General features: G+C 45.7%; 5 protein-coding genes and 1 long non-coding RNA gene across 7 annotated transcripts; 4 read left to right on the top strand and 2 right to left on the bottom strand.

Annotated features, from left to right (window-relative positions):
* Positions 1 to 72,065: 72,065 nt before the first annotated feature.
* Positions 72,066 to 86,876, bottom strand: adamts15a (ADAM metallopeptidase with thrombospondin type 1 motif, 15a). The gene is made up of 8 exons (XM_028983691.1): positions 85,677 to 86,876; positions 80,413 to 80,545; positions 79,748 to 79,915; positions 77,429 to 77,715; positions 76,993 to 77,170; positions 76,278 to 76,453; positions 75,211 to 75,386; positions 72,066 to 74,434 (listed from the first exon to the last, which is right to left on the bottom strand). The coding sequence occupies exons 1-8, from the start codon at positions 86,511 to 86,513 to the stop codon at positions 73,615 to 73,617; spliced, it is 2,775 nt and encodes a 924-aa protein (XP_028839524.1). The 5' UTR covers positions 86,514 to 86,876; the 3' UTR covers positions 72,066 to 73,614.
* On the top strand, positions 78,728 to 80,192 carry LOC114792495 (uncharacterized). The gene is made up of 3 exons (XR_003750128.1): positions 78,728 to 78,836; positions 79,764 to 80,033; positions 80,105 to 80,192. It is a non-coding gene; the product is annotated as an uncharacterized LOC114792495 (long non-coding RNA).
* A 1,263-nt stretch (positions 86,877 to 88,139) lies between the features above and the next one.
* adamts8a (ADAM metallopeptidase with thrombospondin type 1 motif, 8a) lies at positions 88,140 to 98,850 on the top strand. The gene is made up of 9 exons (XM_028983692.1): positions 88,140 to 89,009; positions 91,376 to 91,615; positions 92,319 to 92,451; positions 93,097 to 93,264; positions 94,964 to 95,250; positions 95,902 to 96,088; positions 96,291 to 96,463; positions 96,546 to 96,721; positions 96,808 to 98,850. The coding sequence occupies exons 1-9, from the start codon at positions 88,392 to 88,394 to the stop codon at positions 97,547 to 97,549; spliced, it is 2,724 nt and encodes a 907-aa protein (XP_028839525.1). The 5' UTR covers positions 88,140 to 88,391; the 3' UTR covers positions 97,550 to 98,850.
* A 764-nt stretch (positions 98,851 to 99,614) lies between these two features.
* zbtb44 (zinc finger and BTB domain containing 44) lies at positions 99,615 to 112,419 on the top strand. 2 transcript variants are annotated; one of them, XM_028984594.1, is made up of 6 exons: positions 99,615 to 100,044; positions 102,099 to 103,223; positions 104,674 to 104,758; positions 105,263 to 105,414; positions 106,447 to 106,747; positions 109,134 to 112,419. In XM_028984594.1, the coding sequence occupies exons 2-6, from the start codon at positions 102,128 to 102,130 to the stop codon at positions 109,480 to 109,482; spliced, it is 1,983 nt and encodes a 660-aa protein (XP_028840427.1). In that variant the 5' UTR covers positions 99,615 to 100,044; positions 102,099 to 102,127; the 3' UTR covers positions 109,483 to 112,419. The 2 variants fall into 2 exon arrangements, with proteins under 2 accessions (XP_028840427.1, XP_028840428.1); XM_028984595.1 differs by having other exon boundaries at positions 106,447 to 106,530; positions 109,134 to 109,297.
* An 11,210-nt stretch (positions 112,420 to 123,629) lies between these two features.
* Positions 123,630 to 124,448, bottom strand: timm8b (translocase of inner mitochondrial membrane 8 homolog B (yeast)). Its single transcript, XM_028984329.1, has 2 exons — positions 124,237 to 124,448; positions 123,630 to 124,162 (listed from the first exon to the last, which is right to left on the bottom strand). The coding sequence occupies exons 1-2, from the start codon at positions 124,354 to 124,356 to the stop codon at positions 123,995 to 123,997; spliced, it is 288 nt and encodes a 95-aa protein (XP_028840162.1). The 5' UTR covers positions 124,357 to 124,448; the 3' UTR covers positions 123,630 to 123,994.
* Positions 124,449 to 127,000: 2,552 nt separating this feature from the next.
* Positions 127,001 to 132,880, top strand: bco2a (beta-carotene oxygenase 2a). Its single transcript, XM_028984526.1, has 12 exons — positions 127,001 to 127,318; positions 127,798 to 127,951; positions 128,342 to 128,553; positions 129,666 to 129,781; positions 129,912 to 130,014; positions 130,104 to 130,226; positions 130,305 to 130,465; positions 130,922 to 131,089; positions 131,231 to 131,368; positions 131,497 to 131,679; positions 131,760 to 131,870; positions 132,092 to 132,880. The coding sequence occupies exons 1-12, from the start codon at positions 127,291 to 127,293 to the stop codon at positions 132,221 to 132,223; spliced, it is 1,629 nt and encodes a 542-aa protein (XP_028840359.1). The 5' UTR covers positions 127,001 to 127,290; the 3' UTR covers positions 132,224 to 132,880.
* Positions 132,881 to 144,179: the final 11,299 nt, after the last annotated feature.

The raw sequence follows: 144,179 nt of genomic DNA, 5'->3' as shown, positions 1-144,179 counted from the left end.
CAGGTTCCCACTTACTACCTTGTGTCTGGATAAGGGCGTCTGATAAATAATGTAAATGTACTCTATTGACAGATAATATAAATTGCTTTTGTAGCGTAGGCGACTAAATTTGCATGAGATCTTGAACAGTGGTTAACAAACAACTTATTATGCTACCCATAGTTCATGTCGGATATGTAGGAATGTCATATAGAAAGGTGCAGCGGAATGTTTTTCAGGCCTCAGCCCAATCCCACTGCACGCCGTGCAACATTCCGATTTTACACTTTTCTATCACAGATGTTCAATGCGTGCGGTTTGATTTTGAAAGAATTCGGGCCGTCAGGGCTTTTCTCCTGTCTAGTCTATTCCCACAGAAGAGGGTCGAAGGGTGGAGTGTGTGTGTATGAGATTGGGGTGGGTGGGAGGGGGAGGGTATTGTTGGCTCGCAGCCGGATATGATATCATGGGAAAGGAAGCGAGCCATGCTAAACGTTCCCAAGATCCAATTTATGGCGGGTTACGGTTTTTTCTTTTCCCTCGTCACAACACGGAGAGTGGGAAAGGAGGGTCACTGGATACAGACCATGAGGCATTCTGTTGCCATTGTAACGTGTAGGAGTGAGGAGTGAGGTATGAGGTATCGCAGGCATGTTCTCACCAGGAATTTCCCTCCGTCCAGAGTACATCTCTGCGGCCTACGTTAGCATGAGGTCATCTGTGTTGTACAGCTGTCCACTTCTGTCATGGTTCCGCCAAGATTGTTTTCATTCGGCAAACGGCTGTAACAGACCCGGCCCGAGCCCGACAGACTGCAACCCAACAAGTACAGCTTTTTAAAACCATATAAAATACAATCGTCAGAGGTTAGCCTCCGTTTCACCTCCACAGCATCCATTTTGCATCTTAAAACGCATCACCTGACGACGGTGGCTGAGAATTCCAAATCGAGTTAACCTTTAATTAAACTAATTTACAAGCAGCGAATCATATGGAGAGGACAGGTACCGTAGACCAGAAGTTCGTGTTTGCTGACCTGAGCTGACCCCGATGTACAGCTCTAGGCAGACTCTCGCTTTCACTCATTCCCAGGTGCGCGGTGGTTGAGTGGCTTGTTTTTCGGTCGCCTTCGCGGTGGCTTGTGTGTGTTTGTGTGTGGAGATGGGGTGGGGGGTGGGTTTCTATGCCCTAGTGTTAGATTAACGCGACTTTTTCAGGGTGAGGTCATCTGGGACGGAAACATGCCGCAGTCACCTGGGCACCAAGCCGGAGAGCTGCACTAATGCATGGCTTATGCTTACGGAGCAGCGCCATGTTTCAGCGTTGTACGGGTTTCAGCGCGTGCATTTTGGCTTGTTTTCTTTTGGACATATTGCCTCATAGAGCTTGGACAGAGCATTTTTTTTTTGGACTTGGACAGAATGTAGCCAGCTATACGCCACGCGGAAAGGACAACAGATGAGCGTGGAAAGCGTGTCTATGTTTTCGTTAGGGGACAGAGGGGGTCCACCCCTATCCCATGTGTCTCCGATGAGGGTAGGGTTGAATGAACCGCACCTGCCTCATGGTCCCCCTGCTGCTGTGGGAAAACAGTGCTCATGAACGCTCCTTTGGGCTCGGAGCAGGAACACTCTCTCATCAGATTTCACCGTGCCGCCCCGGAACTCGCGTCTGACAGCAGCAAACTTGTTTTGCTATCGCGGATGCATCTAATGGTTCTCTCCAGAGCAGGCTCAGCCCCCCCTGGACTGAGAGCAGAGTTAAAAGGCGGAGTCAGCAGTTCTAATCTAATGTACTTTTCTTTTTTTTGGCCAAATTCAGCGGATTACATGCTGTTCATGGATCTCTTGCAGCTCAGAATGCGCACCACCACTCTCCTGGAGCTGCAAATTTGAGGCAAACACGATTTCACGATTTCAGTCGTCACTGAAGCAGCCCCAAAAACAAACTCACCGTACCTTTAATAGAGTGTTGATCAGGGGCACATGGGTAGTATTTCTGAATTTCTGCATTCTGTCGATTTTACTTACACAGATGCACGGATACATGAACGCCCGTCCTGTTAAAAACCCGCCATCGGCCATGAATAGGGCCATTCGAGGGCTGAGTGCCACTGAAACCACGATAACTCGCAAAATGTGACAGGAAGCCCTTTCATTGCTCTACATTCCTACAGGGCACAAATCCAGCAGGCGTTAAAAGTGGCTTGACTTTGGGTTCATAAAATGTCAGGAAACATAATGGTTAAGACAGTAATTACCTTACTTTTTAAAAAATAATTAACCTGGAAAGTTGGACCGTTAAAATGGACACCTGCTCGCCTGAGTTCTTCTGGGCCCGTGTTCAGCATTTTAGAGCTGACCATTACTTTTCACTCTAAGAGGTGATTATTCCTGCAGGGTACTGACTGCCAATGCATTTCCCCCCCCCTCTGTTTGCTGGAACCTGCACTGGTCATCCTAACTGGAGCATTCATCACTGCAGTGTGGTCAGCGCGCTGAAAAATGGCCATATTTTCATAGCTGTACACAGGCCCTGGCCAAGCGCAGGCCCAGGCCATCAGTCCTGATGAGGACACGCCATCACACTCTGTAATATGAACATAATTGCAATATATTAACTCCGAGTGCACAGGCCGATTCAGTGCAGCCACATAAGTGGAATGACTGATCTCTGTTCTAACCGTACTGTGTGGCCTGTGGTTAGCAGCTCAGCCGTATGTAAACACAAGGGCTTTGATGCTGCTGAGCAGCCACCATATTTATGCAATGATGAGATCTGTGGCTTTCAAACCGGTAAAGCAAATAAAGATTAAATACATCACAAAGATTCATGGTCTATCAAGAATACTCACCGTTAAATGCAATGAATACACAGAATAATTTAGTAAGTTTACATTTTCCACACAATAAAAATGATCAAAATTCTGTCCAGCATGTGGGCACATAAATCCCTGCAGTCAGACAATCATATTTCACCATTGGAACTAAGACTCTGATAATTAATAATAAAATCACTTTTTAAAAATTAAAACTGGAATGAATTTAAAAATGAGACAAAGTCAACAAAAAAAAGAAAAATATTTTTTTATCATATCAGTGTTAAGACTAACCGGCAAAGCACCTGTATGTAGAATGTTTCTCCATATGAATTGCTGTTTTTTGCTCATAGGTGGGTCTCATTTAATAATGAATACGTTATTGAAGGCAGTTAGTAGATTAATCAAAAGACCCCTCTATTATTTCCACTGTGCTTCTTTGCTATACTTCATGGCTGTCAGGCCTTTGGCTGCGGAGGCTCGGCACAGTCTGTGAATGGATGGCTTGCTCAGGTTTCTTGCGGACTGAAGTAACACATTATAGGCTGAAGTGCTTGTGATGGGGCAAAGCGTTGCGGTTATGCAGCCTGGCTCTAGCCAACCTGGTGTGCTTCCTCTGATTTTCCCCACAAAACTATTAGGAAGAAAAATGTACAATGATCTGGGCCATCTTCTGAGCTTTTCTGAGATCTTTAGAGGATTAGTGTTGAGACGCTCCAATTTCCCCTAAACCCTGATCCCAAATTTGACCCTACTGTTTCTTCAGAATACTGCAGGCATGCCCAGAAGCCAGTTCCAACTGTATTTTATTTTGCGAATGAATTAAAGGTGGTTTGGAAGTACTCTGATAAAGGTCTACATTGATATCATGCTGCTTCCATCGAGGTGATTGCACCCAACACTGAATTGGATTCAAATACAAACTTGTCAAGGTCACATTGACCTCACTTTCACTCTTTTGTGAACTTGAAGATTTGAATTTGTCCCATGGCTAGTTATAGCAGTACAACACGCAGTGAAATTTTGTGCATTAAATAAAATAGAATAAGAGGAGAATCAGGCTAGTAAAAAGTAGGTTCACATGGTCCCATGGATGTACTATTTACATTTGGATGTCATGAGCCTTTATGACTATGGAGAAATAGTTACCTGAAACTGAACTGGTTCGTGGACCCATACTTGTCGGTTCGAGGTGGTAATTCTTGTTTTCCTGTATAACCTCTTCACATTCTAGTAGAAACTTGTTAAAATGAAGTCCCAGACAATTGCTACCTCTGTGATGGCGAATCACAGCATGGAGAATGACTTCGGTTAAATGGATGGGCGTTTTTTTCATGGACATGTGCAGGGGCAAATCCTACTGTAATCGAATGATTTATACGGTGTCCACGTTTTTTTCAGGACTTGACTTGGCCCTGGGGGCTGACGTTGAAAGAAATTGCTGTTTTTAAACTCGAATGGCCCCACTGTACTGCCTGTTGATCCCAGCAGGGTCGGCGTTCCTTTACACGTTCATAGAAAGGAACCAGCAAACGAGGACTATTAAGACAACATTCAAGGATTTAAAGGTAATTCCTTCAGAAAGAGAGAATTAAAACACAGGAACGCAACCCAACAATACCTCCCTGTAGGTTTTATGTTTCTCATGAATCTGCAAGGGGAACAAGGAAGAGAGAGAAAAATGACGCTGGGTGATGGATTCTGTCATCTGTTTTCATTCGGATTGAGCGTACCCCCACAGGCGCCTGTTACATTCTCTTCCGCCGCTTCATCTGTCTTTGTCTGACTACTGCAACAACTGGAACAGAGCAGTGATGCCATTTAAAAGGCATGAAAGGACGTTGTCGGGTTTTTGTTTGTTTGTTTGTTTCAATGCCTTTCAGAACGAAAAAAAAAAATGCTCCCGGAAAGTTCCGGAATTTCCATTTCATTTCTCTATTTTGGCCTTTTAAATAATTGTTTTCTGGTGCGGTTCATTTGAATTCTGATAAATTTGCTCTTTCCTCACAGCCTGCGGATTTCTTTCTCAGCAAGCCAACAATCACATTCCTGTCCTCTGGTTTGGTGACCCAGTCACCATCGGGGGTGAAGACTCTGCAGCCAGTGTTGATGTGTTGACGCATGTCCACGTTTTGGAGAGGACAGCATTCCTGGCACGATGATAAGTCGCATAATAAATCAGATGCATTAGCCAATGCAGCATAGGGACACGCTTGCTACTCTGGGCACTGCAGCGGGTGAAGAAAGACCCAGCTGGGTGGTGCAGGTGGCCGCCACTCTTTTCCTGACTCTGGAAGAAGAGAGCCTTTATTCTTTATACAAATCGCTTGTAACAATGGAATATGGGGAAGTATACTTTACAGTCCTTACAGAAAAGAAGAAGAATCCATGAAACGTTTCAAAAGGCTGAATTAGCCAGTTGTAGATTGAAAGGAATTGCAGAATTACCTTTCTTTTTCTTTTCAACCTGTTTGAGGAAAATTCTTTTCTTTGTCGATCAGAGGAAAGGATGCATAAGGCTCCATGCATCCATAAAATACAAACAAATAGAAACTAAAAGTATACGAGAGGATGTGTAGACTGTTCTAAAGGGACGTGACATTTAGACACCTTTGGACATGCTTGGTTTGCACAAAATAAATCCTATTTATCATATGTTTATATCGCCCTGATCTTAATAAACTAGGCTGTGGTGCACTGAGCAGACGACACCGTCCCTACGTTCTTTAAATCTGTCGTTTTCCCATGAAATTGATGGAGCTTCTATCACACACGGTGCGGATTAACAGAGGAACAGTTGGACCTGCTTCCCTTGTCATCTCACCGTTCTCAAGGGCGCGTGAAGGTTCAGAAGGGTTTGTTTCGGACTTTCTCTGGTGTTGTTTGGCTGCGGACCTGCCTGATCCCACGACTCGCTGAGAGAAATGAGATGTGAGGGCCATGCTGAGGCATTCTTCAAATTGTAGTAATTGGCATCAAAGTCGGCGGCTGTGTTCCTGTCACTTGCACTGAGGATCAGGTGCTTCTGCTGGATCAAAGCGGGATTCCCGACTCCAAAAAGTCTGGTTCTGCTGCCTGTTACCTAGAACAAATGGTGCAGAAAAGAAACAGATTTGGACAAAAAAAAAAAAAAGCTCGCCGTACTGTACATGTTTATGTGTGTGCAGGAGCAAGCCGGGAGAAGGAATGACGTACATTTAAACCATGAGATGTCAGTTGAAAGCAGTCGTTATTGAATTACGCTGAACGTTCATCACCCCGAGGCAAGAACTGATAATGACAGACCGAGAAGTTCTCTTATTATTATCTTTTTTTCTGGTTTAGGACCAGCAGTGCTAGAAACTCCCCCACGCAGAACAAAGCAGAGAAAGTCTTGCGACCACACCAGCGAGGGAAACCTCCCGTGGACCTGCTGTAAACAGGTCGGGTTTTCGGGACGCTGGAGGCTCATCTGCGCCGCGTTGGAGGCGCAACCACGCCAGCGTCTTGTTGCCGAACTTGTTTAAGTTGGAGGCGGGGAGAGAGAGGCCTGCTCTTTGTCCAGCTAGGCATGTCATAAATCTGCAGATATGCCGCGGACCGGCCTGAGTTTAGCCCAGCGACGGCGGCTCAGACGGGGTGAGGCCTGGGATCGCGCGGCCTCCAGCCATCTGAGAGCCAGCCAAGGACACTTGGCCACCACGTAGACCCACGGTCATTCATCACCGCGCTCGGACCAAATGACGCGGCAAAGTGAAAGTGGGGGTGACGTGGTCGCTCAAATTTATTTGTGCTGTCTGGTGTACAGTTTGCAGATCTGGTGAACGCACAGATGGCCAGTATCAATGCTTTTGACTGGTCCACTTTCACCGAAGCTCCCTGTCAGAAGGAGTATGCTGAACAGGCAGAGAGGTTGTTCTGGAGATTTGATTTGTTCCCAGGATCACACAGCACATTTTCCCTGTAAAGTAGCACATAGATTTAATAAAAGAGATTTCCATTTTCGACTTCTGTGTCTGATTTCTTATATAATTTCTAGTTGTTCATGATGGTTTTAGCTTCAGTTTAGAGAGGATTACAGTACATTCAGGAGCCCTACTACCTACTGACCAGCATGCTTTTTGCAATTGCAGCATTAAATATCAGCTGAGTACACTGATTTTGTCTAAATGCATGAATGCATTTCACCCGTATCCACATAACCACAACAGCCGTGCTAGAGAAAAGGCATGCCCCGAATCCAAAAATGGCAAGAAACTGAATGCAATCAAAACACAAATATTCAGCGCTCCATTTTCTGGAACAGCTGGCCCGTACGTACAGGCCAAGAAATGGCAATGAATGACAGCCCATTGGGGCCCAGATCAGATTTTTCCAGATATGGGTCAGGACAAGCCCACTGATAGACCCAGACACAAAAGTGGGCCAGAATCATTTTCCAAGTTGGGACCAGCTCTGGCCTTGAACCGTTTTGTCAGTTGTGATCTGATATCAGGGTCGAACCTGTTCACCTCACTGGACTTAAAAACTGCTTTATGACTACTTAAACACATATTTTAAATCCAAGCAAAGAGTGTGGTGGGAATTATTCAAATGCGTTCATAAATGGAAGATGGAGTTTTTTTTTTTTAAATAACCAGTTACATAAAGTGGAAATGCCGACATGATTGGTTTTAACTCTTTACTGATTCAGCTTCAGTGCAGGGTATTTTTAAGCGGCATCACTGCCACGTGCCACTGACTCACATTTGTTCATTTGACTCCCATCTTTAATGACCCTCCACTCTGGTGTTGAGCTCAGTGTGTACATTGCCACTTTGGTTTTATGATTTCCAGACCGTTCCACTCACTCGTGGAAGCGATGGAACAAACAGATGATGGATGTGGAGCTGGCAGGCAATTCTGCACTGCTGTGCTGTCTATTAGGCTAAATGGTTTCACAACATTGCAGCCACAGCAAGCTCTTTAAGCCCTTCTAATTATGGAACATTCATTATTATTCGATCCCTCTTAATATATATATATATATACACACACACACTTGTCCTCTTAGCAAATGAGCATCACCTCTGCAAGTGACAGCCATGTGAGTAGCCGTGTGAGAAACATGGATATCTACATATGTCCGACATTTTACAGCACTGACCTAAACAGAAGAAGGGCAAACTCAAGATGAAGCGAATCACTTCATCTCAAAGATCACAAGATGAAGTGCACGACTCCTGTTATGTAATTCCAATTTTTATGCATGAAATGTGGCAGGTATAGCTCCATATAGCTTTTTTTACTCAATTTTCAGGATCAACCTAAATGCTAATATATCACCATGACCACATATTTCAGTGTCAGTTGTGCAATGCCATTGTCTGCCACTGCTTCTATTTGTTCTCTTCAAGACACAGAATCAAGCACCCAGACTACTGGCAGACCCCAGTGAAGAGACCAGCAGATAAATCCTGGTTCCTGGCAACTGCTAAATGGCAACTTAGCATGAAACGAAGCAGAGGGTCACCACAGCCACCACCACCGTAACAGGGATCTTCAGATGGACCAGTAGCAGCATCATAATGGACATGTAATGTACACCATGACGCTGGACTAAAACCTACTGCACTGTCCAGTACCTCCAAACATGGACAGATGCTCTATACTACACTTTGGACTCTTCCACATCTACCAATGTAAGACATTTTCTCTTCTTGGACAAATCATCACCAGCTCTGCACTGACACCATTTGCAGGCTCACTCTACCCTGGAAGGGGGTCCCTCTCTGTATCACTCCTTCCCAAGGGTTCTTCCTTTTTGTGTGGAGTTTTTCATTGGGTGCAGAAGGGTCAAGTGTGGGGGGTGTCAACTGTAGGGCCCATTGAGAACTACTGTATGTGATTTTGGGCTAAATTAAAAATAAATGTTGTTGTCATTGTAATGCTAATCGCATTAACAAATTTGAGAATGATTAATTCATATGGGTCCATATGCAAGAGAGTTGAAGTCATCCAACCTAGGACCCAAAATGTTCTAATTGATGCCAATGCCAATGTTGCCCGCTAAACATTGTCACGTCCATGCGGGCATGACGCGGCGGGTGATCGGAGAGCAGGACGAGGAGTGACGAGGAGATGAAGGACGCTTTCACCTGACATCACGGAACAGGGGTTTAATGGTGAATCACAGGACAGGGGAGACATCCGAGATGTAGACACTGGTAAACACGGAACATAACGTTAAAGACCTGACAGCGGACAGGAACGAACAGGGCAGCTTTATACAATTAACACAGGTGAAAACGATTACGGAACATTACACATGACAACAATAACCCCCATTTCGGACCGGATCATGACAGAATCCCCCCTCCTATGGCACGACGCCTGGTGGGCCAGACGAAGCAGTCCATGAAGGAGGGAGGAAAGTCCAAACAGAGTCTGAATGGTTCGAGTGGACAGGAGGAATCGAACGCAATCGACTCGAGGATAGAAAAGATGATGAACAGGGAGGAATGATAAATGACTGAATGAATGAATGGTCCGGTATTCCAGATGGACGAGCAGCGGATGTCCAGCGCAGACGGCTTCGGGCCAGTTCGGTACAAGCACCTCGTCCGCCATCCGCATGCGTCCGCCGCTCCCTGTCAGTCTCCGGCTCGCCCCGCTGAATGGCCGCTCCTCACCTTCAACGCCGCCAGACACAGGACTGAGAGGCAGGGGTCGGGACCCTGCTGAATATGAAGCCATGGAAGGCCAGAGACAAGGAAGCTGGTGGCGTCCTCCCGGCGAGTCGCGGCTCCTCCGATCTCAGCGGGGCTGCGTCAGGTGGCGTCCAAATGTGGGTCAGGTCTTTCTGTCATGTCCATGCGGGCATGACGCAGCGGGTGAACGGAGAGCAGGACGAAGAGTGACAAGAAGACGTGGAATGAAGGACACTTTCACCTGACATCACGAAACCGGGGTTTAATTGGTGAAGCACAAGACAGGGGAGACATCCGAGACGTAGACACTGGTGAACACGGAACTTAACGTTAAAGACCTGACAGCGGACAGGAACGAACAGGGCAGCTTTATACAATTAACACAGGTGAAAACGATTACGGAACATCACAATGAAACAATGAAACTCCCCATTTCCCCCATTTCGGACCGGATTGTGACAAACATGGGGACGTGTCGTTTGTGTATCATTTGCACCCTTCTGTTTCTTGCTCTGAGCTACGCTTGCCTCAAGGCATAACAGGTTGTGGCCACTGTTGTTTTTGTGACACGTATTTCTGGGCAAGATGTGTGGAAAAGCTGGCTTTTTGAAAACAAATTTTATAAACTAGCACCCGAGTTCTGAGAAGAATTAAAAAAAAAATGTTTACGCACTGCATTCAAAGTTGAGTGAAATGTAAAAAAAAAAAAAGAAAGAAACAATTTAGTGCAACAGAGCCTGCAAGCGCTCCCCACTGGAATTGCCAGGCTAAATTTTCGCAACAGCTCATTTAGCCTGATTACTTAGTTTTGATTTTAGTGTTTCGTTTAAGACTCTGGGCCAGGCCCAGTTTTGCGGCTGAAAGAAATGAGCCAAGCCTTGCCTTAGGCAGAGGGATTAAACCTGTATCTGGAGACCCGTGACACTTTAATGCATGGAGGTTTGGAACGGCTTATTGTTTTTGAAGCTTTATTAAAGCCTCCGCAGAGTCACAAATCCTTAAAGGCATCACATTTCCTCAACACAGCGCCAAATGCCATTGATCAATTGAAATGTCTGACTATTGCCAAATACTCTGTGAGTCATGATTAAGAGTTTTGACTTGATGAACAAAATCAGGTTTTATGCAATTGCCCCATAGCTTTTGGGGAAATTAGAAATGTATTGCTACTAAGATAAAAGGATGAAGTTATATGAATTTATACAACGTAATGCTTTCAAGGTAATGCAAAGAAGACTACCATTTGACCAGTGGTTCTCAAAATCTTTGTTGTTCCCAACTTGTCAAGAAAACTATTTTTTTTCCCATTCACTTTGAATGCTGTGACCTCATGCATCCCACAACTGCATTGTGGATTTTACGTTGCTTGAGATGGAAAAAAAATTGCCAGCCAATCTAATCTGTTTCCATGCGAGCCCTCTGGCCATTAATACTCATTGTGTGAGTGCAGTGAGAAGGTGGCTGTAACGGTTTGCCACAACGTTGTACTACTCACACATGAAGAGAACGTGCTGCTCAGTGTCTGAGTGTAGTTGGAATGGAGGTTGTAACAGTTTACCACAACGTTGTAGTAATTCTTTGTTCTGCTGTGATAGTGATTCTGATGTTGAACATTAGTGTTTAGACTTGACGCACTGTGACAATCACCGAATTCGACCTTTTACTCTCTCTGCTGGGCCAGGATTTTTGTTCTGAAGGAAGGAAATGCCACTGATTCCCAGTTACTCGTAGGTGAGCCCAAGACAGAATTTCTTTACAAATGCAGCTTATGTAAACACAACTTAATATTTTGCTTGATAAAACATGCCCCTGTCATGCTGGTTTATCTTACTGGGCCGCTTTTAACAGAGAACACGCCTGTAATTACTCGCAATAGAAAACTTACCTTCGAAAAGCAAGCGCTGCTTGATGGCTTCAAACATCTGAGACCAATTACTTCATGTTTTGAAGGCAAATAATTAAATGCTGCTTTCTGCCAATTCACAAGGACTGGCAAGCGGCTCTCGCTCTCCGAGTAGGGAAAGGAAGAAGGCCGTTTACAGGGTCAGAGCGGAGCCCTGACAAGGACACACTGAGCAACAATTTAAGGCCTTGCTGACAAATGGCTTGAGTTGTGGCCTGTGAGAACGGTGACTTCAGCTGAGCCAGACAGTAAGGGCGCTATAGGAGGAACACTGTGACCTTGTACAGGTCATTTTCATGGGGGGGTTTAATGATAATGGACGGCTTTAAGAGTTTCTCTTGCTGAATCTCCTTGAATCTAAACCCTCCTACTATTTCATGCTATTTCATATTGTCAGCATTCCAACAGAGAGTTTGTCTCCAGGTTTTTTGTTTTGGGACTAGGTAGGTTGCCCCACCATCAATCAACAAGCTCTTCTCTTACCATTAACCCCAACATTGGCAATCAAGAAGAATTCCAGAATGTTCTTCACTCATCTGGGTTGTATTTCCTACTGAGCCAGTGTTGAACTTCACGCAGATCTGCAATCTAGTCCATAATGTACTCCAGAAGTAGATTGCTGGGTAAGTGGTGGCTTAGTGGTTGAGGGAGCAGCCCCGTAATCAGAAGGTTGCCAGTTTGAATCCCTATCGGCCAAGGTGAGCAAAGCACCGTCCCCAACACGCTGCTCCCCGGGCGCCTGTGATGGTTAAAAGCATTTCGTTGTGTCGCTGCGTTTCACAATGACTTTCACTTCAAGAATTCTTCTATTGTTCTTTATCATAATTCCCCTGTGTGGGAATGCCACACTTCATTTGAATCCAAATATTTCTTATTGCTATAGAAACAAAGCCAACCGCATTGGCTAAGTGCAGACAAAGGACACCAAAACGATAGAAGGAATTGCCTAGGTATTCCTAGGAGTCAGAATAGTGGTGGTGGAATAACATGCAGTAACATAACACTCACCATTGTTTGAATAGATTTTTATTGAGCTGCGGGGAAATAGACTAACGTTTTGCACTGGTTGCATTGCTGCACTTAACTTGTTTTCTTTGGTGCATCAGTACAAAACTTAGATGCAATTTTTGACTGCATCACAATTAACAAGGCAGTTTTGCAGGTTCACATTTTCTTTATTAAATTGCTGTACATATTGGCAACATTAACTTGTAAATGATTTACCAACGATCTAGAGGGTGGTAGTAGCCTAGTGGGTAACACACTCGCATATGAACCCAGGTTCAAATCCCACTTACTACCATCATGTCCCTGAGCAAGACACTTAACCCTAAGTTGCTCCAGGGGGGGACTGTCCCTGTAACTACTGATTGTAAGTCGCTCTGGATAAGGGCGTCTGGTAAATGCTGTAAATGTAATGTAAATCTGGTTAACATAAAGTTCTTTATTTGAAGCACAATTCTACAAGAAATGCAACTTACTGAAAATGTGTCGGTGCTTAAAGTGCTTCACCGAGCTGAAATGAAAACAAGAATTAAAAGTGCAAGTGTTTTTAGGGCTTTAACTTGATTATCATCTCGGCCTGATGATCTGTTGCTGAAAGAGAGGAGACACTGGGCCAGTACATTTACAGGGCTGCCAACCTTTCCAAAATCCTTGAGATTTTGGGGTGTGTGTGGCCAATGCCGGATATTTGCCAAATTTCACAAGTTGAATTTGAGCATGCAGAATAATATTACTTGAAATTGTGTTGCTTGAGTTTTTTTTTACTATGAATTTACTGAATTTACTATAATATTAAGAAACATTGTTTTATCGCAGAAAAATTCAAAGGCAATAAAATCTGGCACTAGGATGGAACTACAGAGCTCTTGGCATGGCATTATAAATGTTCAAGGCTCTCAGAGTTTGAAGACATGTGAGAGTGACATTCCACTAAACCCCCCATCCAATCTCGTCGAGAGAGAGCGGTGGCGAAAGGTGATGTCACCTAATTGCACATGCCCTCATTCTCCCAAACTCCCCGCACAGGGATATAATCACAAACACCTGTCGCCACATCCAGAGTTTATCTTGGAGTCTTTGTGATGGTTCCTCCATTAATTCTCTATTAAAAAGTAATTAAAAAGCAAATATATAAATGATTGACAATGTCCTCTACAGCTGATGATGAATTAAAGACTTGATACTTAAAGATTATTACATTATCAAGATTATTATTACATTTTCTGATAGTATTGCAATATCATCATAACCACAGGACAATACAAGACAGAATAAAATAGTCAAGTGAACTTTATTTCTAGAGCAGTTCTGGGAAAGCTAGAGTACAGATGAGGTTAAAGCCTGAATTTAAAAGCAGAGGTTGTAGGGGCAAATTTTATGTCAAGTGGTGATCGGTTTCATAGGCGTGGCCCAGCAATTGTGAAGGCTCTGTCACCTTTCTGTTTAAGGCGAGATCTTAAGGATTGAGGTGTTGCCTAAAAATGAACAAGATCTGTTATGTAGGGTGGGGCCTGTCCATTTATGGCCTTAAAATCATCAATAAGATTTTGAGTTGAAATCGAAAATGAACTGGCTACCAGTGCCGTGACGCAAGAACTGGGGTAATGTGTCCTTTCCGGCCAATGCAGCTCTGCTGTTTTTTGGGGCAGTGGTGGCCTAACGGTTAAGGAAGCGGCCCCCTAATCAGAAGGTAATCAGAATCCCGAGCCGCCAAGGTGCCACTGAGGTGTCACTGAGCAAAGCACCGTCCCCACACACTGCTCCCCGGGCGCTTGTCATGGCTGCCCACTGCTCACTCAGAGTGATGGGTTAAATGCAGAGGACAAATTTCACTGTGTGCACCGTGTGCTGTGCTGCTTTGTATCACATATGACAATCACTTCACTTTACTTTACTTTATTTTCTTTTTAGTACCCGTCAGAAAGTGCACTGCAGCATTCTGGACCAGATGAAGCCGTGATAACAGTGACTGTGGGAGACCAAAAAAGAGAGCATTGCAGTAGCCAAGCCACGATGTAATAAAAGTATGTATGAACTTCTCATAATCATAAAACATGCTTAACTTTATCTAAAAGTCTCAGATGATAAAAAATTTACTTGACTACAGAACTTATCCATTTTGCTTGTCCGTTTTGAAATCACCGTCCACAATTACACCCAGGTTCTGTACCGAGGACTTAAAAAATTAAAACCTCTGTTTTGCTTTCATTAAAATGTAAAAAGTTCAAAGCCATGCAGTCTTTGATGTCATCCAGGCAGTCAAGATATGGTTCTGAAAAGCTTGTATGTGTCTGTTTTAGGGGCAGGTAGATTTGCATGTCATCAGCATACAAATGGAATGAAATATCATATTTTCTTAAAATGGTTCCTTGTGGGAGTGTGTATAAAGAAAACAGCAAAGGGCCAAGTACAGAGCCCTGCAGCACCCTATAATGAACAGGTGCCCAGGAGGATGTACAGTCACCAATGCTGACAGAAAATCTTCTGTCAGAGAGGTAGGATCTAAACCAGTCTAGTGCAGTCCCTTTAATACCCACACAATGCTCCAGTCACAAAATTAAAATACTATGGTCGACCGTATCAAATGCTGCTGTAAGGTCCAGTAGTACGAGGTTGGCAAAATCAATCGAATCAGCAGCTAATAAAAGATCATTATAAACCTTCAACAAGGCAGTCTCCGTGCTATGGAGGCCTTTAAAACCTGACTGTAAAGGTTCTTGTGCTTATCCAAATAGGACTGGATCTGAGACAGGACCAGGTAAGACTACTATTAATGTATTTCTGAATGCAGGGACCAAGATCCATAAGAGTATCTTTAATGAGTTGGGGTGGGATGACATCAGTAAGACCAGGTGATAATTTCGTATTTAAAATCATTTCCTCAATGATGGACAGAGAAACTGGCTCAAACTGACTGAAGGATGTTGGGCATGAGGATGGAGCAAATGGTTTGTTGGAATGGTTTGGTGTAATTAGAGCTGTAACGTTTTTAACTTTGTCCACAAAATAGTTTCGCAAGTATGAGGGGAGGCTTCCAGACAGTTGGCATGAGTGCCATTAAAAGCAGCATTGATGGTACGAAAAAGAATTCCAGGCTTGTGACACAAATGTTTGAAACTATATCAGATAAATATTTCACTTTTTTGGTTTTGACAGTTTCCTGGTACATGTTCAGGTTTTCCTTTAGAATACAAAAAACACAACTAGAATTCCAACCGACTCCAATCATTTCTCCAAACCCTTGCAGGTTCTCATCGGCCTTGTTATGCAAGAGTCCCATGTTTTCCTGGTTTACTGCACAGGTGTTGGGCGACTTTACCAGAGCGTGCTGGGCTGTTAAACATCAGCGGCAAGGTATTGCACTCATCCCCCATATGACGTATATCATTAAGTTGTGGGGGTGAGACATAAGGAGCTGTCATGGCTGCAGCTCCAACCCTGGCACTACAGGGAGCGCGCACTCGCACCCAAGGGTCAACCCAACCCATCCAAGGGTCAACAACCAGGATAAAAGCACCACAAACCATCCAAACAATGCAAACTCTTATCACGCTGCTGTAAGCCTTACCTGATCTGATTCGTCCTTGTCGATCATTTGACTCTGAAATCGATTTCTGTTCTGTTTCTGCTTCTGTTTGAACCTGATGGCCCTCCATCCACCACGTTGCTTTAGCCTTCCACCTGGTTCTGACCACGCCTGCTGCTTCAAGGCAGAATTATCTTCTCCTCGATCCAAACTATGTTGATCTCCTGCTGTGGAGAAAACGCCCAGACGTTGCACCGCTTCCGAGTTCTCCCTCTCCCGCTCTCCAACCACGGCTGCTCATCTCCCGCGTCACAAACGTCTCTGCTACAGTCCATGGACGCACACCTGTCTCTTCAGCCCATGCAAATGTGCCCCAGGTTCTGCCGACTAATAGGAGCACAAATTGATGTGCAGGCAAAAGCAATCACAGCAAACATTTTACTTTTACGCCCTTTTCCAGACTGACTTACAATCAGTAGTTACAGGGACAGTCCCCCCCTGGAGACACTCAGGGTTAAGTGTCTTGCTCAGGGACACAGTGGTAGTAAGTTGGGTTTGAGCCTGGGTCTTCTGGTTCATAGGCGAGTGTCTAACCCACTAGGCTACTACCACTCTTTTACAGTTCCGTTAAGAACTCCATGTCCTGACAAAATTCTCAAATTGAGGATCCTCAGTGTCCCAAAGATTTAAATTCTTCTTCCCTCTCCTGTTTGATGCCTTTCAAAAATGTGTGACTCTTGGATTTTCAATGTATTATCGTATAAACATTTCGTATCATCACCAATATAGATATTGTATATGTCATAAGACGCTGTAAAAAATTTTTATTTATAATTTTTTTCTGGAAAATAAGCGGATCTTTGACATAATTTGTATAGCAATTTTTAAAATATATTTATTTAGATAAACAAGGTATTCTTGTTCACAACTAGAATGTTTCTCAGTTCTTGGCTTCAAGCTGAAACAAAGAATAAAAAAAAAAGATGAATACTTGCGTGTCGGCTTTGCATTGTTATTTTCCTTTTAACCAGATTTCTGTGTCTGCACACACACACACACACACACAGAGACTCTGATGCACGTGTGTTTTACAGCCTTGTAAACTCTTGGTCCAGGAATTAATGCTGTCAGCCAAATAAGCCAATTTTACAGTGACTCCCCAGGCAGCGCCTTTTTTTTCCGCTGGTTTTATGGACTCTGCGTTGCTTTAATATGTCAAGCTGTTCCTCGGGCAGAAGAACGGCGCATTTGTTATTCATGCCACCGGGCCGACTGGACCGCAGAGGACAGCCAACCTTGCCATGTAGAATTACGTGCGCGGCCCTTTAAGAGTCGACAGATGTAAGCGGGCCTGTTTGCGATTACACCTCCGGCCCAGCACCACGCGGCGGTATAATTCGGTCAAGCAGGCGAATCCCCGCGCCGGCGATGGGGCAGCGCCATCGAGTTTACGTTCTGCTCCAAGTCACTCCATAACAGTTAGTTCATACCGTGCCGCGTACAGCGCCGTAAGTGTGAACAGATGATGCGTTAGGCCATTACGGGGGAATGTTCTGCAAAAATAAACACTTTTGAAGGTCCTGCTGCACGCCTCTCTAGCTGTTACAAGCTTACATGGAAAATGTCCCTCAGACAGTCTTTGATATCTCATTTAATAGCTGAACCTCGCTGGCGATCGTGTTGGTCCTGGTTCGAGATAAAAACCCAACATAAATAAAGTGAAGTGATTGTCACATGTGATACCCAGCAGCACAGCACACGGTGCACACAGTGAAATTTGTCCTCTGCATTTAACCCATCACCCTGAGTGAGCAGTGGGCAGCCATGACAGGCGCCCGGGGAGCAGTCTGTTTGAGGACGGTGCTTTGCTCTGTGGCACCTCAGTGGGACCTCAGTGGATCGGGATTTGAACCGGCAACCTTCTGATTACGGGGCCGCTTCCTTAACCGCCACCACTGCCAACACTGGGATGTTCCCTTCAGAACAGAGCAACAGAAGGACCTCTGTTTTTTCCGCTTTGTATGCCGATACGGCGGGTGGAATTGCCGTGCACGTGGCCATCGTGGTTTTCATGCTTCTCTGATTCGCTCCGATTGGAGGTGACTGCAACAACGTGGGGAGCTGTTCGTAAACAGTTTTTATGGAGAGTGGCGGCGTGACACACTCCATTACAAGCGCGGATGAAAGCTGTTTACCAGCTGCATGCATTCCTCACACCTTGTTTTTTTTTTTTTCTTAATCCTCCTTGTGGCGGCGGTTTGGGTGACAAAGTGCCCACTGTCCCCATTCGGCTTTTCACAGTGAAAGAGCCCCAAGAACCACAACGTTTGAGTGAGACCCAGCCAGTGATGCAATCGGCATCGTCAGAAACATGCGATCAAAATAAGAGATGTTGTAAAAACCCGCTACTATGCTCACATTGGGCCTGGAAGTGATACGGTGACCTGATCTGATCGTCTCTTAGCATCACCAACTGTTTGGCCTTGTGACAGTCCTCTGGCCATGCCTGGCATTAAAGGAAGGGCCATATAATGTCAAAATACATAAGATAGATTTTCATGAAGTTATTTCATGAATCTCATGTTGTGCATCTTAACGCAGAGGAGCATTCAATTTCACTGCAAGCAGCAGCAACATGGGCAGGTTGCTCTGGAATCTCTTCAAATTCTTTTCAAATGGCCAAAATTAAAAATGCCACATTGGAGAGTGTGCATTGCTCAATATGCCTTTTGTGTCCTCCCCCCTGCTTTAGGACACATTTTTTTTTAGCATCAGACTCGCTGCAGAGGTTGTTCCCAGGACCTTGCTTTGTCCTACAGGCTTTTTAGCAGTTCCCACAATTCCCCTCACTGGGTTGGATGCAAAATGCCTAGAATTTCTAGAAATTAGGGGACATTTTCCTGACATTTCTGTCAGAGGTCTTAAGCCTGGTTTCAAACCAGACTTTCTGGTCCATAATCACTTTTCTAAATTCCATATCTTCTTTTGATATCACCAATTGACCGATATTGTATGTACATGTGTCCAGTCTGTGCTGGTTACCCGCTGTCTCTGTCGGGGGGTTCACTCTGACAGGCGCAATCGATCTTACCTGCATGTTGTGGAAGAACATCTTTCCTTTTTTTCTTCCAGGTTGTGCAGAGTTTCTGTAACAGGAGCTTTATTAATGGGGCTGACCGTCATATTTCTGCCTTCACGCTTGTCAGCTTTTAAAGCTGCTGTGTGTGTGTGTGTGTGTGTGCATGTGCACGTGCATGTGTGCACATGGATCGACCCAAGACAAACAATTTAGTCAGACTGACCTTCCTGTACGTCAGGCATCCGTTATGGATGCTTAAGGCAGGATCTGGTTTATCCTGCTGCATTCACACTTACTCCCATCTTACTCCTCTGTTCTAATACAATTTTAAAATGTTACTCACGTACCATCCTTTTCATGCACTCTGTCTCTGTTTGTCAAGCTATGTGTGACATTCTCATGTGTGACCTTTAATGGGAATATCTATATATTGCCTTCTGTATAGGGCTGTCCATTGATTATGAATGTCCTCTGCATTAAACCCATCACCCTTAAAAGTTGAATGAATGATTACATTCGTGATTACATTTTAAGATAAATTCTTGCTAAAATGTTTCCAACTATTACAGAGACCAGTGTGGTAAAGCCTAAACATGTACATGCTGAAGGCATCAATGGGGTGTCATCAAGCGCCACCAAACTGAATTGTGGGTCCATTGCAACTGTTGCTTGTGGCGGGGTAATTTATATGCAGTTTTACCAAACCCAAACACATTGGCCAATCAGTCAGGTTTTTCTGCAGGTTCTGTTGTCGTGGCCGAGAAACACGAAAAAAAATAAATTCTGCAAAATACATTAAAATGAATTCCAGCAATTAATAGCATATAACGAAAACACAGAGATTCAGTGATTTACAATGTGACTCAGTGACAATTCATAGTCAGTGGTCACCTCTAAATTCCTCTTCTGTTGGGATGTTTACAAAATCCGGCTTCCAAGTTAGTTTTATGTCTCCATGTCGGTAGCTGTGATTCAGCAAATTTTCTTCACTCAGTCTGACTTATTATGCCCTGGTAATGAGTTCATTGGGACGTCAGCAAACATCTGCTGACGTCACATCGCTGTCATTCTAATAAAAAAATATTCTAACCAAGGACAAATGAAACGTAGAAAACAATTCCCGCAAGTGCTTTGGGAAGTGCTTTTGAGTTCTGTTTGGAGAACGTTGGTCATTGCATTCCTGGCTTTCATAATCACTGAGGATTACATGATTTGTTCTCCTAGTGTCACTGGCCGGTTGATTCATCAGAGGGAAACTGTCCCCCGTCCCAGGATATTCCAGTAATAAAAGGCAGACCCTCTGGCATGCGGAAGGGGCTGCGCTGCAGTGTTTGCGTTGGTGTTGTCAGTCGAGGAGCTGCGATGACTGATCACCGTGTTTTGTCTGAGCGACTCGAATTGTGAGGTGCATGCTCACGCACATCTGATAGTCCAGAAAATTGCTACGAAAATAAAAGCATAACGTTCCACACAATTAAAAAAAAACAGGAATGTAACAGAACGACTAGAGTCTTCCCAGAAGAAACTTGGAGTAAAAACAGCATTTGTTGTTATTGTAGTGTAGTTAGAGCTTAATAGACTTTTTATCTACATCCATTGCGTTTCTTGTTGTTTTGCCCTGTGAACCTGTGCTTACTGTGTGTTGAAATACAGGATTTGGCTCAGCAACTATGCTGTGACATTAACTGTCGAGAACCGACATCATGCATAATGGAACTTAAATCCATTTAACAGCAGTTGTCGTCTGTGTGTAAGAAAGGTGAAGGTGTCAGGTGAACGGTCCCGCGATCACACGTGATGGGGTTAAACAGGAGTAATAGGGTGCAGAATGCGGTCCCATCCAGGGGTCTGTCTCTCTGGACGGCGTGTGCCTGCTAAGCACCTCGTTGTATCGCTCAGCCTGGGTCCCCTGGAGGGGTTTTGTGGTTTTCCTGTTTTGATGAGCTGGTTCACAGCCAAGCCACAGTGCTGAAACCCGAGGCAAGGCCGGGGCCGCGGCGAACGCTCTGGGGTACGGGTCGGTGACTTCCCGAGCCCGGCACTGCGAGTGAACCTTCAGAGGTTGAGGGTCTCAGCATGACGTGATGATTGGATAAGTAGACTGGCGTAGATGATGCCAGTCCGCAGTCAATCATCAGCAGTTATCTGGAACGCAGAGGTATTGCAGGGTACGTTCTGTACCCCACGCGTCTAAATGTACGAGGTGTCAAGATCACAGTTAAGCTGGTAGGATTTATTTTCATCATGCCACTCTAGAAAGTAATCAATCTTTAAAATACAGAGTACAGTTTGCTTGCTATCTTGCAATATGCAACTCTGTCGTGTTAATGCCATCATATTTGTTGGGGTGTCTTGTATAGTGTTAAATGACAGTGACTCCGCCTCCTCAACACAGGTAACATACTGTAGGTACCAAACAGGTGTCCCACATTGGTTCATCTTTATATGGACCAAAACAAAAGCATATTTGTGAACGCAAGACATCCCGGATTAAGCTGGGGTGACTCTTTGTCCTCATATTTGTTCTTGGGTGCTAGTTAACAAGCTACGTCTGTGGTGTCTGTGTATCGCATGGGGAGGGGCGGAGTCACTGTGCTAAACATTTACATTTACATTTACAGCATTTATCAGACGCCCTTATCCAGAGCGACTTAAAATCAGTAGTTACAGGGACAGTCTCCCTGGAGCAATTTAGGGTTAAGTGTCTTGCTCAGGGACACAATGGTAGTAAGTGGGATTCGAACCCAGGTCTTCTGGTTCATAGGTGAGTGTTTTACCCACTACTACCACCCTTAATAAATGTAACTGGTTTATGTAAACACTCTGTACTGTTACATTAGCTGTACAGTGCAGTGCTTACATTAAAAAAAGGTAGAAACAGTCCTTACACGAAGGTGAAAAGGTAGAAAAGCCGTCGTCACATCACCAGACATTCATGCAGTGGTTTCCAGGGGAACCTATGATGATGTCAGCAGTAAACACAGTTAAATTTGACTTGCCATAGGTACACCCAGAGTGAACGTACTGATTGACTGGATGTATTTTTAATGAGTCATTTTTCTGATCACAACCAGATGCAGTCCGTGGATTGGCCCCATTCTTTCAGCTTTTGTGTCGGGGTCGAGCGAGCCGCACATGGAATTATTTATTTTATCACAACCCTCACGTTCCGTGTTCTGTGTGTTTCTGTATTTCTTGGCCCAATTGCTCACTCTATCTCAGAGCCGAAAATGCCTTTTTGTTGTTGGGCGGGGTTAATATGGGAGGACCGCAAATTTCCTGTACCCCAATTGCTGCTCATGTGTACCATCTGCATGGAACACACATGTACTGGTGATCCTGACTTGACCAGCTTCCCTGGGCTCCAGTCCCACCATGGATAATCGCTACAGTAAAACTCGTGTTATATGGCCTGACGGACAGGGTCCAAACTTTATGTAACAGGTTAATTGTGTTACTTTAGCATGGCTGTTTAGATGACAGGTGTGCGTAATAAAAGCCCTTCACTCCTACTCTCCACCATGGTTTATGAGTTGGTCTGGTCCTGCTCAGGATCGACCCCGACGCGGCCTTCACACTTCACTCTGCCCGGGCCTGGGACCGTCATAGCCCAGAGACATTTTAACCAAGGCTGTGCGATTGTTCACCTCTTCACTGTACAGGTGAGTTTAGAGCCAACAATTTCAAATCAAATTACTTTGCTTGTTCATGCTTGTTCTTCCACAGTAGCCAGAAAAAAAAGGCAAGAATAGGTTAGCATAAAGAGAAAAGTAGGGAGGTTACATGGGTATAATTTAAATTCTCCGACGTGAATGTTACAGTAGTGTTGCAGTACATCTTCAGCCACCAGCTGTCAGTAATGGGGTAAGAAAACACTGATATCAGCCACATCTGTTATGAACACCGTAGCTTCACTTTTCATAATAAGTGTACTTAGTATCAAAATGTTTAAGTTAGTTATTCTGGCTCTAAGGTACTATTATCAGTTAGATTGAAAAAAAAATCACAACACATAATCACTCATTTACATACTAATGAGTTTCTGTATGTTTCTGTATGCAAAAACATAAAGTGTCCAAATCAGATTGACTAATAACGGGGTCTACACTCAGAATACATACGTTTTCCACGTAAATTCACCATTAAAAACTCTCCCCAACTTTATTAAAATACAGTTAAATGTTTGCACGTGTCGTCTCTCCATCTGTGGCTGATCATGGTACGTCAGGGAGGCAGAAACTGGGATTATTCCCATGGTTTTGTTTGTACGTGCGCCGTCTCTCCATCCATGGCTGATCTGTTTCGCTGGTCAAGAACTAGCACAGTGTTGACACATCACTGAAGCTTAAGAACACAAGGTGTTACGTTCCCCCCCCACGTGCCTTATGAAACTGGAACGCTGCAGGGGAAAACAATGGTTGAAATAAAAGTGGTCCAAGTGGAGATTTTACAAGACTGGCATCGCTCGTGCGGGTTTGAGTTGCTCCTAAAACAGATGAAAAAGTACATTTTACGACGAGCCCTTGCGTTTTGCAGCACCTCAAAAATGTAAACAGTTCCAAAGCGTACGAGCGAGTGCTCATGCCCAGAGTACGGTTCGAGTGCGGCCTGCACGGTCCGTTTCAAAAACATGTTAATTAAATCACAGAGGATTTATGATGCAAACGTCCCACACGAAGCAACCGAATTCCCACTTGGTCCGATGCTGTTTGTGTTTTAATTGTAGTTTAGATCCAAGCACAGTTTTCTTCCGAAACAATTGTGCAGCAGGGGTGCAAAGAATCGGCGTCATCCCTTCGGTGGTTTTCCTGTGCTAAATACACCCTTCCCAGGAATCACTCAGCACCTGAGGAGGTGCCGTGCTTCACCGCAGGGCCATGCAGGATGTGGTTCGGAACAGGATTTGGGTCAGGAGGGCGCAGCAGTCGTGACGATGGGGCCTGGTGTGGTTTCCTCCACTGGGTTTTAATGGATAGTAATGGCTCTAATGGCTTAAGTTTTTTTTAAAATTCCTTTATGAATCCATGGGGGGGCAGGATGTGGGTTCTTGGTGTGGATCCACAGCCTGCTGAGTTTTGGGCGTGGCCGGAGGGTTCAGGTCGGGTTGCCATTTGTTGGCCTTGTTGTTTTCTGTTGTGTGCCGCAGCCGCTGGGTGAGCTGCAGGGCGATTAGGGAATTTTCTGGGTTTTGTGGGGTGTGAAGGTTGGCTGTCAGGATTGTTGGGTGAGTTTGTGTGGTTTCTTATGAAGTGTGTGAATGGGGTTTGGTTTGAAAGCCAGTATAATAGCAGACGTGTGTGTGTGTGTGTGTGTGTGTGTGTGTGTGTGTGGGCAAGCATGTGATGCTACATGCTCTTTAACTTTGGATGCATTGCATTGCTAATGTAAAGCTTGAATAAAGCATATAAATGTGCAGAGAAATGTGTTTTTTTTATTGACAATTATGGCTGAAATTGATTACATTGATTAATGGTTTCAATATTTGGTTTCTGCTAAAGGGTCACCATATTTTATGATCAATCGATCAATTTTTAAGAACCTCTCATGCAGAGAGAAATTAACATTTTTATAGATACATCACATTTAGCAATCGCTAGTCCGGTGACAGTCCCCGTGGAACATCTCATGGTTTAGTGTCTGGTATAAACTGGGATTTGCAGATGATGACACATTTCTAATGCTAATGCTGAATATGCAGTCTGGTGTAATTGTTTTTCGTATGGAGGGTGGAGATGTTTCCCTTGCTCTCTGAAGGTTTTTCAGTAAGGCATGATCTCACCTCGTTGGCTTTTTGTAGAGACCCTGGCTTTATGAGAGGAAAAAGAAATGGCAGAGCAAAATGCGACCGGCCTCCAAACTCTCAATGGAAAGGAATCCGAGGAATGAGATGACAGCAAGTGGAAAACGGGGCAGAAGATGCTCAAGCAGGATCACCAGGAATCACGCAGCCTCAGGGCCAACAGCCGGGCCACTTTGCCATAAATCACTGGTGGGAAATGTGCGGGGCACAGGTAGCGCAGAGGTCAGCGGGGGTCAGCCCTCTGCCGCGGTTTACAGGGACACTCCTCGGTCCTGGCAGGCCGATGATGTACGACCCCTGACAGAGTCACATGATTCGTCTCCGCGGACAGTTACGTCTTATTCACCCAGCCATCGGTCTCAGGGGGCGTTGGTTTCCCGGATCAGTGATGTCAGGCAGGTCGGACCCCCCCACACACACACACACACACACACTGTGTCAATTAATGTTCAACCCTGCTGGGATGACTCTATCTATTAAGGAGCTTACAGGCGAAAACACATTTGATTAAGAGCACATGAAGCCGCAGCAGTCAAAACACGGCCAAAAAAAATGTTTCGCGTCGCCGACGCTCGGGCGCCATGGTTACGGATAAGCACAGGTCCGCCCGTCACAGGTGGCCCTGTCAGAGCTTCCTTTGTCTGTACATTGTTTTCTGTCTGTGTGGTTTTCTGTACATCTCCAACATCTTTTTCAGCAAGATGGCATTACGTAATATTTCTTTTTGACATTTGGAATAATAAAAAAACGTTTTTTTTTAACTATGTTTCTGCGCCATTACTGTGAGTGCAGAGGTAGAAACACAGCGGATGTTTTCTCTGCCAATTTTTTTCTTATCGCTTCATTCTGGAACGGGGGGTTATAAAAAATGTGCGGTCATTAAACTGTGGCGCTTGCAGGCACACAGGAAGAAACACATCTGACCTCCGTCCCACCCAATCACTGACCAATGAAGGCCGCTGACTAGTGAGGAAAGAGGGACAGTAAGACATCTTGTGCAGAATATGGCCGTCCATTGTGTCTTATTTGCACAGAATGTGTGGAATTTGAGGAGAAACTAATAAGATAAAACTCCTGCCCTCATTTGGGGAACATTTGTACAACATTTTTAGTAAAAAAAAAGAATAATATTTGTCACATCATTTTTTAAATTCCCCTAAATGATGGGGTAGTTTTAATACTATTTAATAAAATGTTGCTGGCTCTAATTTTATTGTTTTTCCTTTGCCCTGCTTCTGCTTGCTTTAAAATTGTGTTTGAAGGCAAAGTAAGGGCCTTCCTTTGATTTTTTTTTTGTTAAGTAGAAGCAGATCACAAACTTGGTCCAAATGTGTGTCTATTGACTGGCCTTCTGCTGATTAACTTTATCTCTTCTTCATGAATAATGCAGATTTATGGCATGATGCACACAGTTTTGAGAAGGCCCCTTCGTCGCTGACTCCAGTTGCGAATCATAAAAGGCCCCGTTGTTCTGGTGAGGTCTGCCGCTCTGCTGACTCGCCCATTCTCCCATTGATAAAGCGCCGTGCTCATCAGTTGTGGTTTCGGTCCTTGTCTCTTTAATCCAATGGAAGCCATGTGTTGTGACGCTCGCTCACTCACATTTAATGGCCTCGTATAAAAACACAAAGGGGATGAGCAGGATGATCGCGCACATTCCGGTATGGTTTCAGGAAGAAAAAGGAAAGAAAAACAAAGTGGGACCATTACCATAAGAGGCATACGAGGGAAGACAGTCGGCATCCATGTGTCCCCAGCAAGGGCTTCATTAAAGCACATTGCATGTGTTTTGATTATGTGCTTCCTAAAGGGCAGGAAGTTTCTGTACAAACAGTTATGAGTGGCTGCTGATGTATCTGGCTGTTTCCTTAAGATTGGCAAGCGTGCCTAAACACAAATGTGAAACATGACCCCTTCCATTTGCTGAAACTTGATCTTAGACGCTCTGCAGACATTTTACAGATTTAACCTGAGTTGTGGTGCACGCTTCACACGGAAATATTGCTCACAAGGTAAAATAAAGGGACAAGAGTATAGAATGCATACAGTCTCAAATCATTTAACCTGCGGTTGTGAATTTGCACTTTTCTTGCACTGCAACCAAAATCTTCGGCACATTTGAGTTCTTGGGAGACTTTTCCCAAGGTTCCAGACATTAATTAGCTGACTGAATAATAACTTGTTTCGCGTTCATGATTAGGAAATAATTAATAATTCTCAAAACACAAGCTCAAAGGCTTGCCATGGCCCCCGACCAAAAAAAATCTTTACAAATCTGTGAATAGATCTCAAATGAACACTGTGTGCAAGGGGGCCCAAAAACCTTGCCGAATTTAAAGCCATTAAAAAAAGCATTTACAAGCTCAAGTTGCCAAACGGGGTGTTACTAAGTACTGATCGTACCAAGTGTGAAAATGTTTGGAACACTTGGTACCTGTAAATTAGGGCTGGGCAAAACAATTATTTTTTAAACAACGAATCTAGCAAGTATTTTTTACCATGCATTGATTAATTCATGCCAATTCTTCTCCCCAAATTGGTTAGATTCTAAATGATTTCCTCATTAATTTATTAATATAAACATTTATTAGTTCTAATTGACAGAGGCAGTGGTGGCCTAGGAAGCGGCCCCATAATCAGAAGGTTGTTGGTTCGAATCCCGATCCGCCAAGGTGCCACTGAGGTGCCACTGAGCAAAGCACCGTCCCCACACACTGCTCCCCGGGCGCCTGTCATGGCTGCCCACTGCTCACTCAGGGTGATGGGTTAAATGCAGAGGACAAATTTCACTGTGTGCACTGTGTGCAATCACTTCACTTCAATTTTTTTTTTTGAATTTTCTTAACATTCTAATACGTGTTAATTGCTCTTAAACTCAAAACAACAAACAAAATTTGTGTAAGCATGAAATAGGTGCATAATAATGTCAGAGGAAGCATTCAATAAAAAATAAAAATGTCACCTCAAATGCTTTCTCAGAGCAATTACCAATGTAAACTTGGGGGCTTGAACACAGTGTTTTATTGCTTTTATTAAAATATGCAGCAGCAATGGAAGCCAATAGCCCACCATGATGTCCTTTCTGAACCGACAGAATTTATCAAGGCTGTAGGCAATTTTACCACAGGTGGCCAGTATCATGAAAAGATGATTTATATTACACAGAGAAACATCTGCCAGGCTTTTACAGTTGCCCGGGCTTTGGAGCTGCATAAAACATTGATCACATCATTGACATCCTACATTCCTATTTGTGCTATATTGAGGATCAATTTCTGGCCTACTCGCGATATGGAAACCACATAGCCGTCTCATAAAAAGAGTTTAGAGTGGGAGGAGCCCCATGATCGACATGTTGCATGTTGCTTCCTTGTTTTTGATGATTTAAACCAGCTCCCATAGAATTTCTTATTTTATCTAATCATTTATGTAAATCCTGGGGATGCCACTGACCTTACACTAGCATACAATCCTCATGTTTCTCATATGGTGCTGTGCCTAGTGCCGTTTAATAAAATAGTGCCACATTCTTTGTATATGCCAGCACTGATGAAGTAGTACATAACATGTAGATTGGTTCAGTAAATTGGCACCATTATAGTCTTGGGCTGATCTTACTTACACCTGTCATGGCTGCCCACTGCTCACCAAGGGTGGTGGGTTTCAATGTATGCTTCACAATGACATTCACATCACTTTCACTCTTTATATCACTTTCACCTGGCCCACCAGGTGACACCAATTCACAGTTGTGGTCCGGATAACCCACAGGTGTGTTTGTGTCATAGTGACTGGGACCTGTTAAAAGTTGACGTCTCTTCTTCTTCTTCTTCTCCCCTGTTGTTAACCCCATGCAATGACCGGGTGTTGCTCTGTTGTGTTTTGGTATTTTTTTGCTCCTGTGTTCTTGGCCATGAACGCCTCAATTTTGCATGTTGTTGTTGTGCGCCTGTGCCTCCTATACCGACGCTTGCATTACAGTTGTCTTATTCATGCATATTTATACAGATATGCATGAAGGTTAGTGCAACTGTTGCAATTATTTATTCATTTATAATGACATGGTACTTTTATTTTGAAACCTATGTTGAGCTGAGGAGATTGTGACTTATGCATAAAATCATGTGACTTATGCATAAGTCAAGTTTGAAGATTTGTAGAGACCTAATAAAACCCATGAAGGAAACGACTTCCTTCGTACATGCTTTAAAGGGAGTAACATTTAGGTTAATCATGAACACCAGCTTTGCTTTAGATGTTTTACAGTTAAAAAGTCCACCACTGCTTCATAAACCGCTTTCCTTAATCTTTATGTTGCAGCGTAGCCTCATCACACTCTGAGCAACACTCGTTGCCACCAGGTTCTGGTGATGCTAGTACTGCTGGCAGCGCCGCAGAGGCAAGGCACCATGGCGGCTGCCAGGTCCAGGCAACAAACACACAATCACATGTCTTTGGTTTGGTGTACTCTCAAGTCCAACAGCTTCCAGCCATGTCATCTCCTGCCACATGGGTCCGGCTCGCTCATTTCTGCAGAGCATTACTTTTTAAACAGGGAAATGTTGCGTGTTTTAAAACAAACACATGCAAAAGGCTGAGAAGTTCTCTCGCTCGGCTCGTATTGTTCTTGGCCGAGGCAGGACGCACAAAGCACTCCGACACCGGGCCAATAACCTCGCGGTTTAAAAGCAAATTAAAAGCAAATGCCTCTCTTCTGAGCAAAGACTATCAGCTGGTTCTGTCCCTCCTTCAGCCCTGAGGTAAGAGAGATGGCAAAACATGGTTACGTTGCAGAATTCCCCCATATAATACCCATAGAACGTTTTTGACCAGCTATTGTAAATAGACTGTATTTTTTACTAGGATGGTAGTAGCCTAGTGGGCAAGACACTCGCCTATGGACCACAATGGTTCAAACCCCACTTACTACCATTGTGTCCATGAGCAGGACGCTTTTAACATCTGATGAATGGCAGAAATGTAAATAAAATGTACATTTACATATCAGCAGAGTATTGTGAAATTCAAACAATAGTTGCGTGCATCCCTGCTACAGCTGTAATGACTCACGCCTGAATTCAGGCTCTTGGCACAGAAACGCTCCCACTAATCCAAATCATCTTTGGTGGGCTACAGATAGATGCTGGCACCAAACGGAGGTCCAGAAATATGCGGGTTCACAAAAAAATAACCCCAGGAAGAGTTCGGATAAAATGAAGTCACCAGATTGAAAGCCACCGGCTCAAAAAATTAGAGTGATTAGACCCGTGTTTACTAAGGTCCATTTTATCCTTGTTTTTTTTTTTTTATCAACCCCATCAGAAAAGATGACTTCCGCAGCCAGCTTCCAAGGTAACTTATACGCCATCTCTACATCATTAACTCACATGTATCCATCACAAGCCAACAAATATATCAACCAATGGCAATTTCACTCTTTTGATTAAGGTTGCTGATCATGTTATTGTAGGTTAATTTGTCACATGGGATTTTAACTAAGATGTTGGGTTTTGGCTTGTCAAATAACGTAGCACAGTGTTCAATTTACTTAAAAATACGTGTCACTTGAAAAAATGCTCTATGAAAATCACAGCAAAATCATGCAACAACCGTGGCAAAGCGGAAGTGTTGCATGTCAGACAACGATCTTCACACTGTTTATTACGGTGGACCACTGTTTCCTTTTCTGACAAGTTCAAGCAGTGAATGAATGCTGGACTGAAAAACCGATGTTGTAGCTGTATTAAACTTGCATGGTCTTGTGCCTGTAAATAGTCCTAAATGCATCTGATTTATAAACAAGCCTGTCCATAAAAAAAGATATCTCATATTACAAAATAGCTGTAAATCTTGTATTTACATTCTATGTTCTGGTAAACTGCAGTAAACAGGTTGCAAGCTTCTCTTTTGCATCCTGAATTGTGAGTCCAGTTTTCCAAAATCCCTGTTACTCATAATTATGATAGAATTTCTATTGGTCTATGTAAAATATATATTTTTAATTAAGAGACATACTTTGGGTATCAGAGTGAAAGACACACAATGACAAATTGGTTGTAGGATGTACGGTCTCACCCCTCCATTGTCTGGAGGGTCATGGTGTGGCACAGATTCTGTACAACTGTTTCAGAAGGAAATTCTTTGTTTTGCGCTCCCTCCTCCCTCCTGCAGGTCCTAATCATTCCCTGGCGGGGTTACCAAGATGGTAACCAAGTGATGGTAACCAACTGCAAACCAATGATGGGAAAACATTTTTACCATCATGAACAACAATCTGATTTTTTTAATACTTTCAGAACCGCAATGTTCCATATTTCTTTTCATACCTGGCTAAATACCTAAATCTGGTTGTTCCAACACATTTACGTTAATAAAAAAAAAAATTTGTGTCAAATGATATTCTCTTCATGAGCACCGTGTGCAGTTTAGATTATTTAATGCTGAGATGCCATGTTGACCCCCTTTGACGTCTTTACAACGTTCTCAAGGTTCCAGTTATGTTTAAGCAAGCAAGTTGCCAAATATTCCTTTCAGATCCCGTGCACAGTCTTCCAGAATCTGTGTTAAGATCATATCGCAGCATATTCCAGCAGGGAACAAATTTCAGTATAAACCTCCCGCTCTGCCACAAATTGGTATGACTGGACACAAGTACACAGAGAATGGAGAACGGTCTGTTCTCAACATGTGCAGCTTTGGCCGGAGAGGATTATTAACACGAGTGACTTCTGTTAACTCTTTCTTATAAATAAAAGGGTCATGTTTACGGCTGGCGTTGAATTTTGCCCGTTATCGTTTTTCCCCCAGCCAGATGTTGAGCTCTTTAACTGCTTGCCACTTTGATGATGCGGCGTGACGGATGTCCCCTCACTGACGATGACGTTAATGACATTAAACGTATGGTTAACGGACCCCATTAATACCAAATACAGGATTTCTGCAGCCTGAAACCCTGAAGAACAGCGCTGCAATAAAACCACGAAATCTTCCAGATTTATATCTGACTTGGACAATGGAACTAAGACTAAAAAAAAAAAAAGAAATGTTCTGGCAGAGTGGCCTGTTTCTTTGGCCCCTTTCTGTCAAGTGTACGCCGTGTTCTGCATACGTAGGACATGAGACTTTTCACAATTGTTTTTCGTCTGTGGTCGGGCTGGGATGGACACCGCGGTAACTGAAGACGATCCTGAAGAATCCCTGCACGCCGCTCCTTTTCTGCCATCAATATTCATCGTCTCCCCTCTTACTGTATCATTTACACCGGTTTATCGTTCCAGCACCTAATACGTCCCCTCGGGCCTCACCGCACGAGCGAGCAGCGCCCGTCTGTTGTGCTCGCCCGGCCAACCAACACAGAGTCATATGTTTTGTGTTGAATGAAACAGCACCGCTCTGCATGCGGACTGCTTCGGCCGGTTCGGCTTTCGCGGAGGGCGCCTTGGCACAGAGAGCGTCTCCTTGGTTAAGACAGAGTAACTGCACAGTCGTGGCCAAAAGTTTTGAGAACAACACAAATACTGGCTTTCACAAAGTTTGCCGCTTCAGAGCTACTTTTTTCTGTCAGTTACATCAAGTTTATGCAAAGAGCCCATATTTGCAGTGTTTCAAGACCTCTGCAATTTGCCCTGTCATGCTGTCAATCAACTTCTGGGCCAAAATCCTGATGGCCCATTCCTTCATAATCAGGGCTTGGAGTTTGTCTGAATTTGTGTTTTTTTTTGTCCACCCGCCTCTTGAGGATTGACCACAAGTTAAGTCCGGAGTTTCCTGGCCATGGACCCAAAATTTCAATGTTTTGTTCCCCGAGACACTTAGCTCTCACTTTGGCCTTATGGCACGGTGCTCCAACATGCTGGAAATGGCATTGTTCCTCAATAAACTTTATTCATGGCGGTGTTCTTAGGCAAAATTGTGAGTCAACCCACTTTCAGGATGCATTACTTTTTCTAGATGCCCCAAACAATCAGATACAATGACTTTACCCCAGTCCTCAGCAGTCCAATCCCAGTACTTTTTGAAGAATATCAGTCTGTGCTTGATGTTTTCTTGGAGGACTTTCTTGAGCACCCTGAAGCACCCTTTTCCATAATAAAAATGGAAGCAGCAAACTTTGTGAAAACCAGTATTTGTCATTCATGTAAAGTTGATGCATTTTTGCAATGCATTGAAATTCTTATGCTGCTATAGTGGTTGAGTACAGGGAAGTGTAAGATATGTAAAAAGCGCAACTTTAAGACCAACAATCATAATAGGACAGTACACAAAATACACGGGAATGCATACGAAATAAATGTTGCATAGCAAGGAAGGTAAGGCAATTAAAAAAAAGATAAGATTATCTTTTGTTAGTGCCACAAGTAGAAAATTTGAATTGTCAAGGCAGAAAGTGGACAGTACAGTAGATAAAGATAAGAACACCAACATTTTCTTTGTCCCTTGTTTCTCAATTGCTGGCCTTGTGTCTGTGTAAAATATGTTATTTCTTTTCTTCATAATAATGTTACATTATTGGTAAACATTGGTACATAAAGTTTGAACTAATATAATAAAATAGGATGAAATAGGAGGCTTAGGTTCTCAAACCTTTGCTAGTTTGGTCATATTTGGTGGATCTGATCATCTATAATTATCTGATCATCATGTTGAAAGTGAAGTGATTGTCCTTGTGAAACAGTGCAGCACAGCACGCGGTGACACAACGAAATGTGTCCTCTGTATTTAACCATCACCCTTGGTGAGCAGTAGGCAGCCTTGACAGGCGCCTGGGGAGCAGTGTGTGGGGACGGCGCTTTGCTCAGTGGCGCCTTGACGGATTGGGATTCGAACAGACAACCTTCTGATTACGGGGCTGCTTCCTTGATTGCTAGGCCACCACTGACCCTGAACCACTGAAGAAGGTGTGTTGGTTTTTCTATGGCAGCCATATAGTTGTAAGTATCAGCGCATATTTTAGGAATATATGCAGTTGTAGGGCAATAAAACCATCATGAAAGGCGTCTACAATGCACATCAGGAATCCTGCAAAATATTGCAATTCTAGAGCTGTGCCATTGCAACTGTTGTAGAGTCTGAGAAGTCACAAGTTATTCATCAAGATTTCGCTGAAGAGTCAGCGTTGTGGGCTCAAAGGGTTTTTCTCCTCAGATGAACCCTTTAAAACTGCCTGTGGGGACTTGATTTGCAGGATCCAAAAGTGTCAGATTTTTTTTTTATTGCACAATGCTTTATTCAGATGTTTTATTTTTTGCATTCCTCAGACCAGAGAACTCAATGTTCAGTGTAATCAGATGCTCTGTAGACGTCTAACAATGCCTTCACATTCCTATAAACTGGCTTTTGACAGCATCTCTAGCTTTGATGTGCACTTTTGCGCTGTAGCCTAGTTTGGAATGTTATTATCCTGAAAGTCTCATAGTTTTGCATCATATTAATGCAACATATCTCTGCGGTGGGTGTCAAATGTGGGTGTCTCCGGATTTAATGTAATTAAGTCATGTGTAATTAGCCCAGATGCTCCAAGGGAATGTCTTTAATTTTGTAGAGAGTATTTCAGCTAAAATGAAACATCTTTAATACCTGAATGGAAGCTTGAGAGCCAGATGATCTCATTTGGCAAAGTCAAATCAAAATAAAAGCATTTCTACACACACTATGCAATTTGGACTCTATACAAATGGAAGAGTCTAGATATACAGTAGTTACAATCAGTAGTTACAGGGACAGTCCCCCTGGAGACACTCAGGGTTAAGTGTCTTGCTCAGGGACACGATGTGACTTTGTGGTCATTATCCCCGTTATTTACCGAATGGACTGTATACAGTACTGATATGATCTGGGGTTGGATGGGACCTCGACCCCATTGAGAATCCGTTGGATTCACTGGAAACGTGAAATGCATGTTAATAAGCAAACGCATGTTAATAAAAGTTAAAGGCGCTCAAGCCAAGGTGCATGACGTTTTTGGCAGGGCAGCATACAGTGAAATACGAATGTTTTAACTCTCCCTTTGTTCATAATGCAATCTAACAGCATTCTTGCCACGTGCCTTTATTACTTAATTGCCCTAATTGCGGGTGAAGGTGCATTGCTGCATTGAAGAAAGGCAGCAAATACATTTGGCTGCAGCCGAAATCGGGGAGGCAATGTTGTTCTGGTGCTGATGTCCACTGGAACTCACTAATTCATCATCATCACACACTTAGTTCTTGGATTGCGTGGTACAAGCACATATAATCAGTTTGTCCAAACTCTTATGAATATGAAACGATTTGGCTCGGCCTCTGAGACGGTGACAAGTGATTTAATCCTAGAGGGAGAATTAGAAGAAGAATTAGAGCACACGCACACACATCCGTACATACACTGCCCCGCCTTTCCAACCTTCCTCTCACACAAGTGCTCTTCCCATAAAAAAAAAAAAAATCAAACAAGGCAAAAAGTTGCAGATTTGGATCTCTCACGGCAATATTTTAAGGTTTCCAACAGTCCTGAAGGTTTATGCCGATCACTTTCTCATCATCAACTCATGCTAATCAGCATCTCATGGAGCAGCTTTAGATGATGACAATAGTGAACAAAGCAGCCATGAAGGTAAAAAGAGGCGACTCTAAAACACATTTATCAAACATACTTCACTTGCTCATGATACAGCAAATACTTAATACGTTTCCTGCATTGGATTCTTCAAAATGGCTCCATCTTAGTCTCCATAACCACCAGAGAGAAGGGCCGTTTAAACACCGTTGTCACACCGATAAACTCAACATACAGATACAAAAACCGCAGCATCTTTGCACTTCCAGGCCTGTTTGCAGGCTACACAAGAAGATTTAACGTTTGTCTTTGTGTTCCTTCATGCTGAGGCGTGTTCATTTTTTTCTGGTAGGAAGTAAACGTGGCCGGGTCATGTTCTCAACAAATTTCTGCCATTTATTGTGGTTGCCCAGTGCCTATTAGAACCTGGAGAGCGCATGCACGTTCTTGGCAAGCTAGCCAAAAGGAAAACAAAACCCCATTGTACATCCATCTGTGGTTATGATGAAGGCTGATTTAGTGCGGGGCGTACCGCGGCGGCGGCTGGGGGGGAGTGCCGGGCCGACGTGCAACCCAACCTCGTTCCGTCCCCATCCCAAGGCTGCGCCCCGCTCTGTCGCCAAGTTTATCCACGTCTCGTGTTATCACTCCCCTGTGTCTCAACTAACCAAGCTACCTTTCCAAATTGCCTGCCACTTAAACAAGGGTTTTTTTGTGATCATCATTTGTAGCCATGGCAATGAGAAATAAGAGACGGCAATGATAAGCGCCGGTCGGAGAGGAACGTCATCGGCCAGTCCTTGTGAGTTTAGCAGATGTATTCAGCCTTCGTCCTGTGTGTTCCAGCTGGAGTTCGAACCCCTGAAGGCTTCGAGCGAATACTGGTGCCTGAGCTATGGGCCTGCTCGTGGGCTAGCTGTACAAAACCGACATTTTACCTTCTTGGATGCAGGAAGGGGGAATGCTTTCCAATGGCCCAGTCTGTGTAGGTTTAGGAAAAATGTTTGCATTTGTGTCTGTGTTGTGTAAGATAGTAAGAGCTGACCCTGTCCCGCCAGTGCACAATGATTTAAAGGACACTCAACGTCTGTCTGGTCTTCTTTGACCTCAGAGCACTGCTAATGCTGTGTTGAAGATGTATGTGGACATTCCTAATGGATGCTGATGCTCCATTCCTAAATGGAGCATCTAGCCGTTCCAAATTCTTCAGTGAACTAGTGAGGGATTCATGTTCAGAGCTGCCTGGATGTCATAAAAAAAACAGTTATTTAACCATTACAGTAATTGTTTTTCATTCATTAACAGTTTTTATTGCTATACATTATGTTATTAATTTACTTACTCCTATGCACATGTTCCTGCACTTTCTGTACATCATTACAACAACAAGTTACTGTCTGTTTTAAAGCCACTAGAGATGACACCCCTCAAACTTGAACCCTCGCTGGAGACAAGGAACAGCTCCATAGACAGCTCACACGGAGAAAAATGGAAGAATCAGTAGGAAGGAGAAACCCAGAGAGGGATGCCCTTCCAGGGTGGAAAGAGCATAACTGCAGTGTTAATGTTACCACTGGTGTCATGATCCGGTCCGGCAGGGGCTCCTCCAGATCCGGATGTTCGTCCCGTGCTATTATGTTTCCTGATTGTTTTCACCTGTGTATGATTGTATAAAGCTGCCCTGTTCATGTCATTGTTTGGTGATGTTTCCCTCTGTCCTATTCACCATGTATTAAACCCCTGTTTCGTTACGTTGTGCGTATGCGTACTTCTTCATCGCCATGTCCAGCCAGCATGACTGGGTTAATGCATTACACATTTAGTCCCTTTCTTTAGGGCTTTATTAATAATTTTCCTGAAAGTATAGCATCATAAACATACATTTTAAAGAGCATTAGACCCAACTGAACCCCTCTCCTTGGGGTTTTATCTTCTGGGCTACTGAAGAAATGTAATAGTAGTACTAGCACCGAATAGTGATTTTTAACCAAAAAACAAAGATGAATCAAAGTTAAACGCTGATGCAAGAAGACTTAAAGGGATCTAATTTCTGCTGATCTTGAAGAAAGCTTTTAAATTTGATCTTTATGATTCTAAGTGCCTTAGCCTGTTAATCTGGGCCAGTGTTTGGGAATGTTGGAAGGTTACATGAAAGCGATTACCGATATTCACAATACAAATGAAAAACACAGAGCGCTCCAACCAAAACACACATGGCATTTCATTAATAACCATGGCTCAAACGTCAGCGAAATTCTATACAAATTATCAAAGGATACCAACGAATCCGGAAATGAGTGCAGTCGTTAGCACCTGCTAGTGTCAGGAAGGAGATGGATGTTTCGCAATCTTTCAGCCCAACAGATGTGAAATATGCAAGAAAATACAGAATGCCATGGTGATGCAATAATGGCCGGGGTTCTTGCAGCAGTCCAGCATCAAAGTGTCCACAGGAAATGATTTATGAAATGAAATGTACAAAATCATTCAGAATCACATGGGAAATGTTCGCCCTTTTCAAATCTTGGCTACAGACAGCATTTGTGCGCAGCAAAAATGGCGGGAGCGCTTGTAATTATTCATTACCATTTGCGGTTTTCCTGTTTCTCATTCATTGCGCCCCATGACACTTCCTTTAACAGCCCAACCAAAGTTTCCCATCGGGGACATGACCCCATGACCCCTTGGTTCCCTGCCTTGGTTCGGTCCTGTCTCAAGCAAACGTATAAATCTGAAAGAAAACGACCAGTCATTACCTCTAATTTAACGATAAGCCCAAGAAAAAGAAGGACCATTAATGGCCTTATAAAGCTTCATTATAAAAGCAGGAAAACTGCATCTCAGAAATGGGGGGTAGAGATCGAGAGGTCAAAGGCCACAAAAACACCCGGACTCGCATGGGGGGCTGGGAAAACATGGTAATTTCACCGCTATTTAGAGGGGAAATGAAAATAGGTGCCTTGGTTTACTAAAAGCACAATGTTTTAAAAGTCCTGTCTGACATACAATACAAATGTGTGCGTGTATGTTTGCTGCACCATAAGCCACTAATGAGATTATGAGGATCAATATTTCCTGAAAACCTTGAGCTCATTAGCATACCTGACGTAGTGTAAGAAAATACAGTGAAGAGAGCAGAATTGAAGGAACCGAGTCTGACATGAATTATATGGAAAGTAAACACCGTAAAACAGGGCACTCTGGAGCACCGTAAGTAGGCCAACATTTAAGGAACGCAGACCATGCAGCTGAAACAACATGCACATGAGTGCGGTCATGACGGCGCCCATTCAAGTTTGGGAGCTGCTGTAATGGTGCTCAGCGCTGTCAGCTTCACATGTATCTCCTTGTCGGGGTCTTTATGGGGTTCCCTGTTTTGTTTTAGGTCCAATTTTCCCTTTAGAGTGGAGAGGCACAGCAGATAAATGACCTTTTATTTCATTTTTATCCTGATGGATAAGGCATCTTCAAGGCATGGGAATCACTGATCGTTGATCAATATTAGATGTAAATGCAATATAATGTGGCAGTTGGTGGATGTAGCCTAGTGGGTAACCAGAAGACCACAAAGTCACATGGTGTCCCTGAGTAAGACACTTAACCCTGAGTGCCTCCAGAGGGACTGTCCCTGTAACTACTGACTGTAAGTCCCTCTGGATAAAGTGAAAGTGAAGTGATTGTCATTGTGATACACTGCAGCACAGCACACGGTGACACAATGGAATGTGTCCTCTGCTTTTAGCCATCACCCTTGTTGACCAATGGGCATGACCAGTGGGGCGCCCGGGGAGGTGTGTGTTGGGACAGAAGGAAATCCATTCCTCCTGTAAAGAGACAAAGAAAAGTAGCACTAAGTGCAGAACACAAGCTTAAATGTTTTCATTAAGTGAGTGTGAAATGGGAGGAGCCTGATGATTAAACATTATTAAAGCATCCGCCTGTGCCACCCAGGACGCCCTCCCACCCAATCCACGCTCCCGGACCGTCCTGAAGCCAGCCGGCTTCCTGTTCTCTTCTACCGCGGTCCACCCCAGCCTCATACCCTCAACTCCTTCCCCTCTACTCCCCATGGAGCCACAAACCCCCCCCTGCCGCTCCACTCCCGTTCCCACTCACCTTCTGCCTTCCTCTCACAGACCAAGCGCCTCCGGTCGTCCTCCCCAGCTCTTCCAGTGTCCACTCCCCGTACGATGACTTGTACCCCCGCTCCAAGAATGTCTGCAAGTGCGTCCCCAAACTCACACATTCACAAGATGAATGCATGATACAACTATAACAGATGCATCGAAAGCCTCAAAAAATGACCCATGAGCACGCGCAAACATTTGCTTGTTGCTTTTCTGAAGAGTTACAGCCAAGAGCTATAAACCTGACCTTTCTGCTCCTCATTCCTTTTTCCTTCTTATTGCCTCCTTATTGGGTTCAAATTCACCCCAGATTCAGCACAGGCCACAGGACCAACAAGCTGGTGTTTGCAGATTCTGGTTATACACAACGAGATGGATCTAATGCAGGGGTAAAGGGGGCCCGATACCAGCAGAGAGTGAAGTAGAGCCGGCTCAACAGAAGCACAGTTCTTTTAAATCCCGGCTCTCTAAGAGGGAAAGGAAATGTGTGGGGAAATGAGTGGGTTTAAAACATAATCGCCAGAGGCTAGCCTCCATGTTCATGCATCCTACATGCATCCATGTTCGCATCTCTCATGCGAAAATTGCAAATCAGATGAACATCAAAATAAACAAATTTCGCCAAAACCAATTTACAAGCAGCGAATCATACGGCAAGGAAAAGTACTACAGACTGGAAGTTTGCCTTTGCTGACGGATCATTTACCGCGCAAGCTCGACCCTGTGACCCCACCCTGTGACCCCACCCGACCCTGAATAAAATTATAGAAATTGATCCCAAACCTGGCTCAGGCCAAGATTTACAGCTCTAGCGTGAAGTTGTGTGTGTGCGTGTGTGTGTGTGTCGTGCCTCCTCAACCCTGCTGCTCGGCTCCCTGCACCTTTGAAAATTTCTCCTGTTGACAAGCGCAGGGCTCCACTGCTGTGAACGTGTGCGTCTGGCTTCGGCGAAGTTTACACGCCGCGGCCCGAGCCGAAGGACTGGAAGGGTGAGTGCAGGTTCATGAAAGGAGAAGGCCGCACGATGATCTAGATGAACAGGGACGGGTTATCGGATCCGCAATGTCAATATGCATCAGGGCTGCCGGGGCTTATGGCTAATTTATGGCACAAGGTGCAAAGGCCTGTGGGATGTGCATGTTTTGGATCTCCTCCGGACCCTGTAAGTGAATGCTGACAAGAAGGGCTGCTGCCTTTGGGGCTTGTTCCCGGCCAGACCCCAGTCTGGTAGTGATTGAGCAGGTGACATCATCTCTGGGCCGCTGTTTTTTTGGGACATGTTTTTTCAGTATTTGCAGGATAGATGTACAATCACTTTAAGGTAAAACTAATGTTGGATCTGAGATGGCCAACTTCAAAATGGCCACTATGGTCACCACCCATCTTGAAAAGTTTGCGCCCTCACATATACTAATGTGCCACAAACAGGATGTTAATATCACCAACCATTCCCATTTTATTAAGGTGTATCCATATAAATGGACCACCCTGTACAATAAAGACGTGTGATTTCGAACAAACACACATACACACGAAAAACCCAACAGAACCAAGACCATTCTTTATGTTTTTTTTTTAGAAATATAACCACCTGAAAACCCTAATTGACACACAAAACCATTTCTCTCACATCTGGAGATAAGGGGTCCAAAAAAGGGAGACCATACATTCTGAAAGCTATTTATATTACCCCTCTCATGAGGTAGAACTGCAAAAATCTCTCTATACCACAGTGTGTCAGAGGGGGGAGTGTTTTTTATCCATCTAATAAGAATGCACGTTCTTGCCACAAGTAGAAGTTTGTCTAGCAATCTACAACTTTTTGCATCAAGTTTCAGTGACACTGCTTGTCTTTTAGAAGGGAACCCAAAAAGAAAAAGACCTATATCCACTTTCAGTTTTATCTTAAGAATGGTACTGATTTCGTGAATAACAAAATTACAGAATGAGCTTGAAATGAGCTTACACCTCCAGAAACAGTGAAAGTATGTCTCCAACCTGCGTGACGTTTAACACAGAGAGCCGGCACAGGGGGATCAATCTTATTCATTCATGCCACAGTTTTTTGGTGGAACCTCAACTTCTCTGTACGGAACACAGCCATACGATCGACCGTATTCAAAAATGTGGATGTTTTATTGCCTTCAAAGGTTGAAATATCTTCTTATTGTCTGTGTTCCTTTTTTGTATACTCACTCATTCACTCACCATCCATCGCCAATTGTTCCTCAAGTACAAGGCGGGTACTCGCCCAGGGCGGGGCGCCAGACCACACACACCCTGTAACCTGTTTACTTTTTTTTTTTTTTTTCTGTGAAGTGATTGTCACATGTGATACACAGCAGCACAGCACATGATGCACACAGTGAAATTTGTCCTCTGCATTTAACCCATCACCCTGAGTGAGCAGTGGGCAGCCATGACAGGCGCCCGGGGAGCAGGGTGTGGGGACGGTGCTTTGCTCAGTGGCACCTCAGTGGCAACTTGGTGGATCGGGATTCGAACCGGCAACCTTCTGTTTACAGGGCCACTTCCTTAACCGCTAGGCCACCACTGCCCTGCATTTGGACAACCGGAGGAAACCGGAGGACCCGGCAGAAACCCCGCACCTTTCCGCAAAGATGGAGCTTTGCATGAATGGAGCCCTTCATCCTTGCATCCATACAGAGTGCTGCGGCAGCTAAACAACATTCTTTTGTCTTTTTCACTAGCAGTGTAACAAGCTGAGCTGACTTCTGGTGTTAGCCGCGTGTATTAATAACAAATAATAATAAAGTGAAGTGATTGTCACATGTGATACACAGCAGCACAGCACACGGTGCACACAGTGAAATTTGTCCTCTGCATTTAACCCATCACCCTGAGTGAGCAGTGGGCAGCCATGACAGGCGCCCGGGGAGCAGTGTGTGGGGACGGTGTAACTGTGGTGCCACTATCAATCTCAGTCAACTGTGTATGATAGTGTATTACTCTCAGCCAATCACAGTTTGAGTTTGGGAATGGCTGTAGTATTTTGACATTTCCTCGTTTTTTTTTTTTACCCACCCTCGACGTGGCGATTTCTCGCGAGAAAGACAGATTCGGTGAGGAGCAGATGGTGTTGTGCCAGTGCGGTTTTGATGTTCTCAAATGAGAAACAGTTTTCTGTCATCCGCCGGCCCCATGCGGCACTGATGCCTCTGCGAATAAGCTCTGTAAATGTGCACAATCGCATTGTAAATGAACTCGTAAAGCTCGCCGGTGTGGGACCTGTGAAGTCTCCCCGCTGATATAGTGGTTTCCATATGCGGTGCCGTATACCAGGCAATGCCCACGCCAGCAGCTACTGAGGGAGGGGGCGTGGCCATTTACTGTGGATTAGAGTGTAGTGCGTGTGCCGCTTTGAAGATGACCCCGCGGTGATCGGTGGCCCGGTGGTCCTGCCCGAGCCCCCCAGCCTGCTAATCCCCATGCCGTGTAACGCAATACCCTATCAAAAGGTCGTCCAGCGGAAAAGCGGCCGGCATGTGTCCATGCGCGTACATCGGCTGGTCATCAACGACGAGCCCCAATAAACCCACCAGTCACCTCGTTCTCGAGGCGCGTCCTCCCACCCTCCCTGCTGACTGACGGACGGCCTTATCTGTTTCATGTCGGCTCTGACGGAGGTCAGCAGTGGAACGCGGCGCTTGTGCAAGAGCGTGAGAAGTTATATAACATGTCGAAGCCGGTTCTGCTTGCTCCCCAGGGGTCTCTCATCCATCCTTGTGTTGACCTGATTGATTTTTGGCAAGCCCCTTCAATACCGATGCTCTGCGTCGGCCTGGCGATAAGCTCCCCAAATTAGTCATGGAATGGCTACGCTCACGGAGTGGGATCCATCATCTGGCCCCATCAGCCTGCCCTGCGGACTGCCATCCATCACACGTTCACGATGGCGCTGTTTTCCTGAAACAACAGCAAGACATCTGACTTGTTGAACGCCGCTCATCTTTCTTCCTCCTCAGGCATGACGCAAGCGTAAAGAAATGAGGCCAAAACGCAGGCCTCCACATTCCTCTGCATTTGTCTTGTTCTCCTATTATCACCTCCGGTGGAATAGAATGTCCTTCCCTGCCTTCCTGTGTCTCCGAACGGCCAGTCCGGCGATATGGATCTCCACCGGGAACGAGCAGGACAAATACAAACAACTGGGGACGGGCAAGAGATAAGAACGATGCAGTCTTGACCCTAGGCACAGAGTCTGCCATGTTTTCAGCCCGATATCAGATGACCTTTTGACACCGTTGTGAAAGAGTACGTATCTGTTCAGGGACGACTGGAAAAGAGCTGATGCTCTCATCCAGAGTGACTTTTGGGGTTGCAACTGTGGGTTCAGTGCTTTGGCTCAGGTGGGTAGAATGTCTCACATTTTAGAGTAGTTTGGACACACCTAGTCATGCATTTTTGACCTTTGACCTTGACACAGGACACATGAAGTTCTATAATGAACAATATGTATTTGTCTTCTCTCCACCACCCTGATTTAGACAACGGGTACGGTTTCCAACAGTCCTGAAGGTTTGTTATGCTGATCACTTTCTTATCATTCACTCATGTTAATGAGCATCTCATTTCACACTGACAATAGTGAGCAAAGCAGCCATGAATAAAAAGAGGCGACTCTGAAAAAACAGACTCATCAAACACGCTTCGCTTTCTCCTGATGCAACAAATACTAAATATGCTTCTTGCATTGGATTCTTCAAAATCCCAGACTCCATAACCACTAACAGAGTAGCTTTTGACGCACAAATCAGCCATAACATTAGTGAGTTTGAAGTGAATTAATCTTGTTACAGTGGCACTATGACAAAACTTGACGAAGGAGAAGGACGCATTTGCATGATACAGGGGTTTGATCTTGTGAGGAACGGGAAAGGGGAGACATCTGGTAACTGGTGAACGTGTAGCATAACAAAGACCTGACGGTGAACAGACACGAACAGGGAAGCTTTAAACATTTACATTTACAGCATTTATCAGATGCCCTTATCCTGAGCGACTCACAATCAGTAGTTACAGGGACAGTCCCCCCTGGAGACACTCAGGGTTAAGTGTCTTGCTCAAGGACACAATGGTAGTAAGTGGGGTTTGAACCTGGGTCTTCTGGTTCATAGGCGAGTGTGTTACCAACTAGGCTACTAGCACCCCTATACAGTTAGACATAGGTGAACACGATTAGGAAACATTACACGGGACGAACATGAACCCCCTTCCCGACCCAGTCACACATGTGCACCGTCCTCACTGTCCACTCCTCACCTATCTTCACTTCGCCATTTCTTTGGTTGCTGGTAATTTTGTACTTTATCTCAAATCTAGGAGTAATTATGGAAGAGCCTTCAATTTCAAGATCATATTAGGTTTTCAAGCATTTGAAGCCTGAATATTGGATGCTAGACTTCGGTCTAGTATGGTCTAGTTCTGGTATGTTTTTATGAATGTATGTAGTTTTGCAGTCAAGTTGTTTTTTTAAATGTGCTTCAAATAAATTGCTATTGGCCAACCAAAACCTTTGGATCATATTAGCAGTCCGGAATGATATAATGATATACTTGAAAGAGCTCAGGAACTGAACTGAGAAGCCCTGTCATTTAGGAGAAAACCCGAACGTTCAGCGAGATGCCGCTGTATCCGGTATTCCGTGCTCCATCCATTTATTCCTCTGCCAGCCATTCATTCTCACCTTTAATGAATATGGCCGTCTCCACTCCAGCAATCCTCTTTGAAATCACTTAATTAAACGTCTGCTGCTTGACTGGCCACTCGGCTACTTCTGAACTGTAAAAAGACAGATCATATCTTGCAAATAACATGAATGAACAATGGCACTTTTTTTTTTTCCACAAATGGGCATTGGGTTCAACTGGCCGTTTTAGGAGCTGCTTCCGTGGTTCAGGTCTGCACAGCCTAACAGGCCAATGATTCTGACAGGTGCTTGGAGCTGCATCGATAAAAGATTATGCAGCAATAAAAAGCACAAGCAATTATGGGGTCAAGGAGGTAGAGCGTACAAAAGCCGATTCATTAGTTTGCTGCTATGTCATTTCCTGGTAAAGAGCCCTTGCGGGGTTATAAAAATGCTTTGCTTTATGTTTTCTGTGCGTTATTTGTGACTGATAAAAGTTTGTGAGAACAGCAATCATCAGACAGAAAAAAAATCAGAGATGCTCTCTGGTTAGTTTAACCCTTTCATCAATCATGCTTGCTATTGCTTACTTTTTTTGTCCAGTATGCAATTTAACAGTTGTTTTATTAATTTAACAGTCATGTTTATCTATATTGCACATTTAAAATCAACAGTACTTTACTGTCCAAAAGAATAAAGCACATTTTTAACATAGGAATGAAAGAATTATGGAAAAAAGTAAAACACAGTAAAATACCTTAAACATAAAAAAACAAATACATTATGAAGAGTTTAAGGAACTTGGTTTAAAACCACAAAATTTTATGTCAGCTTAATGATATATGATGGCACTCATCTATTCACAGCCTTAAAAACTAAAGATGGCCGACTTCTTAACAACCCTGAACTAGTTATCAATTTAACTAATGCTCATATCTCTTGTTTTTTCCTGACTTCAGTGCATAAAGTGTTGCTACAATACATAGCATTTAATAGACATTGAGTGTGTCTCTTAAATGGCTTATATGTCCTGTGGCTTATGAGTTTGTCAAAATGCATTTTCATAATCGTCGTCACCTAGTCGTAATGGTGCTGCGTGGCCATTCCTCAGCAGTAAAACAGCAGCCCAGTAGTGACAAGTGTGACCTGTGTAAGCTTATCCTGTAACAGGGTGTGCTATTAAAGTACCGGGCAAGTATGTGGTCATCTCACATTCTAGAACATTTAGATGACAATTAACCATGGAACTGGCATGCATAAATAGGAGCACATTTCCCACATTTTAGCCTTACTTCCCCTCACATTTTTATAATTTGTTATAATTTGTTTTGTTATTTGCTTTTAAAGCCCTGAACAGTCTTGCTCCGTCCTACCTGTTGCTACCCCCACCCACAGACTGATCAGCTGACCTGACTGGCTTTTAAATCTCTTCTTAAAACCCATTTTTCTCCTTGGCCTTTGAGACCTTGTGAGATGTTTACATGATTTAATTTTATTTGCTTTACTTTATGGATGTTGTTCATACTCATTTGTATTTTTATGTGTGGTCTTGTGACAACTGTTATGTCTATTTCTTCTGTACATCATTTTGGTCCAGTGTGGTTGTATGAAGTGCTCTTCAAATAGAGCTGGAACGGACTGGACTGGATGGAACATCATGAAATAATTTTATGGGACGGAGGACATTAATTTGTCATGCACTATTTAACCTTGGCAGAGGCTCCAGGAACATGTTCTTTGATTGGGCCATTTAAGTCCATTTATAAATTTAAATTGCCTCAGGACAAACTGTTCTTCCACTTGCCTACATTCACGGCTCACCACTGCTTGTCCTGCGCAAAGGTGTTTTTGGTTTTGCTGTGCTCTGTCTCTGGCAAAACTATGTGTGGCGCAGGTTTCCAGCCTTCAGAACCCATTTCTGTTTATCAGTTTCCTGTCCCTGTTTAAAATTTGATTGATAAAGATGAACGTGTTTTGTTATGTCATTTGGGTTTTTTTTTTTTACCTATTTTGGCAGAAAACTGATGTGGTAAAAAATAGAATAACTGAGCTGAAACTACGATAGCATTGCTGATGGAGTTGTGATTGTCATTAGATTAACTGCCCATGACAAACGATGGGTGAAAGACTGGAGAATGATGAGACGACACCGTTGGATCTCAACATTTCTGTCCCAGCAGAGGCACATCAACGCTCAACCTGAGACCCCGTTGAGAAACGAGCCCGCTCTGCTTCTCATTATTATTTTTTTTGCCCTTTTTATTTCTGACCCTATGCCGACTCTGAAAGCGAGCATTTGATGTTTTCTAGCATTAAAAAAACGAATAAAAATGTAACACAACGTCTGTCAGCAAATAGGCACGAGGAGGAAAAGATTTGGGGGCATTTTTGTTTCCCAACAAGACTGTGTGTCTCCTTGTGGTTTTCCTCTGTATATGTGTGTCCCCCGACATATTCCTATATCAAGTTGGGGCTCCAGGGATGCACGTGCGGACATACACGCTGCAGGGTGAGGTGGGAAGTGGCTCCTCGGCGGGGACGTAGCACAGGGTCGAAAAGAGGAAACTGGGGACTGGTTCATCAGAGGGCGAGACAAGAGAATGGTCATGTGTAAAGTCGGCAACATAGGGTTCAGAACACGGAACAGACAAGAGCGTTCCAGAAGATGTGGTCGAGAAGCAATCGGTCGGCTTGGAGCAATGGCAGTCAATGAAAAAGGCTTGCAGCAAAGGAAGTAATCACAATGAGCACGTGGCGTCCAAGATGGTCAAACCAAATGCCTTTAGAAAAATGTAGAGAAAAAACGTTTTTTTAAAGTTTAGGGGTAGATCAAGTTTAAGCTTAGAACTCAGGACTGTCATATAAGGAATGTTTCATGTTTTAACACTTGTTACACTGATGCACTGTTGTGTGTATGTGTGTGTGGGTGGGGGGGTGCCATTGGGTTCCAGGCCCGTGTCCTCAACGCATTTGCTGCTGACAAAATTCTGAGACAAACCTGGAACGTTACAATGGCTGGGAATTGCTGGAGCACCTCGGGGCGTCCAGTCCATTTTCGTGGGATTTTTCATTAGCAACATTTCCTCGTAAAAGCCCAACACGTATCCTAGCTGAGCGTAATTGCAAGTTTATGTTAGCTCTTGAACAGAACGTACGGATCTGTTGCTCACTAGGTGTCAAACCTAATTTGGGCCCTAATTTCGAGCTCAGTGTAGCACAGCTCTCAAATAGCCGATCGCTTTTTCACACGATTTCTCAGCGAGGGCTTCGTTTTATGGGACGCGGCATTTCGCTGGAGAGCATCTCTACATGTGGAACCAATCTGCAGGCTGCTAATGACTTTAGCAGGTGGCTGGAGCTGCTGGTGCTGGGGGTGACCACGTTCCGAGTCAAAACCTGGAGCTCGATTCAGCCCGGCCGCTTCACCGGCTAAACCAAACCAATTTCCGGAAATTAAATTCTATTCCTTTATTCTACAGGTGTACAGTAAAAAAAAAATGTTTTGTTGGCTTGTTGTACAAACCATTGTCCTGTGCACCATGCAGCATTCCATGATTTGCATCCATGCAATTTTTGTTTCCAGAGTAATTATTAATTATGCATGTAATTACAGTATGCCATGTGTCTTTTAACGCATGCAGCAGGCACCACCATGGACCTCAGCTGTTTCAAAGCTGTTTAACGCAAAAGAGGGTTGGATTGCTTACTCTTGGAAATGAAAGAGAGGGGTGAAATAAAAGAATAGCTTTCCAGTGAGTCACTGAGTGAAGGGCTGCATGATCTGGGCCAGGCTTCTGGAGAGCGTGGTCCGTCTGGACCTCCGCTCATCCTGTTGTACTCTCTCTAGAATCTCTCTCTCTCTCACACGTACATGCATGCATACGTGCAAAACTGCTGTTCATGGTCTGAAAATGTTGTGTTTTTATATTTATATGAAATTGCATTCCTTTACAGCTGTAGCCATGCTTATAAAACACAGAATAGTTTCATGATGGATGTGAACCTCAACAATGTTTCAAGCCATACTGTCTTTTCTATTATGAGCCTTTTAAATATAATGACAATCTTATTGTACAACAATAGAACCTTCCGTATCCTCTAAATCTCTCAAAATTGGATTAGATTAAATCCAAATTGTCACCATCATTGTGCAGAGTACAGGTACCAAGAAAATAAGTAACTGTAACTGGAGCTCTGGATCTTGTTTTTTCTTCTTTCTTTCAAAGAACCTGTTCATGAACAGAAAACGTCTGGAGTGTATGTGTGAACCGCCAAGGTGAACGCGGCCTCGTGGTCTTTGGATGGATTCACGTTTGGAGAAAAAAGGGGCGTCTGCTGTGGGCCGGACAGGCACCATTTGGCTGCGGTGTTTGCTGAGTGGGAAGAGTTCAAAGGGTTGAGCCCCAGTGAGACATCTCACCCACTATGCAGTCAGCGCTTACTCTGTAGTAATATAAAAATGCCTGTATCTCTGAAAAACCATCATGCTGAATTATTACCCGCCTCTGCTGGCTCTGGGTTATTTTTCCTGCCCTCTCGGATGGGAGGACACTGCCCGATCCCACTGAAAACGTTTTAAGGCAAATTAGCCACCCAATTTCATTCTGTAGTTCTGCAGTTCCCTTAAAAAAAACGACACAGAATTAATGTTACCTTCAGCTGAATGTTGGATTCATTAAATGTGCATCAGACTTAAAATGAAAAGCTATCTGCAAAGGACCATTAGGAAGCACATCACATTTTCTTGGGAAACATTTAACTTCCCTGACCGTTTCCTTATCTCACATCTGCTGATGGAGCTGTGGGACACCGGATATCAAAAGGTGAAGCTACTTTGGCTTGGAGATGCTTCCTCTTTCTGCTAAAGCACTTTAAGTGTCGGAGCTGGAAAAACCTATTCATGGGAGCACTTTCTGCACCAGTGATGGTCCGTGATGGTCCATGCAACAGATACTAGATGAAAAAAGATTCATATGAATATTGAGGGGTGAGAACCATATGGATGTAAGTGATGTTTTGCCAATGTTACATGAGAGTAAAAAAACTAAAATGATCATAGTTTGATCTAAAAAAAAAACTGTGTCATTTGTTTTTGTTGAATATCTCTGTCAGGATTCTGGGCGTTGGGCACAGACACAGACATAAGTACAATTTTAGGTGCATGAGGAGGCTGGGATGGGGCAGTAGCGTTTGATGGAGCATGCTGGTGTAGGTTTCCGGTTCGAATCCCGAGCCGCCAAGGTGGCTTTTCCCCCAGGGTGCTTTTCATGGCTGCCCACTGCCCATGCTTAAATGCAGAGGACACATTTCATTGTGTCACCGTGTGCTGTGCTTGCTGTGTATCACAATCACTTGACTTTATTACAAAGTGATGAGCCCCAGGTGAAAATGAAGCAAACGAAACGACTTCTGCACATTCCCAGTGTAGAAACTGGGCCATGCCACCCCTGCAGCCACACATCCAGGTGATGACACTTCACCCATTTACGCTGGACGGGCTGCCAGTTCACACCTGCACAGAGGACGAACGCTGGATGATGGCGTGCTGAAAAGCACTCGCTACGCGGTGACAGCTGAAATGAAGACATCGGCATCCGAGTGGGCCGAACCCGTCCGGCCCATAGAGCCCCCTGGGCATTTGCCAGGTGCATTTTGTGATGCGGTGGTGCCGTGGCGCTGAGTGACATGCACCCATGCACTTTAACGAAGGTGTGGCCCACCGGCAAGGCATGCAAGCACATGATCAGCTATTCAGGGCAGAGAACCAGAGATGCTACACAAATGTTGCCAGTGGTAGAGGAAGTGGAGGAAAATGGATGCTGTGCTACGACTTGGTGGTAAAACTGACCAATCTAAAGCAACTAAACATGAATGCATTGCTGACATGGAGCAGCATTGAATACGTTACAAAATATTATAAAAGCAAGTATAATTTAAATTGCGTTTTGAGTTACTAAAGGCTTTAGTTAAGGTGTAACTACTATATGCTACTCCATGTCAGCAATGCATTCATGTCTAGTTGCTTTAGATTGGTCAGTTTTACCACCAAGATGTAGCTGGTGTCTTCCTCTTGTTAGTCGCTTTGGATAAAAGCGTCTGCAAAATAAATTAAAGTAAAATCATTTTCAGAAAAAAGACCACCGTGACACCCATACATTCACTGCAGAAACAGAGGATATTTGTCAATCATGTGTATCGGTGGTAGTAGCCTAGTGGGTTAGACACTCGCCTATGAACCAGAAGACCCAGGTTCAAATCCCACTTAACCCTAAATTACTCCAGGGTGAATAAATGCTGTAAATGTAAACAGGCCCCGCCCCTTTTAAAAAGAGTTGATGGAAACATCATTAAAGTGCATCTTCAGAAATAATCAGACAACAACAAAAAGGGGCTGGGTGGGTAGACAGGTTCTCCTCTGTCTGTCTGACATCCGCCATTCAAGCACACGAAAACGCTTGAATGTTGGTTTTATAGTGCCAGGAAAATATGACCTTATGAGTGGGAACTCGTGTAGATTTCTCTAGCTCGACCTTGGACATGATTTCAGTTTGATGCACATTTTGCTGGAACTTTGTGCTCCACAGGTGCTGGGGTGGCGCTGGCCTTAACCCCAAAGCCCCACAACCCCATACCTCCAGTGATGCATGCAGCACGGTTACATCTCGGCCACGGGATTGAGTTACCTCGGTGACGCATGGCTGCTTGTCAGAGGGCTTTGTGCACGAAAGTGAAACAGCATGTTGCATGGCTGCAGGTGTGTGGTGTTTTTGTTGGAAAAACCCACCTTTAAAGGTAAATAATCTCAGGAAGTCCTCCAAGTCACAAACATTCAGCACTCAAGCGTGGAGGGTCTCCAGTGACACAATTGCTGCCATGTGTGTCGCCCGTTTGTGAGTAAGAGGTGGAGGAAATGGAAGAAACACAATACGGTGGTGATGCAAGTTCATGACGGAGAAGACGTGTGTCGAGGCACAAGACAGGACTCAAAAAGTGAATGACAAGTTCTCATGTCTCGGCTACATTCTGCCCCTTTGCTAAAATTACAACAAGCTCCTTTGGGTTCTTTAGCAGGAGGTGTTTGGCACATGATGTGAAGTAAAGTGGCCATGGTAAACTGATATAGTGCTTGTGCGTAGCAGGTTTGAAGGTCATGTTCTTCAACATCTCGCCAGCTTTTTACAGCCTCTAACATGATCTGAAAACGAGAGTGAGCAAGCTGACCATACAGCACGTCCTTTCTCATGTGGCTCAACTTATAGCCTCATTTGCACCAAATGTGCTGGTTAAAATGCAGCGCAGGCATCTCTTTGATGAATGACCATTGTTTAAGCAACACGAGAAGTCCCTGTTTGAAAGATCAGGTGATGAAACCCGCTGCAGGAGAAATCGCTGCTTTTGATCTAAGCTCCAGTCTCGTGGATAAGAGGGTCTGGATGATGGATGGCCAGGGGACCACATCATGTAAGCGTCGGTGTGGTGCTGAACCAGAGGGAACTGGTTTGGTGGGGCTCGGAGCACCTGATCCAGGACCGGGCGCCCATGTTGTTTTTGCAGCCGTGCAGAAACTCCAATCGCTACTCGTATGTCTTAATTACCGTCACGCACCACGTTACTAAGACTGAGCACAGAAGGCGCTGGTATACTTTAACACGAGGCCCTGTGGAGCCATAGCAGGCCAGCTTGGGGTCGTTGGGTCGCCTTATCGTAAATAAGACCGTGTGCACAGTCTGACATATATTACAGGATTATGAACAGTATGCCCTGATGTGTTTTCTGAGGTCATATCACCACCTCATAAACTGCGGTCCTTCATGCATTCCGTGGCATGTTCACTGCCGCTAAATCTTTATTTTAAGCCGGTTTGCACTGGGCTGCTCGATTGTTGTTTTAAGATGGATATGTTTCTTAGGACTTTTTCCAATAGTGAATAAATTCTTAACGAAAGGAGTGATCATTTTTCTCATCTCAGTGTAATGTAGGGCTGGCAATATCCTGCAAGGAAGGAAGAGGACGCCCGATTATCTTTCTAGCTTGTTCACTGGGTCACATCTAATATGCAAGGCAGGGCCGGCCCGTAACATGGGCAATACAGGCAAATGCAGAGGGTGCCATTAGGACTTCCCACAAACAGAGGAAAAAAGGGGATTCTTAAAACTGGTTGGTATTAATGTGTTTTAATATAAAAAGAAAAAGGCCACATGAATTTACCTGCTCAGCAAAGCTTTGAGAACTGCGGCTTTTACAACGATGCAGCTAATTTATGGATTTTTAAAGGCTAACTAGCTTACGACCACCAACACATTTGTTGTAACCTCGTCATATCAGACCAATGAAACTACCAAACGGGTTGCACTGGACAAAAAAAAAAAGTTTCGGCAAACTCACTCATACTTAATTCTTCAGATCAGCCATTTTGCACTTTTTGTTCATCATGGAAAAGGCACAAATAAATACATATGAACATTAAAACCAGATCACAGGAAAACATTGTAGAGTGCTTTCGAGTCATAAGCACCTAATTACACAGCGAGGGTCTGTCGGAGGGACCTTTGCCTTGTTCACTTGTGTCACTTGTGTTCACTTGTTATATGTTATTACATTACATTTACAGCATTTATCAGACTCCCTTATCCAGAGTGACTTACAATCAGTAGTTACAGGGACAGTCCCCTGGAGCATCTTAGGGTTAAGTGTCTTGCTCAGGGACACAATGGTAGTAAGTGGGATTTGAACCTGGGTCTTCTGGTTCATAGGCGAGTGTGTTACCCACTAGGCTACAACCACCATTTATTAATGCGAAAGGAAATTGCTTCTCAGCCATGAAAAGGCAGCCATGAAATACGGTACTTTGCTCAGTGGCACCTTGGCGGACCAGGATTCGAACCGGCAAGCTTCTGATTACAGGGCCTTAACCGCTAGGCCACCCACTATGAATGTAGCGTAATGCTTACATCAGATGTGCACTCCTTTCGAGTGCAAGGGAACGGCATGATTTTTCCAGTAGCATTTTGCTGGAAGCTTTGCATGGAAAAGCTGTATGTCCGTATGGAATTTTGCAGGTTGCATTCTTCCTGGCACAGAAAGAGGGAAGCATAATGCATTAGATATTGCCTTGGGCCTCGAAATGCTCACTGAGGTCACTTCATGAGTCATAGGTCATGTGACTTGGAGGCCAAGCTTTTATTGGCTGTTGCAGAGCCCTTAAGCCCACTGTGCTGCTTCGGGCTCTTCTTCTGAAGCCATGTGCTGTTGAAAGCAACTATCTCCCTCTTGCAGGCCCATCCTTCCTTTTTTTTTTGGGATTTCTACTTCATGCCCTGTGCTTTCCTTTGTGCTCCCTCTCTCTTTGAATTCTTTGTCAGTAACTCTTTCCCTGTGGGACAAATTCAACCACACAGCCTCACCGGGTCAAGCTCGAATGGCAACTGGCAGGGAAATGTCCTGATTGAACCGTTCTGTTCTGCCTCCATCTCCGGCTCTCCATCAGACCCCATGCACTGAAGAGTAGCACGTTAGCACGTGGAGGAGGTGCGGACTGGGTCATTGGAGGAGGAGGAAGGCATAGATCATGGAGCAGCTGATTTTTCCCTGGACCTGGGCCTTCTCTGAGCTGAGCAGGCTGTTTCGATTACAGCCATTCAAGCAGTGCTCCCTCCCTGGTGTGGCACAACACTTCTCGTCATGGCAACTTACATTTACAGTAACACTGGAAAGTCCTAAATTAGGCTGTTTGTTTCCTGGTGTTTCTTTTTTTTTTAGGAGCAATGAAACCTATCCATGGTTTCCAGCCTTTGGATTAAAAAAAGGGCGTTAATGTTGACCCACAGATGCAAGAAGGACTTTAAAATGGGGAGGCAGCTGTAGGCAAGATTGCAGCGCTCACACATCCTACTTCTTCATTCTAAACAATTTAAACACACGCCGCAGTGTCCATCTCCTCCCCTTCTCCTTCATTTCCCTCTGTTCTAGACTCCTTATATCCCTTGTACACAAACGTGACCCCTACTAACACCAACATGCACATTATCAGCACTTTAATTCAAATGTATTGACTGGCAAAGTAATGAATGTGATGCGTGATAATCAGCATATGATTGCTTGCCCAGTTTATTGACAAGAAAACGAGGAAGTGTGCCATTGGTCCATACTGTACAGTTTATGACTATGGTGTACTACAGTGCAATGATACCTTTAATGTGTCTCTACTCTGAAATCTACAAACTGACTTGAAAATTAGCATTTTTTTTGTATTTATTTGATATTTTGTTTGTCACTCTTTAATTGTCCAATTTTATCCAGCTTTCTGAAAATAAGTCATCCATGTTAATCCTGTTGGTAGCTGCTGATTAAACCCAGAGGCAGTGTCAAATGTTGGTAATGAATGGTTAACAGTTCACTTTTCTGCATTTTTTAAAAATGACATTTTATATTCTTGAATCATGATTTCGTGATTGCAAAGTGGATTGCAAAGTGGATTTTTTTTCTCTCCTCCAGTGTGTGCCAGACTTCTTGGTACAGAAGTCTAGCCCCTGCAGCTGCACCTGCATACCCATGAGTACCATTCAATATTCATTTAATGTTAATTTGATTAATTTGTAATATTTAATTAAACGTAGTGTTTAAATATTTATATTGCATACAGGGCCATTTTCAGAGTGAAAAAGCACCCACCGCATCATGTCCTGTTGGATGAGGCTTTTGTTACAACAAAGCAAAGCTTGTGATTCCAGATGCTTCCAATTAGCATCAGCGCCCACGTGACTGCTGTTACAGTGTCTGTTATGAGCACTTTTTAAGGGATTTTACCCTGAGCGTTGCCAATAAGACAGTTTCTGAGAAACCAGTTTTAAAAACACATGCTTGGTGCCAGAATTCGGTCTGCACTTCTCCGTGTTCTGTCAAATTCGTTTAGTTTGAATGCATGTTCAAGGTAGGTTAAGCAACACTGAATACACTGAACATCTTCAGTGACACTGGCAATTACGTTCTCATTCTGCAGAAAAACCAACAACACTCAATGACAAAATTGATAGTTCTGATTGACAGCTCTGAAGTTATTCAGGACCTATGAGTAGAGACAAAGGGACCATAACTGCAACCCCTGTCTCTCCCAGCACTATTAATTTTCTGCATATTTTTATAGAGAACCAGGATGCTGGCCGCAACGACATTCTGAGGTTTGATCGGCTCTTGTGAGCTGCTTCCAGGTTCTCAGCATGCCAAGTTGACAGTCATGCTCTGAGAATGCGTGTAAATAGCCATTCAAATGTTCAATAACCCTTTAAGAAACGCACTGGACTGTAGCATTGTTCCATGAACAATGTACGTTGAGCTGTGTTAAGACAAAGCAAAATATGGGGTACAGAATAAGATAAAATAACACGTCATCATCTACAGAATGTTTTATAGAGAATGTCTTTCTGGGTAAAGTTCATCTACTTCCTGGCACTACTACGGGATCCATGTTCATGCCACCCACCGATCTCTCTACTGTATGGGGTCTTGCTTCTGAGACACTTTTATGGCCTTATTCAAAGTGCTAAATTAATATTTCGAAATCATGCTACAATATTTTTAAATCGCTAATACTCAGGATGAAAAGCATGTCACCTCGTTTATGTGTGTGTTCTCCCTGATTTGGGCTGGGTTTGTTCCTGACTCTGACCATAAAGTACCCCACGTCCATGAAACTGGAAAAGACAACAGACTGAGAGAAAACAGACTGACCCATTTCACCGAAGTCTGAAGTACTTAGTGATTTGGTACATCAGTACATGCAACATCTGTATGGAATAAGATTTGTGCCAAAAAATTTAAATGAAACGTTTTCTGATACCAAACAAAAGTTGGACAGTGTTCATTTCCAGGCACGCTGCCCCCTTTTACATGAACTCCCAGTCAAACCCATGTATTTCAGTGACTTTCCCAGTACGCCACTTTGTGTGCACCATTTTGGGTAAACTGGAAGACTTGAATTCAGCAGAAAGGTTGGGCCTTCAACTGGCTAATATCAGCAAGCTTGCGTTTACCTGAAGTATTCAGCCAGCCATTGTTGTTTCAGTTGTTACGTCCCTGGTTCTGTGTGTCTGGCTGTGTTTTTTTGCGTCCTGTCCCTTTTAGGTTGACTTGGGAGGAGTTGAGGCCTACCAGCTCCATCTGCCATTGGTCACCTCCACCTATTTAAAGAGACTTCAGATGGTGTTCGGGAGGTCCCCATGGTCTGCTAGGCCCTTACGCTTTCGGGAGGTCCCCAGGGTCCACGGAGATCTGCATGGAGCTCTGCATGGAGCTCTGCATGGAGCTCCGTTGGGGATCTCATTCGTGTGTCTTGTCGCTTTGTGTGATAGACCCTTTGTTGTTTGCCTTTGTTAGCTGTTAGCCTGTTATGTGCCCTTTTTGTTAACTTGTGCGTGTTTGAGTTATCCCCGCTGAACCCTCTCTTCCTTTAGGCTGTTTTGATGTTTATTAGCTGTGTTGAGTCCGCTGTTTATTGTACCTGGTAGCATACTGTGAATAAAAGCACTGTTTGTATGCTTTGTTTGCTGGTGAGATAATGAAGCACATTTGTAGGCCAGTTTCATTTCAGTGACTTTTTTCTTTTGTGAGCCAGGTGGCTTTGATAGAAAGTCTCTAATGTGACCTGTCCATCTAACACTGATAACACTGACAAATTTATCTTTGTAACCTTTTCATTACTTAACATTAAGCAGTCCTTGGGCAGGGCCTAATGAAAACCACCCGGTGCCCTAATGTACTCATATGCGCCATTCTTGCCTTCCTGTGATGGATTCTTGATGTTCTCTCAGAAAAAAGAGTTGCAGGGATAAAGCAGAACACCTGGTGCTCTGATAGCATCTGACCCAAAAGAGCTGCGATTGGTTGAACTTTATGCTTGAGGTATCCGCTTATTCTGGGTCCTCTCCTTCTCCGTGGCTCTGTGTTCAGCGTAAATAATGAACTGTGATCTGTTTTTGACATGATTAAAAAAAGTGAATTCACTTTTTGAATCATGTCAAAAACAGATCACAGGTAAAGAGCTGCACAGGAATGTATCCACATCATCCTCCCAATACTTAGGTTCACCAAAACCATCCCCACCCGTACCAAACATGGACCATAAGCAATAAAGTTAGAACTGCATGAAGAGCAATGTCTTTTAGATATGATACAAAACCTACAATCACACTACAATTCAGGACATACATTCTCACACATAAACACACATATACAATTTTGAATGCCATTGGTGGATGACTACTGGTGTACTTGATCATGTGATCTGCCAATAGCATTCAAACCGCCGAAACCCAAGCAGAAAAATTCTCACGTTGAGAGTGGTCAAAGGAAAACCAGTTAAAATCATCACAGACCTTGCTCCATGCAAATAAATTTTTATTTGTACGCAAATTTTGCTGGACCGGTGGATGAAGACAGTCAGCATTCGGGAACATTTGTGGTCTAATTGTATTCTTTGGAATAAAATATTAAGGCAAAGCTTCCTGGAGGTACATGACATTTAATTTACAAATGACTTTCTCTCAACAGCCTCTCCCAACTTGAGCTCATTTACATGAACTGTTAGATTTTGGTGATTGGAGACCATGGCCAAGTTATCGTCAAGTGATCTCAAAAGCACCTTGAGGGAATTACATCAAATTTGGTACGCTTGTTCTCAAAGATGAACTGATTACTGATTTGTCGGTCAAAGGTTAAGGTCTTTGTGATCTCACATTCTTGTGAACACGATAAATCAGGAACGCCATGGGGGAATTTCTGATAATTCGCCACACACACTCACTTGGTGGTCAAAAGTCAAAGTTATTTACAGTGAGAGAAATCGATTCCCTGATGGGGCCTGAAGTATCAGAAGAAATTATAAGGACGTAGTTTAGATGATCCGAGTTACTGAAACATTTTGGTGGCCCGTCCAACATTGCCCTACTCAATTTGTGTGTGTGTGTGTGTGTGTTTTGGTGTGTACCAAGATCACTTCCAGCTTCCTTGTGACTCTGACCTGGAAAAGTGGGTTTAGAAAATGGATGGATGTTTTTGCTGGTGAAATAACACACACATATCATAAAATTGTGGGGTAATGGGATGCAGGGTAAAATAATGACCCGGAGCAACGTGAACCAATTCATTACGGTCGTAGTTGTGTAGACTGCGGTCAGTGCCGATTTACACTAAGCAGGCTGCCTTGCGTCACGGCGACACAAATTGAGTTTATTTGGGCGCCAGGTTTTAAACGGGGGTTCCCATAGACAGGATTCATTTTGGAATACTTTTATGATAGAGCACACATGGTCCCAATGCAGCAAATGTTTTCTGTGGAACCCTTTTTGTTTCTTCTAAAGTAAATCCCGGATGCCGCTCGAGGATATCAGAAAGTGGAGAGTTGTTAAAATATTAATTGCTCTAATTTTATGGAGTTTAGTGTGCTGTTTTTGTCTGTGCAGGATCTAAGCCAGGCCCACCCGTGCTTGTAGAATGTTTGTGGAAAGATGAGGTGACTGAAACACACATTTTTCAGACTTTTCATCAGGCCCACCATTGTCAGAGTTAGTTACAATTTGTACAGAGGAATAATCTATGAAAACACTTGAATGTGAGTATTTTAAAGAAAAGAAACAACCCTAGAAAATATGATCATAACACTACCACATGGCTGGCAAAAATCATCCAAAATGTTAATTATTTACCTGCAGTCGTTCCTCCATACCGGTCCTCAACATACATTTTAAATCATCCAATCAATCTGGCAACACATGCAAGAAAGACCCAACATGGCTGAGTCATGTTTTCAGTGTTTAAACAGCATGACATGCTGTAGCCTCTACCACAATTGAAAATATTACTAGTTATTAATAATATACTAATGCATAAAATTAACGTATCTGCTGTTTGTTTACTTTCTGTGAGGGCCTGACCTAGCCAGTGACAGATTATTCAGATTTTATTTTTAAAATGGAGACACATGTGTGCTGTCGTGCTCAGCAGTGTGTACGCAAAGCCCTTATACATATTTTTAAAGGATTAATCCTGATTCATTTATTACAAATAATTAGTCCTGTTTTTATTAATCGCTGTTTTGCATGAAATGCATGTTTCTAACATGTTTCTGCCTATTTTATTCTCCACTGCAGGTTGTCTGGTTTAGCTCTGGTTGATATAAAATATGAAATACAAAGGCATTTAAATGGTAATTTTATGTAGGTTTAAACTAATGTAATAAATGATATCTTTATTATTAACTTATGATTGTTATTAGTATACCACATTAATCTGGTGGTCAAACACCATGACATGGGAATTACAAATTTAGTGCACTAGGACTCAAATCGGAACTGATGACTGATTAGTGGTGTTCAAAGGTTTTTGTGATCTGATGTTCTTGTGAAGCCACTCTATCAGGATAAATCCTGCCACAATGGATTTTCTGAAAATTTGCCACAAATCTCAATTGAGTATATGTTTTTGTGGTCAAAAGTCAAGATTCTTTACAGTGTGAGGAAATGAAATGATCGGAAGGTATTTATTCGGCCCTACGCATCATTTGTCCACCATTTGATCTGGAAATGAAGAGCGACGCTGTAGACCTCGAAGACCTTGTTTGTGTTCCAGTCAGCATGTGTTTTCATTTCAGACTCAAGTTTGCATTTCTGCAGATTTCAGATCTTTTTTACTGCCGTGGTCTGGGACAGGCATTACAGTTGGAGTCAGAGGTTCAGGGAGGGCTGGTCCTTCATGGGGCATCTGAGGGCAGATCAGAGCCTCATGGTGGAGGTTATGATGTGGTCTCTGAGGTTAAACTCAAGGGGCGGAGAAGCTTCAGATAAGCAGCATTGTGGGTGGGACACTGACAGGATTATAGTTTGACAAAATGCCGTGACATGTAATCATTTAGTATGTGCTTTCATCAGACTGACTTACAACAGCCAGTTACAGTTTAGTGTTTGCTTGGTGTGTTCTAAATGTATTCTTGTAATCGATTCCTTTACCAAAAAGCTATTAAAAAAGTGAAAGTGACAAAATGTGTCCTCTGCTTTTAACCACCACCCTTGGTGAGCGGTGGGCAGCCATGACAGGCGGTATTCGAACCGACAACCTTCCAATGATCTTCTTACCCGCTAGGCCAACTTTTCCCCTACAACTACTTTTGTCTTCACAAGAAAATTCATCCCTTCACACACTTTATGTGTCAAGGACATTGCATGCTGGAGAATACTTCTCCAACGCTGGGAAACCACAACATCCCAGAATTAAAACACACATTTCACAAAATAATACAACAGAAATGCAGTTAATACGGTCTTTTTTTTCTGTGTATTTTTTAACAACGGAAATAGCAAAAATCCCAAAAGTTGTGATGATTATGTTACTTTACTGTTAAGAGATGAAGAATTATAGCTGTTGCTGTGTAATCCTTAATTTCAATGGTGTATGACAAGTTATCCACCACACAAACCATTAATGGATTAATATGATTCCAGCATGGAGCCATTCAATAGCCATAAAATATGAAGTGTGTGTGTGTACCTGATAGAAGTACAGATTAATGGGTTCATGGATGAATTTAAAATTACAGCGCCTGGATTTACTTAGACTGTAATATTATAAACGTATGTCTCTGTCAGACAGAACTCATCCTTTCAGCATTATGAGAATTAGAGATCATTTGCTGTTCACTCTCTGGCTACACTTCAGAATGTGAAAAAAGAAGCAAAACCCACTTGGTTTCCATCCCCTTTATATTATGAGATTTTAATAATTAGCATCACAATTCAACAGTAATCTTAATTGAATTAATGACCCATTACCATGCAATTTTTTAATAAAACGGGCAGATTGCATGCCTAGTTCATGATATTAATTTGGTGAAACGGATTAAAAATAATCCTGTCTAGTGGAAATTGAAGCGCGCACATGCAGTGGATCTCCCAGTGCAGGATTCTTGTGGGTTTGGAATCTTGCTAATGCAAGTAGAAACCATGAACCGGTTGGTCTCATCTTTCTGTGCCTTTACGAGGGTGATTTAGCCTTAATCTATGCGTCAGAGCCCAGAGCCCATGGCGGCCGTGTCCTTCTTCTGTCTTTCGGGGCTTAGTCTAATGCATCTGGGTTTTGCTCAGAGCGCCTATGCCTACATGTTGGCGAGATCACCTCCAGGTTTTGTAACCCCAGCTGTAAATCTGTTTAAGTCGGTAAATCTGTGCTGCTCTTGACACAAAACCGGTGAGTGGAGTCGGGAAGGTGACTGGAGGGGGAAAAGGCCCACTGCTGTGGTAACAGTGGCGCAGCATCTTCTCAATGTTTGTATGAACTCTCAGTCAAGACGTCTTTATAGTCAAGAGTCGAATGAGTCACAACGCTGCATGCGGTTTTACGGGATTTTTTTTATCTCGTCTCGCAGCTCTATTGTCTGTTAAAAATGTTTTATATCGATCTTAGTGGTCCCCTAATACTGTATCTGAATTCTCTCTCTGTGTCTGTAGCTCTAAATGCTAATGAGGAGGAGAGAGGCGGGACGAGGAGGAGAGCGGGCATTTGTGGAAATGACATCATCAACACCGTTCTCAAGCCCCAATGTTTGGTGCAACCATGTCGCCATTTTTCCAGAAAAAATGATTCTTCAGAGTCTCGCATGACCGTACTAGAAAAACACACCAACCACAGAGCAGCTGCAATGCTTCGCTCATTTGGAGCCATGACAGTCGGTGGAGTTCCTTTTTTAGGGGAGGGGTGGGGAATTCTATGAGCGGAAAAATCATGAGAAACAGGAGGTAACCTTTCCCCGTATGACTTCACAAGGGGACAAATTCCAGATCCGACCTTCTGAGCTGCTGCTCTCTGAACGGCGAAGCACTCTTCACACATATCTCCATTTCGAGCCACTGCAGGACCATAGACAGGCTAGGGGAACTTGTATTAATGAATCTTAAAAGTGACATGTTCATGATAGGGACCTTTAAAATGAATTTGAAATCAGAAAAGGCAAGTTGTGTTTACTTGTTTTGCTTCTGATCTTAAAAACACAGCAAATAGCCTTTCCACAACATGCTGAAAGTGACGATTTCTGCTGAGTGAGATTTTTCTCCTCTGATTGATTGTCACCAAAACCACAGCAATCACATGCAGAAAAACAAGTGCTTTATTTTGCATGTAAAATCATCTGGAACTAATAGGCCTTCGAGCAAAGTCAATCTTATGCAAATGTGACAATGGCAAGCTTCTGGCCTGACATGTGAGACTTCAGCGAAACTCTCCACTGGCATCTCATCAAATGATCCATGACTTATGTATCTAAAAGGGGGGTTTCCTGGTGCTTTGTTGCAAACAGATGTATAGAAACTGGAACGAAATGTGTTGCCGCTGGTGTTAGTTAGAGCTCATTTATTTCCTTTCCTGTTTCGGCACCATTTGGGAACCTCTTGAGGAAGGAGGGAGGTTTGAAGAGCATAATGAAGGTTCAACTGTAATTGAACTTAAGTCAGTGGATGTTCCCAGTTTGCAACCGTGCAGATTCATTTTGCCTCTGAACTTCAGCAGCTTAATAAAGTTTAGCAGTTCAACATCCATTGTACTGTTGCTCTATCTTATTTACCGTCATTCTGCACTTAACCTGCAAAATCAGCAGATCCTTCAGTTCATTACCAGTTCGGATATGGTTTTGTTGTGGAGAACATCATCGTCATTGATGTTGGAAGGATTAGCACGAACAACCTCTGTTTTCTTTCCTGTTTCTGGGTTGCCTGGTTTGAATTCAGGTCATGGCTATTTGGAAGGAGACACTTTATTGTCAATAAAGTTTGCAGGAATGGTGTCATTAGGAATGACTAAAACGCAGACAAGTGTATTTTATGGAGGCACACATACACACATGAGAAACAGCACATGCCGACAGGGTGTTAACGCTGCAGATGTGGGCACGGTTGAACAGCGTTTTGCGGTTGGGTGGCACACGTGCATTGTGTGCACGCCCCCAGAGCGTGCTTTGATTGAGCCCTGCACGCTCTGCATGGCTCGAGTGGGTCTGCGTTAGAGTGGGATTATTTTCCAGGGCTGCTTCGGTGCAGGTCTGTTGGCCTGCAGCAGGATTGCATTTGTCCAAACGTGGTTGTGATTAATCCCATGTTCTGGGAAGTGTGGTTTCCTCAGACCCCTTGAAGCCGAGGAACCACAGTATTATTTGTGTTTAATCATAAATTACAGACCACCTCAATAACACCTATAATTAGACTGGACCAGTAAATTGAGCCGGGGTTTGACAATCAAGGGTTAGGACTAAGACTCTTTCCCTCAAGTTGCCCTGTGAGGTTCTTTCCAAAGCTGCTTTCCATCTCCATTGGAGAAATCCTGATTAGCATTATCCGAATAAAGTAAAAAGTGAAAGTTCTACCTTCGGTCATGTCAGTAAGGCTGGTCTTCATGAAACGGCATGTTATGGGTCTCATTTTGCTCAGGAGGGGAAAAAAATAAAGCATAAGCAGGAGAAAGCCAGATAGGAATCCCCCTAATGACATCTCCACCGACTGGAATGAGCTCGGCGAGAGCAGAGAGCCCTGCTGGGGAATTTAATGTGCAGCCATATGACTTCATCGCCTCTCCGCTCCCTTCAAGATGTTTTTTTGCACGGTGAGTAATGAAGTCAGTCTCTGAGGACTGGCAGGCCAGATTGACGTGGCAGAGCCCCAAACACATAGAAACCGCAGGCTGCAAAGCTCCAGGAGACCCGTGACGGAGACAGACCTCTGATAGTGAAATGCATTCAAGACTCATTGCACAGATATAAACTTTAAAAGTAATGTACACCTCACCCCTGTGACAGCCGTGTAACTTCACCACCTGTTCAGAAGGGAGATGCTGCCAGGGCAGGATGTATTTTATAATGTTCACTTTCTGAGCCAATCTTCTACCTGCTGCAACCGTCTATGCCGGTTTCATTTCGGGTTGTGCAAAGAACAAAAAATTAGTTTGTCTGTACCGAATTCGTGAGGTATGTTTAGGCAGCTGAAAAACCCTGCTGGACGTAATTTCCAGGTCTCAAAAAGAAGACATGTCGATGGAAGAGAGGCCACCTGGTCCCCCAAACTTTGATTACAAAGTCAGGTTCCTCGGAGGCTAGCCAAGGCCTCCTCGCATTCTATGGAATCTTTGTGTTAACAGTTTAGTTGCCCCTTTGTTGTTTGTCGTTGAAAAAGCTACTCTTGTATGTCCAGATTAGGCATCCACAAGACTGCTCACAGCTCAAATGGCTAATGTAAACCATGTCTGGTAAATCCTAGGTTCAATCCTTTTATTATACTTTTAAGTCATTTTCTATTTGTTGCTTCTACCGTCCATGTATTTTACTGTATTTGGCAAGTAAAGTAAAGTATTTGTTATTTATGTATATCTGTGTGTCCTTTTATGCCTGTACAGCACTTTGGTGCAGTGGAACTTTAGAAATAAAGTTGACTTGACTTGACTGGTGGAAATTATAGCAAGTATTGAAACGCCCAGTGCTAGCTGGCTATTTCACGGAGCTCTTTTTGTTACTTATGATGTTAGTAGTGGGTTAATGATGTTAAAAGGATCAGTTCTTACCCTCTTCATTCCGTATTTTCCTTTGGAAGGCCCAGGCATCGTGCCGCTGCCATCGCCTTCTCAGCATAATTCACATTTTGCTGCGTTTTAATTCAGGCCGCAATCCGCGGCGGGGAAAAAAACAAGTGGTTGGTTTTTAAGCACTCCCCATTGGATTGTCTCTGTCCCCCTAAAAACATGCAGATGTTCCTGCATGATGTGTCTCCTCGCTCCCAGACTTAAAACGCCCTGATCACAGCGTTTTACAAATGTAAATGCAGCACACATTACTGGAGCAAATGTGTTTTCTATTGACATTGAACATGCTGTTTGAGCCGGATATAAACACCGTGAGCCGGGGGAAAGTAAAGGGCCCGGTATTGTTAGCAGTTGTGTTATCATTAGCGCAGAGGAGCTTACTTACTGCCCAGGACCCCGTACATGGCCTGCCTCCGCATGGTATTTTAAACAGGAGAGTTAACCCATTCCCAGCCATGTCATGTCAAGGAGACCTTCCGGAAAATGACCAAAGAAAACCATGAAATTCTTGTCAAACTTTTATTTGTCCATTTTGAGACATCATGTGCACATTTTTCTTACCGTAATTAATTTGGTCTAACTCCTCTGGTCTATCCCCTAACCCTTTGTTCTAAAGTTTTGGCTTTTACTGGCCTACATGTGTAATGCCACAGGGACCGCAAGAACTCTCACACCGCATGGTGTAGATCAGACATTTAAAGGAAGCGACCAGGAACTGCACAGGTGTAGTGTATGTGAGTGGGTGTGGCCTGTAATCGGGTGCTCTGGTGCAGTTGTGCAGGGTGTGCGAGCTGGCAGCTGCTGGGCATCACATCATGATGTGAATGGCCACAACTGAAAACGGAACTCTGGATTTGTCATGAGTTGACCTTCTTGTCTTAATATATATATATTAATTGTACCCCCACACTGTCTCATACAGTTTTTATGGGTGTTGCATTCAATTGCATAAGTGCCTACTTCCCCTTCATTCATGTGCTTCAAAACTATATTTCTGTGATTCATTTACTGTATTATTATTATTATTATTATTGTCAGATTTGGTGTGAGTTTTTGTATTTGAGATATGCATACTGTACTAAGCAAGGCTGGCAAAAAGGTTTTTGTCATGCATTGCCAATGTTCAGACCCATCCCACGGCCCTGGTTCTCTCTGGTTCAACGTCTCTTCACCCCCCCACCATGCTTTCTTCGGCCTCCACACAGGAAGGCTTTGAGTCAGAATAAAGCTGCCAGTTTAGTGTGCCTCAAAAGAAGGGAAGGATGATGTAATTGCAGCGAGTAAAGACAGTAAGAGAACACCCTTTGGGATAAATAAAAAAAAGGGCAAGAAGCGGCGAAACCCTGAAGGAGACCCTTCTGATGAGGTCCCAACAGTATTCAGGAAGATTTCCTCAGTGGAGATCTGATAATAAAGGATGCATTTGTTCTTGTCTTTCTGCCTCTCTCTGTTTGCTTCTCTTGGCCTGAATGCAGTCACACATTTCGCGTACAAGGTGTTTGCCTGACGTCGTCCCGCCGAGTTCCCACGCTCTGCCCTGCACCGGTTCCGTAAGCGGCGGGAGAAAAATGAGGCAGGATTACTGCGGGCTTTGAAGCGAGGACCTCTGCTCTGTAATCGAGATCTTCATAACTCAGTTTTACGTGGATTTGTTACCACGTCTGGAGCCCGGCCTGGCTGTGGCTAATGACAATAGTGACAGAAGTCCGTGCACGAAATCGGCGGCTTATGCTGCGATCACGTACACACACTGTCATTCTTCGTCGTCTGCATTTACAGGGGTGCAGAAAGATGCTGTAATCCAAGCTGACATTGACGAACGATGCCATTGCAGCGCTGTTGCAGATTCCACATGCTGGAATGCAGCATGTTCCCGTTGTTTTACTTTCTTCTGCATCATGAGACGGTTTTGGAAATCCAACAATAATGTAATTTAAAGTTGGAGCTTGTGCTTTCACAGAAACATTCACATTGTGATCCGATGTCTGCCCACGTGAGATTACATTTACATTTACGGCATTTATCAGACGCCCTTATCCAGAGCATCAGTAGTTACAATCAGTAGTTACAGGGACAGTCCCCGCCTGGAGACCCTCAGGGTTAAGTGTCTTGCTCAGGGACATGATGGTAATAAGTGGGGTTTGAACCGGGGTCTTCTGGTTCACAGGCAAGTGTGTAGCCCACTAGGCTACTAGCACCCCCGTGAAATAGCTGAAGGCTTGTGGTTTTACTGGGTTCTTCTGGTACCTTCTGTTAGCTCTGTCCCACGTTCCAGTCATTCCTTTTCTGTGGAGATGCTTACAGTACATTTCTTTTTTCTTTGGTGGTCCACAGAAGTTTTCAGAGGCAAGGTTACTGACCTTCAACAGAAGATGTTTTCCTGTAAAGAGGGATGAGTTGCTGGACTGGCAGATCTGATAAATGATGATGGATTTGTTGTCTGGATCTTTGTGGGTGTGGTTTGATTAAATCTCCTCACAATTAGAAACAAATATACAGTCCTTGACAAAAGCCTGGTCGCTTGTGTACAAACTGACCTCAAGTGCCGCTGAAATATACTTATAATCAAGATTTTTTTTTTTACAAGAAATGGCTCGCTTTATTCCCAACAGCTTTTGTAATAATGTTTCAGCGCAAAATGAAACTGTGAAAAATTGTTTCTAAAGGCCATAGTCAATTTTTGCAAAGACATAAGTGTTGTCACCTTGTCATATGAGCTTCACCTGTGACTTAATGGATCAATTAGGTCTCAGGTGTTTATAAAAAGAAGCCCAGTACACTAGACCTTCACATCAACTGCAACTAGACCTCCGCAAACATGCCTGAGATTCACCTTGAGACTAAAGTGTTGATTATCCACTGCTGATGTGGCAGACACCTTCAATGTGTCTCAGCGTCAAGTACAGAGGATAGAAAAAAGATTTGAAGAGACTGGAGACGTTTTTGACTAGTCCAGGTCAAGACAACTGCTCGAGAGGACCGTTTGTTGGCTTGAAAATCCAAGGCCAGCCCACTTTCCACTGCAGCAGAGCTCCTCGAGACCTGGTCACCTGAAGTTCCTGTGTCAACCAGAACAGTTTGTCAGATTCTGTCTTGAAATGGCCTCCATGGTGGAATCAGTGCCCAGAAGGCAGCACTAAACAAAAGACAATTGAAAAACCATGTGGCATTTGCCAAGGCCCACAGCCAGCTAAAAGGATGGATGCTGGATGGACCTACTGGAACCTGCATGGATCCGAGATTCACCCAGAAAACAGTGACGTTTGGTCTGGGGTTACATCCAGTATGGGGGTGTGCGAGAGATCTGCAGGGTGGAAGGCTACATCAATAGTCTGAAATACCAGGAAATTTTAGCTACCTTTTATATTCCCAACCATGAAAGTGAAGCGATTGACACACGTGATACACAGCAGCACTGCACACAGTGAAATTTGTCCTCTGCATTTAACCCATCACCCTGAGTGAGCAGTGGGCAGCCATGACAGGCGCCCGGGGAGCAGTGTGTGGGGACGGTGCTTTGCTCAGTGGCACCTCAGTGGTAACTTGGCAGATCGGGATTCGAACCAGCAACCTTCTGATTACGGGGCCGCTTCCTTAACCACTAGGCCACCACTGCCCCACAAAATTGCTGACATATTTTTTGTATTTGCAGTAAATTTGATCACTTTTCTTGTATAGGCAACAAAACTTTTGTCTTGCCAAAATTGGACCTTTCTGTCTTGATTAAATGATAAATCTTTTTTCAGTGAAACAAATTTATTTCAATGCCTTAAACATCATTTGGACGGGTTTTAGCTTTTCATATGAGCTATTTCTAACACCGATTGATTAATTAATAGCAGGTGTTTCTACAAAATGGATAAGCGACAAGACTTTTGTCAGGGACTGTAGTCCGAGGAAGTATTAGGCATTTCTGGAAAATGGTCGATCGAATGTCATATAACTTTTTATAACATATAAAAAGGTGTTTCCAATGCAATTCTTTTAAACTGCACCTCAATTCTTCTTTATTTTTTTATTTTGTTACATGTGTTTTAGTTAAATTTAAGTCTTTTTCTAATTTACATTTTTTAGAAGACAAACAGAACATTGAGCCTGAGAAATCAAGTGTTCTTCCTTAGCAGAGCTTTTCCAAACCTTGACATGGCGGACAGTACAGAGCTTTTTTTTTTTTGAGGCCTGCATACCTTCTGTCAGGCCGAGGCGATCATATGAGCTCCAGTTGGGCCATAAAAGAGGTCACATTAAAGAGTTACACTCTGCCCGCACTCAGTGAACCGCAGCCACCTTCCAGCCTCCCAGGACCCCAAATCACTTTGGACGATTTATGTGACAGTCAGGAAGAACGTCAGCCATAAAAGTGGCTCAAGCGAGGAGTTGGCTTTTGTTAATAATAAAAAAAAAAAAGATAGCATCAGTGCTGTATTCTCCCACGTCCACGGCAACAACCTGCGCTCATATCAACAGCATTCAGATACAAACGGTGCCTTCACAAATGGCACTGAGATCAGACTGGTTCAGTGATCACACTGACCCATGCCTGTCACAACCTGGGCCACAAAGATGCCATAGTGAGTGAAAAACACTTATCCGGCCCACGCGAAACCATAATTGCAGCATTTTGAATCTATTTCAGTTTGAATGAATTGAACAGGGTTTTCCTGTTTCTCTTTATATATATATATGGACAGGCGGTGGATTTATGGACTGGTTATTTGGACAGGAAGTGCAGAAAGGCAGTGAGATCGAAATTTCCCCTCTTCCCCCCAGTTCCATCCTGTCATCCTCTGGCAGTCATGCCCTGGCTCCGCAGCCCATTGTATCCGAGCACGAAAAACAAATAGGGCTGTAAAAGCAGAGAGGCCAGGACTCTGAAGACGTAGAATTTGGTCCCTGGAGCCCCTGAGGACAGCTTCCCTGAACCCACATGGCAGACAGATGACCTGCTGCAACCCTTTTTCTACTATATGGGTAGGTGTGATATAAGCTTGTTGCACAGGTGACATGCCTCTGGTTCTGCAAATGAAGAAACTCATGCAGGGAGTGCAGGGACATCATTTGTCAGAGTTTGCTGGGCGTCACCCCTGCCAGTCCACTTTAAGTCAAAAGATTCAGATTCTTTCACCAGGCTGATCTGTGTTGCGAATGGCTGCTGAAGTCTGTGCAAGCAGTAAAAAAAAGTTTCATATTTTAAAGAAAATTTAAGTACATGAAATTAGATTTCAAAATCATGAAAAAAATTGCAGTATGCTGGGGGTGTTTCTACTCTGAAACCACAACCTTCCATTGAAACATTGCTCCACCGAGAAGATTTATTGGACCGGTGCAGTCATACAGTTTGAACTTCAAGAGCCAGATTTCATTTTGAGACCAGAGGGCAATGAATGGTGAATATTTCCCAGTTTTGGCAGTATGAATGACTGCCAGCTAGAAAGTGGCCTAACATAGTAGGTAGTGTAATAACTACGGCAATGGAGTCCAGTTTTTTTAAAGCATTTAAGGGTTTTTAGGGGTGGAGTTTTGCTAAGTGGTGAGCCGGTGCTTCATCAAGCCATGATTTATGCCCCGCATACCAAACCCTGATTACAATAACCGATGAAACGCTCCACAGTTCAGAACTACAGTCAGAACACAGTCTCGAAATTTACTTCACACAAGCGTTAAAAACAATGCTCTGATATGTGCAATGCAATTATTTGGCTGAACGAGCTAAATGGAGGGATTTCCATAAACGGCTCGCATCATCCACAGCAAACAGTGAGGACGGGGAGAGCGTGGCACTCATATTTCTCCTTTTCTGTTCGTTTTTTTTTTTTTTTTTTAAGAGCTGATCTTATGTAGGTCAGCAAAACTTTTCTGGCCGCTGACAAAACAATACCTTCTGCTTGATGTAATACTGACAATGCGAAAGGAGCCCTCGTGGCTATATATACATCTGACCTAATGAAGTCAAACTTCCATACATGGGCAGGCAATGCGTCCCTCCAGCTGTTCCAGCAGATTGCCTGCGCTCAGGTTTTTTCCTCCTTTCACGCTCTTTCTCAAGAGTTTATTTCTCTTCCTATTTCTTGCCGTTCACCAGACAAGCGTCCCTACGGGGGCAAGTGGTCTCACGTGGTCACTGAACAAGGTGTCCTGTCAGACGAGATGGTGGTCCTGAGGAGAACCATTTTTGTTTTTTTTTCCGGCCATTCGCCACCGCTGTCCAGTGGCTTCCGTGGAATTGCAAACGTATGCAGATGTAAACTCTCAGAAAGTGGATTCTAAGCAGCGGGCAGGATGAAAAAAAAAAAAGCAGAAGACAAAAAAAGATCATTTGTACATGGTTTTTATTTGGAATAAATATCTTGATGTCATGACCACTCAAATTGCCAGCTTAAAAAAAAAAAAAAAAACTACACAAAAAAATGACAAAAAACAGGTATTTACATGACTTATTTGTGCACAGCTAGATGGATGTATACATGGTATACAAAGCATCCCATGCAGGACGTTGCAGATCTTTTGCAGTACAAAGCGCAAAAGAGAACTAAAAAAAAAAACAACATTCCAAGTATTACAGGAACCATCTTTTAGATGGATGATGTGGTCCCCCTTGAGAACCGCAAACAAAAAATGTATATGTACTGTATGGTGGCTTACATTGTTTGCATTAATGCATAGAAAAAGAACGACGAGCCACAGAACGTGGGTCTAAAACGTAAAGACTGTACAGACGTGCGCCTTTTTTTTTTTTTTTCTACTTGTAATAACTTAGTTACTATGGCAACTGTACCAGACAGGGCTTGGATATAGCAGCTGCACTGCTGGCTCGAGAACAATGAGTTGAGAAGCGGAGGACGATTTTCAGATAAATGACGAGGATGGGGTTCTGAAGCGGGGTGTCCCCGGGACGCGGTGCGAAGAGGGGCGCCTGTGGCTGGTAGGCCATCTTAGCGCATTGACGCAGCCCAGATGCCCAGGCGAGCAATGCTTATTTCCTGCTCTGGGTGACATTTACACGTTGTTGTCATCGCTTTTTCTTCCATTACCTCCGCTTCTCGCCCCCAGACGTAGGCCAAACCAAAGTGCACTGAGAGCTTAAGTTGCTCTCATTTGCAGACACTGAGATGCCAGTGACATCAGGCCTGAGAGAAATTTTAAAGCCATGTTATTTTTGGGTTTACTGCATGAGCCACACCTACTTCCATACACACACACACACAGAATGTGTAGGTACAGACACACTTCCATAGATGGGAGCACTGCGGCGCACTGTTTCAGAACACAAACGTGTTTCTTTGCAAACATAATTGTCGTCAGGGTTTTAAATGAATATCTCCAGATTATTAATCATGATTATTTTATCCCTGGGACAGAGGTATATGTTCTACACTGATGATGATTCCAACTGATCATACACTGCCAATCAGGATTTTCAACACACCTACTACTTTGTGGAATCATACTCATACGGTATATTCTTCGTCAAACTGTCAAAACTAAACCAAACCAAACAAATACGTTTAGAATTTGACACTCTTGGGAAGAGTAGGTGTGTAGACAGTATTGACTGGTAGTGTACATGCTGGACTGGGCGATTATTATAATGCAACAGGAAAGGATAGAAAATAGGCTCATGCATCCTGCCTTGCAGTACGGTGGCAGCGACCTTCTGAAATCAGCTGTATGGCTTGAGTGGGTCGAGCAATCAGTAAAAGACGTACGGCGTTCAACATCTCGACTGTGACAACGGCGATTCTCTGGTGTTACAAACAGAGGTAGACGTCTGTGTGAATGGGACATGATCGGAATGGTCTGCCGTCCTCTCGGCGCTAAATGAATGCACCAGAACAAGCGGTTCTGGATCGTTGGACTTCCTCAGTTTTAACGTTTATACGTACGGGGGGGAGTTGGGGGAGCTGCAGGGCCCGCGCCGTTGCCGGTTAGCAGGGGCGCAGCAAACAAAAGTCCAGCTCCTGCGGTTTGCGCTGGCCGGCGCAGTGTTCTCGCGGCAGCTGGTGTCCCGAGCTGGTGGCGCAGCGCAGTGGCCGGCGTTTGAAGCCTTTGCCACAGGGCTTGGAGCAGGGTGACCACTCGCCCACGCTCCACACCGGGCAGGGGTCCCCGCAGGCGCGGATGGCGCCGGGCCGCTGGGCGGGGTCGCAGTCCGTCCGGGCCCCTCCGTCGGCGCCCAGGCACTGCACCAGCCTCCTCTGCGTCCCGCCGCCGCACGTCACCGAGCACTCGTCCCACCCCGACGCCAGCCACTTCCCGCGCAGGGGCTCCTGCTTGGCGTAGGCGGGCGGGAGCTCCTTCTCCGGCAGCAGGTCCCGGGCCTTGCCGCCGGCGCCGCCCCGCTCCCTGTCCTCCGCCAGCACGCTGTTCTCCGCCTGCGCCCGGCCCTCCTTCTTCAGCGCGCGCTCCTCCTTGCTCTCGCGGGCCAGGTAGAAGGAGTAGCGGATGCGCGGCGGGGTCATCTGGCCCACCGACAGCACCTCCACGGTCAGGGACTCGGCCAGCGGCCGCACCGCCTGCAGGGTCTCGGCCAGGCCCGCGGTGCCGCTGTAGCGGAGCAGGCTGCCCTGGACCAGGATGTCTCGCTCGACGGCCGACACCACGTAGTTCCCGTTCAGCAGGTACTGGCCTTTACTGTTCTTCACCGCCAGGTAGTTGTCGTCGTTCACGAGGCCCTTGTAGCCGCGCTGACGGATGTCGATGTTGGCGGCTCCGACCGGCAGCATGACCACGAAATTGTAACCGTGTCTGACAGGGAGGAAGAACACAGGGGACACAGGCATTAACCGACCTGTGCATGACTTCGTGTGATATATTTGTGCAAGTGCACAGGCCAAATAATGTAGTGAAAATGAACTGATCAGTTGTCGACCCCGTAGAGGTGTTTTCCAGTACATGGACACATTCCTTGTTCATTTATAATATCTATTTATATGAAAGAAGCGGAGTTCTGCAATTACTACACGCCTGCACAGCAGCACGCATCCCTCATGTTTGAGTAGTTTATGAGCATTTATCGGTTTTTGTAAATCAGTATGTTGCTAAGAAATAATAAACAGGCAGGCTTTGAATTGCTTTTATATGGATTTTAAGCAAAATGTTTAAATTTGGCAATTGGCAATGCAAATTTCTATCAGAGAATGCAATTGGCAATTCAAGCTTCAACCTACATTTACATTTATGGCATTTACCTTATCCAGAGCGACTTACAATCAGTAGTTACAGGGACAGTCCCCCCCTGGAGACACTCAGGGTTAAGTTGTAAGTCGCTCTGGAAAAGGACGTCTGATAAATGCTGTAAAAGTAAATGTAAATGTTTCACAATGACAAAACTGATCACTTTCACTTCAACAACAGAGCCGGCTTAACCAGTAATAAGCACAATTGACTGGACAGTATTTATTATTTTTGCATTAATGCAACTGATTGGCCAATGCCTTGCCTTGCTGAATTTATTTTCAAGATTTCACTGATTGAGAGATTCCATTTCCTGCTCACTAAGTTCTCCTACTTTCATTACTCACATGGGCTTGGTGAACAGGCCAGACACCTTCTTGCAGTTCTTGTTGTCGCCTCCACAGATGCCACACTTGTCGAATTTCTTGTTAGAGCCCAGCTTGCCATCACACCCCGCCTTCATGCACTTCCCCTGGACACACACTGAAGAGGAGTCGGGGGAGCAAGGTGTCCCATCCACCACCTGTTGGAAGGAAGCATGAATAGTATCTCAATGGAAGGAGATGGAATGCAGAAACGGAATATCACTTTTTTAAACTAGCATTATATGTTGGGGGTTGTTTAATTAACGGACTAATAATAAATAATAATAAAGTGAAGTGATTGTCACATGTGATACACAGCAGCACAGCACACGATGCACACAGTGAAATTTGTCCTCTGCTTTTAACCCAACCCATGAATGAGCAGTGGGAAGCCATGACAGGCGCCCGGGGAGCAGTGTGTGGGGACGGTGCTTTGCTCAGTAGCACCTCAGTGGGACCATGGCGGATCGGGATTTTTTTACAGTATGCCAAGTTTGCACATACAGTATATCTGTCTGCACATCAGTGCCGGGCTGTGCATTAAGAAGAAGAGAAAGCTTCCGTCTTTACTCTGGAATTCCACTGATCTGACACCAGGACTCTGGACTCATTTGAAGTCTTCTAGCTCTTGTTCTTATGTAACCAGCGAGGCCGGGAAGGCGCTGGTCACCCCGTATCTCCCTGAGATAAGACCCCCTCCTCCAGGTTAATCCCGTCCTGACGCAACATGCAGCCCGGCTCCCATTAACAGGACCTGTGTCCGTCTCGAACGGGCAAAATATCTTTGTGCTTGGCCTCGGGTGAATCGCATCTGTGGAAATCCTGGCTTCAGTAACATGTGCTGAGGGTTTGTAAATATTTCCCGGCGTGGCCAACTTCCAGGGAATTGTTTTACTTTGCATTCGGCTCCAATGTCGAAGGGTATTATGCGATGTACATAAACTAGGCCTTTTCCCATCTAAATCTTTAAACACTGTTTTTAAAATCAGACAATTATTGTATTTATGACGTTTCACTGGTCAGACTCACAGCTTTGTGACAGTTTTTACCTTGGGGGCAAGGACGTAGAAGTAGCCGGTGCCATTAGCCCTGCAGATCAGCTTGCACATGTCCTTCGTCGACACCCCAGAGTACTTTGGCACCCACACCACCGAAGGGGCGAGCCGGTTGGTGTTCAGGCTAAAGCCGTTGAAAGCTTCGCACTGCTCCTCGCGGTAGCTCTTCCCTGCGCAGAGGCGGGGGGGGACAGAGTTCACATGGGTCAAAGGTGATCACAGCACCAACAGGCAGTGAGAGACCCTAGGTCAACACTGAGCCTTAGGTCACGCCCAAAAAACAACTTTGAATACTTCACAGTGTTTTTAGCACATATCAGATGTCTTCCCAGGTGAAATGCTTTATGTTTTCATGACTGTGAGAGTGTGTGTGTGTGTGTGTGATGTGAGAACTAAGATAACTTTAATAACACTGCCATTTGTAAACAGGAAGATGATATTTCAATAGGAATGAAGACACACAGACACCACAGCTACCAATGTTGCCAGATACCCGATAATCACAAAATGTGAGAAAACACACACAAAACAGATCTGGTTCATATTTAACTACTGTGAGTGCTCAGTGTAATAGGTTTAAATGAGAAATGGGTTCCACAATACATCACCTCAACAAACAAATTTTCCAGAGTATGTGATTCAAAACAGACGCAATCTGGCAACACTGTCCATGACAGGTATTGCATAAGGCCAAAATGTGGACTCTTACCCGTGTCTGGGCAGGGGGTCAGGTTGCAGGAGCGGTACTTGATCCGCACCCCCTGGCAGTACTTGCCCCCGTTCGCAGGCACTGGGTTTGTGCATTCCCTCTTGGCCAGTTGGACACCACCACCGCAGGTCCTGGAGCACATTCCGAACACACCCCACTTCCCCCAGCGCCCGTCCACCTACGGAGAGACACGTCAGAACGGGTCACAACACCACCGAGAGCCTGTATCCGAGTCAGCAGTGATGGGCTGCGCTCGTATCTTTCAAAGAAGAGTCTTTTACCGTAGCCTTACTCGTATTTTCATGCATTTTTTTATCAAATATTTGACATTCATTATATCATTTTTTATAGCGTTTCCACATTCATTTTCCAAATGTATGATGGTTTTATGATAGTGCATTTGATCCTAAATGGGCTTTTGTGTTTGCTTGCTCACCTTGGTGACAGCGACGTCCTGTTTCTCGGTGCAAACCCCCCGCATGCACATGTTGCCATCTCCACAGCTGGTACCGTCCGCCCAGGGGAAGTGGCGCGTTTGGCACACCAGCTGACCGCGGGTCTTGCCTGTGCACCACAACCTGCTGCAGGGGGGCTGCATGAAGGGGCAGGGCTTGGAGCTGGACCCGAATGCCAGCTCACACTGGCGATCCAGGGAGTAGGCCACACCAGGGAGAACCTCCGGAAGAACCAGGGGTTTCTGGGGCTGGTCCAGCAAGCACTCTCCTGGAGAGGCATCAAAAAAATAACTATAAACAATAATCATAATAATACACTTATCATCATTATTGGTAGTAATTAGTAGTAGTATCATTACTGAAATTGAAGGGTGGTAGTAGCCTAGCGTGTAACACACTCGCCTATGAACCAGAGGACCCAGGTTCAAATCCCACTTACTACCATCGTGTCCCTGAGCAGGACACTTAACCCTGAGTGTCTCCAGGGGGGGACTGTCCCTGTAACTACTGATTGTAAGGCACTCTGGATGAGGGCGTCTGGTAAATGCCACATTATATATTATTATTTCTTAGTCTGGCAAAAAACTAACATATACTGCACATACATATGTATATTTCTGATTTAATTGTCAGACTATGCTGTTGAAAGCGTAATGCCATCATCTGGATTTGGTTTCATTTGTGCATGTAAAATTCAAACATATTTTGTTGTGTTATACTCTATGTATCAAAGTCTGATAGAAAAAAGAGCACAACTGCTGTGCCTGAGCAAGAGGGAATTCACTGAAAATCATGAACATAGTTCTTCAACTGGCTCATTCCTCTATGGCCATTTGATTCCTCTAAACACACACCCACACTTTTTGCAGGAACATCCCCTAATAAACACAGAGCCCCAACCCCAGCCAAAGTGCTCCGAACAAATTTCACAACCCGCACTTCGTACATATTCGTACAGCCCCTCCGTGTTTGTCTCTGTGTCCTACAGGGTTGGTGTACATCCAAAAGGCAACGGGGGAAAAATTTATAAATTGGCATTTACTTGTGAACCACAAAGAGGCGGAGCTTAGCGCGTGTTTCACTCCTCGGCTTATTTGTCTTTGGTTCGAAATAACTAAGGTCATGTAGATTTGAGGAGAAGTTCGGTTGCTTTGCCAGCGCTGGATAGCTGTGAAGGATTTGGCACAGATGTGGGTGGGTCTGTGGCTCTGTGGCATTTGTGAAACTGGGCGTAATAAATCTGGGGTGTCGCGTTTCACTTGGAGTTCAGAGGGACTTGGGGACGATTCTGTGCCCTCGCAACGTTCTCTCTTTGTGTGGCACTGAGAGGTTGGCGGCGGACGGGGAACAGGACTCGCGTCTTTGCGCCATGACCAACAGCAGAAAGAGGTAGCGCGCAGCCGTACCGATCTCAGGGCTATTTTAATCAGCATGAGAACACTTGAGGCACTACACCTAGCTGCCAAAGCCAAACACGGCAAATTTACGGCTGGTCCACAAACTCCCAAACTGCGGCGAATGTGAAGCCAGACATGGTGGTTTGGCCCACTTGGCAGCAGCCATGGAACAGAAATTTGGAGCAAATCTCATCATCGTCCTGAAATACTAGGGGTGTTGAAATTAATCTCATAATCCATGCGTCGCAATGCAGATGTGGACAATTCTTGAACATAATCAATTATATCATAATGACGCTGCAAGGGGGATGTTCTGAAATTTAACGCTCGCCGCTGTTTAACATTTTTCTGGACACTTTGATTTGCTCCATTGAGTAGAAAAACGGTCCATGGTGACCTGACGCCACGAACGTCAGAAGAACGGCTGGTTCAGACGTCTGTGTTAACAAGGCCTTAACTCTCATCTCTCTGACAAATTTCAAAACATAATGTGAAGTCATGCAGAAGAATTGATGGGATGCATCATGATGCATCAATATTTGAGGCATCAATATTTGATAAAGGAAATCGAATCGAACTGGGTGGTAGTAGCCTAGCGCGTAACACACTCGCCTATTAACCAGAAGACCCGGGTTCGAATCCCACTTACTACCATTGTGTCCCTGAGCAAGACACTTAACCCTGAGTGTCTCCAGGGGGGGACTGTCCCTGTAACTACTGATTGTAAGTCGCTCTGGATAAGGCTGTCTGATAAATGCTGTAAATGTAAATGTAAATGAATTGTGAGAACAGTGAATTTTGGGGTACCTTGGTTGTCTTCACGCTGGAACGTACGTAAAGCTGTAATGTAAAGGACATTTGGGGCAGAAAGCTGGGAGGCCGTTTCTAGGAGGGCTGACTCACCGTGTCCACTGTCCAGGAAGTCAGTGATGATGGCAGCACTGCAGGGTGACCAGGGGCTGGTCCGGTTGATCTGGATGAGCGTGGGGGACATCATGTGGTTGTCCTTCAGTTTCCCAAACACATCCTCGCATGCCTTGACATTGTCATGAGGCATGTTGAAGACGTGGCCTGAGGAGATTGGGGGAGTGGAAAGGAGGAACGATGAGAGTCTACATCCAGTCACGTATGTCAAACTCCCTCCACACCACCGCAACATTCAGGCCTCCATCTTGTCCGCGTGAATCAGGTCAGCTGTCTCCCTAAAGTCATGAGTCAGCGGCAAAATCTTTGCCAATTTCCATTTTCTCTTGTCAACAGCAATCCCACACGCATGAGGAGCAGCTTCACGATCCCTCCTGCTGGCCCGGCCCCCACCCTCACTCCCCTACACCCCCTTTCATGAGTCAGCGCTGCAGTCTCCTCAAGACGGAGCAGCAATCAATGCAAATAAAAGTTAACAAATAGTATTTTCGCTCGGGCCCATTTCCTTGATTGGGCAAGCAATTCAAAAACCGAACCATTCCATAATGATTCGATCCGACGTAAACGCTCAAATCAGTGGCAGCAGAGCATTTTGTCATCTTCAGAGCCACCATACATATGAAGTAGCATGGCACGGGTCTTACCGAGCTCGTGTGCAGTTGTGAAAGCTGATGGCAGACCATCGTCTTCTATCACAGAACAGCTCCTCTTGGGATCACACATGGTTCCCACGTCCGCCATGCCCAGGGTGTCACAGGTGGAAGCCCCGCAGAGGTCCTGAGTCAGAGGACACGTTGATGAGCAAGAGTGACGGTCAAATCTGAATGTACCTGAAATCTCATAAACTCCACAAGGCCCTAGATGAATGCAAAATGTAATATGAATAATGAGCTCAGGACATCTTCTACTTCAACAGATCTGCCACCTACAGGGTGAAACATGGTGCATCTTCATCTTCAACATGGTGGCCATATCTTCTAAGCTGATGCATATAATCGGAAAAATGTATAATGAATCGGAATGTGTATAAAAGATGGAGCTTAAAAAACACAGCATTGCATTAAAATGTAACTAAAAGTTACGTAACATTATAATAACACAATATTTCCACTCTGCTGTTAACATCAGAGAAGCAAAATTGGTTATTGATATCACATATGAGCCACAAATGTCCATAATGTTACACTGACAGAATATGCACGTGGTAAACAATTTATACAGCTGCAATTATTGTCTTTAAAGCCTTATTTATGTAATTGCAAGCAGTCTCTCTTGTGTGTGTGTGTGTGTGTGTGTGTGTGTATACACTGAATATGCAGGACCTCATGTGTTCCAGGAATAATTAGCAGTGTTAGGTTTCAGACCGAAAATTTTCCTCAGCACCATCACCGATAAAACACATCTTGAATGACTTTTTAACGTTTTTTAGAAAAAATATATATGTTTCCCTTGCTGTTTTCTTTTTATTTATTTATTTCAAGAGAAAAATTCCAGATGGGCAGTTAAAATATTTCAGATTTTGGTTTTCACATGAGTTGATGCTGACCTAAATTTATTTCTACCACCGAGCTTGGTTCTCATGCTTTGCAGACGCAACTGGGTGCCAATCAGAAATGGTCCAGTGAGATGCCCATTCCAATCAGAGAGCAACCGTGTATTCCAATGCCCAGCCATGGAAACCGAGTGTAGGAAACTACGACGCGTCTCCTAAAATAGGAAAAGCACACCATTTAACTTCATAAAGCTCCGAGCATCTGTGCTGAAGCCCCCAATTCGCTGTGACAAATTGTTTATGTGCTGCAGTTGTTGACCGATGAAAACTCAATCCAGATGTGCACATGTGAAATGTGGGGCGGCTATTAACAGAAAACTAAGACTGTTTATGAGGGAGAGAAAAGACAAATCGCAATTTTCTACCCTGACCTACTTCTCACATTAACGATTTATCTCATCTGTCTCGAGGCCGATGCTGGACAGCCATCAGCGACACACCCCTGAGGTCCGGTGACCTTTTCTAAGGGTCCCTCCTTCTGCATTAATGCTGGATGGAGGACAAATTCCTGTTGCTCGTCATGTATGGGTGTTCTTCGCATCACTGTCCAGCTGTTCATGTGAAGGCAACCACAGGAAGCAAGCCACATGAAAACATGGACTTTTTCATGTATTAATAATCAACGACCTTTGCAAGTAAATAAAACCCCCTTCCACATGAGAAAGCCTGCGTCCACACGGAGACGCTGAGAACGTCCCGAACGCTGTTTTAACCCCCCTCCCCACCTGTAAGTGGCGCTGTAACTCCACGTCGTAGTTCTCCAACCTTGTGCAGCGTCGAGAGGATTTCTTGTGCAGCACAACCACAAACATGTTATAATAAATAAATGTTGTTGTTGTTGTTATCCGCCATTTTTATATGTAGGACGCATTTGGGGTTATAGGTCAGGTTGGAGGTTGGGTCAATACGTCTTCGCCGTCCACACGGATACGCGGAAAAGAGAAATTCACTCTAGAACCCGTTTTAGAAAATAACAATTTTGGGTCCCCTGAAACGGCGTCTCCACGTGGACGCAAGGCCAGATTGGATAGAAATGTACGGTGGGCTGTGGGGCCTGAAATTCCTTGTTTGCTCTGCTCCCTGTGGGGTTTCGTGTTAATCAGCCCCACATTAACAGCTGGATGCCCCCCCCCCCTTGTGTCCTTACATGTCCGAGTGACTGGGTGCAGATGCAGCTTAAATTCGAAACACAATTCAAGAACTTTATCTGGGTCTCTGCTGGAAATACACTATTTCACTTGTGGACCTGCAGCTTCTCTTGGGCCTGAAGGATCACAGACTCATGACTCAGGACTTCTTTTAGACATTGCAAGATGAATGACACGCCTTCCTGGCAACAGGGATCTGCCTTTTTTCGCCTGTTTTGGCCCTCCGCTCCAATTAATCAGCACTGACAAAGCCAACAGCTCCAAATTCATCTGTCACCGCGGGAAAAAACCTGACCTAGACCCTGAGACGTTGTTTGATTGCATAGAGTTTTTCCTCCTCCACCTCCAGCACCTCCACATCTGGCTGGAGCTGGTCATCTCCTGCACGACTGAGAAATAAAAAATGAAAATCAAAAAATGCCTCATGCAACACTGACCCAATTGGCACCTAGTGGTGCAGGCATACGATTTTCATTACAGCTTTATAAACTCCAAGCTGTTCCATGTGTGCACCCCACAAGACTTTTATCCAAAGCTCTTCTCCTGCCCTCCTCTCCCCTTACACCAGCAAAGCCACACACCAATTTATGGTGGAATGTACGCTAACCCTCGGTCTCGCTGGTCTTCTGGAACTCAGACCCAAACCAGAGGCAAACAATGATGACAAGTGAAAGTTCTCAAGCTCTCGTCCCTTTAACATCCAGAGCGACTGCCCACCCCCCCTGGACCCCAAGTGTTGGACCCCCCTGACCAAACATTTGGCCTTCCTGCAGCTAATTGCTCGGTCGCAAGCTGCCTCGCCCTGGTTTCTATTAAGCTTTTACAGTTACAGCCTGAGATGACGTGGCCTCAGATGGGTCACCAAAACAACGTTTCTTGTAGGTACTGACTGGTTTCTGCAGCCATTTGCCAGGTGTGCCACCATGCCAGTGCTACCTACTGCTCCTTTGTTATGTGCCAATCAGCTGGTGCCTGAACAAGTCAATAAAGGAGAGAGAAGAGGGAATATAGATGATTTTTTCCAAAGGTTTTAACTCAATCCAATAAACAGTGGTGCAGTGGTGGCCTAGTGGTTAAGAGAGGGTAATCAGAAGGTTGCCGGTTCGAATCCTGATCCGCCAAGGTGCAACTGAGGTGCCACTGAGCAAAGCACCGTCCCCCCACGCTGCTCCCTGGGTGCCTGTCATGGCTGCCCACTGCTCACTCAGGGTGATGAGTTAAATACAGAGGACAAATTTCACTGTGTGCACCATGTTCTGCGCTGCTGTGTATCACAAGTGACGATCACCTCACTTCACTTTACTTACTTAACCCAATGGGGGTCAAAGCAGAACACCAGAGCAGATTCTGGGTTTCTGGATCATTGGGTTTTGTCATTTTCCTTAATTTATACAGTCAGTACCGGGTTGGAGCTGAAAAACAAATGTTTATAACAATCAGACGTTTTGAGATCATTTGGTGTATTGATGATGATGGTGGAGATGCTATCAGGGCGATCTTCTTAATCATCGACCATATTCAGGAAGACACCACTGATCTGCAATGAGCACCTCACTTTACATGGATTAGTTGGAATGTAATTTGTCAGCCATCTGTAGCTGCTTGAGAACTTTTTTACGGCAACTCTGGACAACTGTGATGAGAACAGGAATCCCAGATTAACAGATGGGGAGAGGAGTAAGAAGATATGCTGAGGAGAAACATGCTGGAGCGGCAGAGGGCCACAGCTGCAAGGGCAGGGAGAGCAGGTGGGCCGGGCTCCTCCGGGATTTGGACTTTCTCAGCAGGGATACGGATATTTCGCTTCCAGAGACGCAGCCTGTAATGGGAAGCAGGCTCCCTCTGTGGGAACAGCCGGCGGGGTGGAGGAGAAGGAAGGGTTAGATGGCTCACAGCTGGAGATGCAGGAGAAACTGGACACCCCTTTGCTGATGCACCCTTCAGAGGACCATCAGAAGAAGACCAGCGTGCTTATCATCTTCTTCTTCCTTTTTTTTTGGTTTAAATTAGGGTTATCTATTGCCTCAAAGGTGGATGACACGTTCACCAGAGATCTCATGGGTAACCGTCACCTTATGCATCACAGTGTCCCAGGATTCCAGTAAGTCATAATCAGCTAAGATTTTTTTCCCTCTCCACACAATGACATGAAGGCCACATTCACGCTTTTCCTAAACGCTTTACGTCGATGGGGACGTCCCCGCTCAGTACACCTGTTGTCAAGCGGCATGACTCCGAAGCTGGAGCGTCCCACTCTCTCTCTCTCTCTCTCTCCCTCCGCTGCTCGCTCTCTTTCTACATGTGGGTTAGCTTCATCTCTGGCCCGAGCCTTTTTATAGCCATGTGTCCAGATGAAGAATGTGTTAATCCCAGGCCAACTCATGAGCGCTCAGCAGTTGTGGAGGAACACAGAGGTCCTGGAATGTCAGACCACCACTTTATCTTCTGGGAGTAATAATTGTAGGAATTTAGGGAGTGACTTAAACTCTTGCACACAAAAAGAAAAAAATATATATCTATAGGGGAGCCCGAGGAAGACAAAGGGAAAAAATTAACCCCTTGGTGTAATGATTCATTTTGGAAGCCACGGGTGGTCAGGGTGGCTAGAGCTTTCTCCAGAAATACAGGTCTGTAGAAATGACTCCAAAATAAATGAATAAATAATAAACGGGACGAATGGGTGTCCAAGAACCCCGCCCGCGGACCTCACTTGAGCTGTTCACCTCTCTTCGGGGTCAGCCCTGGCCCACGGTCTGTAGTTATATATTTTATGGCGTTTGACACGCGCATTCTTCCGCATGGAGAACTGCCTGTGGAGGGCAGTGGCCCGAAGGCGGGCGTGACCCCTGCAGCCGCCCTGCAGGACCGGCAGCAGATTGTTTGGGCCTGGCGCTCTTGTTACAGCCTGTCTCCGCTCTGCAGGTCGTATATGCCACTGCTCGGGCTTTTTACAGGCGCCCATCCGGAGACCGCTGTCACCGTCAGCGGTTGGGACTCTGACACCATAATCACATGAGATATTTACTGGTGACACTTGCCTTCCTGCACCTGAAGACCAGTTGTACAGTTTTTTTTCACGTGTGCTTGGAAAGTGAAGATCTGAAACCGGGAAGCCCTGATGTATTTTGTATGGTCCGTATTAAAAACCGATTTTTAATCCTAATTCTATGGCGCTGTCCTGGAGTTGACCTCAGGCTGCCGGACCTACCTGCTTGGTGAAGAGGATGGCAGTGTCCCAGTACTCCGCCTGCTTGTCGCTGTGCTTGTTCAGCTTCTTCTGCCAGGTGCAGAAGTTGCGCAGGGTCATCGCCGCGTTCCCGGAGACCTTGGGCCCCTTGTCCGCCTCGCTGATCACCATGAACTTGACCACCACGATGCTGATGGAGTTCAGAATGCTCGGGTGCTTGTAGAGCTTGGCCGCGACCGACATGAGGGTCAGGAGGTAGTGCTTCAGGTCGTCCCCGTGGAAATTGGCCATGGACTCGTCGGCGACCACCAGCGTCTCCACGTAGCGCGGCACCGACGCGAACCTCTTGGAGCGGCTCTTCAGCACCGACTCGGTGAGATTCTGCACCTGCAGCTCCTTCAGGTGCTTGTACTTGTCCAGGGACCGGCTTGCGTCTCGGTTCAAGCCGGAGTCCACCGCGCACCTGGCGGCGAAGTCGGAGTTGCTCCGGCGCCGGACGACGTGCGTCCCCGGCGCCGCCGAGTGATTGAGGGCGGGTCGGATGAAGTACTCCCAGCCGCCGTACCCGAACGCGCCCTGCAGACCCTTGCAGGTGCTGAGCGCCGCGTAAGACAGGGGGTCGGTGTTGACCTCCCCGGAGTAGAAACACCGGCTCAGCTCCGCGCCCTCGGCGAGGAAACTCGAGTCCGGACGCAGATCCAGCACCAGGTCCTGCCCGAACGCGCGGATCCCGAAGGCGACGGCGTCCTTGGTGTCCTTTGCGAGGCGAACGGGGACGCAAAGCTCTGTCTGCGTGGAGTCCGCGCCGTCCAACGAGGCCAGCAGCACGTTGAGCAGCAGCGCGGTCCGCCCGAACATGGCTGTGGAGGTCTCGTAGTGTCGCACGGGGGAGAATCGTCTGCCGGGCTCTGGGTCCCGTCCCGTCCCCTACCTGTGTGCTGTGGCGCTGCGCGTCATGGGGGAACATTAAGGGACTGTGATCGGGGTTGTTCTCGGGGAGGCGCTCCAGCAGCTCATTGGGTATTGCCTGTCGTTCAGGGTTCGGGTCTGGAACCACTTGTGGCTCTCGGAGTTATAGCATCACTCCCACGCGCCAAACATGCGCGCAGAGCGGCGCGCAAACGGAACGGCCCCTGGTGGGGCGGGGGCGCGCACGGACCGGCGGCCGAACCACGTCATCAGCGGGGCAGAGAGGAGTATCATCATCTCACTAGACCTACCCCGATCCGACTTAGAACCACTGGTACGAACACCAGCAACCCCGCTCCTCTCCTCCCCAAAGAGCGCGTTTCTTGCGGCGATGTTACGGCTCCCTGGTGACCTTTGCGCTTTAAAACCGGAATGTATCTTATGTACATGTATTGTACATCGGGTTTCTACTGCAGTTGGTCCCCTTCTGTCCAAACACTATACCCTCAGTCATCATCATCATCATTAATGATTTCATAACCGCGCTGTTAAAATAATTCATATGATAAACTGGCATCAGGAAACTCTGAAACTGTAAAAAAAGGACATTTTTTGGATGCAAAATATATAAAACATCGTTTACATTTACAGAATTTACCAGACGCCCTTATCCAGAGCGACTTACAATCAGTAGTTACAGGGACAGTCCCCCCTGGAGACACTCAGGGTTAAGTGTCCTGCTCAGGGACACAACGGAAGTAAGTGGGGTTCGAACCTGGGTCTTCTGGTTCACGTGCGAGTGTGTTACCGACTAGGCCACTACTGCACCAGATTATGAAGAAATTGTGATATTAAAACGCATGCTTGTGTGATAATAAGATGCGAAAGTGATTCGTTTTCACACGTGACACGGCACGGCACCCAGTGAAATGTGGGTGCCCACTGCACCAGATCCGATCACGGGCCCGTTTCCTTGCTCGCCAGGCCACCACCGCAGCCTGTCCCACTGTCCCGTGTGGTGTTGCGGTTATTTTATTCCTCCATTACTGGACATTTTGATGTTTAGAAGAAACACGAACGCTGTCTAAATTTGAACCGCACGACTCAACAACTCGACGTCGCGAAAGGACGGGGTTTTAATAAAAAGGACACGAGCGACACCTGGCGGCGGGGTGAGCCCGCTGCGCCGTGCGTCGCCTACGCGGCGACTGGCGACAATTCACGCCACACTGCCACCCCGCGTCGAGCTTGGGTAGCAGTGCGCGGTGCGATTTTAATCAAACGTTCATTATTCATTATAGAGTTTTTTTTTGTGTTTATTAAAATCATTTTTTTTATTTACTCGTGGTAGTGACGGGAAGACCAGTAGGTGCCTACACCTGCGTGAGCCTGGATGCACGTCCATTATTTTACACTTTTCTACACTCTTCTCGTGTGTGTGTGTGTGTGTGTGTGGGTGTGGGTGTGGGTGTGGGTGTGTGTACTGTAGCGCGCCAGATTCTTTCCACGTCGTGCGCAATCGGAGCGTCACATCCACGGTCTCCGATCGACCAGGCGAGCCGTTGGACGGCGGGGGGGTGGGTAGTGTCATCGCGTAGGCCACGCCCACCGGGCCCGATCGATCCCGAAGTCGCGAGTGGGGAGGAGCCGGCGCGGCCCTCCCGATGGAGATCAAAAATAACAGCGCGCTCCACAAGGGCACGACTGTATAAATACGGGCAAACTTCACTCTCACCCCCACGAGTGCCACGCCGACTTCCAGCGCTTTCCACGCACCGAGAACGTTCCTGCCTGCCTCGTCGTATTTGAATTGAACTGACTCGGGCTATGGGTCCCTCCGTGCGCCTGCTCCTGCTCAGCCTCGCCCTGACCGGCGCTGCGCTCGGCGAGCTGGTCCAGACGGAGGAGACGGTGCCCGTCCGGCTGCGCGCCGTGGGCAGCAGCAGGAGCTTCAGGATCGCGGCGTTCGGGACCGAGTTCACGCTCGACCTGACTCCGGACGCCAGCTTCGTGGCGCCGACGCTGCGCGTCCAGCGCGTAAAAGCCGCGCGTCTCTCCGAGTCGGCGGAGAGCGGCGAGCAGCTCCGGGGCTGCTTTTACTCGGGGACCGTCGACTCCAGCCGGGAGTCGGTGGTGGCGGTCAGCCTGTGCCGCGGGATCCGCGGGTCGTTCCTGACGCGCGGCCAAGAGTACTTCATCCAGCCCAAAGTCGCCGGGAACAGAAGGTCGCTCTCACAGGTGCACGTCCTGAGGCGCCGAGCCGCCACCGGCCCGAAGGGCGTCCTGACGTCCGTCTTCGATCTAACGAGGAGCGTGTGGTCCCCCGGGACGGGGGACGCCGGGCCGCCCAGGAGGGAGAGGCGCTTCGTGTCCGCGGCGAGGTACATAGAGACGCTGCTGGTGGCGGATTTGACCATGACGCGCTTTTACGGAGATGAAATCAAGGTAAACTGACGGCGACGCTCACACGCTACATGCATATCTTAAACTTCTAAACGTGTCCAGATTTTATTTTTTTTGAAGAGAACTCAACAACACGGGAGTTATTTTGGTGGAGTTACAGCGCAAAATGTCTCCAGTCAGAATACCTGTGCGGCGGCTCCCACCTTCCGAGGACGCTTTTCTGACCCGCGTGGGCGCAGGGTTGCCAGGTTGTGGGCACGGGGTCGATATCGCATCCACACTAGACACGTCGTATAAAAAAAAAACGTTCGTAATTTATATAATTCCGTGTAGTAAACGAGGGGCTGGGATCTGTGGCCGAGAAATGGTGGACTAACGCAGCTCCGTTAGAAGCAAACTCGCCCGATCTGGCAACACGGCGTGGGCGCCTGTCAGCGGACAGTCCCGCGTTCCCTCCACAGCGACGCGCAAGGTGAAGGCTTCACCTTTGAGGCGAGACACGTCCGAGCACCCTGCATAAATATTTAACTTGCATCCTCCATTAATGCGCTTCCAGGTCTAAACAAAGTCCTCTCATTGTCACCAATCTGGCCTGGTCCAGATACCCACTGACTTAGTTTGACGTAGGATGCATCGTTTCTGTGGTGCCACCAGCAATATGTTCTGTAAAGTCCAAAACACACCAGGACCTGATCCTGGGTCTGTGAATTGGCAAAACACTGCAAGCAGGACCACGATATGGGAAAAGTCCCATGCCAGGTCGTCTGAGTCAGTATATGCTCATAATCCATCAAAGCTCTGCTGCATTCAGGAGAGGAGACGATCCAAATGTTTTTTTTTTTTGCAAAACAAGTCCTTACCATATTTCACATAATGTAAATTTTGGCACGGTACAGTAATGGGTTCTGCAGAAGAATGTTTGGAAATAAAGCATCTTGCGAAAGGACCACATCATTCCGCTGTCGACCTGACCGAAGACCTTTCAGATCTTCAGCTTGCATCCTCAAAACTCAGCAGACTCCCTCCTGTGTTTTTTCTTCTGGGTGGGGGGGTCGACATGAAATAAAGCTGCTGGCACAAAAATGTTGAGTTTTAGCACCATCTGGAAGTCCGGGGACGCCAAGAGGAGTTTGTTTTCAAGCTCCTTCCACCCGTTTTATTGACGGAAAGAAAAACACAAATGTTTAAATATTTCTGTCCTCGCAGACTCGTGGAATTAAGTCGAACTCTCCCCGTCAGGCCTGATCAGAAGGCCAGACGCTTGGAGTGCACAGGCGCATTTCTGGTTAACCTCAGTTTGTGTAGAGTGGGCAAAAAAAAAAAAAAGTCTAATTAGCTTCTGATGGATGCTTCCTTGAAACCTTTTTTCATGCCTCCGGGCGTAGTTTAATGGGGCCTTCGCCCAAAAAAGTCTATCTAGTGACTCCCAGTTTTTTCTTTTAAATGTTTCTTTTTTTCAAGCTTTGCCATCCCGGCCCAAACTCAGTTGTACAAAAAGTGCCCCCACAGCACCAAAGACTGACGCCTGTTGGAATGGCAGCGAGGGTGAAATACCAACTGCGCATCACCCACGCTGTCGTCTTCCTGGGACGGTCCCTCATACACTAGACAACTTGAGCACAACACCAACGATTCAGGCCTATGAGGGTGCTATATGTTGTCATAGCAACGCCGCGGTGGGGCAGTGGAAGCGGCCCCGTAATCAGAAGGTTGCCAGTTTGAATTCCGTTCCGCCAAGGTGCCACCGAGCAAAGCACCGTCCCCACACACTGCTCCCCGGGCGCCTGTCATGGCTTCCCACTGCTCACCAAGGGTGATGGTTAAATACAGAGGACAAATTTCACTGTGTGCACCGTGTATCACGATGACAATCGCTTCTCTTCACCTGACACTCTGTCCATGCATGTGTCCCTCATGTATCTCCAGAAGTTTACCTCTCTTATCCCAAGGGTGCTGTGTTTAGCTCTGAGCTCCTCATGATAACATTAACATTTACATTTACAGCATTTATCAGACGCCCTTATCCAGAGCGACTTACAATCAGTAGTTACAGGGACAGTCTCCCTGGAGCAATTTAGGGTTAAGTGTCTTGCTCAGGGACACAATGGTAGTAAGTGGGATTTGAACCTGGGTCTTCTGGTTCATAGGCGAGTGTGTTACCCACGAGGCTACTACCACCCTGATAAGCCATGTCACTTGAGATACCACATATTGTGAATATTGCTCCTTATATTGACCATACGAAGAGCTCTTTATCATGTCATAGATGTGATTTTCTTGAGTAAAATGAATTGCGACTCAACTGGAAACTGGTGACCTTTGACCTGGACGGACACCACATGATGGCCTCTCCGTTCGTCCACCTCAACAGGTCCTGCTGCACTAATCTTTTTATTGCTCCCTTCCAGCACTACCTCCTGACCCTGATGGCCATGGCGGCACAGATCTACAGGCACCCCAGCCTGAAGAACGCTGTGAGCCTGGTGGTGGTGAAGATGCTGGTGGTGGAGGACGAAGAGGTGGGGCCGGAGGTCTCCAGGAATGGGGGCGTGGCCCTCCGCAACTTCTGCAACTGGCAACAGCTCTTCAACCCCAGCAGCCAGAGGCACCCGGAGCACTACGACACGGCCGTCCTGTTCACGAGAACGGTAAGCGCGTCCCCGATATAGACGTCAGCATGTCAGTCATGCGCGGCCGTGTCAGAGGCCTTTCAACAGGGCTGCGCGAAGGAAGCCCGCCCGGGGGCCACGCTTTAAAATATCCCAGCCACGCCGCAGGTAGTTGGGAGATGGTGGAAAGAAAATAATGACTTTGTGCACCCCCTGCCAGAGAATGAAGGAAAAATTGGAAAAATTTCCTAATACACGTGTTCAAAAAAAAAAAAAAAAAGGGGGGGGGGGACTGTTTAATACAGTCATCAGCAAAAGCAGGAATTATGGGAGTCTCGGTCCAGCCTTGGCTTGATGAAGCTTCATGTGGTTTCAATTAGCCCAGTGGAAAGGAGTGCGGAGATGGAGCGGGTGGGGGGGCTCTTGCCGGTGGTCCTCGCGTCCCTCCACGGAGGTTCGATGCGATTCTCTTCCTCCGTCGCGCCGCGGATATCTCACAGTTAAATTCGCTCCCTCCTCCGGAGTCCGCAGTCTGCCATGCATTTGCTCCGTTTTTACGATGGAAACACTGACAAATATGTTTTGCTGGCGAGAGCTTGGACGGGGAGGGGGGGAAAAAATGTCTGTCTGGAACAAATGGAGCGATGTCTGGATATCAGTGTCTGAAATGTGTCCCCCTCTCCTCCCCTCTCTCCTCTCCTGGCTGCTCCATGGCTTGCCCCCTTTCCCTCGTGCACGGCAGGATATTTGTGGCCACCAGCATTGTGACACCCTCGGCGTGGCTGACGTGGGCACCATGTGCGACCCCAAAAGGAGCTGCTCCGTTATCGAGGACAACGGCCTGCAGGCGGCCTTCACCGTGGCCCACGAGCTCGGTATGTGTGCCACGCGTCCCCGTGACACCTCCCAGGGACAGCTAATTCTGGCCTTCATTTACCGAACGTGCGTCCAAAATCCCCCCCGCGAGGTATTTATTCCGCGGGCCGCGCCGTAAACGCCGTGGCGGCGGCGGCGGAGCTTCAGAGCGGGGTTAAAAATGGGATCCGCGCGGAGAGGGAGCCCGAGATGAACATTCCAGGATAACGTGCTGTGAACCGCGTCTGCGCACGGCCATTCCTGGAAAGTTGCTTTTTAGGGGAGTGTTGGGACTTCTTTTACATGCAAAACGCCGAGACACACAATCATAATTAGCCGTCATCAGTCAGGTGGCCCAGCGGTTAAGGATGCGGCCCCGTAATCAGAAGGTTGCCGGTTCGAATCCCGATCCGCCGCTGAGCAAAGCGCCGTCCCCACACACTGCTCCCCGGGCGCCTGTCATGGCCGCCCACTGCTCACCAAGGGTGACGGGTTAAATGCAGAGGACAAACTTCACTGTGTGCACCAGGCGCTGTGCTGCTGTGTATCACTTCACTTTATTTCTCCAAGATATTCACACAAAGTAGAAATTGCAATGAATTCAGCTAAAATTGGATATAACGTGCCAATGGATATATAATACGGATATAACGTGCCATTTGTAGGTCACGTCCTCAGCATGCCGCACGATGACTCCAAGAACTGCGAGAAGTGGTTCGGCCACGTTGACGGACACCACATGATGGCCCCTCTGTTCGTCCACCTCAACAGGACCCTCCCCTGGTCCCCCTGCAGTGCCCTGTACGTCTCGGAGTTCTTCGACAACGGCCACGGTACCGCTTCCTTCGCGCTCTGCTGCGTTCCGCGGCTGGAAGTGCGCTTGTTTCGGATTACTTTTATTGACAGGTGTTTTATATGTCAGTTTTTTACATTTCCCCTCCAGAAGCGTACCGAAAAAGTCATTACTTTCCACGTTCCTTCCGGAGGGGTTTGCCCTAAAACATTAGTCTTTCCTTATGGAGTAAACGGAAACCTGCCAAAGTGAGCGTACTGGGTAATTTTGAACTTAGAGTGCGGTAAGAATTTTTTTTTTTTTTACCGTGCCCTTTCTGCCTTAACTCGCTCCCCCGACCGCAAATAAGCGCCTCCGAAAACCACACGGTGTAATTTTGCTGAGAGTGTCAAAACTAACAAGCTGCGCCCGCTCCCCGGTGCTGGGCCTGCGGTGCCAGGCGGGGCCCTGTACTCCCGTCAGGTGAAAGGGCTCATGGGAGGGCAGAAGCGAGCAGGGGCGGGGCCAGATACCCCCCCCCCCCCCGCCTGCTGACTTATACGCGGCCGATACTTTCGGTCTGCACTCGCAACGCCTCCGTATTTCTCCGACTCGCGTCCTGTGAGTCACGCATTCCGGGGTTAACGACCGTTCTCCCTCAAAGAAGAGTCGAGTGTGGCCCAGCACGTTGTCTTAAATTTACATTTATGGCATTTATCAGACGTTCTTATACAGGGGGACTTACAATCAGTAGTTACAGGGGACAGTCCCCCCTGGAGACACTCAGGGTTAAGTGTCTCGCTCAGGGACACAATTGTAGTAAGTGGGATTTGAACCTGTGACTCTGTAGTCTTCTGGTTCATAGGCAAGTGTGTTACCCATTAGGCTACAACCATCTTTCCCGGCGCCGAAAATCGCACGCAGCAGGTGCACAACAAGCTGGCGGTGCTGACGCTGCGTGTTCGGCCGGTCAGTCGTTTAGAAGGAACTCTTCGTAGGTCTGGACGTGCAGGTGGAACGCGTGGTGGAGCGTGTTATAGGAGACGCCGTGGAATTTAGGTGTCTGGAAGGCCCAAGAGTTCAATTTCTGCCTGCAAGTCATTGTTCTCCATGGAGCAGTTACGTCTTAACGAAAGGACCTAAAAAACGAAGCTTGAGCCGTCTTCCGTATGAATACAGTCTGTTCACATGCAGCTTCCTATTCCTATATTTCTGCTTCAGGTGGACACTCACCGCAGGTTAAATCGAGGTCTAACCTTAGACAGAAGTACCATAAATCTTTCACTTGCACTTTTACAGTTGTTTTTTTGTTTTTTTTTGTGTTAATATTTGGAAAGTGGTAGTGGTAATGGGTAGGGTGGTGGTAGCCTAGTGGGTAACACACTCGCCTATGAACCAGAAGACCCAGGTTCAAATCCCACTTACTACCATTGCGTCCCTGAGCAAGACACTTAACCCTGAGTGTCTCCAGGGGGACTGTCCCTGTAACTACTGATTGTAAGTCGCTCTGGATAAGGGCGTCTGGTAAATGCCGTAAATGTAAAGTGACGTTGGAAATCTAATTTAATAAAGTTATCAGCCTTAAAAACGTCTTTTTAAGAGAGGGATTTAATCTTGGATTTTGTTTAATCTATGGGTGCTAAACATTGTCTCCAAATGGTGTATTTGTTACAGGAAAGTGTTCATTTTTTCAATAAAAGTTTGAATTGCATTAATGATCGAGATGGTTGGACATTGATGTGGTTTGTCTGTAAATCCAGGTGACTGCTTACTGGACCAACCGGAGCAGTCCCTGCCATTGCCGGCGGAGCCCCCAGGTAACACATACGGGCTGGACCGCCAGTGCCAGCAGGCTTTCGGTGAGGACTTCGCCCACTGTCCAGATGCCCCGGAGGTCTGCTCCCAGCTGTGGTGCCGGGAAGAGGGCCGGCCGCAGTGCACCACTCGCAACGGGAGCCTCCCCTGGGCGGACGGCACGCCGTGTGGCGAAGGGGGCACCTGTGCCCGCGGCGCATGCACGTCGGGCCGGGCGAAAGAGGAAGACGAGGTATGCGGACCCCGGAACGCGTGTCTCCACCTCGGAATTTACCTGCCAGGGTGTCCGAAACGTCTGCAATGTCTTCCGACGCGATTTACGGCTGCCACGTGGCGTTTTTTTGTTCCTTTTACCACCTTTACCATCCCCGCACCTTTAAAAACGAAGCCAGCCCCCCCCCCTCGCATAGCAGCCAGGATGGTGGCTGCAGAGACCTTTATAAAGGCGCCTTCCTTTCTGGAGGCAACACTTTAAAAAAGAAACGGAGTCACGTTGTGTTCATTAAAGCCCCTTCAAAATGTGAGATTAAATTCGGCACGGCCTGGTTAAATCCAGCTCGCGACCCCTGTCTGTCAGACAGCTTCTCTGTGCCAGCTCGTAAAAACCACGAGAAATGAAACGCCAGCCGGGAGGCCGTAACACGTACGGTGGACAGGTGCCAACATTTACGGCATTTACCAGACGCCCTTATCCAGAGCGACTTACAGTCAGTAGTTACAGGGACAGTCCCTTCCCGGAGACACTCAGGGTTAAGTGACCTGCTCAGGGACACGATGGTAGTAAGTGGGATTTGAACCTGGGTCTTCTGGCACCGGCCAGTGATAAATACGGGTCGAGGGCGGGGAGATGAGGAATGACACCCAGGCCTGTGCTCTCCTGTAGGTGCCGGTGGACGGAGGATGGGGCGAGTGGGGTCCCTGGGGGCCGTGCTCCAGGAGCTGCGGAGGCGGGGTCCACTTCTCCCGCCGCGAGTGCAGCGACCCGGAGCCCGCGAGCGGAGGAGTTTACTGCGTGGGCCAGAGGGTCAAATACCAGTCGTGCAACACTGAGCGCTGCGCCGACGACCACGGCAAGTCCCCCCCGTCCCGCGCCGCCGCCGTTTTATCCCCGGCACGCAGCAGGGGTTTATGGGCCTTTAAAACTGTCACAAAGCGCGCCAGGCCCCTTCAGGCCACGGGCGATAAATAAAAAGCAAAGCAGGATTTACTACCGCCTCACCTGCCAAATATCGCGGCTGGAAAGGGGGACGCTGAGTGTCTCCGTCTCCGCAGGAAGGAGCTTCCGGGAGGAGCAGTGCGAGAGGTACAACAGCGACCGGTACCTGGACGCCCACGGCAACGCCAAGCGGTGGACCCCCAAGTACACCGGCGTCTCCCCGCGCGACCGATGCAAGCTCTTCTGCCGGGCGAAGGGCAGCAACGAGTTCAAGGTTTTCGAGCCGAAGGTGCCGCGTTACGCCATTCTCCGCGCTCGGCCTTCTCTCTCTCTGTCGGGGTGAAGCCCTGAGCCTGTTTTTTGCCGCGCAGGTCATCGACGGAACCACCTGCGGGCCGGACACGACCTCCATCTGCGTGCAGGGCCAGTGCGTCAAGGCAGGCTGCGACCAGGTGATCGGCTCCAGCCTGAGGCTGGACAAGTGCGGCGTCTGCGGTGGCGACGGCGCTAGTTGTAGGAAGATCACCGGCTCCCTCAACAAAGCCACGTAAGACCAGCTGTTGACCTCATCCCAAATGTTCTGTCATTTATGGGATATTACAGGATTCTAAGATATCGGATTGGCTCCCACAGCTACGGCTATAACGACGTGGTCACCATCCCGGCCGGAGCCACCAACATCGACATCAAGCAGCGCAGCCATCGCGGGATTAAACATGACGGCAACTACCTGGCCCTGAAGGCGGACGATGGGGACTACATCCTGAATGGGAACTTCTCCGTCTCCACGGCAGAGCAGGACATCCCGGTCCCCGGCGCCGTCCTCCGCTACAGCGGCTCCTCCACCACCCTGGAGCGGATCCTGAGCTTCCAGAAGCTCAGCGAGGCCGTCACGGTGCAGGTCCTGTCCACCGCGGGGGACTCGTCCCCTCCCAGGATCAAGTACACCTTCTTCCTCCCCAGAGACGTTCCGTTCAGCAAGCCCCACGCGGACAGCCGGCTGTCCCCGCACGCCCTCCTTCCGTTCGGTGGCGACGACTGGGTCCTGGGCGAATGGTCAGAATGCTCCAAGACCTGCGGCTCCGGCTGGTCCCGCCGGAGCGTGGACTGCCGGGACGCGGCGGGGGCCGCGTCCTACTTCTGCGACGTGGACCTGCGGCCGGCGGACATCCGGCCCTGCGCCGACCTGCCGTGTCCCGTGTGGCAGATGGGCCCGTGGTCGGCCTGCTCGCGGACGTGCGGCCGCGGCGAGCGGCGCCGGAGCGTCGTCTGCATGGACTACACGGGCAAGCCGGCGGAGGCGGCGCGGTGCAACCCCGACAGGAGGCCTGACGCGCTCTCCGGGGAGTGCTTTTACCAGGACTGCTCAAGCTAAGTGTCCCTCTTACGCCAGATGAGCGCTAGTCAACAGATTCTAATTGGTTTACCTTTTTCTTAGACGTTGCATTTTTTATAACCACTATTGAACTTTTTTTTTTTTTTTAAACACCCCACAGATATCTACCTCAAATGATAATAATGCTTTGATATTCTCATAATAACTCTCATTAAAATACTGTCAGAAACGGTCCTTTTAACAATCCTGCTGAGTCTCTGCTGGACTGGTCAAATACCTCTGATCTGCAAAGTATTCGGTTTTATGAATCCACGTTGAACAGAACTGAGGCTCTGTCTAAAGCTGGACACTCGCTATTTATTTTCAGCGACCTTTTTATGGCAAAGATCTAAAACGGGCGTTTTTCCTTGGGAGTCTAAATGAAAAATGATAACTTATATGACAAATGAAAATGTGGAACTATGCATGTTTAGGAACACTGGATCACCTTTGGAACTGCAAGAGCATTTCTTTATTCAACACAGATAGCTATGATACACTATAACTACACTATGACAGCTATTTGTGGCGGGAAGCTGATTTAACCATTTTGTAAGCTCATTATAATCATCATTTTCTGATAATTAAACAGACATGTCTTTATTTTGAAGGTAGTTTAAAAGTAAAATCAACTTTAAAACCATATGTCTCATTTCAATAATGAGAGAATTGTATTGTGGTTCAGTCGTGGATCCCTGTTTATACCATAATTATTTTCAGTGACATATTTATGACATTTTTCATTGTTTGTGGAACCCAAACACAAAAAGAACCTCAGCCCTAACATATGTCGGTACATTAATGCTGAGGTGTTGCAAATTATAATTTTTTGGAGGTTATGGTTTATGGGAATATGTCTGTAGGAACATGTCTCATGTTTTTACACTCTTTGGCCAGTAACATGTTGTAACAAGCAAAGAAATTCTTTTTTTTTTTTTTTTAATGAAAAACACTCCGAAGGCTACTTGTGTTTATGCAATGTCCAATAAAAGAGTAAAAGTGGGAAAGAATATCCCTAAATTAACTAATCCCTGACTTCAGAATAATTTTATTCATATATGCTTTTGTAGGCAAGTGTTGATTGCATTCCTTGTGTATAAGAAAAAGTTATTCAAAAGTATGTAGATCGGAAACAAAAGCATCATATCCCTTCAGTGAAGGTCTGTACAGTGCTATTGTTATAGCTATTTATTTTTTCTACCAGTAGTCATCTGTTTGTTACGTTCTTTTTTTCTTGATGCTGCTGTCTGTCCAGAAATGTCAAATAATAAAGTCATTTACTGAAATATGTCATCACCGAATCTGCAGTCTTGTCATTTTAATTCTGTGGCAGCGTGGTATATGTGTTTACGACATTATATTATGTAATAACTAATACACTGATATGTAATAAGTTGTCTAACAATGGTCGTAGTCGAGTCACAAATCCTAGACTAAGGCGGTCTCAGGCCTGAGTTTCAGCGTAAGAATGACGTTAATGGGAAGGTTCCCCCGAGGGAAAGCCATGCCAACGCAATCTCGTATTTCCACAACACCGGTAGAACAATGTTCAGCAGACAGGCGGAGAAAGCACGACACCGCATGCCATCACCTCGCATGGCAGAGGGCATTCATTTCCAAACCGCACCCTGAGTTGCTCCTGGGGGGGGGTACTGTCCCTGTACCTACTCTGGATAAGCGCTTCAGGTAAATGTAGAGTAAAAACACGGCTACAGGCCATTCAAACGAGACACACGAATTTCCTACCTGCTGAAAATGACCAGGAGTAAAATGTTAGGCTGGGTTGGGATATTTTTTACACCAACAACCGCGATTAAAAAAGGATCCGGTGTGTGTGTTGTATATGTGATACCAACGTGCGTGCTTGGTGTGCAGATGGTGTGGTAGTGGCCTAGCGGGTAACACACTCGCCTATGAGCCAGAAGACCCAGGTTCAAATCCCACTTACTGCCATTGTGTCCCTGAGCAGGACACTTAAGTGTCTCCAGGGGGGGGACTGTCCCTGTAACTACTGACTGTAAGTCGCTCTGGATAAGGGCGTCTGGTAAATGCAACCAAACTAATTACAGATTCGACCCAACGTGACTTTCTACCCATTTTTGGGTTTTGTGTAGAAGGAGTGCGCGCGTCTGCAGCCCCGGCCTCCGCCGCTGTGCGCGCACGGAATTCTGGGACCGACACGGAGCGACGCTGAACTCCCGGGCTGCTGGGGGGAGCTAAGGCTAAAGCTAACGCTACCCGCGCAGAGGGAATGAGCGGGCGCCGGAGCCGGGCCAGATCGACGCGGGCTCGGCTGTCCCTCCCGGTCGGTGGCGCACGGGGCGCGGATTGGAACCAGCACCCGGCGCCGGTGACATGTTGCGGCGAACGAAGCTGCGGAGCGTCACCAGCGGGGCCGCTAGCCGCTAGCCGTTAGCCGTTAACCGCCTCATGCCCGCCACTGGCTGCGTGCTTGTTTTTCTTCCTCCCTCCGGATTGTTCCTTTTCTCTGTTAGGTACGTTGACGTTATACCGCAAAAATAAAAAATTATTTCGCAGTCGTCAAACACGTTTTCCGTATGCATGCAAATTGAACACGAGCTTAGTCCTGCTTAGCTGCTTATTTAATTTCTCTAACGGGTTATTAACAGTATTGTCATGAAAAAAGGACGATGTTGTTCATTCGTGAATAAATAAATTCCAGGGGAATTAGATAATAAGAGAAAAGAATCGTGCCGTTCCCGCTGTCGCCGACGTTAGTCTTCTCCACATGTTTTCGTTTTTTTTTTTTTTTTTTTTTTTTTTGCAGGCCACAACCTAAAGCACGGCCTGATCTCGTGTACAATTGTATTACATTTGGCGTGGTTTGCACCTCCCGGCGCATGGCTCGGTGCGAGTTCTGAGCGCCGATGGTTAAAAAATAAGACGTAAACAACAACAGCAGCGGCGGCGTGGAGCCACGCCCCCTCGGCCAAGTTGCATTGTTTATGTTTATTGTTTCCCCCTTTAGACACGCCCCCAACACGGTGTCTTACAAGCATTGGGTTGATCGCTTGTAGAATTGTATTAAACTTCGCGTGGCGCATGGCTCGGTGCGAGCTCTGAGCCCCGAGGGTTAAAAAAATAAGACGTCAACAACAGCAGCAGCAGCGGCGTGGAGCCACGCCCCCTCGGCCAAGTTGCATTGTTTATGTTTATTGTTTTCCTTTTCCCCTTTAGACACGCCCCCCAACACGGTGTCTTACAAGCATTACGCTGCGAAACTTGTTGTTTCCTGGGAATGAATTCATTCATGCTTCTGCGGGTGAAGTTGGAAATTATGTACAGCTCACTTGTGGAATGATTGACGAGTTGAAGATTTTGAATAAAGCCTTGCTGTTGTGATTGGTTTCCGTGACTTAATGAATAAATTGAATAAATTGCGATCATTGCATGGGTAACGTCTTCACCCCATTACCGTATTCTCTGCTTTTAAGGGCCCCGGGTTGGGCTCTCATGTTGTGGTTGAACCCGGGTTACATGCAAAGCACATACGGACGGTCTGCATTCTGCTGTTCTCTAAAAATAGGAACTTTTGATGTATCATAATCCAGATATTAGAAGCCCAGTTCTGTCCGCAAGTAGCAACAGTTTGTTTGTTCATCTTTTCATGTGCTTCTGCTGCATCAGCAGTAGTAAAATGTGAACATGGGCCCACCCATGGAAATAAAGCTGCTGTATGCAACACTCTGTTGCATGAGGCCTTTTTTGAGGACTTTGCAAAATAAGCTTCAGCGAAAGACTGCATGAACCTCCCATTCGTCGTCCTCAATGTCTTGTTAAAACCGTGCAGGAATGAAATGTAGCCCGCTGTGAATTCCGAAATATTATTCCAGAGGTTCTGGCAAATCTCACCGCTACGACTGACTTCACTCATGAAATGCAAGCGATCCCGTAATTGTGAAATTTAAACAGTGTGGGTCAGGGTGTCATTGTCCTTACTGGCCAAGTGGGGGAAAAAAGCACCCTCTCGGACATTAGTATGTCTGAATTTAGACGTGTGTGCCGACAGTTTCTGAGAAACTCCGACGAATCCAGCCAGCAGAATGTAAATTCTCGGCAGATGTTGTCTGTGAGATTTTGTTTGGGCTTGAAAGAATTACGGGGTCAGGCACTGCGAGTATTTTGAAGCTTATTCATGCTTATGGGCTATTGTCACTGAATTCCAGCCGTGCGCCGAGTAATCCTGATCCGGAATATGGATCCACAGAGCCATATTTTAATATGCTCTTACATTATACAAATGACCATTATATCTCATAAAGAAGTGACAGACCTTCTTATGGTTGGCACTGTACTACTACTATGGTCTTAGGGAACCATTAATAGACCATTATTAGGTCTAAATAGAATGTTTGGCTGGGTTAATAATTATGAAAAAATTGGCAATGCTAGGTACGTAACAATTAAATAAAAGAACATCACAAAGAATGACAAATAAAATGCCATTAAACAATTAGGTGTTAAATGATTTTCCATATATGAGTGGTTTTATGTTATTGTAACTGTCCATACGCTGCATCTCTTACAGGAAAGCATTGCCGGCCGACACCCTGCAGGATGGGTGTTAAAACCTTTACCCACAATTCCCCCAACCACAGCCAGGAGCTGCTGGACAAGCTGAACGCCCTGCGCAGTGAGGGCCACTTCTGCGACGTCACCATCCGGGTCCAGGGCCAGCTCTTCTCCGCCCACAAAGTGGTGTTGGCGTGCTGCAGCGACTTCCTGCGGGCGAAGCTGTCCGGGAAGCCCAGCGAAGGGGAGGGGAGGAGGGCGGAAGACAAGCCGGTCCTCGACCTGCACCATGTGACCGTGGCCGGCTTCGCGCCGCTTTTGGAGTACGCCTACACCTCCACCCTGTCCATCAGCACGGAGAACATCATCGACGTGCTCGCCGCCGCCAGCTACATGCAGATGTTCGCCGTGGCCAACACCTGCTCGGAGTTCATGAAGTCCAGTATCCTGTGGAACTCTGCAGGGGCTGCTGGGAACAGCGCGGTCAGCGGTGCCGCCGCCCCCGGGCAGGACAGGCCGGACCTGCAGGACGCTCCGGAGGGTCCGTCCGGGTGTACGCTGGCACCTTTGGACGGCCTGTCCCCATCTCCAGTGTCTTCAGAGTGCAGCATGGTGGAGCGGACCATGCCCGTGTGCCGAGAGTCGCGGCGTAAACGCAAAGGTTTCACCAGCCCGCAGCCGGCGTCCTCGTCCTCCCCGCAGGTCCCCAACCCCTCACCCTCGTCCTCGTCGTTTCCGGAAAGCTCGGCCCCGACCCTGGATCCCTCCTTGGCCTTCACCTGGACGTACCCGTTCAGCATCGACCGGCGCTTCGCTCCAGAGAAGTCCAAGCTGCCCGAGGGCTTGCTGGAGACGGGTGCGGCGCCCGGTCCAGACCCGGGCGGGCGGGTGCTGGTGGAGTACCTGTCCTGCGATGGCCCCAGGGGCATGGTGCCAGGGGCTGGAGGAGGGGGCGGAGGTGGTGGGACAGAAGAGGAGGACGTCCAAGTGAAAGTCGAGCGTCTCAGTGACGAGGAGGTGCACGAGGAGGCGTCGCAGCCCGTCAGCGCCTCGCACAGCTCCCTCAGTGATCAGCAGACAGTGCCAGGCAGTGAACATGCACAGGAGGACCTTCTCATCAGCCCACAGTCCTCCTCTATCGGTACCATCTACACACACACACACACACACACACACACACAGCTAGATGCTGTAAATGTAAGAGCTAGGCCTGTCTTCGTTTTAATTTTAGTCTTTATTAGTCTTAGTTTCATCAATGAAATTTGTATTTTACTTATGCAATTCTATTTAAATCAGTCAATATAGAACAAGTAGTTATTAGAATAGACAAAAACTACATTTTCTTTTATTCAAACCCATTTCACAAATGAAAGATTATTATATTACCTTGCACAATACCCTGTATGGCCTTACAGAATAATCTACGTCCTTCCAGACACGGAAGATGCTCCGTTTTCTTTTTCACTTTGTTGTAAAGAAAGTGCGTTGGAAAGAAAGGTTGCTTCATCTTTTTCTACCGGCCTCCTGCCACGTATTCAGAAATCTAAAAAAAATGCTGCAAATCAGGATTAAGGTCACGTTTCTGCCACGTCATGAAGGTTCATTGATAGAGATGTTTACACTACACCAAGCAGAATTCTCCATTTACATTTACAGCATTTATCAGACGCCCTTAACCAGAGTGACTGTAAGTAGTTACAATAATAAGTAATTACAGGGACAGTCCCCCCCTGGAGCAACTTAGGGTTAAGTGTCTTGCTCAGGGACGCAATGGTAGTAAGTGGGACCTGGGTGTCCTGGTTCATGGGCGAGTGTGTTACTAGGCTACTACCACCCTACTATCTTCCCTTCACTGCTTCGAATAAGGGCCGTTTACACAGGTTTGGCCACAGACGCCATCTGCTGCTTTGTCCTATAATGTCCAGTTAAGGCAAGAATTAGGTGGGAAGGGGGATCTAATTTAACTGGTATTGCAAGTTGACTTGCAATATAAACCATGTGTCAGTAAACAGTAGACTGGGCACAAACAAAAAAGTGGGTGAAATGTGGGTTTAAAAATAAAATTGCATAATAATTGCATACAGTATATAGTGCAAGAATTTCACCAATTTGGATAAAAATGTCAGTGTGGCATATAGAACATTTATACCTTGGCATCCCTAATTCACAACAGCGTTTGACAAAAATGATCTGGCATTGTTATAAACCTACAGGCAAAAATATATATAGTCGCGGCAGTTTAATAAAATGATGCACTGTACCTGCAGTCCCGTGCTGGAATTCGAGCCTGGTTCCCGTCCCTCGGGATATTTGTTTGAGTTGCCGTTTAAGTCTGGAACTCATTACCCTTGTTTTTACTCAATTTAGCAGTTTTTGGGGTTAAAAGTTGAGCGGGCCTGTTGTGTTCACACTCGTGATTATTTCCAGTCTTCATCCAGCCACGTTGAGTTTGTTTAAGGGCACGGCACCGCTTCATTACCGTCAGGCTGTTCTGATTGTTGAGGAGCAGATCTTATCTTCTGGACGTCTCCCAAGTCAGAACAGCATTGGTTAGCGATTCTTTTTTTTTTCAAGAGCTGTTGTCTCCACAGGGTCAATAGATGAAGGAGTGACAGAAGGGTTGCAGTCCATTCAGGGGACGCCCAACACCACCGGCCACATGGAGGAGGATGAACGGTGAGGGTGGAACTGCTTTACGTTGTTGCAGCTTCATTATCTTTTCCACTTTTTATACGGTTTAAAGAAAGGCCCATGTTATTTTTCATTGTTCCTGTTTCCATTCTCTTTGCGAGAGCGCACTGTCCATAAAGAGAGAAGGTGGAGGGGTTCTTTTTGTGGCTGTTGGGGGGGGGTAGGTATGCTGCCAACAGGCCAGAAGCTATTTGGAGCAGTTGTCGGAAAGTTCCTGGATTTCGGCTTATGTGCTGGAGTAATTGCAAAAAAAGAGGAGTGTCGTGATGCAAAAACAAAGAGGGTCAGGGAGAGCTGTGCTTTCTTCTTCTTTTTTGGTCTTGTATTTCTTTATGCATGACCGAAGTGTAGACTTTTTTGGATCATTTTAATTAATGTCAAGATGTAGCTATAAATCTGGCCTGGCCAGATTAAAGACAATTAAAATAAATTGCTGTCTAAATAAAATTTTCCTCCATATGCCCTTTATTGTTGCGTTTCTATCCTCAGATTGGAGAACGTCCAGTACCCCTACCACCTGTACATCAGCCCCTCCACACGGCCCGGCCTGAATGTACCCGAACGGCCCTTCCAGTGCCCCACATGTGGGGTCCGATTCACACGCATTCAGAACCTCAAACAGCACATGCTCATCCATTCTGGTGAGGAGGTCTGACCGCTTCTCACCATGCTGCTGTCTCTGATCCAACTAACATTACATTTTGAATCAGTCTCGGTGGGTGGGGGGGGTAGTTTTTTTTTTTTGTTTACGTTAATTTCCATTAATTTTAACATTTGGGCTTCGTTTGTCGTTGCTTGGAAAATCTAATTAGAATGTGGTGAATATTGTCCACCATCTTCAGCAGATTACTAAAGCTTGTTGTTTCGAGGTTATACTTTTCTGCATGGTGGCACATGACACATGTCTCGATCGACACAAATTGTGGTTAGACCTTTATTTCAGAGCCATACAAATGCTGGCAGGTTCTCCAGGGACCGGAGCTTTTACGGATTCCTGCCATTAGTGACCTTAACACTGGCAACAGATTCATCAAACTGGGAGTACACATTGACTGTGACATTACAGTAGATGTGAAGAAGAAGGATCGCTCTTGGCAGATAAGGCCTTGTCTGGATCGCATTTGAGCAGAATGCATATCAGTTAGCAGATGATCCGGCTTCAGTTGGAGAAACGCTAGTTTGTAATGTTTGAGAAGCGGAAGAACTGCGTTTCAGTGGGATGGTGGTTGCATAGCTACAATCAGTGGTCGAATAAATGATGAAAGCCACATTAGCATCATCCAACAAGGTTCTTCTGACTTGACACATAGGTTGATGGGTTTCTCACAACTGAACCCCAAAGTTGGCATGGGTGATGTTCTTCAGATTAAGTCCATCATACTCCCATCACAACAACATTATTTGGTTTCGCTGGATGTTTGGTACTTTCTCAATATTTAGAGTTTGCTTTTGTTAATAACCTTTAGCCGATATTAATTAAAACAGTTTGTCATTTCATGTGATGCAGACCGGTGACCATTTTTTTACATTTGGGATGTACAGTACGCCATGTCCCTGTGTAAGGGATCGTGAGTCTGGCCTCGATTTCTCCTTGCCTGCCTGTCACTTTCTCTTCTGTACTGTACTGTACTGTACTGTGAGGTAACGCCAGGCCCCTGTTGTTTCTCTGGCAGGCATTAAGCCCTTCCAGTGTGACCGCTGTGGGAAAAAGTTCACGCGGGCCTACTCCTTAAAGATGCACCGTCTGAAGCACGAAGGTAAACGCTGTTTCCGGTGCCAGATCTGTAGTGCCACTTTCACTTCCTTCGGTGAATATAAGCACCACATGAGGGTCTCCCGCCACATCATCCGCAAGCCGCGGATATACGAGTGCAAAACGTGCGGCGCCATGTTTACCAACTCCGGCAATTTAATCGTACACCTGAGGAGTCTCAACCATGAGGCGTCAGAGCTAGCAAACTACTTCCAGACCAGGTGAGGAGTTTGGCAAGAAGGAATATTACAGAATAAGCCTTTCTCAACACACCCGGTTAATGCAGCAGTGCATGTTTGATAGGAATTTTTTACATCAATTTCCTCCCGCTGCAGCTGTGTTGGCTTATATGAAGACGTTGGTTCTCAAACCTGTTCCTGCAGGACCCCCGCCGAGTACCTTTTCAACCCGCCACATGCACCACTGCGCTGTTATTATTAGTCACCTGCTCCAGATTATGGAGGTGTTGGAGCGAACACGTCCTGGGAGGCGGGCCGTGTGTGGGATGGGGTTGAGAACTGCTGTCTAAGCACATGTGAATGATTCTGATTTCATCACTTGGTCTTTGATAGCTGGGCCAGTAACCCTGTGTTTGAATCTATAAGCTTCAGCAGAGCTGCAACTAGTGGACATAAAGCAAGCTCCCTCTTCTTCTCAAAGGTGCATCCATGAAATGTCTGGGAAGGTTTTATGTGTGTATCTGAAGTCACGTAGTGACACAGGAGTACACATAGAATAGTTCAGTTTGAAACTGGTAATTGTTGTAGAGCTTAAAACATCAGGAAGCTGAACATTGAGCGTCTTTATTTATTTTTCTTATGACCTACCCCTTTAATTTATATTTTTAATATCAACCTTGGCTTGCATGCACTCTCAATTATGCATTTTTTTTTTGTTGTTTAAAGTGTTTTGTGCCGCAGCATATTGATGGTCATGTTACAGATATTCTGTATGTAGGTGTGGACACTGATCAGCCATAACATTATGACCACATGCCTAATATTGAGTCCATCCACTTTTTGCCAGAAAAACAGTTCTGACTCGTCCAGTCATGGACTCCACTAGACCTCTGATACCAAGCTGTTGGTAGCGAATCATTTGTGTATTTTCGTCCCTCAGTTGCACCATGAAGAATTTGGCAGCCAAGTAAACACAGCTTATTGTTACATTCTTAAAGCCACTCTTGAACCATTTTTTGTATTCTGACACCTTTCCTACAGAACCAGCATTAAAGGTCCCCTATCATGAAAATTGGACTTTGTGAGATGATTTAACATTAATACGAGTTCCCCTGGCCAGTCTATGCTCCAGCAGTGGCTAGAAATGGCGATAGGTGTAAAGAGAGCTTCACCGTTCAGAGAGCGGCAACTCAGACGGTCGGATCTAAAATTTGTCCCCTTATGACATCATAAGGGGAAAGGTTACCTCCTGCTTCTCATGCTTTTTCCCACCCCTCCCCTAAAACATCATCTCCACTGGCCGTCATGGCTTCCAAACGTGCAAAGCATTGCAGTTGCTCAGTGATTGGATGTAAAAATGAGCACAAATTTATTTTTTGTCTGTCACGTGAGACTCTGAAGAACCAGCGGAATCACCTATCTTCTTCTGGAAAAACACAGACACGACTTCCAATTCGCATCATCCAGGAAGTGTTGCCATTTTGTCAAATGCCCCCTCAACTTTTATTGTCCGCTCTCCTCCTCGTCCCACCTCTCTCCTCCTCATTGTCATTTAAAGCTACAGACACAGAAACCGCGCGTCCTGAGGAATTCTCATTGTGGGACTGGACACCAAGGCTGAATTTTGGAAAGAGTTAATATTAGGGGACAACTAAGACCGATATAAAAGCAAAAAGAAATTCATAGTAGGGGACTTTTAATCTTTTCAGCAGTTTGAGCTACATTAGTTCCTCGAGAAAGTCTACATTGTCACCCATTCAGTGAGATTCACTTCACCTGGTCTTAATGTTATGGCTGTTATGCTGTCAATGGATATCTATGTGTGTGTTTGTATGTTCTGAATGTTTTTGAGTTTTATTTAAATTATTTTAATTTATTCCCATACCATAATGAACAGAGACCTCACCTAGCAGTCATTGGCGAATTGACACCAAAACACCGGTGTGACTTTACCCTACGTACATGGCAGCTTTGGGCACATGTCCCCATTGTGCTTACCGTCAGCGGTCCAGCCACACTCCCAAACTCCCCTCTGTCCCGGCCTCCCCCATCTGCGTCCAGCTAAAACAAACAGCGGCGAGCCGAGCTCGCCAAACGGGAGTGAGGCAATGTGCTGGCCACCGTTCAGAAACGTCCCGGCTCGGGAAAACGAGAACCAGCCGCCCAGGTCCCCTCCGGCCTCGCAGACAGGTGTGCGCTGCTCCGGGGGACGGCCCTCGCTGCGGTCTTGCTCCTGTGGTTCCGTGCATGTTTACACGTCATGACCTGACGGAGTCGGGCTCTTTCATTTTTTTTTTTTTTTTCTCATCACTGTCTGCGGCTTTACAGGTGTTGTAATCTCTGGCAGGTGCTGGTTGTGCGTACGCGTTGTGCCTCGTGCTGTCATCCGTGTGTGAGCGTTTGTGTCTTTCTCTCCCCTGCTGCCCAGTGAGTTCCTCCTCCCCGAGTACCTGAGTGACCTGCAGGAGGCGTCACTGGGCCACTTCCCCATGGCGGACCACACATTTGAAGGCAGCTCCTCATCCTCTGTCCAGACGCCCGTCATTTCCCAGGTCTCCTCCACCCAGAACTGCGAGCTCCACCCTGCCGCAGCCGAAGCCTCGGTTGGGGCCCGCAGGGGCCAGGCCGGGGGGGTGGCGGCGTCGGACAAAACCAAGGCCAGTGCTCCCATCAACTCTCCCAGGGTGCTGGAGGAAGAGGAGGAGGATGAGGAAGAGGAGGGGGGAGGGGACGATCACAGGGAGAAGAAAGCGCTCTTGTCCATCACAATCGAATGAGAGACATGTCCATTCCCATCGGATCGCTCTCAGTCACTGTGAAGTTGGAGAACGCACACTGGACTGGCCGCCTGGGTGGATCTGATCCCACATTTCTGTTAAAATGACAAAGCAGTGACGTCTGAACACATCTGTATTATTTCTGTAATGTGAATTTGTTCTTTTTTTATTTCTGCCGAATACAAAAAAAAAAAAAAGAAGCTCTAAATAAGGTATTATATGTACAACTTCTAACATTATGTGTGTCAAAATGTTCTGATTTCAATGTTCAGATGTTGGTTGAAAGAAACTTGAAGTGATAATGGTGTTCAGGCTGTGATGGGCTGGTTTTTTTTTTTTTTTTTTTTTTTTTTTTACGCCTTACCCAAATAAGTGCTGAAAACTGTACCGAGTCTTACAGATGAGGAAAGAAGAGCATCGAGATCGTACGCTGTAGTCGTAGCTTGGGTAGGACAGTTGTAACGATGCTAAATTGTTTTTTTTATAGATTTTGTTACTATACACTTGTGTAGACAATCTTCATATTGACGATTGATGGGCATGATAATAACCCCACTGTAGTGAAGCATCTTATGGTCGGTTGGTGATAAGCTAATGGCATTTGCTCTACATGCCTTTATGTGCGTTAGGATTTAGCATGTGGGCAGTGCGGCTGCACACGAGCATCATGGGAAGTGGGTGGTAGAGGTGATTGATTAGCACGCCCGTTTCAATTGAGGCCATTTCTGAACCACAGGCTAATCTGAGATTAAACATGCTTGAAAGGAAAGTCGAATAAGTCAGCTAGAGCAAAAGCAGTGTCACTTTGCTCTGTTTTATTTGAGGTCACAACACTAGAGTGCAGAATGTTCACTCCGCAGCACAACCTCAGACGTGATTGCATTTAAACGTAGTGAAGCGCTTTTTTTTTTAATTGTCCCGCAGGTTATCATATGAAACGTTTGAAGGGCCCTACCCTTCACAAGCAGCCCGCCATTGTGTTCAGTGCTCATATGAGGGGACGTTGTGGCTTATTTCTGCTGACTTTCATGTGAAATTCCTTCATACTACAACTGTCTCATAGATAGATCGATCGATATATAGGCACTTTATATCGATATATAGGCGATTAATTTCCACAACGCTATCGATTACGTACAGGCCACCATTCAACTAGTCTTCTCCATCTCGTGTTTGAAGTTTTTTGAGGCACTTCAGACCCTCAAATGAGTCCTTGATGATCCGGTCCCTGGAGACTACTTGAGGAAACCTTACCATTACTAGATATACAAATAAACATACGTCTCCTATTTGAAAGAAGAAATCCAAACTGTGCAAAATTTAGCACTTTGAGATGAGGATGTCAGTTGAGGTGGTTCTTCGGTGTGGTCCAGAAAACATCAACCTTCTGACAGATCGCTTCTCCAGGTGCATCTCCACCTGTACCTTTATCTGGATGTGGTCTTAATATATGTTCCGCTGCTTGTGCTGTAGCACTGACCACTTTGCGACCTTTTTGGACTGACTGACTAACCTCCAGAGCGCACGGCGTTGGTGTGAAAAACTGCTAATGTAACGCCCAAACGTTTCAGAAATTACTGTAGGCAGCGCCACTGATGTAGCTTTTTCTTTCTTCCTCCTCTTCTTTTAAGGCGTCTACCATTTTTTGCACAGGGCAATCAAATGGTCACATGCTGCTTAGTTACAAATGTGAGTTCCTTTACCTTCTTCTGTGTGATGCTTTCCAATATTTAAAAAAAAAAAGTTCATATATTGTGCAATAGAATTGTAATAGGACGCCTTTGGCTTGGAGCGTGGTATAAAAAGAATGTATAAATAGGATTTTATATGAGGGGGCTGGCTTAGCAATAATGCTAATGTGGAGACTGAAAGTAACGTGTGAGGTTATTGTTTTCTCCCTTTTTAACGTTTATTTTTTTCACGTTTGCCTTTTTGCCAAGGATTTACGGTCTGTGTAGTTCTGTAACCTGTTATGTTCTGCCTCTCTGCCGCCCGAACCCCCCCGAAGGGCCGCTGCCGATGCATGAAAACGCCAGCTGGGGGGTCAGCGGAGAAGCGCTCTTTGATGTCCGCTGCCAGCCTCTTTAGCGAGAGCGCGTGTGTGTGTGTGTGTGCGTGGGGGGGGGTATACACTCCTTGCTCATGGGACCGCGACCCCGCCCCTCGTCCCCTGGTGTGCGTCCTGTGGTCCGTGGAGTTGCGTGTGTCTGTTCGTCTGATAGCTTCTGGTGACGCACTGTCTATAAGGTTGCAAAATATTGCCTCGCTGTTCCAGACCTCACCATGGTACTGGCATGTTGTCCCACGCAGAATATATGGGGGGGGGGGGGGAAGGACGGAGGAAAAAATAATAATATAACAACGTAGCATGGTTTTATTTGTTGGGTGTTTGTTCAGATGTGTGCAACCACATTTTTGTATACTCCAGTACTCCCATCTCAGACGGTGAAAACGGTATAAAACACCACCACTTCGGCCCTTTGTACATTTCTATAATCAATGTGAGTTTGTATAGTCGATGGATTTGAGCCTTACAGTATACTTCTTTGCTTTGTGACAATGTCTTTACAGTGTACCTGTATAGTTTTATTTTTTAAAGCCTATTTTTATTTGTATCTTTGTGCCTTTGGACATTGAATCAGTAGTGCATTTTAATAGTTCTGAACGTTCATTGCTATGATTCATACTACAACTACGAAAATGCTGGTAGTTCTCTAATGTAGTTGGGTGACCGAAAGTATTTTTGAAGTACTAAACTCTATTTTGTTCTGTGTGCATTTTTATTTTAATATTGGAACACGTGTGACGACTGTTTTTTGTAACCTTTTTCTCAATGGTTTTCATCCAAAACTTTAACTGTGCCAGTGCTGATATACTGAATGATGTTTTGTATGGACAAGATGTTTTGATCGGAAATAAACAGTCATGGCTTCAGTCTTTTCGGCGGTGGTCGGGATTCTTTAAGGCCGACACCTGATTGGCTCTGGCATGGGGCTTGGGTGCCCATGTGCCAAGCGCAGAATTGCGGAGTAAATCACCCAGCCACACAAACACAACCGGGCAGGACGTTTCCAGATAAGGTAGCGAGGCTCAACGCCGCCTCGACCGCCTCGGGGCACCTGCTTGTGATTTGGTGTCCTCTCACTTTGTTGCATGCTTTATAGGCGCCGTAAAGGCAGAAATTGGGTCAGGCTGTGCGCGTGAGCTGAGGGACTTGTAAAACATTGGGATTAATTAAAATGTCAGCCGATTCTTTGCAGTTCCCATCGCGCCTTCAGTTTCAGGCTGTGGCTCTCTGTGCAGAAGTGGATCAGGGATCCAGTAACCCTTTTACACATGATGCTCATTTTTTATTTTTATTTTTATTTATATATATATATAATACTTCACATTTTTCATCACTTCACTTTATATTTGCTAATTCTGTAATGCCTTTAAATTTCGTTCTTATGCCCACCACAGGGCACATACACACAGGGTGGTAGGAGCCTAGCGGGTAACACACTCGCCTATGAACCAGAAGACTCAGGTTCAAACCCCACTTACTACCATCGTGTCCCTGAGCAAGACACTTAACCCTGAGTGTCTCCAGGGGGGGACTGTCCCTGTAACTACTGACTGTAAGTCGCTCTGGATAAGGGCGTCTGGTAAATAATGTAAATGTTAATGTACACACCTAAAAACAAATTAGGATTTCAACCTCTGACCCCAGAGTTGAAAGGTCCTTGCATTACATAGTTGTTTTTTTTTTTTATGCCTTTGTTTTATGAAATGATGGTCCATATTGTTGTTTGTGGTGCTTCCAAACTTGTTGAAAACTGTGTTGAACAGTAGAAACATGGAAAAGAGAGAAATCATAATTCACTCTTGAAAAAAGAGCTGACGTTTTATAAATGTACCAAATGTGCTGGGTCAAATACTGGGAAAGTAGTGTCTTTCGCATAAACAAACCCCGGCAGAGTCCGAGCCGGGCCGGGCCGGGCCAGGTTGGGGATTCATCGGGTTGTGCTCGGCGAGATAATATCTTATGCAGGATGGAGGTTGGATGTTTTTTCCTTGGCTTGTTCTGCAGGGTACGTGTAATTTTCCCATGTTCTCGTGGTATGGATAAAACAGATGAGGTGCGGTGGGTATGCCGCAGGCCGCGTGGATAATCGGCAGCGCAGCAGGTACGGCAGGCGCCCTGCCGCCGGCTTTGAGCCGCAGATTTACGGTGAGGCGGGCCTCGCAGGTTCTCGCCATTCCCTGCGCTTCGGACGCGTCTCGCTCTGCCGAAAGCAAACATCAGTCTTCCACAGGTCCTGAGGTCCTCAAGACACCCCGTACATCAACACAGAACGTCCCAGAACCCTGAGGCGGTTACATAATAGCCCGGGACAGCCATGTTCGGCAAGGCTTTCACCGACACGTCCTGCTATCCGCTGAGAGCCGCCAGACCCGTCCAATAAACGCTCTGCGGTCTGGGCCAAGCGCAGACGCAACACAGGGCCGAACGACGCGGTGGACAGGACACCGGCCACGTTGTTTCTGCTGCGTGGGCGTCATATACATTCTCCGCCGAGCACATCCGGAGGATCTCGTCGTGCATTTTTCACATTGCGTAGCGGCGAATCATCGTACGGGACGATAATCGCACCACGAGAGGTTTCTAACCTGTTTCCTAATTTAGAAGGAATGCGATTGGGGGAGAGAGAGCGTTGGCTGAGGCCGTTCGGGATTCCATCGCTGCAGTTCCTCATGCTCCGCCAATGCTGGCTTCACACTGGCCACTTTATTAGAAACAAGTGTCTTAAAAGATGGACCTCCACTTCTTCTAACACATCACCCAGAAAATATCCAGCCTTTTTATGGAAACTGACCCCTGATGAAGCGATAGAACCTTGGTTCTCGATCTCGGGGCAGTCATGACGGACATAAAACAAACTCCTCAGACAGCAGGCGGAGATCCGTCTCTCTGCAGACATGCCAGCTGAGATATATCCATATCTTACTCCAAAGGCGAACGTGCCCACGTCCACCTGCACAGCATTATGGGCGGAGGCCGCTGTCAAAAAATCAAGATCAGGTCTGAGCAGAAAAACACTGCAGCACTATAAACGTTTACACAGCGTGACATTGGATTCAAAAGTACATTTACAGCATTTATCAGACACCAGAGGGACTTACAATCAGTAGTTACAGGGACAGTCCCCCCCTGGAGACACTCAGGGTTGCTCAGGGACACGATGGTAGTAAGTGGGGTTTGAACCTGGGTCTTCTGGCTAGGCTACTACCACCCTAAAAAGTAGCATCGTGTGGCATGCGTCTGACTAGTTAATAAGGGTTCGTTTATATAGATTAGTCCCACTCTGTGACAAAAGAGCCACAAATCTTGCTTTATTTACTTGTTTATTTTTTTGGGAGGCGGGACAGCGGCTTGAAAATCGGAAATTAACGCCCCGGAGTCACTTCACACAAACAGCAGGCAGAATTCCCTCGGGCGCATTATATCACGTCCCACCAACGGTCGATGTGTATCTACCTGTCTCGCGAAAGCACGCCTAATATAAACGAGACACCCCGAGCACGTCAGGACGCTTTACTCGCGCTCCTCATCCGTCTGAAGTCATCGTCCTGAAAGCCGGATAATGATAACGTGTGCGGTGACTCATTTTCCCGTCTGCTTCCAGCTTCGTCGTAACTCTTGCCACAACCGTGGGGCCGTGCTCGGGCCGTATTGTGCGCTTGTGTTTGCAGCCGTCGCCAGGGAGACGGCCCACGTTGCTCCCAGGAAGCCGCTCCATCTCTCCCGTCCTTATCTCGAACAGATGACGAGACGAGGCCTGAAGTGGGATCAGCTGAGGTTAACCCTGAGCGGCTCGGCTCTTTGCGCGGTTGTCCACGTCGCCGCCTACTATCAATACTGCTGCCACTTTGTTAAATATTTATGGCAGCAGCTCATAACAACATTAGAAATAGCCGCATTGATTTATGACCTGCTGAAAATAAGTGATTAGTGATGTAAACGACAATTTTTTTCCCCCCTTCAATATTGCATTTTTTGGAAAGTAAGGACCTAATTTTTCCTTTGCCGTTTTCATTAGCAGATGGAAAACTTGATATGATGTGTTTGGGCCACCAGTAGCACCTCTTAACCCCAGTTCACAGTGCAATCATGGTCATACTGTACATGGAAAAGAGAGCAAGATCAGTGAAAACTGAAGCTCAGCAGAAGGTTTTGTCTTTTGCAAAACATGTTTTCAGGCCCATTAGGAAACATTGACTGAATACTTCCATTGAACCAGCATGGAAAACATGTCAAAGGTCCTGCAGCACAAGATGAATAGGTCAGTAATTGTTGATGATTAGGTTGTTATTATCAGGATTGTTTACTCACACATACCTTGAGGTGGGCGTGTCTGTTGTGCAGGGAGCACGGGAGCGGCAACAAATCTCAACGGAGCTGCTTGGTCTAGCCACTGGCCCACACGTTCGTTGATCAGGAAGATTTAATCAATACATTTGATTGGTTCCATTCTTGAAATGTCCTGAGTCTCTTTCCCATACTTGTCTTGGTAATAAATATTAGAGCCGGGATCATCCTTAAGAATTAATCAGACAAAAAATGTCAATAATGATTAAAAACTTTAAACAATTCATATCCCTAATACAATAAAACATGTTTTATTTTTTTTATATTATCAATATTGTGAAAACATATTTATATGGAGATGAGATCATATTAATCAGTTATATTGATTATCTGATCCACACTGTAGTATTAATGAGAGGGATTATTATAATTTATTATTACAGTTACAGAATGAGGAGTACCAGCAGAGGTGGACAGATTTCTGAATTATGAAACCACTTTTATTACTTTTCTTAAATCAGATTCATAAATGTAAAAATGACAATTGTACAGAAATGTAATGTAATAAGTATGTAATAAGTCATATTATTACATGAACTGACTGGGCGTGCCCAGGAAAATTCTTTATTCCATGAAAAAAGATTTTATAGAAATTAAGCTTTGCGTCACTGCAGGACCAACACATAGTATTTTTGCTGGTTAATGTTTTTATTGGTTAGCAGGTTGGCAGGATTGTTTCCCTGAGTTTGTTATTTAGAGGGTTTTTATTAGCACCTTTGCAGGGGGAAACCAGTGTAACCTGTGTTCCACCTCTGACCTCAGGACAACACATGTGGACGGATGACGTCATTCCAACATGCATTTCCTTCACGTATAAACACTCTCAGACCCAAAAATCTTGTCGCCTTGGCTGATTTAAAATGCATCATGAGATGGTTTGAGGAGATTCATTAGGACAAATGCCACAATCAGCATTTATAGAAGCTTCTAGGATCCCTTATTGAAAAGTGGAATGTCACCGAGCGCCGATGTCCAAGCGCTTTGACGTAAAACGCCCCAGCATTCCTCAATCCTTCCAAGGATATGTTTGTTGCCATGGCAGCCAGTGCCGCTGAGGGACAGCCCGTGGACAGGATCCCAGAGTTCATCACAGCTGGGAGGACGGAAGTGCATTCCAGACCGTCCCTCTTAAAAAACATCTCACGTGGAATAAAACCCGGAATGAAAAGGGGGAAAAACGGGGTTGTGACCTCTGAAGGTTATCAGGCAGCAGCTGCCGGAGCAGCGCAGTCAAGTATTTTCTTCATAGCCCATTAAGTCCCAGACGTTTTTCCGCATGCACTAATGGACAAACTTCATATTGTGCTCTTGTGGCTGTGATAACCATCAGCCTGCCGTGGTTCCTGGAGTCAGGGGTCTGCGCCACCTTCTGCTCGCAGAAGCACGGGAGACGATGGTGGCAGCGGCGCCTGTTACTCGCCATCAGAAATAAGGGGGAAGGCAGGGGACTGATGACACTACCATGTGCGCACTTCCTCTCCAGTCTCCCGATGTGACTGGGATGGTTTTCCCAGCCCTGTCCTGCCCCTGACTTCATCCACACACTGGCCTCTTGTACTTGTGCTTCCACGGAATATTGAACTCTGACTGTTTCACTCGAACTTTTGCAGACATCTGACAGTCACACGCATACAAACTTCATTTCGCTTCATCTCTCTACTGCTTCTAAATAGAGTACAGGCCAAAAGTCTGGACACACCTTCTCATTCAATGTGTTTTCTTAATCTTCAACACCATTTACGTTGGTAGATTCTCACTGAAGGCATCAAAACTATGAATGAACACATGTGGAGTTACGTACTTAACAAAAAGGTGAAATAAGTGAAAACATGTTTTATATTCTAGTTTCTTTGCTCTGATTACTGCTTTACACACTCTTGGCATTCTCTCGATGAGCTTCAAGAGGTGGTCACCTGAAATGCTTCTCCAACAGTCTTGAAGGAGTTCCCAGAGGTGTTTAGCACTTGTTGGGGTCCAGCTCACCCCAAACCATCTGGATTGGGTTCAGGTCCGGTGACTGTGGAGGCCAGGTCTCCACTTTTTGTTAAGTACATAACTCCACATGTGTTCATTCATAGTTTTAATGCCGTCAGTGAGAATCTACCAACGTAAATGGTCCTGAAGATAAAGAAAACACATCGAATGAGAAGGTGTCCAAACTTTTGGCCTGTACTGTATATGTCATGTCATAAAAAAGGATTCACAAGACAGAAATGTCTTACTTCTGGAAGGTATTTTACTGTCACATCCCTCATAATTAATATATAGGTACGTAACATGTGAGGGAAATTCTTCTGTGCACAGCCGCTCACAGCAACAGTGGTCTGACACCAGTTACAGGCCACCACGCTAACCCCAATACATCATAATTTCTATAAATGATATCAATCTTTTTGAGCTGTGTCACCATATGTAATATTTTGGAATTACTGTTGCTCATAACAAGATCTCTGTTTTATGAGCAAAACTGAAGCACGACACTTTACCCTGAGTGTCTCCAGGGGGACTGTCCCTTTTTTAACGGTTTAACTGGTTTTAATTAGATCTGGATAAAAGCATCTGATAAATGCTGTAAATATGTTTGAATGTGGTCGGAATAGAGCTTCCACCTGAATATGGGGTACAGGACAAAGCTTTTCTCCTCTACATCTGGACACCAACCCGCTGCCATGTGCATCTCAGTGACGGCGTAAGACGATCAGAGAGGCATCGTGCTGCTCCCACTGAGACACATCTCTTCCCTTTTTTAGAAATGTTTGCAACCACCCGATTGAAGATAATCCCAACTGGGTCAAGACCCCAGCGCTGTGCTGCAGGAGGATAAGATAAAGGAATATAAATGTGATCTTCATGCAGGAGCTGTGAAGCCGCCGTCTCCAGGCTGCTCTGGAGTGTATACTGTGTGTTTCTGCCATCAGGCATGTCGGCATGTCTTCTCACACGGAGGACGGTGAGCAGCTTCCACACTGGAACCATTTTTCTGTCTTCCTCTTGCGTAACCGCGACGACAGCGGTTCCCGCTCGCCTGGCGAAATGCTGCGACTGGAGCTGCGGTCGCGGAGCTTCGTCAAAACACGGAGCGCGATGAAAGCCTGAGCCCTGCTGGGCAGACGAGATTAATACAATCTACTCCAAATAGACTCAATACACAATCAAAATGTATATACAATCTACACAAAACACAATCTAAACTCACTATACACAATCTACACAAAAGACACTAAAAACACATACAATCTATATAAAACACAATCAAAACAGGCCACATTATATACATTCTACACAAAAGGCACACAATACACAATAAAAAAACATAATCTAAATAAAACACAATCAAAACAGGCCACATTATATACAATATACACAAAAGACACATAATGCACTAAAAGCGCATACAATCTATACAAAACACAATCAAAACAAGCCACTTTATATACAATCTACACAAAACTATGAAAACAAGACACATTGTGTACAATCTACACAATTCACAAATAAAACAAGATACAATCAATTCAAGCTACACAGAATACAATCAACACAAGCCACATCGTATAAAACATACACAAAACACACAATAGTGGTGGTGGCCTAGCAGGCAGGAAGCGGCCCCGTAATCAGAAGGTTGTCGGTTAGAATCCCTATCCGCCAAGGTGCCACTGAGGTGCCACTGAGCAAAGCACCGTCCCCACACACTGCTCCCCGGGCGCCTGCTCACCAAGGGTGAATCACAATGACAATCGCTCAACTTTCACTTTCACAATTTCACAAGCTGTTGTGTAAATGGAATAGACAACAGGTGGAAATTATAGCAAGTCCTGTCCCCAATAAAGGCGTGGTTTACACCGGGCCCGCCTACACCTGGCACGCCTACACCTGCCCCGCCTGAATTATAGCAAGACGTCCCCAAAAAGGCATGGTTCCACAGGTGGGGACCACAGACCACTTCTCAGTTCCTCTGCTTTCTGACTGATATTTTGGTCACTTTTGAATGCTGGTGGTGCTTTCACTGGTGGGTAGCATGAGACGGAGTCTACAACCCACACAAGTGGCTCAGGTAGTGCAGCTCATCCAGGATGGCACATCAACGCGAGCTGTTTCAAGGTTTGCTATGTCTGTCAGCGAAGTGTCCAGACCATGGAGGTGCTACCAGGAGACAGGCCAGTACATCAAAAGATGTGGATGAGGACGCCGGAGGGCAACAACCCAGCAGCAGGACCTCTACCTTCACCTTTGGGCAAGGAGGAACAGGAGGAGCACAGCCTGAGCCCTGCAAAATGACCTCCAGCAGACCACAAATGTGCATGTGTCTGCTCAAATAGTCCAAAACAGACTCCATGAGAGTGGTACGAGGGCCCGACGAGATCCAGTGTCTACAGAGCCATTCTCCAACACGCATATCGAGGTTTCCAGTGTGTGGTTGTCTCCATAGCGAATTGTGCTTGCTGTGAGTGTGTCTGCCTTTGTGTCTCCTGGTCTTGAAGTGTGCCAGTGAGCTGGAACGATCACTTCACCATACAAAGTGCCAGACTTGGGGAGTCTGACTAGAGGGTGGCAGAGACAGCAACCTTATTTCACTGTACCAACAATAAACTCTGTTCCTGTTCTTGCCCACCATTGCAGTCCATCGTTCACTACCGTCCTTGGTCGTGACAGGCGTTCACGTGCGATGTGGTGCCTGCTCAGACACTCCCAGCGTTCTCTGTCTAGGTCAACTTTGCCTTTAATTAGTTGTCATTGTTCTGAAGTTTTATTCTGATCTATTATACACATGTGTGGTGTCATGAGGATCTCAGTCTCTGTTGAATCGCTTATTCTTTTATTCCTTTGTATTACAAAACTCGTTCACATTCCTGTCTTTTATTAAATGTGGTCCATAATAAATGTGACTTCAGTTTTTCACATTATAGAAACCGTTGCTTTTTTGTTACCGTGCAGAAGATTGATAACAACAGAATATTAATTATTTCCTCACAATCCCCTATCTGTCATAATTAATCAACCCTGGATACAAATGTTTAAAAAAATGTTTATACAAAAAATTAATACTAATATAACACTACTAATTATTCTAATAGTAATTAGTAATAATACTAATGACTAATAATTGGTCATGAATAATACCTGGCTCATCTTTATACAATAAAACTAGTGACAATAAAGCCGCTCACGTTGATAATAACGTCATGTCTGAGCTCCTGTGTTGGTCTTTTTCATTCCAGCGGTGAAAACACCGCCCTCGACTGTGCTGCTACAGGCAATATGATGCACTTAGCGACGTGCAAAGGGTGGAGACCTACAAAACAGGTATAAACACACGCCCATCGGGTGCTGCAGTGGATACCAAACCAGGCAAAGGCTCTCAAACACAAATGAAAGCCTCATGAAGGCATATGGGTGACCCGTTTTTCGGAACGTACTACAGGCTGACAGCAGATTTGTTGCCAGATTGTGGATTTAAGAAGAGAATTAAACCGCAAGCGCCCATGGCAACCTTGGGATGAAAACAGTTGCCTTGTGTGAACAAGTTGCCACAAGACACTCCCTCCAATGATCTCCGCTCGCCCACAGGCCACGGAGATGGCCGGTCATCACCTGTCGAGCTTTCATCCGAAAACACACCCACTGGAGGCTCATAAACCAGCAGCAGAGATCATGATGTCACCCATAACCTCGCGGCCTTTCCGTCACATCCCTGCCACGACTCTGGGTTCTGTCCCGACTCGTTCTGCCCTTCAGCAATGACAGAATTTTCTCAGATCAGACGTTCTGGGCTTGTTTTATTACTAAATTTACTTTCGCCACCGGTTATCAGTATCTTCAGCCATCAGGCGTGGACACCATAGTTGTTCACAGTACTTAGCCTCTTCAGAGATACATAACAGTTACTAAGATCCCCGTTTTAAGGAGCTCATTAATCTGAAGGAATTAGCAGCGGGAATTAAGGGCTGAGCTGTGATGGGACGTGACAGCAGAATCGCGGCTCACATTTCCCCCTGACAGAGGACTCAGTGTCTTCTAGATGTCGACACTGGCATCCCCTCTGAGGACCGGACACTGGCGCCCATTCAGAGGAGCAGCGATGGCGCTGCTTTAATATTGTTTTAATGAGAATTTCATAAATCACTTAATATCAGGATATACAGTGACCATTATAAATCAAAGGCAGTGACAGGTGACAAAAAACTGCCATTTTGGTCATCTGTTCTGGAAGTGAAGTGATTGTCATTGTGATACACTGCAGCACAGAACACGGTGCACACAACAAAATGTGTCCTCTGCATTTAACCCATCACCCTTGGCGAGCAGTGTGCAGCCATGACAGGCACCCGGGGAGCAGTGTGTGGGGACGGTGCTTTGCTCAGTGGCACCTCGGCGGATCTGGATTCAAACCCACAACCTTCTTATTACGGGGCTGCTTCCTTAACCGCGCCCTTGAAAGAACGTCTCGTTTTTTCAAGTGTGGTCGACATATTTTGCTTCCTTTCCTCACAGACGTCGAGTTCAAGTTCTTCTCAAGGTCTACGGAGATCTTCCAGGAGTGTTCGCTGATGTTTGCCACAGAGGTTATCACCGGACAAATGACCTCAGGCCAGAGGCACTCCCCTCCTCCCTTCTTTACCCTGCACTTTTCCGGACGCAAGATATGAATGTGAGCCGCAAACCAACTAAAGATGCCAGGTCCCGAAGGAGAACTTGCGACTTCTCTTTCAGTAGAACCCTCGCTTCCTGTAGAGGATTTCATTATATCACCTAATCTCTGAAATGGGTCCTTTTGAAGGCCGCGTTTGAAGCTGAAATTTGATGGAGCGGGGCTGAGTTTCGGTGCTGGAAGCCCTCTCCACTTCTTCTTCCTCACTTCAGACCCATTTGTCAACAAGAAATCATCACTGGCCATGAAGAGATTAAGGCTTCAAAGGGTCCGAACCTTCTTCCCTCCGTCCAGCGGGGGCCTAAATCGCGTCTGTCCGGCTGCCAAAACCTCCTCTGTGAACCATTATATGATTATTTGTAACATATACAATAAATCTTATACGCACAGTCACTTTCGACTTTAAAGACAGTGGCACGTGTGTTCCGCTGCCAACATCCGGCCGACATGAAAGGGCGCTTCCGCGACCTCTGATAAGATCGGGTCGAGCCGGGCCGCTTCCTGTCTTTAATCAGGAGTGCTGACGGGAACCTGTCGGTCAGCGAGGCCAGGCCCGCCTACACCTGGCCCACCTAGACTGGGCACGCCAACACCTGGCCCGCCTACACCGGGCCCACCTAGACCGGGCACGCCTACACCTGGCCCGCCTAGACCGGGTACGCCTACACCAGGCCCGCCTAGACAGGGCCCGCCTACCCCGGGCACGCCTACACCGGGCACGCCTAGACCGGGCACGCCTACACCGGGCCCGCCTACACCAGGCCCGCCTACACCTGGCCCGCCTAGACCGGGCACGCCTACACCTGGCCCGCCTAGACCGGGCCCGCCTACACCTGGCCTGCCTAGACCGGGCACGCCAACACCTGGCCCACCTAGACCGGGCACGCCTACACCTGGCCCACCTAGACCGGGCACGCCTACACCAGGCCCGCCTAGACAGGGCACGCCTACACCTGGCCCGCCTAGACCGGGCACGCCTAGACCGGGCACGCCTACACCAGGGCCGCCTAGACAGGGCACGCCTACACCTGGCCCACCTAGACCGGACACGCCTACCAGAAATCCACAACCAGGGCAACCAAATTACAGTGAGAGAACTTTATTAAACCGGCCACAAACAATATTAATCATATCCATGGCTAGGTGATGGCATGTTTCTGAATGTGCTGTTTTTGGCAGTTCAAATGAAGCGTTATGAAGCATATTATGACATCGCTGAACTTTATGGACATTGGGATTTATGGCAATATCTATAAATGCAACGTTGAATTTTGAATCGCAGGCTCAATACAGACAGGACACGTGTGTGAACGTTGATCTTTTTTCTTCTTCAAATGAACGCTCATTCGCAAAATCTGCCGCTGACGTCACACAGCAGCCTATTTGCATGCGCATCGAGTGACATTACAATGACAAGGACAAGGACAGGTCCGTGAGCCGCTCGGGGCTCAATGCGCGCCCTTCTGCACCATCTGCGTGAAGCGGCTGGTGATGGCGAGGGTGGTGTCGATGAAGCGCTCCACGCAGCTCGCCAGGCACGCCTCCGTCCTGGAGTCCAGCTTGGAGCTCGGCTTGTCCACGCACTTGTCCCAGCAGACGTCGGTGAAGTTGTGCACCTGTCGGCGGGGTCGGGCGTTACGGTTTTTAGCATCGTTTAGCATCGTTTAGCATCAGACGCGCGGCGGGATACCTGAGCCTGGAACTGCGCCTTCTGCTGCTCGATGGCGATCAGACGTTGCAGCTCCGCGGCCTCCGCCTTATCGGAGACGCCGGCCGACGGAAGATTGAAGTCCGAACTAAAGTCCGCCATGTTCGGTCCGAGTCAGTCGGAGAGCGCATCAAACGTCGGCGGCGGCGTGCCAAGGACAGTCAGGGAGCTCGTCGCAGCAAAATGACGTCAGAATAGGCTTTTTTAAAAACGGATTCGTTCATATAGCCGAACATTCAAATGTTTTATATTAAATGAAAAATACACATAATATATATATATCAACTTAAAATTTAACCTTGATATTCGTTTTGTTTCTATGCATCTCTGTCAAACATGTTCCGAGTCTTTCGCAACACTAGGTGGCAGCATATTTCGTCGGCATTTCAAGAGTACAGCATAAAGTAGAGAACACCGACTCTATATTCACTTCCGGCAGTACCACGTGACTGAGATAAAGCATCCGATTTGTTTAAAAAAGAAAACAAGACTCTACTTGAGGTTAGAAGACCTACTTTTTTGGATATGTATGTTACAGGTATAGTGATATTGGTCCATTTGAAGGTCCCTCTAGCTTCAGCAGTTATGGTGCTTGGTGGCTGTGGTGACCGTCTGGTACATTTCATGCTGGTATGTCTCAGCAGCAGCTCAGGAACCAGGAACTAAAAACAGATTAAACCCAGGTGACTGGGACTGAGTAAATAGGGTAAAAAAAGTAACTGTCATTGTGAAACACTGCAGCAGAGCACACGGTGACACAATTAAACGTGTCCTCTACGTTTAACCATCACCCTTAGTGAGCAGTGGGCAGCCAGCATATTTCATCGTCATTTCAAGAGTACAGCATAAAATAGAGAACACCGACTCTATATTCACCACCTGTATTCTATATTCAGTACCACGTGACAGAGCCTGAGATTTATTTAAAAAAGAAAACAAGACTCTACTTGAGGTTAGAAAACCTACTTTTTATAGTATAGCTGCGATTTATACAGATTATATTTGTTTTTTAGTATTTTACCCTCTTCCTTTGTTTAAACATATACAGACATTTGGGTGCAGTCAGTATATGGTCAGTATACATGTCGAACTTTTTCAGCAGTTCATTAAGTTGAAGGAGAAGTGAATTGGCAGCTGTCTACAGCAGACAGTCTATGTGTGTGTCTGTGTCACTTGAATCTCGGAAGAGGCTGAGTACTATGTAGATCTGAGTAGATTAATTATAGAATAATTACTTCCCTTATGGCTTTCCAGTGAAGAGTCCTTATGGAACCAAATTAATTCCACACCTGTCTTATTACCAGACTGTGTGTGTGTGTGTGTGTGTGTGTGTGTGTGTGTGTGTGTGTGTGCGTGCAAAAAAGGGAGAAGAGATAGATATTGAGTATTTCAATGATCATTTAATCTTTTCTCAAAATGTGGGCATGCTACACCCCAATAAATGGCACAGGCAATTTAATAAACTGTAACTGACATTTTCATTTAAAATCACCGTCTGATTTAACTGGGTGAAATATGGTTCATAATCCACAACACTACAGACTCCAGAAGTTAATGTTTCCATTCCAGCATCATGTGATCAGGTTGAAAACACAGAAAATTAAAATGAACTCATTCTGTCAGGGTGAGCTCCAGGAACAGGACATAAATCTCCTGCTAAAATGCGCTTGCTGGAGATAATATTGTCAGATTATCTCAGATGATTGCAGATTAGTTAGACATTACACATATGTAACATTAGTGATCCCAGTTTATTTAAGGACATTCCTGATGTCTTTACTTACTCTGAAAATACACTGAAACGGGAAATCTGTCTAGGGTGGTAGTAGCCCAGGTTCAAATCCCACTTACTACCATTGTGTCCCTGAGCAAGACGCTTAACCCTAAAATGGCTCCGGGGGGGGACTGTCCCTGTAACTACTGATTGTAAGTTGCTCTGGATAAGGGCGTCTGATAAATGCCATAAATGTAAATGAGATCTCATCATCTCATCTGCCCTCATCATCGTTGTGTGTCCACTCTGGTTGTGTTATACAAAGGTTTGAGAGTTAAGAACACAATGGAAATCTTAAGTCATTTGTGACTGAGGGTAAATGCTATGGTAGAGTTTGCACTTTGCATTTCTCAGACCTCCCAATTCAGACCATACAGGGCTTTTTTGTACTTTGTATATGTTAAACCTGTGTGCATTACATTTAGACTATGAAGGGCCATGTTCTAAGTGAATATCTGTATTTAGTAATTTAAAAAAGAATTTAAAAAAAAAGTAATTTAAAAAAGAAAATTTCTGTGACTGTTAAATTTTGAAATTCAGTATTGATTCAATGCCTATTTCAAGAAGTGATTTATTAATCTATTTTGGAGGCATAACTGTATTGTACAACTTTGTTTCTCTTTCTTCTTCTTTTTTGAGTGTTTAAGTTTTGTAATTATGTAGGACAATGTGAAATAATAAATGTTGTGTAATGAGAAATTGGAATACACTCAGTTGGCTTTCTTTAGTCATGCGAACACCATCGCCATTTACTGAACAGACAAGTATTCGTCTGCTGAATGAAGAACTGTAAGTAATGACAATAAGTAATGATTCTTAATGGGAAAAACAGTGTTATCATAGTTGTGCCAAAATTCTTAATGCATAACGTTGCCTTGGATTTTTTTTTTTTTTTTTATTATATTAGGGACAGAAACACCTACTTTTTAATATATGTATTTTGAAATCTGGCCCAGGGCTTCAGACTTCAGGTCCTGAACAGGCCAACAGCGACGACAATGACAACGAGTAACCCCCACCCCAAATTCACCAGATCGCAGCAGATGGGTTTTAACTCCACGTCTACTCGCGTCATATATGAGGGACGCGCCCACGGCGCTTATTTCTCCACAAATCCACAGCGTCTGAATCCGGGAATCCGGGGACGCGGCGCACGGCCAGCGCGACAGCAGCCAGATCCGGAGCTGCGCTGCGCAACGGACCCGCTTTTTCTTTTGGAATAAAAAGCTCCTCTACCTGCTCCGCACCTCCAGAGCTCCAGCATGAGTAGCAGACAGGTCCTGGCGACAGGTACAGTGTGTGTGTGTGTGTGTGTGTGTGAGAGAGAGAGAGTGTTAACTGCTGCATCAGGCTGCCATCGCGCAGCACGTTTGGTTACGTAACTCGGATTTTTTTTATTCCTGCATGTGTTTATAAGTACAGACTGGTCACCTCCCCCTGCTTTCATGTGCCTGTGGGATAGGGTTTAAAAAAAAAAAAAAAGAATTCCTATGAATATTTCTCTGAAGGGAGTTCCACAACTCTTCATGCTGGTGTTATAACAGGGTGACCACGTGATGCAGGTAGATGGGACCGTGTCACTTGACACCTCCGCTTGCTCTGGCCAGGCCTGATGATGTAGCTGTGATGGCGGCGTGATGCCATCACAGCTGTCGCTGCTCAGACATGCGCACAAAATCCGAATTATTTCTGCTCGGTGGCCTCACAATGGTAAAGTGTGTGTGTGTGTGCGTGTGTGCGTGTGTGTGTGTGTGTTTGTTCCTGCACAGGGCGGCACGGGCTCCAGTGCATCGCTCCGCTGGTGCGTTCTGTGGAAGAGACCCCGGAGCCCATCCCCACACGAGTGACGGGGACCATTCCGGCCTGGATCCGCGGGAATCTGCTCCGGAACGGCCCAGGGAAGTTCGAGTTTGGTGGTGACCAGTAAGTGCAGCGCTGTCGCCGTTCCTCGGGCTGCACTGTGCACAAGATTTCAGTTGTAAGAATAAACAGTAGTAGCAGTAGCAGTAGCCTATGAACCAGAAGACCCGGGTTCAAATCCCGCTTACTACCATTGTGTCCCTGAGCAAGACACTTAACCCTAAGTTGCTCCAGGGAGACTGTCCCCTGTAACTACTGATTGTAAGTCGCTCTGGATAAGGGCGTCTGATAAATGCTGTAAATGTAAATGTAAATATTTCAAAGCGCGGCCTTAAACAGACTGTCATAAACTTCAACAAGCATGTTTCTGCCGAGGAATACAACCCCAGGTGTGTTCTGGGAAATGTCTAGATATGAATGCATTCAACGATGATTCCTCTCGGTCCTCTTCAGCTTCAACCACTGGTTTGACGGGATGGCTCTGATGCACCAGTTCAAGATTGAGGACGGCCGCGTGACCTACAGAAGCCGCTTCCTGCGCAGCGACGCCTATGTGAAGAACAGCGAGTGCAACCGCATCATGGTTACTGAATTTGGCACCCTCGCCATGCCCGACCCCTGCAAGAACCTCTTCTTCCGCTTTCTGTCCCGCTTTGAGATGATAAGTAAGTGACAAATGTAGAAAAGCCATTAAAAAATGGTGGCAGTCCAGCAACAGCACATACAGTACAGGCCAAAAGTTTGGACACACCTTCTCATTCAATATAAAACATGTTTTCAGTTATTTCACCTTTTTTTGTTAAGTACAGAACTCCACGTGTGTTCATTCATAGTTTTGATGCCTTCAGTGAGAATCTACCAACGTAAATGGTCATGAAAATAAAGAACACACGTTGAATGAGAAGGTGTGTCCAAACTTGTACTGTACTTCCATTTAGCTTTTCTGCACTACCAATTTACGGTGGAAGAATACGTGCTGGAATTATAGAAAAAATGTTTGGATGATCTTATGTGATTCATTCAACAGCACGTTCCAATATTGATCACAAGCATTAACATGTTAATACTGACAGCACTATTATCAATCGATTTGAAAATATTAAAATTGCACAATTGCACATTTGTGGACACCTATGTAAGGTATCTGGTATCATATAAGGAAGGATCACAAATGGAGCTGCCTGGAGACGTGGTCACCAAATTCTGGTTCTTCCATGATCCACAACATCCGATTCATCACAATAACTGGGTGGTAGAGTGATTGAATCGCGTGTGCTCACTGAGGGTGAAGCCAAAAATGTGCAGGATGAGAGCCCACCAGGGACCGGGGTTGGTGACCCCTGGCCTACAGATCTTATTTCGGCTCCTGAAGGAATCAAACTCATTTGAAATATACTGTTAGATTCATGCTGCTGTTGGATTGATACGCTGCTGCTCGATCTTTGCTGTAACTGTGACTGTGTTCGGTTCCTCGGCCTGAGACGTCTCAGGAGCATTACAGCCTCTTACTGGCATGCGAGCTTGCAGCATGCTTGAGATTTAAATCTGATTCAAATCTGTGGTTATTGCGTTTGCTGAGAGAACACAAGTTGTTCTGTTTGAAAGCGAAACCAGATCTCTGTGAAATCAGCACATTTATAAAATTCAGTCGCTGTATAAAAAAAACTGGACTGAAAACAAAAATTCTATTAATACGTGTCCTATAAATCTATGTTAGAGCATGTTATGTTATGTTAAGAGAATCTGAAATGACGACCTGATGCTTTATCCACCTTAGAGCCAACAGACAATGCCAGTGTGAATTTCGTCAAGTACAAAGGAGATTACTACGTCAGCACCGAGACGAACTTCATGCACAAGGTCGACCCAGAAAGTCTTGAATCTAAGGAGAAGGTACGTTCGTGTCCCACTGCTGAGCTTCTGCTCTGTGGACTTGTTGTAGTCGTGTCGCACCATCACTCCAGAGGTGAGAAATGACAATAAATGCCTACTAATACTGAAGCGTGGGAAACGTCGCCATCAGGTGGACTGGAGCAAGTTCATTGCTGTGAACGGCGCCACTGCTCACCCTCACTACGACCCAGATGGCACTGCGTACAACATGGGGAACTCATACGGCAGCAAAGGTAACCGGGACACGAGTTTGTGTCATTTAGTTATGCCCCAATATATTTTAAATACTAGTTAATGTTTCCTTTTGCACTTGATTTTTAAGGTGCCCTCTATAACATCATTAAGGTCTCTCCAGAGAGTGATGGTGACTCCCTGAGGGGCGCTGAAGTACTCTGCTCCATTTCCCCGGCAGACAAATCCCGACCATCCTATTATCACAGCTTCGGTAAATGCACTTGATGCTCATAACCCCTTCATGGCAGGAAGTGCATAACCGTGACGTTGGCTGCTGAAAAATTTTCAGGAATGTCCGAAAACTATGTGGTGTTCATCGAGCAGCCTGTTAAGCTTGACCTTTGGAAGATTGTTACCTGCAATATCAGGAGGAGAAGCCTGAGTCATGGGATCTACTGGGACCCCAAGATGGAGACCATCTTTCATCTCGTCCACAAGCAGAGTGGTCAGGTAACGACACAAATTTGGGATGTGACATCATCACGGGACATTCATAAAAAACATATCTCATGAATTCTTTCTTAAAATGGAAAACAAACAAATAATAATTTAAAAAAGCCAGTTATGGAGCTATCTGTGGTGCTGAATTTAAGATGTAAAGAAAATATATAGCTGATTCTTTCTAGTGGTCATGATTTGAATTGCAAGTTAACTTTAAAAAATGTATTTAGAAAACATATTTAGTGTATAGTATAAAACTGTAATTTTTTATGACACAAATAGAAATGTATTGTTATATAAGTTTTTTATTCATTTTTTTCCCCAGATTGTATTCAGATGTAATTGTATTTACATCTTTCATCATGCAAAGCAAATGTAAAATGTTGCTGTAATGGCTCTGTTGAGGTCAGCTTGCATGCTGTCTATTGAGTCATAATATGTCTCTGCGCCTGTCTGCCTTTGCAGGTCAGTTCAGTGAAGTATCACACCAAAGCCCTGTCCACCTTCCACCAAATCAATGCCTTCGAACAGGATGGCTTTCTCGTCCTGGACATGTGCTGCTCGGATGACGGGCAGGCCATCAACACCTACCTGATCCAGAACATGCGCAAGGCAGGGGAGGCGCTAGATGAAGTGAGTTATCCTCTCTCTCTCTCTCTCTCTCTTTCTGTCTCCTCAGTTCTGCAAACCCAGACGGACCCCTTATGTGCCCATGAGTGCATTCACTCCACATCCAGGGAACTGACATTCAAATGTTTTCCCGTCTGTTCTGAGATGTATAACAGCATCGGCAGATCGTACCCTCGCCGCTTCGTCCTGCCCCTCAGAGTGACCAAAGACACACCTACAAACCAAAACCTCAACACCCGTCCCAACAGTGCCGCCACAGCCATCAAGATTGCCAATGATAAGGTGTCTGTTGTTTGTTCTGTCAATTAAAAGCAATAATAATATAAGTGAGTCAAACTATACATCTTTATGGGCATAAATTGATTACAGAACTGTACTAGTGATTTTTTTGGCTCCACCCACCATCTCAGGTGTACTGTACCCACGAGGACCTACATGGTGACGATCTTCATGAATACGGGGGTTTCGAGTTTCCTCACATTAATTATGCGCGGTACAACGCCCGGCCATACCGGTTCTTCTACGGCTGTGGCTTCCGACACCTGGTGGGCGACTCCCTGGTTAAGGTGGACCTGGAAGGGAAGAAGCTCCAGGTAATGTCCCTGCTGCGAATGTCCGCCTGGGCCTGGAATTTTTTTTTTCTCACTGGGTTAGCTCTGGTTTGCCCTGACAGGCGTGGTCTCAGCCCGGATTCTACCCTTCTGAGCCGGTGTTTGTCCCATCGCCCAACGCAGAGGAGGAAGATGATGGAGTCATCCTTTCAGTTGTCCTTACCCCCTCTGAGGTCTGTGGGTGCTTTGTTATCTCCTCTAAAGATTAGTCAAAAAGCAAAGATCACAAAGAACCACAAAGTTTCATGGGGTCTTATGGGGAATATGGGGTGCTAAGATCCTTGTCTAGCAGAACGATGTCATCCTGCTCAGATTCACCTATAAAGTCTTGAGTAAGGAAGCACAAATACATTGACATTTGTGGTCCTTAATGTGTTTTTTTTTTTTCATGTAGGACAAGGCCACCTTTCTCCTGGCTCTGGATGCCAAGACCTTTGAGGAGCTGGGCAGGGCGGAGGTACCCGTCAACATACCCTACGGTTTCCATGGAATCTTCATGGAATCTTCCATGGAGGCCAACATGTAGGCAGGAAGATGATCTTCCCAGGACAGCTAAGTGCTGCGTTAGTCACCTACCACAGAACTGGTTATGATGTCCCACCAGCCCCAGCCCACATGACTCAATGCACACAAACATACAAACACCACCCATTCCAGTCCCCTACACCACCTGAGCATTAACCAAAGAACATTCTGGTCTGGCCAGTGGCAGACAGTTGTGAGCAAGAAAATCTGATTTTAATTCTGAAACACTTCCAGCCAAATATTGAGTAATCTAGAGCTGCAGGCTTGAAATTAGATTTAATAAGCTTGAGAGGGAAAACACCAAAAGGGGGAAGAAAGGATGGCCCCACCCTTAGGAAATGAACTGAATGTGCTTATTGTAATCAATTTGCCTAATTAATTATTTTTTTTCTTTTATATTCTCTGCTCTTTCCTACTGTTCATTCATGAAGGATAAAACAGGACTTTCACAGCTTCTCTACCTGCAGCTCTGACGGGGTAGCAATTTTATAACCTTTTATACCATTTGATACAACTCACAGGTTTTGTACAACGTACATGTTTGAAATGGAATACACGAGACAAATATCTTAATGTATGAAAAAAAAACCTCAATGTATTACTACATATGCATTATATACCAGGCCTTGCTATGTGTGCCATTAAACAAATTGCTGAATTGCTTGTGAATGGCTAACCGTCTTCATTTACACATATTACATAATATTAATTATGAAGTTTATGATTGTTTATGCAGTGGTGTTTTATTTCACATCTGTGATATTAAAATATAATAAACCACAATATACTTATCATGAAAATATGAAACGTTTTTAAAACCGAAGCATCTGAATATGTACAGTGTAGAACATGGAAACTAAAGAAATTGATGTTTTAATTTTGCATAATAAAATGGTTCATGCACTCCATTAAAGACTAAGATTATGTAATTAAGTAATTATTTAGTAAGTGATAAGAGCCACGCACCGTGCGTTCTTTCCACAAGGAGTCAGTGTTCACCCAGAAGAGGGTCACAAGGGCGCTAATAAATGCAAACACTTCATGTGCCAAAAAATTTACTTCACTTAATTGCATTTCCTGATTAAAATACAGAGTTTTGTCATTTATGATTTCCTAGTACCTGTCAGTCATGCTGGAAAACACTGTGTGTGTGTGTGTCTCCCATTTCCATACCTCGTCAGCGTTGCTAAAATGAAAGCGCTCAGATTTCCAGTGATCCCTGAACATCAAGCAGCAGCCGCTGTGAAGAAGCCTGCCTGCTCTGTAGTCTACAAACACACACACACACTGTCCCATATCTCAATCAGCGTGCATTTACATCCCAAATGCAAATGACAATTCTGTGTTTATGAATCTGTCTGAGAGGAGGGTCAATATTGGCAGAGTTTCACTTAATTCATGTCTTCACCTTGATTTTTACACCATTAATAGAAGCCTTCACCAAAACCATTGAACCTGCTTCTCTGGTTCAGGGTTGAGAAAAGAGCACACGCATTTTACAACCATGCACAATCACACAGCTTCTGTCCATTTTGGTGCAGATTAAAAACAATAATGCAATCCAAAGTGGTGGCCACTAGAGGGCGTTATGAAAATGTGAAAGAGTGTGTGCGTGCGTGTGCATTTATGCATTGCTGTCTCAGAATGGCTGTGAAATAAACATTTTATGCAAAGTGAATTGAAAGAGTACATTCAAAGTACGCACGTTACATTATGAGATGTCACGCTCATTAGCTAATGGCTGAAAAAATGGCGGGAATGCGCATATGAAAATGAGGGTGCTAAGTGAAGGCAGCTGTGTGGTCATTTCCACCATGGATTTACTGTGTACTGCGTGTGTGTGTGTGTGTGTGTGTGTGTGTTGCCCTGTTGCCCCGCAAATCCCTCTCCAACACCTGCATTCAAAGCTCCCCGCTGCTGTAGCAGCACTTCAAATGGCTACCGCCGCACACAGAGGAAGCACATTTCAACAAAGAGGAGAACAAAAGCGAGACGGAGAACACGGAGAGAGGGATTTTCCTCTCACTCTCACATCAGATGCAGTCTGGATAGGCACTTTTGTCGGCGATCGTTTACGGCGAAGCGACGCAGTAGTAGCCCAGCGGTCGACGAACTCGTCTATCAACCAGCCGACCCCTACTTTTACCAATCCTGCCCTGAGCAGCACACTTAACCCCGAGCTTCTGCAGGGGCCGTGGACCTGGAAGCAGCTCAGGATGGGGAATTGCCATTCGAAAATGTATTAAATAGAAGTGGCATTGCTGTTCACCATGGCAATGAGCTCGACTGCTGCGCTCTCAGTGGACCAGAGTACGAATAAACACATATATAGACACATATTATTCATATCTTTGCATAATACATTCTTTAAAATGTGGTTAATAATGTATCCGAGTATAACACTTAGTTTCTGTTTCATAGCATATAGTTGTGAATAATATGAACATGCTTGTTACAACACGCTTATTACACATTAATAAAGGTTGTGAAACACTGGAGATGATAAATGTTCAACGCTTGCTGTAACCAGGGTCTGCACGTTATTAAGCAATGCTGGATTATTATCGTGGATCCACGCCCAGCGCCTGCGCAGAAACGTCAGCACCGCGCCACTCCCGGCCGATCAGAATTAAAAGCTCCGTTTAGCCCAGGTCACATGACCGCCTGAGACAGTGCGTGTTTGTGTGTGCGTTGCGGTGCATATCCCCCATACCTCACATGACTTTGCTCATGTGAGGTTCGCCACCTCCCAACAATTTGAAAACCGGCCAGTAGTTGGAATATTACTGACGCTTGGAGCTGTGCATTATTGTAGTGGAAATATTTATAATAGTAGAGCTAGCAGGGCAATCCTGTTTCATTTCCATACAAACTCTTCTCCAAAAAGCATCTGCTTAATTAATGTAATGTAACACAATGCCCTGAATAATAAACCATTGAACATAATTCTACTGTAGTTAAGGTTTAGAATGAAAGTATTCATCTTTATGTTAATTTGCAGCAGTAACATTCTCTTGGTGTTCAAAATATTAGAAATTAAATGAATATTTCAGCTTGTAATGGCTGTAGTAGTGAGAGGGATTTTACTGGCGATAGCTGCAGACCTGTATTTAAGGGACAATAAAGATGTCGGAACTGTGCCACCGTGCCCATGTTTGTGAGAGGAACATCGTCAGCACTGCTGCATTCATGAGTGTTGTGGCGATCAAAAGAATCTGGTCATCAGTAATACTAGTTATTCCATATTTTGTGGCCTCGCTGCAGAGCTGGCATGTCAGTAAAGCACCGCTGAAGGCGTAAATCGTGAGAGAGGCTTGTATATGTGTGGCACATGTGTTTGGGCGTTCAGTCTGTTCGTAATGATGTCAGTCTCTGCAATATGGCCGCGTATGAGTGTGTGTGTGTGTGTGTGTGTGTGTGAGCTCAGTGACATGTAAACACAGCTCTAATATTAAAAGTGATTATGGGAGGAATCAGGTCACCGGGTGATGGTGACATGCAAACTAGTCCTTTATGTAAATCTGAACAATGGCGGTGTTGCTTTGTGCACACACACACACACACACACACACACACACACACACACGAGCGTGCGCACGTAATTGCGCCGCCCGCTGCGAAACGCGTCGTATAAAATCCATACTGTACGCACACGCACCCCCGGACCCGCTCTAACCCATAAAACATGTCCGACATATTAACCAGGCCCGCATGTGGCGCTGCTGCTTCCCGACGCGGATCCGATTGGCCGCCGCGCGCCGCGCCGCCGTCCAATGGGAGCGGCCCGTGCCTCTCCTCTCCTAGCAACAAGACGCTTTCCCGGAACAGCGCGACGTGAAGAATGGCGACTGAAGGGCTTCGTGGCGGGGCGCGGGGCGCGGGGAGAGGGGAGCCCTCTGCCGCTCCTGGCCGCCTCGGCGTCTCTCCCTGCGAGGACGCAGCCGGCTCCTGTTTCAGCGTTAAAGGAGCCGGGACAGCGCGCTCCAGTGTGGGATGCGCCGAGAGGCATTGTGGGTAGCGGCGTGTACCCGTTGACCCGACGGCTCTGCGGCGGGCGGCGCAGCGGAGCCTTATTTAGCCCTGCTGCCGGTTCTCTCTCTCTTTCACACACACACACACACACACACACACACACACACACACACACACACACACACACACACCACACACGCACGCTGCCCTGGCCAGTCTTCGACAGGAGAACGTTCCGGAAATACCTCGCCTACTTCACTCGTTGCACGGCGATTATTCGACTAATCGCGATTAAAAACAGAACAGCTCTGACACGTCACACATGCGGGCTGGGGCGCTGGCTGCTGGTGGCGCATCACCAAGTCCTTGTCACCTTGTCCACACTTCGGGTGGCAGCAGCAGCAGCGCACTCAGCAATAGAGAGCAGACACTCATGCTTTTGTTACCTAATGTGGAACAATAAAAGCACATTTTGTATTGAATTTGAACAGCAATCATATATATAATCAGTGATAATATATTATAATTATGCAAAACAATATATTGCACAAACATTATTAATCACTTTCGTATAAAGGGCATCCTACTTCTGCACTATGGGTGTTCAAAAATATCGATACAGCAATATATTGTGCTGTTTTACATATTATTATATTATATCGATACAGGGACATCAAATATATATTTTTCTGTATACAAATTTAGTCCAAAATTAAATTCTGAGTTATATTTTGGCTGAATTATTAATGTATTATGATCCACACAGGTCGTACACAGCATCTTGTATACCAGCTCTAATTTCACATTTTATATGAACTGTAGACTATGTACAGTAATATGTACAGTATCACAATATATCATATTGGTACCGTGACCCATGTATCGTGATACGTATCGTATCGTGAGATCCTTGTCAATACACACCCCTATTCCACACATACAGTCACCTTCGTATCCTTTGTACTTGGCCACAAATACTGCAGAACACATTCCTCACTGTTTACATATTTACATATTTATGTTATATTCTGGGGCAGTGGTGGCCTAGTGGTTAAGGAAGCAAAAGGTTGCCGGTTTGAATCCCCACACACTGCTCCCGGGCGCCTGTTATGGCTGCCCACTGCTCACCAAGGGTGATGGTTAAAAGCAGAAGACACATTTTATTGTGTCACCGTGTGCTGTGCTGCAGTGTATCACAATGACAGTCACTTCACTTTCACTTCACTTTCATTGGATAACAACACACTAACTGGAAACAATTAAATTCTTCTACATGTTTTCTAGAACAGAACGAAAGAGGGAAGGCAGAGAACATTTTTTTAAATGTTGATCACTCGCAGATTGAGATCACCTCTCAAATTTTTATTTAAAAAGATAATAATAACAAAATTCATTAGTAAACTAGAACAGTATGTCTACAGACTCCAAACCAAGGAGACCACTGAACCTCATGCCCTTTCCTAACAAGAAAATTCTCTTATTGGGCTTAGCAGAGACTTGAGTCATTGCACGCTGTCATCAAAGGGCGTTGTAGAAAAAATACAACTTGTGAAATTCTTGAAATTTGACAGACCAATGCAATTTGTAATGCATTTTGTATTGTAATGCCTTATTAGCCTCATTAGCCATATCATCCTGATGACAAATTTATCATAAATTGGCAACAATATTTTTCGCTGCTTTAACGTAACCTCTGTAGCCAAAAACAAACGTTTCTAAACAAACGGCTTCTTTCCCCCCTAAACTAAATGCACGTTTCTCATGTGCCCAGTTTGTTGCTGAAATGTCATGCGTGTTTGTCTTTGGTCCCCACAATGACCACACACACACACACACACACACAGAGCGATATGGCGGCCAGGTATACTATAGGCATTTTAAATGTACCAGAGCGAGCTGAGGCCGACATACTTGCAGAGACCTAGTGGTGTCTCCGAGCCAGATGGCCAATGGGCTTGCGCCACACGGTGACCTGCAGGTGGGGGACAGGTGTTTGTTGAGACCGGGTCCTCTGTGTCATTCAGGACGAGCGAAGGGGGACAAAGGCGGCATTGAGAGGCTCCCGGGCTTCAGCCGAGAAGGATAGTCTTACAGAAAGGCCCCAAGTGAGTGCCAGCTCCTCATACAGAGACAGCCTTCAACCTTTCCCTTACCTGCCTACCTCAGTCTGGTCTCTTTCCTGTGTATAGATGTGTGTGTATGCAGCTAAAGGTTGTGAGAACACACACACACACATTTGTTCTTTTGTGCACTGTGGGCAACAACTAGGCTGATGCCCAATCACTAAAACTCCAGACTGAGTGCATTTGTGATTTCTGGTTTTAATACACAAGTTATGCATAGTACTTCCTAGGGACTGGACGCCTGGTCCTTTTTAGATCTGAAGACCCAGAAATGCACAATGGGCCAACAAGCAATGGGCATCCTGTACCCGTCCCTGAGAGCAGCAGAAGGATCCGTCTACCATGCACCCACTGACCCAGCATTAATAAGAAGGCTGGCACGGTGCTGAATGTTCTACGGGGGACGAGGAACCATGAGCCACTCCTGCCACCCCCCACCAGACCACTCATCCCCACCACTCCCTCCACCATAGAAGGTGCACTACGCAGCGGCGCGGCCCAACCTCAGGTGACCTTCACTCCTCCGAAGTGGTGGAATTCTGCCCGTGGGGTTTAATATGCCCCTCCGTCCGGCGGGCTGGCGCTAACGCGAGCTGACACCGCAGATTAACCACAGGCAGCAGGAATGCTGCGGCCCTATTGTGCCACGTGGACCGCAGCCAAAAACACTCCTTTGGGCAGAAAAGGGCGAGGGGGGAAAAAACAAGGCTCTTCCTTGGAAATGAAAGAGAGAGAGAGACAGGGTCCCAGGACAATGCCTCAAAGGTGGGCCATTTCGGCCACGACCGGACTGGACAGGCATGAAAAGGAGAACTCATTTTCTCCAAGATGGTCACTGTGACCCTCTGAGGACCACCACGCTGGAAAAAGAAGACATTCTCACAGAAAATGAAGCTGATTCTATTTGCATCTACAGCATTTCATTAAACATTACTGCTACAGTGCAGCACATCACACGGTGACACAACAAAATGTTGCGCATCACCCTTAGTGAGCAGTGGGCAGCCGTGACTTTAGAGTCTGATTTTTGAGCATGCAGATGAACAAAGGGAATGCTGAAGGCAGTGTTTTCCATATAGTAGTAATGTTACTAATAGGGCTGTCAAATTAATAGTATTTCCATTTTATTTATTGTTATAGTCTGCCTATTATAGTCTGCCTGCAGTGGGCTGGCACCCTTGCCCTGGGTGAGACCCCGCCCTGTGACCTCGAAATATACGTGTACAGGAGACGAACACCATTCACTTATATCCTACTGATGTCCCCACAGTGACTCTTAGTGTAAATGTAATGTGTTTTTTGCCCACTGATGGTATGTGTGGCGCTGTTTACAGTTATAACTGTTGTAAAGAGTTCGCACTGCACAGTTTCTTTCATTTCAGGGGGCTTTTTTTCTATAAAATAAAAAATTAAATAAAGATTTTCACTTATTTGCGTCCTTACTAGGATACATTTTAATTGACAACATGATACAATAGTAATATAAAGAAAACACAACCTTTTAGTAAATCATAAATTATTCAGCTTAATATTCAACAAGGCTGACCTGCTATTCATTATTAGGTTACGAACATACTCCTGTCCTCCCAGGCCAGGTTGAATGATCTTAAAGGTCCCATGACATGAACAATTTTTTTGATTTCATATCGGTCTTAGTGGTCCCCTTATACTGTATCTAAAGTCTCTTTTTCCGAAATTGGTGCAGAATTACATCCACCAGTCCCACAATGACATTGTGCCATTTCTGTGTAGCTTTAAGTGAAAGTGAGGTGATTGTCAATGTGCAGCACACAGTGACACTACGAAATGTGTCCTCTGTATTTAACCCATCACCCTGAGTGAGCAGTGGGCAGCCATGACAGGCGCCCGTGGAGCAGTGTGTGGGGACGGTGCTTTGCACAGTGGCACCTCAGTGTGACCTTGGCAGATCGGGAACCGGGATTCGAACCTACTGATTACAGGGCCACTTCCTCAACCACTAGGTCACTAGGCCAGTGATAATGTTAAACGCTAAAAGTAGTGCTAAATGCTAATGAGAAGGAAAGAGGCGGGAAAGAGGAGAGCAGCCTATAGAAGTTGAGGGTGCATTCGCCAAAATGATGTCATCAACATCATCCACCAACAGACGCAGACAGGAAGTCGTGTCAGCGTTTTTTTCCAGACAAACTAAAATGAACTGACTGATTCTTCAGAGTCTTGCGTGACGGAACTAAAAAATATATTTGTACTTGTCTTTACATCAAACTGCAATGCTTTGGTTTAGGGGAGGGGTGGCAAATTCTCTGGGCAGAAAAAGCTTGAGGTAACCTTTCCCCTTATGACATCATAAGGGGACAAATTCCAGATCCGATCATCTGAGCTGCCGCTCTCTGAACACCTATCGCCATTTCTAGCCAATGCAGGACCACAGACAGGCTCCGGGAACTCGTATTAATGTTAAATAATCTCACAAAGTGAAATTCTCACGTAATTTTAAGATTATTTTTTCTTATTCCGATGCGTTAATTGTAGAGGATTTGTAGCCAACTGTACTGCATTAGTGAATGGGCAGTGCAGTGATGTTATTGGTATTGTGGGCAACTGAGTGTAATAGTATTGCATTACGGGTCATTCTGTGATTAGCACATCTAGTGCCACCCTGTACCTGGATTCCAAACAGTTAAAACCCCAGGTTTTCCTGAAACACAGACCCACACGCACATTTAAAGGATAATCACATTGGCCCTGAGCCGATTTCAGTTCATTCAGAATGTTTTTTAAGTCAGATTTCGCATTTGTAGACACGACTGGTATACTTACACAGTCAAACACATTTTGCAGTTTTGTGCAAGATAGCTGAAGACACGCGTTTCTCCTTTTTGAGAGAAGCCTACTTTGAATGCAGAGTGGGTGCAGGGTGCTGAAAATGGCCAGGTCAGGAGCATTCTGGGTACCTGTCTTGTAAAGGAAGGTGCAGGAACGGCGCCCTCTGACCTCGGCCGTGTGGTAATGAAGTGGGTGGGCGGGCCCCTGTCCTGACCCGCTGTCTCCTTCAGCGCCTTGGAGAAGTGCAGATGCGGGATGGGATGGTAAAAGAGAGAGCGCTAGAGAGGACCCCTGTGGGGAGGCCAGGGAGACCCCGCCAGTTTCACCGCATGGCCTCAGACACCTGGCATTTTGTTGGCGGTCAGGGTTGCCACAGCAACCCGCCGAAGACTTTGTCAGCTCAGCCGCCGCTGGTGAGGGTGTTGCTCCTCGCGGCGTTGTGTGTGTAGTATGTGTGCGTTTGCCCACTCTGAGCTCGGTAAATGTCACTCTTGTGACGGATTGTGATGTTTCTTCTTCTGTTGTTCTCAGATGATCTTTCGTCTCAGCAGGGGCCGACCTGCCACAATTAACAAACGGGATTTTAACTGTTCTGAAAGAGCACGGTCAATCGCAGCTGTAGAAAACAACAGAGTAAAATATAACAGATACCGGCAGATAATGAGGAAGAGGGGCATGGACAGGGGCAAAAGGAGAGATGGAGATGGAAAAAAACCAAGAGGAGAAAGACAAGAAGGAGGGGGAGCAGAATACCGGCGAATAAAGAAACAAGAAGCCAGTCGCATTAAAAGGGGTGAGAGTGCAGTGAGGGCAGAGTGAGAAAAAAAAAAAGAAAAAGAAAAGAAAAGAAATTTTTTAAAAAAAGAAGAGGGGGGAAAAAAGAGGCCCTCAGAGTGAAGGGGGCCGGAGAGAGGAGAGAGGACAGAGGACCGAGAGAGAGGGAGGGAGGACAGAAGAGGAGACGTTCGAGTGAAAGAGGACTCCAACAAAGAGGAGCAAATCGATTTTAAATCACAGAGGTACTCAGAACCTGCAGATTCTCCGACTTGAACTTGCTATTATTATAAGAGGATTTTCTAAATTGTTATAATGTATAGTTTGTGTGCGTAGAGGTGGCCCGAGTGTCTCCAGGGGGGGACTGTCCCTGCAACTACTGATTGTAATTTGCTCTGGATAAGGGCGTCTGGTAAATGCCAGAAATGCAACGTAACACGTAATGTAAATGTGTGGACCCTCTCCGAGGCCCCTGCTCCATTCCGACCAACACGTAGCTGTCACGGCACCAGCCACAACATTAACACCGTCTGCTCCAAAGGCCCTGTGGTGTCTCGACTGATTCCACCGCCTCTCCTTTTCTGCATGTATAACGATTTCTCTGGTGGCCCTCTGTCTCAGGCAGAGGCCCTGAGATCTTGCAGCGCACGTCTAAATGTGCGGTTTATGGTAAAGGTTGCTACGAGTTTAGATAAGGACCATGTGGTCGGGTTTTACTGCACGCCGCTCTTGAGAGAAACCAACTGGTCAATCTCTCCACAGCACAGAGGAGGAGCAGGGGATGGAGAAATGGAGACAGGTTTAAAAAAAAAAAAAAAAACAGACATGATGAAGAAATGATGATTTAATAAACTATTATCATTATTTATTTTAATCAAACGGAGCGATACGCATCGCACTTGGCCAACGGCTCGCCTGGTTCCTTCCAATTGCAACCAAATGTTTCCCGTATCTAGTGATGGCAATCATCTCCATGGCCACTGCGCACTGTCTGTTTAAATTACGCCGCATCCTCCGCTGAGTCGAGCTTTACATAGGAAATACGACACAAACAGGGACAACAAGACATCAGTGGAGGACAAACGTCCACACATATTCTTCACTCAATGGACACTGGTGTTAAAAATACTACTGACGCAACTTTCTGTCCTCTGAGACACACTTAAAGTTTAAAGGTAAAACCCTGTCAGAGACAAACCTAACCGCGCCTCATGCCACTTAAATTAATGTCCAAGGAATTCATTCAAAACAGTAAACACGGTGAATAAATGAGTCTCTGTTTGACGTGGTCCCCGTTAAACATAGTGACGCAAGAACGGTAACAGCTACGCTCACTGGTCATGTGTGAAGACGGACTCGCCGTTGGAGTTGTGTTTTTTATACGCGTTCCTGAGCTCCATCCAATTGAATCAGCCTTGTATATGGATGGAGCACAACCACAAAATTATAACAATTGACTGACACAAGAGTAAAAAGTACAATTTCAAATAAGTTGGCAGGAAAAAAATTTGAAAACGGGGTCTTTAAATGGGGTATAAATTACAAATATACTGTAAGCACTTAAAAACTCAAAAAATTCTACACATAGAGGGAACATGGAGACACGTTGTACTGAGAGTGACAATAAAGTTTTAAGTAGACGTGCAAACATTGCTCGTTTAGGCAAACGTGTGTTGAGTATGAGGAACAAGGAAACACAGTTGGTTTTGTGCCGAGTGAAGGCAGCGCCATGTGTATTGACAGCAGGCCTATCTGAGAGCAAATATGTGTCGGACGTGTGCGCGGCTGGCCTGGCCTTCTCGCTGAACTCTCGGTGACCTATGACTGAGATAGTGTGCGGCGAGGACGCCCTCATCCGCCTGCCGCGAGCCGAGCGTGCGGCTACGTTTCACAGCGAGGTTATGAGGCGTCCATGGCCGGAGGTGATGTGGACTGATCCAGGATGCATGTTTGTATGCACGCTCACAGGCGCGGGTGGGAGGCCAGTGGGTTTATGCCTGTGAATGTGGGGTTGTGTTATGAGCTGTACGCTGTTTTACAGTTTCTCTGGGCTGCACAAGTGAGAGAGAGAGAGAGAGAGGTTGCTGGATGAGGAAGAACAGGGCAAGTCAACCAAAGCACAGTGTTAAGTATTCTTTCACTCCACCCTCCTTTCCCTCCTTTCCTTCCTCCAGCCATCCCTCATCTCCATCTACACATGTTCTTAATCATTTCCTGACAATACACACCAGCGCGCTGCTCTGCGACTCGCCGCCATGTGCCGGATTTCATCATGCTAGGCAT

Source organism: Denticeps clupeoides, chromosome 6 (assembly GCF_900700375.1).
Source record: "Denticeps clupeoides chromosome 6, fDenClu1.1, whole genome shotgun sequence".
NCBI classification, from domain to species: Eukaryota; Metazoa; Chordata; class Actinopteri; order Clupeiformes; family Denticipitidae; genus Denticeps; species Denticeps clupeoides.
Note: the sequence above shows the minus strand (reverse complement) of the source record. Positions and strands in the feature narration are given on the sequence as shown.

Excerpts from the sequence above, each read along its gene's own strand:
- adamts15a (XM_028983691.1), bottom strand. The coding sequence starts at position 86,513 with ATGTTCGGGCGGACCGCGCTGCTGCTCAACGTGCTGCTGGCCTCGTTG. Across the intron at positions 79,916-80,412 it reads CACAACTGCACACGAGCTCG|GCCACGTCTTCAACATGCCT; the intron begins GTAAGACCCGTG and ends CAATCTCCTCAG. Across the intron at positions 77,171-77,428 it reads AGGACGTCGCTGTCACCAAG|GTGGACGGGCGCTGGGGGAA; the intron begins GTGAGCAAGCAA and ends GTCTCTCCGTAG.
- adamts8a (XM_028983692.1), top strand. The coding sequence starts at position 88,392 with ATGGGTCCCTCCGTGCGCCTGCTCCTGCTCAGCCTCGCCCTGACCGGC. Across the intron at positions 89,010-91,375 it reads TTTACGGAGATGAAATCAAG|CACTACCTCCTGACCCTGAT; the intron begins GTAAACTGACGG and ends GCTCCCTTCCAG. Across the intron at positions 96,089-96,290 it reads GCGCTGCGCCGACGACCACG|GAAGGAGCTTCCGGGAGGAG; the intron begins GCAAGTCCCCCC and ends CCGTCTCCGCAG.
- zbtb44 (XM_028984594.1), top strand. The coding sequence starts at position 102,128 with ATGGGTGTTAAAACCTTTACCCACAATTCCCCCAACCACAGCCAGGAG. Across the intron at positions 105,415-106,446 it reads GCACATGCTCATCCATTCTG|GCATTAAGCCCTTCCAGTGT; the intron begins GTGAGGAGGTCT and ends TTTCTCTGGCAG. Across the intron at positions 106,748-109,133 it reads GCAAACTACTTCCAGACCAG|TGAGTTCCTCCTCCCCGAGT; the intron begins GTGAGGAGTTTG and ends CCTGCTGCCCAG.
- timm8b (XM_028984329.1), bottom strand. The coding sequence starts at position 124,356 with ATGGCGGACTTTAGTTCGGACTTCAATCTTCCGTCGGCCGGCGTCTCC. Across the intron at positions 124,163-124,236 it reads AGGCGCAGTTCCAGGCTCAG|GTGCACAACTTCACCGACGT; the intron begins GTATCCCGCCGC and ends CCCCGCCGACAG.
- bco2a (XM_028984526.1), top strand. The coding sequence starts at position 127,291 with ATGAGTAGCAGACAGGTCCTGGCGACAG. Across the intron at positions 127,952-128,341 it reads TTCGAGTTTGGTGGTGACCA|CTTCAACCACTGGTTTGACG; the intron begins GTAAGTGCAGCG and ends GGTCCTCTTCAG. Across the intron at positions 131,090-131,230 it reads CAGGGGAGGCGCTAGATGAA|ATGTATAACAGCATCGGCAG; the intron begins GTGAGTTATCCT and ends GTCTGTTCTGAG.